General features: G+C 40.7%; 1 long non-coding RNA gene across 1 annotated transcript; it reads left to right on the forward strand.

Annotated features, from left to right (window-relative positions):
- Positions 1-14682: 14682 nt before the first annotated feature.
- LOC130543537 (uncharacterized) lies at positions 14683-84966 on the forward strand. Its single transcript, XR_008958947.1, has 3 exons — positions 14683-15496; positions 67786-68033; positions 83455-84966. It is a non-coding gene; the product is annotated as an uncharacterized LOC130543537 (long non-coding RNA).
- Positions 84967-128803: the final 43837 nt, after the last annotated feature.

A 128803-nucleotide genomic window follows, 5' to 3' on the forward strand; every position in this document is an offset into this window, starting at 1 on the left:
CAACGATTCATTAGTTGTGTATAACACCCAGTGCTCATCACAACATGCGCCCTCCTTAATACCCATCACCCGGTTACCCCATCCCCCCCCTTCTGTAATCCTCAGTTGGGTTCCAGAGTCCAGAGTCTCTCATGGTTTGTCTCCCTCTCTGATGTCTTTTATGTCACCAACTAAATAGTTTCTATTACTCTCCATTTCACAGATGGGGAAACTGAGGCTCAGAGGGATGAATGCATTCCCCCAAGGTCACACTTGTCTCTGTCTCCAGTCTGATGCTCTCCAGTCCATCCTTGTCACTGCTGCCAGCTTCATCTTTCTAAAACTCAAAGTCTGACCATGTCATCCATTGACACATCTTTCAGTAGTTCTTACAAATTTTCAAACAGAATTCAAACTCTTTAACATACGGAAATAATTTTTTTAAAATTATTTGGCCCTTACTTTGTCTTTCTGTCCTTTCTTTAGTATGAATTTTATGATGCTTCGTCATCTGTTTCAGACGTCTTGTAGCCCCCATCAGCAAGCTGTTTAACTCCTTCTTACCTCTGCCTATATTGTTTCTTCTGCCTGACATTCCCCTCTACCCTTTTATACTTAGCCAATGCCTGTTCACGAATTCTTCTATTAGAACAATATAAAAATTTCCCAAGTGATATTACTGTTACTGTTTTAAAAGTGAGAATCATCATGAATTTGTTTTGTTACAGAATGCATTGCCTGGATATGAATTACTGGCAAATCCATACTAATCAGAAAGAACAGGCTGTGAGAATGTTCTAGTTCCAAGAATTATAAACTTTTCTCTCCCCATTCAAGATAAAGCAGTTGGGGTAATAATTATTAGGCCACTTGTTTGCACCTGGTTTTAGGAATAGGAAGCAAGGAGAGATAAGGCTGTACAGTCTGAGATGTTTAAGGGCCACTGAAGGAAAGGCCCTACTGGTGATAGGCTGGGTGCAAGGTAGTGATTGTGGCACTGGTAGTGATTGGTATATCCTTCTGTCAGGACAATCTTCCTTGAAGAAGGACTCGGGGGGCTAGGGCAGTCCTTTCATATACAGGAAGCTTGACTTCCAGGTACAGTCCCAAATCATAAAGTATTAAGAATCTCTCTTTTTAGATGTACTCCAGTATCCTTTATCTGTTGTCTTAAAGTCAAGAATCAGGTACAACAGAGTGAGTCATAGCAGTCTTTTAACATCAGGCAGATCAAACGTGATTTAATTTGATTAATTTCTTTTTTATTTAAATTCACACTACTACCTGATACGCAGTCCCCGTGTTTAGGTTCAATACCAGGTCCTGTGAGTAAATGGTTTCTTGAGCCAGTGAGCAAATAGCTTCTCTTCATTAGAACAAAGGGCATTGGAACAGAGAAAGCTTCAACATACTTAAGAGCCCAGAGGGGAGTCTCCAGAGAGAGAGTGAGGAGCTATGCAGATGCACTTGTCTTATGATGAGTGAGCTCATCAGCTTGAGAGAGCCTGGAAATACTTTATAGCCATGGCTCCACACTGATTAGTTTTGGACTTTTAAAAAACGTGTAGTCCAGTTACATGAACGCAAGTATTAAAGAGTAAGGAAATTAGTCTTATATAACCAATGCTATTTGGAATTTAAAAATTAAGGAATTCATACCTGAGAGACAGAACTAGTAAAAACCATTGAGCAGATCCCCAGGGCGTGCATAAGCAGACAATGTGTGTGATCTGACTGGGCAACGGGGAGCCAGCGAAAAGCCAGGAATACCTGCCCCCTGTGTGGAGCCCTTTCAAGTTGTGGAGAACTTGACTTAAAGATGTTTAGACCATACGTGTTCCAGGAATTCGTTATGGGATTTGTGTTCAGTTACTTGGCGTTGAGGAGAGCAAAGAGGTATTGAAACATATACTCCACATCTGTGGCTAAGCTATGTCTACTATTGCCCTTGTGGCCTTGGGTTTTTCTCACAAGTTTTATTTTCTACCCCTGTTCCCTCCCCTGCCTCACCCTGTGACTGTCTGGGGGTCTCCTACGAGGAACTGTGGCCAGACAGAGGTTGCTGCAATGGGAGGCTCAGTGCATGTGTGGTAGGTGGTTATTACTCAGGCTCTCTGATCCAGGGGAAACACTTACCTCTACCCTTCTTTTTCTGGCTGGCCACAGCACATTGCTAAAGTAGCAGAAAAAATGCACCGACTCCTTAGCCTCATTAGGCTGAAAGGAGTAGGAAGTTCTGCCCACATTTTTCCTGTTTTGGCTCTGGGCTCCTGTGCACTGTGTTCTCCATGTGGAATGTAGATTTTGTCCTAGCTTTGTTTCCATTTTCCCCATCACCATACCTTTATGGCCACTACACACACGTTCAGCAACCTCTCCTATGCTTACAACCCTTCCATCGCTTTTAAAAAGCTCCCCTATCCTATTGAACTATGGGTCCCCAAAGTGATCACACATTTAATATAATGAGACCTCCACCCTTCCAAAGACATTTATTTAGTGCTTGCAGTGTGCAGGGTATAATGCCAAGGGTGGTGGGGGAGATTCTAGTCTCTAGAAAGCTTTAAGTGTAGGAGGGGAGGACCAACAAAAGTAACAACGCAATAGATGATCTCTCTGTTGACCTTTTGCTCTCTGGGTTTAAACATTGCCTATGTGTTTCTTATCTTCCAAATGGGTTTGTTTTGTTTTGTTTTGTTTTGTTTTTTCATCCTGCTATCCTTCTACAGGAGATTCATTTTTTTTCCTTATTTAATTGCCAAACTTTCTGAAGGAGAGCCAATGCACAATCAGAGTTGACAGTACAGATGTTAGAATTAAGCAAATTAGATTTGAATCTTGTATAATCGTAAAGAGGTTTTTGTATTTCAAAGATCCGCACCATACTAGGACTTAAGATCTCTGGATTGCTTTATATAGAGAGGATGGGATCAGCTTTTTTGTATTCAAGGGACTCAAAAGAGAACCTGTCAGGCCTGAGGGGAGAATGGGGCTCTGGGTTCAAATTCTTTGCTCCCAGGCTTGTGGGAAAGGCCATGGGCACTGTGGAGAATGGGGCAGGGCATGGTCAGCATCCTGAGCTGGGGCCCCAGCGGAGTGGATTTGTGTGGCTTCATCAGCTGCTGGTGTGTTTTACTGCCTACTCCTAAATTCCTGGGATGTTCCTTCTACCCTAAACACTCCGTACAAACTACTCTTGCCAGGAGCTGTTTTCCTGTCCTCAGTTGAAGGGTGAGTGGCTCCTTGTAGGTTCTCTTCCTAGTTCAGTGCTCATCTTTCTACTGTCTTACTATAGTATCTTCCTCAGAAATCTCTCAAACAACCATAGAGTGGAGCCAAAATTGTGATGTTAACTGAAAGGCTGACACAAAACGAAACCACCCAAATTGTCCTTAGTCAAAAAGAATGATAAATGAAACCACAAAGGTAGAATTGACATTAGACGATGGTTCTCAACCAGGGGTGCATATCAGAATACCTGGGTTAAAAAAAAAAAAAAAAAAGAATTTCCTGGGTAGCTTTCTGTAAATACACACATCCCCAGGGTGGTGATGTAGGCATGTGTATTTTATTTTCACAAAGCTTCCCAAGGAATTCAGAAGCATGCTTCTGGTTGGAACTGCTGGGATAGGAGAGTGTAAGCCCCCATTTAACCTTCCTATTCCTGATTCTACGTTTCCCCCAGTGAATGAAAAAGTACTTTCAGATGACCAATCAGGATTGTAAACAGACTATCTGAAACAAAGAGTGGTAGAAATAGCTGAAAAGCCTTCATCTGGGCAGGAAAGGATTAGAAATACAAAGAGTTGTTTGTGTCACAAAAATCAGACAGCATGAATTATGTAGGAGGAATCCAAAGGTTTGCGAAAAGTGTAAGCGTATTGTCAAGCAAACATCAATGTCAAATGCATTGCAGTCTTCAATGGGTATACTTTTAAGGGTCAGTGTTTTACAGAAACATTCCAACTTTTAGTGCCAGATGTTGATTTTGAATTTTAGACAGAAGCAGACAGCCCGCATTTTAGGTCACAATGCACTAACTCATCCTAGAATCTGCCTATATAAACATTTCTTGCCAGATGTCATCTATATGTGAATATAATCCGAAGCAGCTGGAAAAGTATGGGATATCTTCAAATACTCGCAGTATGGATTGTATGTGGATGACTGCTTAGACTGCCAAGTAGGATGGGTAAACGGATATTATGGGAAGATTTCTGGCTCAATGTAGCTGCCAGTTAGAGTTGTCCAACCGCAGAAGGAGCTGTTACCTGAGGCTTTTAGTTGCTTGATGCTGAGGGAATCAGAGCTGAGGCTGCACGGAGCCATGCAGAGAAGTGTAAGAAAGGGAATGTTGGATCATTTGGACTCAAACGTGGTTGCCTAGGGTGTGGGTTGTGTGTGAGCGGAAGGAGAGAGCAGATGTGGTTGCCCTTCCTGGGTACCTTCATTCCCAATCATATTTTTACCCATCTTGAGATGCCCCTGGCTTTTTTCTGATCTCTTCCCCTCATCTATGCTTCTGACCACCAATGAATCTTATAACTTTGAGAACTTAACAACTCCTAGATCCCGAAGCTCTCATGCCAACTCCACGACCCCCTCCCACCTTTCTGTTTCTCATCGCCAGCTGCCTAAGGCCATATTTCCCCCCCCTGCTTATCCATCTCAGAAATAAGCTTGCATTTCAAATGACACATGTAGATTGCTACTTGGCTTTTCATTCACCAACATAAGAGCAGAGGTTTGCTTTCTCATAAGCATGTAAATTGAGTGGAATGAAAAGCCTTTGCCAACATCAGGAGAGATTATTTATTGTTTCCTTTCAATCTCCAAGGCTCTCAGTCTGTCAGAGCAGGAGATTAACCCATCAGCAAGGAATTACGTTAGCAAACCTTCTTACTTGTCACGCAAATCCCTGAACTCTGTGAGGTTTGAAACATATTTTGGAGTTTATGGGTATGTTTTCTGGTAGAGGTTGATCTGTATTTACAATGAGATATATTTCTGATGATCAAGGTATAAAGCAAATATCTGGTAAGCACCCAGTATTTCCCTACTCATTGTCAAAGAACTGTTTCCCCACAAGAAATAAAAAAAATCCGATGTGCAGTGAAATTTGCTTTGAAGACTCCAAGTACACCCTCGAGAAGTGTTCCCTCCATCACTGGTCATCACATTTGGTTCTCCAACAAGCCTGAACTCAAGGCTAGTCAACGGAACAAACGATATCACACCATGAATCAGGTACACAGAGATCCAATCTCAGCTTACCTTTTTTCTCTCTTTTTTTAATTGCATGACTTTAATTAACTTCTCAGCTCCCTCATCTTAAACATGAGGATAGTAACAGCTACTCAGCAGCATTGCTGTGAGGATTAAAGGAGATAAAATATGTAAAACACTTAGCATGGTGTTTGGTACTTGAGAAGTAATAGCTGCTTTCCCCTGTCCCTACTTTATTGAATGATCGACTCCACACTTGGCCATTATTTTAGGTGCTGAAGTCTGGAGAATCATATAAACACAATTTCCGATGATTCAGGTAATATCCGCAATATCTGATTTGCGTGTATATTTGAGCCCTTCAAACAGAATTCACTCCACTCTGGTTTGTAGACACTACTGACTGATAATGTTCCAAGGGCCTCTAACATGACTGAAACCAAGAAACTATACAGACACGTGGTGTTTCCCAAGCTAATATGGGTGTCCCGTGGCTTCTTGTATGACAGTGTTTCCAAAGATGTGTGTTCGAAAGTGAGCAGCAGATCCATAAACCACATCCCTGTATACTTCAGTATAAAAGGCCAACCTAAACTTGTTCAAGGAAACAGGTTCAATATGCCGTTCTCCCAGATAGAAGTAGCTTGGTTCTTCCCACCCCCTTTTATTGCTACAAACATTTTTTTTTAAGTTGTGTTTATTTATTTGAGAGAGAGAGAGAGAGAGCACAAGTGGTGAGGGGCAGAGGGAGAAGCAGACTCCCCGCTGAGCAGGGAGTCTGAGGGGAGGCTGGATTCCAGGACTCTGGGATCACGACGGAAGGCAGACCATGAACCGACTGAACCACCCAGGTGCCCCGCTATAAAAACTTTTAATTTACTTTAAACAGTTCTAGAATCTTGGTAACCATCCCCAGCACCCTTCAACCTCTGCTCCCGTTTCCTGCTCCTCAGAGGCAGACTCTTTCACATCTCACTGATGAATTGGGCATTTAGCTCCAAATCCTTACAACAAAAATTATGATTTTTTTAAAATTTAGGGATGCTATATGAACTGCCTATGAAAGATAGGACTTTCTCTTGCTCCTACCACATGCAACTCCCCAACTGCCAGCATGGATTTATAGAATTCGCTTATCTTCATTATTGAATGTTTGCATTATTATAAACACACAGATGATGTTGATAGCTGAGCCATGTAGGATTCCTTTTTTGCAAACTTTTTTTTAATTTAAATTCAATAGCCAACATATAGTACATCATTAGTTTCAGGTGTAGAGTTCAATGATTCATCAGTTGCATATAACACCCAGTGCTTATCACACCATATGCCATCCTTAATGCTCATCACCCAGTTACACCATCCCTCCCACCCACCTCCTTCCCACAACCCTCAGTTTGTTTCCCAGAGTCATGAGTCTTCTCATGGTTTCTCTCCCTCTCTGATTTCTTCCCATTCAGTTTTCCCTCCCCGTTTGATCCTCTGTGCTGCTCTTACATTCCCTATATGAGTGACACCATATGATAATTGTCTTTCTCTGATTGACTTATTTCACTTAGCATAATACGCTGCAGTCCCAACCTTGTCAATGTAAATGGTAGGTATTCGTTTTTTTTCTGATGGCTGAGTAATATTCCATTGTATATATGGACCACATCTTCTTTATCCATTCGTCTGTTGAAGGATATCTCGGCTCCTTCCACAGTTTGGCTATTGTGGACATTGCTGCTATGAACATTGGGGTGCAGGTGCCCCTTCTTTTCACTACATCTGCATCTTTGGGGTAAATACCCAGTAGTGCAATTGCTGGGTCATAGCGTAACTCTATTTTTAACTTCTTGAGGAACCTCCATACTATTTTCCAGAGTGAAACTTTTTTTTTTTCTTGCTGCTTTTTCTGTTCTATTTAGACTCTCAATTCTCCAGACTGCTTTAACTGTCCCCCTCCCCCATTTGTTTGGGCCACTGTTTTTCTAATTGGAGGCCATCCTCCAAATTCACTATTTCAGAGTGAGACACTAGATGGTGGAGGGAGGAGGGAGATAGGGCTTGCTAACTCTGGGCTTCCGTACGGAAGGATCTGGCTGTGGCATTCATGTGAGAACTGGGATGTCTGTATCTTTAAATGTTTTCTCTTCAGATAATCAGATTGCCCAGAGAATTCTCTTCTAGTCTCCTGCTGGAAGTAGGTACACTCTTCCTTACATAACACTCTTGCAGGCCTCTGTTTCTCTGTAGAGGTGCCTCCTCAATTGAGGTAGGTATTCCTAAGACCAAAAGCTGTGTTCACTCTTTCCAGAGAAGAAATATTCAGGCCTCTGTTGGACATAGGAGAGAAGTTAGTTTGTCATAGTAATTTAGGGTGTAAAATATCCTGAACATTTAAGTATGTTTATCATTTTTTTGTATGTAATGGCATTTGAATGACTTTTAAAATTGAAATTATAAAAAATATATAAATTTTAATTATAGAAGTAGTTTTATTTTCTTGTCATAGTCAAAAGTCTGTCTATACCCATCTAGATTAAAGCTCTCTTGAAATATCTTCTATTTATTTTGTGAGTAATTTTTTAAAAAATTGAGGTATAATTGACACACAACATTATATTAGTTTCAGATATACAACATAATGATTCTTCAATATTTATATATATTGCCACAATAAGTCTAGTTAATATCTGTCACCACACTTGGTCACAGAATTTTTTTCTTTGTGATGAGAACTTTTAAGATCTATTTATTTAAGATCTATGCAGCTTTCAAATATGCAGCATAGTGTTATTAACTATAGTCACCATGCTATCCCATACATGGGATACATCCACTACATCCTCATGACTTATTTATTTTATAACTGAAAGTTCGTACCTTTTGACTCCCTGTACCATTTCACCCACTTCTTACCCCACATCTCTGGCAACCACCAGTCTGTTCTGTGCATCTATGAGCTTGGTGTTTTGTTTTGTTTTTAAATTCTACATATAAATGAGATCATACAGTATTTGTTTTTTCCTGCTTGATTTATTTCACTTAGCATAATGCCTTTGAGATCCATCCATATTGTTCTAAATGGCAAGATTTAATTTTTTATATTAAATAATATGAAATTTTATATTAAATAATATAAAATTGGATGTACATATATACATATGGAATAACATTCCATATGTATGCAATATTCCATATGTATATATGTTACATTTTAAAATTTTTCTTTATCCATTCATCTTTATCCATTCATCCAGTAGATACTTAGGTTGTTTCCATATCTTGACAATTGTAAATAATGCTGCAATGAACATGGAGTGCATATCTTTTTTTGAGTTAGTGTTTTCATTTTCTTTGCATAAATCGCCAAATGTGGAATTACTGGATCATACAGTCATTCTATTTTTAATTTTTTGAGGAACCTCCAAATTGTTTTCTGTAGGGGCTGCACCAATTTACCTTCATACCAACAGTATACAGGAGTTCCTTTTCTTCACATCCTTGCCAACACTTGTTATTTCATGTCTTTTTTTATAATAGTCATTCTAATAGGTATTGTGGTTTTGATTTGCATGTCTCTGATGGTTAATGATGTTGAGCATCTTTTCATGTACTTGTTGGCCATGTGTATATCTTCTTTGGAAAAATGTCTATTCAGATCCTCTGCCCAGTTTTTGTTTCTTTGTTTTACTATTGAGTTATATGAGTTCTTTATATATTTGGATAATAACCCCTTATGAAATATAGGATTTCTAAGTATTTTATCTCATTCAGTAGATTGCCTTTTCATTTTGCTGATGGTTTCCTTTACCACTTATTTTGATGTAATCCCATTTGTTTATTTTCCTTTTGTTGCCTTTGCTTTTGGTGTCAAATCCAAAAAATCCTTTCCTAGACTTATATCAAGGAGCTTACTGTTTATGTTTTCTTCTAGGAATTTCATGGTTTCAGATCTTACATTCAAGTTTTTAATCCATTTTAGGTTAATTTATGTGTATGATAGGAGTCCATTCTTTTGCTTGTGACTGTCTGGGTTTTTCCAACACCATTTATTGAAGAGACTGTCCTTTTCCCATTGTACATTCTTGCCTCCTTTATTGTAAATTAATTAACTATTATATATGGGTTTATTTCTGGGCTCTCTATTCTGTTCTTTTGACCCGTATGTCTATTTTTATGCCAAAGTCATACTGTTTTGTTTACTATAGCTTTGTTAATATAGCTTAAAATCTGGGAGCGTGATACCTCCAGCTTTGTTTTTCTTTCTCAAAATTTCTTTGACTATTTAGGGTCTTTTTGGTTCCATACAAATATTAGGATTGTGTGCTCTATTTCTGGGAAGAATGCGTTGAAATTTTGATAGGGATTACATTGAATCTATGGATTGCTTTGGGTAGTATAGATATTTTAATAATAGTAATTCTTCTAATCCATGAGCATGAAATATCCTTCTATTTGTGTCTTTTTCAATTTCTTTCATAAGTGTCTTATAGTTTTCAGTGTATAGGTCTTTCATCTTCTTGGTTTAATTTACTCCTAGGTATTTATTTTTTGATGCAATTATAAATGAGATTATTTTCTTTTTTTTTTTTTAAAGATTTTATTTATTTATTTGACAGAGATAGAGATAGCCAGCGAGAGAGGGAACACAAGCAGGGGGACTGGGAGAGAAAGAAGCAGGCTCATAGCGGAAGAGCCTGATGTGGGGCTCGATCCCGTAACGCTGGGATCACGCCCTGAGCCGAAGGCAGACGCTCAACCGCTGTGCCACCCAGGCGCCCCATGAGATTATTTTCTTAATTTCTCTTTCCAAGAGTTCATTATTAGTGCATTGAAATGTAACAGATTTCTGTATATTGATTTCGTATTCTACAAGATTACTGAATTTACTTATTAGTTCTAACAGTTTTTTCATGGAGTCTTTAGGATTTTTTTTTTTTAATATAATACCATGTCATCTGCAAACAGTGAAAATTTTATTTCTTCCTTTGCAATCTGGATGCCTTTTATTTCTCTTTTCTTTCTTTCTTTCTTTCTTTCTTTCTTTCTTCTTTTCTTTTCTTTTCTTTTTCTTTCCTTTTCTTTTCCTTCCTTCCTTCCTTCCTTCCTTCCTTCCTTCCTTCCTTGTCTAATTGCTCTGTCTAGGACTTCTAATACTATGTTGAATAAAAATGGTGAGAGTGGGCTTCCTCTTCATGTTCTTGACCTTAGAGTATGAGGTTATTTTGCATTGTATGGCCTTTATTATGCTGAGTCACATTCCCTCTATACCTGCTTTGTTGAGAGTTTTTATCATAAATAGATACTAAATTTTGTTGAATTTTTTTGGCCTCTATCAAGATGGTCATATGATTTTTACCCTTCAGTATCACATTATTGATTAGCAGATGTTGAACTATTTTGTATTCTTGGAATAAATCTCATTTTATCATGGTATGTGATCCTTTTAATGTATTATTGAATTTGGTATGGTAATATTGTGTTGAATATTTTTGCATCTATGTTCTTCAGGGATGTTGGCTTATAATTTTCTTTTCTTTTGGTATCCTTGTCTGGTTTTAGTATCAGGCTAATGCTGCCTTGTAACATGAGCTTGGAAGTGTTCCCTCTTCTTCAATTTTTTTTGGAAGAGTTTGTGAATGGTTGGTATTAATTCTTAGTTAAATATGTTTATCTTATTCAATCTATTTTTTCAACATTTTTCTTTATTTTTATCTTCTATAATCCTGTAAAATTAGGAAGAAAACATCTTGGCTTCCTTTTGGAACTAAAAGAACCAAAACACAGTAAGATTGTAGATTATACAATATGCGTTAATAAAAGAGAACAGAAGCCAGTGTTCTCCTGTTTGTTGGCTCTTGCATTATTTTTACCATAATGACATTGAATGAAGCCTGATATACATTAGGTGAACTTTAGGGATGGTTGTTGTTTATTTTGCCTTGATTTCTCTTCTAAATGTCTTTTCAGTGTTATTGTAAGATAAACAATGTATTCATGATAAGACAAACTATATTCAAAGTAAGGCTTTGCACTTTTTATCACCTATTCTTTTTTAAATTGTAATCTTTGAAACATTTACCTATATGTAATTCCACTGAAGCATTATGAAGCAGCTTCATCATGAGGAAGGGGTAGTTTATGTTTTCAAACATAGAACTAGACTGAAACATGTATATATTTTTAAAAAGACTTGTGGTTTTGAATACTTTTAACTCCTAACTACTTTCTTTTTTTTTTTTTTTTTAAAGATTTTATTTATTTATTTGACAGAGACAGCCAGCGAGAGAGGGAACACAAGCAGGGGGAGTGGGAGAGGAAGAAGCAGGCTCCCAGTGGAGAAGCCTGATGTGGGGCTCGATCCCAGAATGCTGGGATCACGCCCTGAGCTGAAGGCAGATGCTTAACGACTGTGCCACCCAGGCGCCCCTCCTAACTACTTTCTTGACTGATAAAATCTTTATTCTGTTTTTAAAGTACATCTTTAGTTACTTGAGTATGTTCTGAAAGCTGCTAAACTTTTGTAAATCATGAGAAGGATTGTGTTTCCCTGTTAAGAATTTCCAAAAATAGTTTGATACCAGGTTTAAAAATTCCAAAAAAAAAAAAAAAAGAGAGAGAGAGAGAGAATTGTATTAATGTATTCAATCTTTTCTCTATTCTCTCTGTATTCTCCTCCAAACTTACATAAACGTAGTAGACAAGCGTGAACCCAATCCTTATGTGCTCACATTCGGCGCACACTGGAGGATAATCACTTATTTTCGTCATAATGGCATTGGTATGTATTTTGTTCCTGGAATGGAACTAGAAAATCCAATCTATTTTTGTTGATGAGTTCCAAGGCCAATAGCTATTTCATTATCATGTCATACAAGTTGTTTGGCTAGTTTTTACTGGGAGAATATGCAAAAATGACTGAAAAAAGCAAATATAATCAAATAAAAATTCAACTCATGCTGCCTATAAGGTCTCACTGCGGTGTACGTGTTTTACAAAAATGTTGATGACGTAGCTGTAAAACTCTGTTTTATTTTTCAGTCGTAACTTAGTGGTAACAAATCTGTGCATTTCATTAGAGAACCAATAACACTGGTGCTTACCTTGTGCAGATCACTTTCTTTTGATACAATGGTGTCTCTAACCTCAAAAACCTTAGAGTAGAAGGAAATCTAATAATACCACCATAATTGTAAAGGGTTTCGGAAGCATCAGGGTAAAGACTTCGCTACTTTCAGAAAAGACTAAATTCCCCAAGAGATGAGGCTTAAACGCAATTTTTTAATGAAGAGAAGGGGTGAAAGTTGGGAGCAAATGGAGAAAACGTTCTCAGAGGGAAGCTTGAACAGAATTCATTTTTGGAAGTGGTTTAGCTAAAGATAAAAATTGTTCAATGAAAGCTTTTAATAATTGTCCCCAGTAACTGTTGTGGGAGTGAGTTAAGGAATGTGTCAGGTGTCTAACACACAAGTTGAAGTCCCTGTAAGGTTTGGTTAATAGGAGTCATGGGATCCAAACCAGTCTTGAAAGAACTCCTACCCCAGTGACTGGCTGGCTGAGCAAGGCTCAGCTGGAGGGACGGCTGACTGTGGATTTGCTGGGGGGGGGGGGGGGGGGGGGGGCGTCTGGGAGAGTGAACAGCAACCATCAAGGAGAGAATAAGTATCTAGACAAAGAACTCTGTTTTCTCTTCTACTCACAGAATGCTTTTGTACTCTTTTTAAAAAAGATTTTGTTTATTCATTTGAGAGAAAGAGAGAGTGCGCTCAAGAGGGGGAAGGGCAGAGGGAAAGAATATCCAAGCAGACTCCTGCTGAGTACAAAACCCAGCACGGGGCTCAGTCTCATGACCCAGAGATCATGACCTGAGCTGAAACCAAGAGTTAGATGCTTAACCGACTGAGCCACCCAGGTGCCCCTACTTTTATACTCTTAACACTTCACTTCCGGACATCAAAGTTTGGGCTTTCCACACCAAGCAATTCTGACACTAACTGCCTGGAATTAGTGCAGACCCCACAGGATAAGGGCTCAGTCCCACGAAATTGCTTTTTACTTCAGATACCAACTGCAGTTAGTGGGTCCCCAGGTTGCCCACAACTTCTGCCTGACTTACTTCAATTTGGATTTTCCCATGACTCCCTCCTTGGGTTCAGTCATTTGCTAGAACAGCTCACAGACCTCAGGGAAATGCTTACTTACATTTATGGGTTTATTATAAAATAAAGAATATGATAAAGGACACAGAGGAACACCTGAAGAGGTACATAGGATGAGGTCTGCAGGGTCCTAAGTACAAGAGCTTTTACCCCTGTGAAGTTGGGATGCATCACCTTCTGGGCATAGAGATGTGTTCACCAAGTGTGTTCTAGAAGCTCCCTGAATCCTGTACTTTTGGGATTTTTATGGAAGCTTTAACATGTAGGCATGGTTGATTATTAACTCCATTTCCAATCTCTTCCCCCTCTGGAGACTGGGGGAGGGGGGTTGAAAATTCCAAGTTTCTAATCATGCATTGGTCTTTCTGGTAACCAGCCCCCGTCTAGGAGCCCATCTAGAATCACCTCATTAGAAGAAAACTCCTATTACCTAGGAAATTCCAAAGGACTTAGGAGCTCTTTGTCAGACATTCCTATCACTCAAAAAATTCCAAGGGTTCTAAGAGCTCTGTCAGGAACCAGGGTCAAACACCAAATACTAACAGGAACCAGGAGCAGGGAACAATATATATTTCTTCCTTATTCCACAGAGGACTTAAGGACATAAATGTAATGCTTTTAAGAAAGCCTTAGTGTGCTATTGTAATATTTTATAACTGTCTTCTAGCAGGTTAGAAAATGAACCAGTTAATATTTTTGACAACACAAACTAAAACTTCAATCAAAAAAGACTAGACTTGACTTTCATTTGTTTTGAAGTTCACCATTTTACATTTTTAAAAAGCGGCACATGGATTATACATGAATGCCACTTCCTGGACTAACAAAACCACATCAATCTGATCATTGCTTTCTGAATAATGCATATGAACAGCATGAAACAAACTATGCAGTGCTCTGTACTTGTTGGCAACAAAAAAAAAAAAAGAAAAATATCTTTATGGGAATCGTTAAAACCATTGTTTAGGAGCAGAAAAACAAACCGATACGTTATTTTCGGAAGCAGAATAATCCATAAATGTGGGGGCGGGGGAAGCAGCCTGGGAAGCATTTGTTCTATACCTTCAAATTTTCAGATTAAGAAAAATATTAACTGTTGAAATGTGACAGAAAATTGTCTATGGTAAATGCAGTTAAATACATAAATTGGAATATAAGCAGCAAGTCAGGGTCAAATGCAAATTTATCAAGACAGGAAATTCACCCACTACAATAAAAACAAAGTTATCTGTGACCCCATCTATTACATTGCTAATATTGAGACAAATCTATTGATTATGATAGCTGTTAACTAGATTAGAATTCGATTAATAAATATTAGGTTGTTAATTTCACACTTATGCATACAATGACTCCCTTTCCAGGTTTTCCTATTTACTTCTCAAATGAGATAGAAAACCTACGAAAAAGATCAGAAACATTTATTCACTTTGAGTCTTTGAGATTTTCACTCCCTTTTATAAAAATAAAAAACTCACTTAAATTTCTATGGCAGCCAATGGGAGAACAAACTGAAATGTGAAATCCTCATATTTCTCCTATCATTCCAACCAGGTGTCTTTATGAAAGGAGCCAGGTTTATATCTACACAGCATATGAAGAAGGCAGCATATTAGAAATATGCACTGGACAATGTTTGTATAGGAAACATGGGGAAAGAGTGAGTTTGAGGGTGTTTTTTATTCTTCCCCAGCTAAGCTCCACGGTGAAGTGAGGAGGCTCACAGGAAGACCAGGCTAGCTCTGTGCCTTCCAGATTCCTGGAGGGTTGAAAGCAGTTCACATTAAACAAATAAATAATACCCCAACCTCTAAGAGGGGTGCTGGGTGTAGAAGAGAAAAATTGGAAAGATGGTTGATGAGTTTGGGGAACAAGAAAACAGACAAAGATGGAGAAAAATGCTGACTTGTTTATTTGACCTTCAACCCCTCAGGGGCAAACATTAACCTCCTACTTTTAATTAGTTTTTGTCTGCTCACACAGGGGCAAAGGGAAGCCTTGTGTGCAGGGCCCTGGTGCAGTACACCACAGAGCCCTCCTGGGACAGGAAGCATGGGACAGATGTCCCCTTCGTGACTGCAGTCACTTGAGAAAACCTCCAAGGCAGAGGAAGACAATTATGGCTGAAGGAGCTTCCCACTGAAGTGAGTGAAACCCAGACAACATCCAGAGCTTTAAGACAAGAGGCTTTTTAAAATATGTTCCACTTCAATAGTGGAAGAGATTTTCCCAAAATGGTAGATGCGTTTGCCATCCGTGTTGTAGGTTTGTGAAATTGAAATAAAAATAGCTGAAATAAAAAAATGTGGTTGATGAAGTTTGTATCCTCAAGTCACAAAATTCTTGAAATTTGAAGACTAAAATTTGTGATGGCAGAGGGGGAAGTTGAGAGGGGGAAGCTGAAATCAGTTTATCAGATGCAACTGGATGAGAGACCAGAAGACCATGCTTTTTGCTTGGCACACCCAGGCCCTACATGATTTAACTCTTGGTTGCCTTGCGGGCCTGTAGCTCCCCACTCCTTGGATTTGGAAACTATAGGCCTGCAAGAGTGTGCACAGTTTTCGGTTGCGTGTGACTCCCTCTCCTTGGAAATTCCTCCCTGTATCTTTTATCTTGCTAGTGGATCCTCAATTTTTATCCCCCAGTTTGAAACTCGTCTCCTCCAGGAAGCCCTAGGCAGTGATGCTAAGATTTTATTCTCTTTGAATCATCTATTTCTTTGTTAATCTCCCCAACTAGACTGTAAGTTTATTCATCCGTTCATCCATCCATTGGCCAAGGATTTATCTTTCTATGCCCACCATCACAGACTCTGGTGGACCAGATGGAAAGGGTCTTTGCTCTCATACTCTTCCAGTCAAGGACAGGACCCAGAATCTTTGATTTTCTCAGCACCTCTGCGTAATCTTGAAGGTTCACTGAGTTGCCAGATGTGTCATGGAGAGATTCAAAAGTTCTGTTTGTGGGGTTTTATCGCTTTGGTAATACAAAAAGCTACATCTAGTCCTTGTCAGACATTGTTCAGGCTATCAATTAGGGATGTGTTTGGCTGCATATAAGAAGACCCAATGTACAAATAAGGGTATAGTGCTTTTCACTTAGCAAGAGGTGTGTAGCTAGGCAGGCTGTTGTCTCCACAACGCCATCGGGGATTCTGGCTCCGCTTGTAGGCACTCCTAACCTTGCCTCGTAGTGGCACTGCTCCAACTTTAGTATCACACTGCATTCCAGGCAGAAGGAAGAAGAGGGCAAAGGGCAAAGGTGCAGGCTAAATGAGCTGACCTCCTTTCAGGAGATTTCCCTAACGTTACACTCAGCAAGTTCCACTTAGGCGTCATTGGCCGTAAAGTACGCCATTAAGACCACAGCAGAGCTATAAGGCAGTCTGAAAAAAGAAAATGTTATAAACTAGTCATACGTTGTTACCATGAACAAAATTGAGGTTTATTTGTGGAAGAAGAGAACACGCACATTGGGTAGACAATCAGCAGTGTCTCCCATTTAGAGAAATCATTCTCGTAAGTCATTTTACTCATTTGTTTGTACATATTACACAGTCAGTTCCTAACTCTGGATTGACTGAATTTCTGAAAATGTTCATTTCTATATTTATCATTTGTAACTCGAGTTGTATTTACTCATAGTGAAATTATAGAATGTGTTTTGAATGCTCATTTATTCCCAGTGTGTTCCAAACGACAGAATATATCAGGATTATATGGTACAGAGGTAAACTTGGAAAGTACCGGAAGATTTTTAACTCTCCCGACAGTTGCAGGAAGGTTTATCCTGTTTGGTGCAAAGCCGAACATCTGATAACAAGTGACCCTCTCAAGAGATAAAGGAAACAATGAATGAAATTGACAGGGTGGACTTAATTCTTACCCAAAAGGAAGAATTAGATACATGGTGTAGCGTAAAGAGCCTAGGTTTAAATTCCGGGCTTTTGTGCTAATTGGCAATTTGGCCTTGGGCTATTTACTCAATCTCCCAAAGCCTCCATTTTGTCACCTATAGAATTGGGATAGTGCGAAGTACTTCATGGGGTTCTTGGAACAATTCTGTAAGACAATATGTTTCTTAAAGCCTAATACAACCTAATAAAGTCTGAGTTTCCTTTTTTTACTATAAAAGACATATTTGTATTTTCAAGTGGAAGCAATTGAACTATTTAGGGAGAAATCATCCTTTTGGTATTAATAAACCTTAAAAAAGGGAATTCTAGGTATAAACGGGCTTTAAAAATACAAATTTGCTTTGTGAGCATAAAAATTATGGCATTTCTGTTTTTTCTTTCTTTTTCTTTCTTTCTTTCTTTCTTTCTTTCTTTCTTTCTTTCTTTCTTTCTTTCTTTCTTTCTTTCCTTTCTTTCCTTTCTTTCTTTCTTTCTTTCATGCTCTACACCCTGCATAGAACCCAACATGGGGCCTGAACTCACTACCCTGCGATCAAGATCTGAGCTGAAACCAAGAGTCAGACACTCAGCCGACTGAGCCACCTAGGTGCCCCCCAAATGATGGCATTTCTTGACATAGACTTCAGAATTTTGCAAGACAAAATAGATATGAATTTACCACCACAGATTTTTAAAGGGAAAACAATTTAAGGAGATTGGTAGACAATAATGAATGACATTTGGGCCGCACCATTACTGTGATGAGAAAGAAACCAGTAGCATGCAGATTGCATCCCAATCAATAGCCGTAGCTTTTAAAAACTGCACACAGAGGGTGGTGGAAAAGGGCCCCTATGTAAAGATGCTGTGTGGCTCTGGAATAGCCAGCCTGTCCAGCCAGATCAGAGCCCCTGGGAAGTTCTTTGCACCTCTCTTGAGGCTGTACTTCAGGAGGCTATTTTGTAAATCAGAACAAGTCAGGAGGTGATTCAGGTAAATCAGGAATTTGGAACACCTGCATACTGAACAGTTAATGAAGGTGATAGCATTTGATCTGGAAAAAAAAAAAAAAGACATCACTAGAGACCCAATGTGAGACTCCAACGACTCAGAAGCTGTCATGAGGTCCAGCCCTTGGAGTAGAGGTAGCAAGATGGTGATCTCATGGAAGTATTGTGTTTGTCCAGTTCAGCATTGGCCCAAGTAAATTTTGTGAATGTTTTGAAGTCGCAGTCTACTCTCTCTTCTGTTGAAGAATTAGAAATTCTGTCTGTCTTTATAGCAGCAGATAGGTGAAGAGGAGAGAGGGCCCCAGGTACAGACTCTGTGATCCTCAATGTCTCTTACAACCTGAGATGTATTCATAGCACTCTTTCACCATCTTTGGCCAGACTTCTTCTAATAGGACAATTATGGGTTGTTCGTTGTTGTTGTTGTTGTTGTTTGCATATTTCTGTCAGATTTTTTCTTATTCTCAAAAAGCATCACTTATTGGCATTCAAGGTTGTGGCCTATGGTTTAGATTTATTGTTTCCTGTGTTGGCTGGAGAACTAGAATGTATGAGATTTTAGCTCAATTAAAGAGCTTCCTGGCAGTGTTGTTTCTTAAGAGGAGTGAACAGTGTTTTCACCATGTGGCCATTGATGGTGAGTTCTCAGTAACTATGAATATTAAAGAAGAGGCTGAATGCTACAGTGTGGAAATAACCTAGATGTTCATCTACGGATGAATAAAGAAAAAAAATATACATACAATAGAATATTATTTGTCCTTTAAAAAATCAGTAAATCTTGCCACGTGGAACAACACAGATAAACCTTGAGTACCTTACGCTAAGTGAAATAGGGCAGTCTTAGGAAGATAAATACTGCACCATTCCACTTCCATGAGGTACCTAAAGTAGTCAGACACATGGAAGCAGAGATGAGAATGGTGGTTGCCAGGGCCTGCTGGGAGGGAGAAATGGGTGTTGCCATGGAACAGGTGCAAAGTTGCAGTTACGCAAGTTGAGTAAGTTCAGGAGATCTGCTTATAACATTGTACCCATAGTTAGCAATACTCTGTGGAACCCATGACAATTGTTAAGAGGGTAGATCTCATGTTAAGTGTCCTTACCACAGTTAACAAAACATAGAAAAGGAAGAAAAGGCTGAATGCTGTCAGTGACGTTGCATGAACAAGTCTTGCATGTCATAGGACAGTTCACCATTGCTGTGCTACAGCTCAAAGGTGGGACCATGACGCCCACACAGTCGTGCCACCACATCTGGCCACAGGAGAAAGAAAAATGACTTTTTAAGAAAAGTGTAACTGAGGTTGAATTCTGTACTGATAATGTTGGGCTGAACTGGTGAGAAGATGGAGGATAGAGGTGGTGTAGAGTAAGGCTCAGCCTGCTGCAAATTCAAGATAAGAGGCAAAGTGGGGCGCCTGGGTGGCGCAGTCATGTAGTTTCGGCTCAGGTCATGATCTCAGGGTTGTGAGATCAAGCCCTGCATGGGGCTCTGCGCTCAGTGCAGAGTCTGCTTGGGTTTCTCTCTCCCTCTCCCTCTGCCCCTCCCACTTGTGCTCTCCCTCTCTCCTCTCTCTAAAAATAATCTTTAAAAAAAGATAAGAGGCAAAAGAAAGAAAAAGGAAGGAAGGAAGGAAGGAAGGAAGGAAGGAAGGAAGGAAGGAAGGAAGGAAGGAAGGGAGAAGAAAGAAAGAAAGAAAGAAAGATGACATGTTGCTGGGAAAATAAGAGAACTTTGCTTTGTGGGTCTCTAAGAAGGTATGGGTATTGTCAGAGCAGTAAATGCTTCTATTCAGACAGTGCTGACGGGCAACCACACATGATAACCAGGGATGCTGGTAGAGAGTCTGTGAAGCTCTGTTATGTAAGACAGTGATTGCATTGCGATTATTGCTAATTTGTTTCGTACTCCTATCAGTCCTTTAATCTCTTTAAGCTTACTGCCAAAATGTTCAGAACGCATAAGTGTACTGCAAACACAAAACAATTGAAGCCTGGACTAGAAGACTGAACCAAATGGCCTTGGCTTTGGTCCAGCTCTGAGACAGTGATACACTGTCATGTAGATGCTAAATAGGAAAGCTCTACTGTGAACTCATCTCCTATTTTAAAGATGATAAGAATGTAGATAAACAAAGGCCCAATTTTTGATGGATCCAAAGATATGAGACTTGATTGATACATTGTTTTTTTTTTCACATTCAATGCCACATAGTTTTGGGCAGAGCAGAAATAGGACAGCAGTTTACATATATCTATGTCACCACACACTATTTATGGATTTGATTAAGGAAATAAAAGACTTTCTGCCAGTTTATTTACCATGTATTGTACTATTGATCCCCAAACAGGTGTTATTTTGTGAGGTGGGTCTCTAATACCCAATAACCCATAGGTTATGCCTTTATACTTGAGCCAGTGATTATGAGCTACAACTTAAGGAGAAACTTGCAAATAAATGTAAACTAATGTGCAAAATTCAAATTTGAAAGTCAATGGTAAAAACAATTTAATCTCAACAGAACAGCACTCAAATTGCCTTTCTTCTCCTCAAGATGTTTAATTTCAAGGGGCTTTTTTGGTAGCGGTAGAGCATTTTGAACCACTTTGTTGTGGATTTATGACACTATTTCTTCCCTGGGGTAAGTCGTTCTTCCCTTAGGAGATTTTTTTTTTTTTTTTTTTTTTTTTTTGGCAGGGCGAGAGACAGCCAGCGAGAGAGGGAACACAGGCAGGGGGAGTGGGAGAGGAAGAAGCAGGCTCATAGCAGAGGAGCCTGATGTGGGGCTCGATCCCTGAACGCCAGGATCACGCCCTGAGCCGAAGGCAGACGCTTAACGACTGAGCCACCCAGGCGCCCCCCCCACCCCGCCTTAGGAGATTCCTGCTCATTTATGCATTAAGGAAAGGGTATACAGTTTTTGGTGACAGATTAGACAACTATTTTCTTTTTCTTTTTTTTTTTTAATTTTTATTTATTTATTTGAGAGAGAGCAAGCAAGAGAGAACACAAGTGGTTGGGGGGAGAAGGGCATAGGGAGAGGGAGAAGCAGACTCCCCACTAAGCAGGGAGCCCAATGTGGGGCTCAGTCCTGGGACATTGGGATCATAACCTGAGCCAAAGGCAGATGCTCAACTGACTGAGCCACCCAGGTGCCCCAAATTCTCTCCAGATTTTTATCTCAAGATTTTTATTTTTCATTTTCAAAGATTTAATTATCATGTGTCTTGGTATGAATTTCTTTCTTCTTTCTTTCTTTCTTTCTTTCTTTCTTTCTTTCTTTCTTTCTTTCTTTCAGAGAGAGAGCGCACGTGCACATGTGAGTGGGAATGGGGAGGGGCAGAGGGAGAGAGAGAATCCCAAGCAGGCTTCATGCCCAGCATGGAGCCAGATGTGGGGCTGGATCTCAAGACCCTGAGATCATGACCTGAGCTGAAATCAAGAGTTGGAGGCTTAACTGACTAAGCCACCCAGGCTCCCCCTTGGTATGAATTTCTTTGTGTTTATCCTGTTTGGGTTTCACTCAGGTTCTTGAATGTATAGGTTTGTTTCTTTTACCAAATTTAAAGTTTTCAGCCATTGTTTTTTCAAATATTCTTTCTACCCTCCTTCTCTTTCTCCAGGACTCTGATGATATGACTATCAGATCTTTTGTTATTATCCCATAGGTCCATAAATCTCTGGTTTTTCATTTTCCTTTTTTTTTTTTAAGTCTATTTTCTCTCTTTTTCAGATTGGGTTAATTTTCTTGTTCTGCCTTCAAGTTCACTGATTCTAACCTCTGTCCTCCTCACTCTACTATTGAGCCCATCAAGCAAGTGTTTTCTTTTAAATTTCTGTTACTATATTTTTCAGTTCTATAATTTCCATTTGATTCTCTTTTATAACTTCTATTTCTTTGCTAAGATTTTTTTCTCATTTATCTCAAGAGAATTTGTAATTGACTGCTGAAACATTTTTATGATGATTGTATTAAAATCCTTACCGGAGAATCCCAGCATTTGATCTATGTAGGTGTTGTATTTGTTGATTGCTTTTTCTCATTCAAGTTGTGATTTTCTTGGTTCTTGATATGACAGGCAATTTTCTATTGTCCCTTAGGCATATTATTTGTTTTGTTAGGACATTCTGGGTCCCTTAGGTTCAGCAAGCAGGTTTTAGCCTACTTTTTCCAATGGCAGTTTAATTTTTAGCACCTTTGTGTTGTTATTTTTATTTGTTTGGTGTACCAGATGCCCCTGGGGCTCTCACTGGTCTTGGCTGGTGTTGTCTAAGGGGGTGGAAGGGATTTCCCCAGCCTGAGCCACCAGGGGTCTCTCAGTGGGAGAAGGGCATGGTAGGATCCCTTCCTGCTCTCGTGTCCCTGAAGAGTGGGGACAGGGAGGGTGTCAGACCTGATGAGACAAAAAGACTTCCTGGACCAAGCTGGCAGCTGTTGCTTCTGCTGGGCCACTCATCTGCCTGCCCTGGTGTCTCTGGCCCAGGAGAGTCTCAGGCCCTCAGAGATGAAAAGGTTTCCCATACCGGGCTGCTTGCTATGACCGGGTCCCGTGATCTGGTCTCACACACCTGCCCAGATCAACATAACATTTGAAAATTACCTTTAATTGTGATATGTCGGAAAAGTCAGTGTAATTATGGTTGGGAATATTTCCAGGGTGTGTTTGTGAAGCTGATTTGTGAAGCTCTGTTTCCTAGAACTCAGTGCCCACAAGCTTTTCATGGGCATAATCTAATATTGCTTCTTAAGACATCAGTTGTCGTTTTATCTGATGGAATGGTGGTATCCAAAGAGTGTTGTGCCAAGCTGGAGAAGGGCCCAGAGGTGGATCATAGGGTTTTACCTTGGTCATTGGTTTTATAGCAGAATTGGATGTGGCAGACAATAGGTACACTTATCAGATTTGATACACATTTGTAATTATAATTAGTTTCTCCTACTTCGTGGGATGGGGACCAACTTCCTCACTTTCCTGCTCTCTCCAAATGAAAAAAAAAATAAACTTTGGTACATCCAGACAATAGAATATTATTCAGTGCCAAAAATAAATGGGCTATCAAGCCACAAAAGGACAAGGAGGAAACAAATGCATAGTCCAAAGTAAAAGGAGCCAATCTGAAAAGGCTACTTACTGCATGATTACAACCATATGACATTCTAGAAAAAGACCTGTAAAAAAAATCAGTGGTTGGCTGGGGTTGGGGACAGAGGGAGAGATGAGTAAGTGGAGCACAGAGAATTTTTAGGGCAATGAAACTGTCGTGTATGATACTGTAATGGTGGACACATGTCATTATACACTTGTCCAGACCCTTAGAATGCACGACACAGAGAGTGAATCCTGACGTAGATCATGCATGTGGGTGATAATAACGTGTCAGTGTTGCTTCGTTGATTGTAACAAATGTTAACACTCTGGTGAGGGATGTTGATGTTAGAAGAGGCTGTATGTGGGGAGGGCGTATGTGGAACTCTTGTACTTTCCACTTAATTTTGCTATGAATCCAAAACTGCCCTAAAAAATAAAGGCTGTCGGGGCACCTGGGTGGCTCAGTTGGTTAAGTGTCTGCCTTCGGCTCAGGTCAAGATCCCAGGTCCTGGGATCAAGTCCTGTATTGGTCTCCTTGCTCAGTGGGGAGTCTGCTTCTCCCTCTGCCTGCTGCTCCCCCTGCTTTGCTTGCTCTCTCTCTCTCTGATAAATAAATAAATAAATAGATGATAGATAGATAGATAGATAAAATCTTTGAAAAAAAAAAGCTATTATGTTTTTAAAAACCTGATTGATGTGATTTCTTCTCTTCCTGCTTTTTGTCTTAGTAGGTGAGGTGCCTATCCTTTTGCCCTATTTCTCACCAATTCTCAAGCCACAGCTTATGACAAAGGCCGATGTGTCATTCAAATCCACAGAGTGCCATTCACATAGACTAAAATGTGAATAGTGCCACCCCCCCCCACCGCCAGGAGTCGGGCATCCTATAATCAGTCCATCCTAAACCCCCAAAGCTCTATGCTCTCTCCCTCCTCGTGATGCTTGATATCTCCCAGTGAGCCTTGAACAGCATATTTTCCTTTTCTTAGCCTAAACAGTTCCTCCCATTTTTCACTCAAAGCAAGGTCAAGTGGCACCTTGCTTCCCAACCCCTTTCCCCACTTCCCTAACCCTCATCATGACCAGCTTTCCCTTCTCGAAGTCCTTGTAACATGCTGTGCTTCTCTTGTGTTGAACTCTTCCCATTTGAGATGGTAGTTGTTAACTCAGCCTCCCTCCCCCATTTAGATCATGAGCTCTTCGAAGGGGAGTCTGTGTATTTTACTTTTTTATCTCCAGGCCTCTGCCTTTCCTACCACAGAACAGGGGCTCGGACGTGTTTGTTAAATAAATAACTAAATAACTGAGTTAATAAAGTGGCTATTACGAAAATCTGGTATAACCGGGCGTTCACGGGGTGTGCAGGATTTTTAGGGTTTAAGACTTGATACAGAGTTCATTCCTAGCCCCTACCTCTAAAATACCTCTACCCATTGGTCTATCCAGACAATATTTATTTCCCTTCATTCAGTGCAATTAATATTTATCAGGCTATGGGGCTCTATAGTTGATTCTCTGGGAAGGGGTACAAAACAATCATAAAAATAAAACACTAGTAATTTCAAAGAGCTCACGCATAGTTATTTGACTTGCTTCCTTTGTGCTTTCAAGTGTAACCCTAAATTTTCCAAACTCCTTCATCTAAGGAAGGAGGCATTCTTTCTGGCTTGAGGCATCAAACAACGCTGAGAATTCTTGCCGTTCTTCCACATGGTTTAAGAAGAGGCATTGTATCTAACGTACACCTACATAGGCTGGATAAATAGTCCTAGGGCTGACTGAGTGTGTACTACCTGCACCAGAGATGTTTCTGGAAGGAGAGGGACTTACACAAAAAATATTGCAAATAAAATGTTCGGTGGGTTTTTCTCTCATTATAAGTTACTCAAAAAACAAGCAATTATTAGGGCTTGTCCTAGAGCTCTGGCTTCTCACCTGAAAAAAAATTGATATGTCTGTCTGCTTTAATCACTCCTATGCCGGAGTTGAAACTTACCAGGACCTCCTGCTGCCAAAAATTAATTTGCACACGCATCGGGGCATGCACTGAGTGCATGGCCTGGTTTCAGGAGCAATGTGCCTGCGGTTATTTTGTAAGCTAATGTGAACTTGTATATCAGCTCTGGGTCTGTCATTGACTGGAACACTGGGCTGTGACTCAGAAAAGCCCTGTTTCTATTTTCTATTTTTGCCATTTCCCCTGACTTAATGTGTGACCTCAATCTATTACCCCTCTCTGCCTCAGTGTCTTCACCTATGCTGTGCTTTTCTTTTTACGGAGAATAATTAAGGTGGTGAAATCTTGTTTGAAAATAAGTGTTTTGCCACAGCAAAATACTGATTTTTTTTAATTGGTTCTGCAAACTGATTCTTTGTGAACCGCATTAAAAGTGAGATGTCACAAAGGACACAATGACAGAAAATCTGCCAAGTGGTATGTTAAAATAATCCTGCTGGTCACTGCGATCATTGTTCCTGACGTTATTATTCCTCATAATGCTAAGTTCACGGTGCCTTCCTGCAGAAATGCCATGGTTTGAATGTCTGTGCTATTAGATATGTCATTTACAGAGCAATGTGATGGGGAGGGTGATATTATCTTATTATAGGTATATGTGTATATATGTATATTCCCTCTCTCTCTCTCTCTCTCTCTCTCTCACACACACACACACACACACCATCTCCTGGAGAGAAAGTGGAGAGAAAGGAAAGAATGCTCTTTGCCAGGGCGCTCAGAGACAATGGCACAAGGGCAAGGAGAGACTCTGCAGGAGAAAGAGGCATGAGGTTTGGCTATTCCCCCAGAAGTCACAAGTGAGTCACATTAGAGGAGCTTCTTCTCCAAACTTAGCTAAACAACAACATGGAGAACGAGTCACTCGGCAATTAGCTTGTTTTCTAGGGGACATGGACTAATCATGTAGATTTGTCCCTTCATGCTGTTGGCTTAAAAGTTGTCACTGACCCTTCATTATGCATCAGGTCCTATTTTAGGCACTGAAGAAACACCATAAATAAGCTTTTCTTGAGGATGTAACATGAATCCATGCTTAAAAAGTAATACCCACTCCATAGAATTCCAAGTTTGGGCCTTGCTTCAGGAAATGGATTTGTCTTTACTCACCTTCTCTTTACTAGTTTCCAGCTGTCACCAGTGCTCTTTGGCTGCAGCCCAGGCCACACCAGCCTGTCTTGCATGTCCTTCGATGGACACCACATTCCTATCTCTGACCCAAGGTATGCTAGGTGATGACGGGCATCTAGTAGAAAACAGAGAATGTCGAAACCTGAAAGGACTTAAACATCGGCTTGATTCAACTAGGTTTTTTTGAGCCCTGACCTTTTTCAGCAGAGGGACAAACTGGTGAGCTGACTTAATAAGGTCACATAGCTGGTATTATAAAGAGAAGCCATGGATCTTGAGTCCTAATTCAAAGTTGGTTGCTCTTTACTGTGTCTGTGCATTAAGGAAGCTCCTTTCACTTCCAGGGCTGTGCTTTTTGTGTATTCTAGAGAGGTTGAAATGCGATGTCAGAACTATAACTTGGTGGTTAAGACTATGGGTCTGGAATCAGGCTGACTGAGTTCAGGTTCTGATGACATATCCTTATGTAAAAACTTGGGGAAGTTATTGATTGATATAGCATCTCTGTTTACTCATCTCTGTGTACCTGGGTAGAACAATAATAATCATCTCCTAGGGGTTTTTGTGGGGATAAAAAGGAAGTAATCCATATAATATAGTTAGTATAGTCTGTGACACTATTTAAGCACGTAATAAATGAAAGCAAGGTGTACAGCAAAAAACAAAAAACAAACAAAAAAAACAAACGTAAATTTTTCTCGTGGACTATTTTTGTATCAGACAGTTAAATTATAGAGACATACCTTATGTTCATACAAGTTCTTAAAACTTGAGCTTTAGATGTTACCTTCAAATTAAGATTCAAAGAACTGAAAGAAATGACTAAGAAATGTGTGAAAATTCCTTGAATGCTTCTTTGCTTAAAATAGAGAGTTAAGGGGTACCTGGCTGGCTCAGTTGCTAGAGTGGGCCACTCTTGATCTCAGGCTTTTACGTTCAAGCCTCACTTTGGATGTAGTTAAAAATAAAATTAAAAAAAATAATAATAAAATAAAATAGTTGATTTTTGGAGTCAAAGCTGGAGCAAATCTTAAATGATGTGTAAAGAAACAATAGATCTAAATTTGAATGAAGAAGGAGAAAAAGAGGACAAGACAGTGGGAATTCCATTCATTGTTTTTCCTTTTTAAAATCTCCAGTAGCTAAATTCACCTCCCAAGTTTTATAGTTGGCCCTATAATAATTTGTTTGGCTGTCGTTCTGAGCACAGAAATGTGGCCAGATATATGAATCCAGACATCCTGCAGAGCAAATAAAACACCCGTCCCTGGTTTTGCATTTCCTCACATTAGTCCCCTGGCTGATGGACTGTCTGTAGTGTGAGCCAGCTCACGACTGTGGACTACAATCCCAAAGCTGCTTCTGGAAGGGAACTTTGCCCTCACCTTTCTCTCTTTCTCTTTAAATATTTTATTTATTTACTTGAGAGAGACAACACATGTGTGCTTGAGTGCATGGGGAGGCACAGAGGGAGAGTGAAAAGCAGGCACCCTGCCGAGCAAGGAGCCCAAGTGGGGCTCGATCCCAGGACCCTGAGATCAGGACCTGAGCCGAAGGCAGACACTTAACCAACTGAGCCACCTGGTGCCCCTGCCCCTCAGCTCTCTGACCATGATTTTACTTCCTCTGCCAGGCTCAAGTGACTCAGTCTCTCTTGCCCTCATCCTCTTCTCCACTCTGTGGGCTGACGATGTGCACATATTCAAGTCTAACTGGCAGCGGAAGTAATGAAATCTCAAGCCACAGGTCTTCGTTGTTATCATTTGCATAAACCATTATGAACCCTGTACATGACTTTTCAGTGTAGAATATGAGTGCACATTGGTCAAGGAAATACACATGTTGGTTATGCCAGTGGTTCTCTCTGCTGCATGAATTTTATATATAAGTAAACACATAGATATCTGAATTGCCCCCTCCACATTTTCCTCTCTTATAATTGTTGAATGCTGTAGGAAGTTAAGCTTCCTTTTAAAAAATTCACTCATTATTCATTTGGAGAACCAAACAGGAGCCAATAGGAAAGCACCAGGATTTTATTTAACCATTTTGCTTTGGAAGAAAATAACTTCGGTAGTCTCTGTAATGCATTTTTTGTAGTGCGTGTCTTTCCCCAGGAAATTAAGTAGTAAATAATGTATTTGCCCAGTGAGTCAGTAAAAGATAGATGGTGACCTACTGTGTTTTATGACCGTGGCACTGTGGGCTCTATGTGGACATTTCTCTTGCCTTTGTCCTTTAAGACAGAATCCCATTTGCAATTTTGGCAATTGCCAGAAGGATTCCAGGTGTGTGCTTTTATACACACTCCATCCTCTACCTTTTCTTCTATTGTCCTATTTCCTTTTTTTATCCTGATTTCTACTTGTATATGAATTTCCTGTTTTATGTTTTTTTAAAGACTTCTTAAATACTTTTCAGAAGGAAGTACGAATGAGTGATAAATGAATGAATAAACTTCTCAATGTGAGTGGTACATTTGTCTTATTCTCACATTTAAGTTTTAAAATTAACCAACCCCCCCCCCAGTATTTTGCTTGGTATTACCATAGCTCCTAGGACAATCACTGCTAAATTAATCCACGTATTGTTGATTGCTTGTTTTATACCAGGTTCTGTGTAAAGCGTTAATAAAATGTTATGTGAACAGACATGGTTCCTGACCTCATGGAACCTACAGTCTATATAAATCAGGTTTTCTACTAATTACTTACTACAACATCTGTATCACTATTTTCTCTTCAATATATTTAACTTCAATATATCTTGCAATACCTTCAATATTTTAATATGTGTTTGTTTGCATTTGTGATACATACAGCTATTTACGTTAAACTTGTCTAGTCTGATAAAGAACACAGCATGCCACAATACCTTCTAGTTTTCTGTTGAAGGTGGTTAGGATTGTCAATATAAGAATTATTGATTAGGGGGCACCTGGGTAGCTCCGTCAATTGAGCATCCAACTCTTGATTTCAGCTCAGGTCATGATCTCAGGGTTATGACATCAAGCCCAAGGGCTGGGCTCCACACAGAGCATGGAACCTGCCTGGGTTTCTCTCTCTCCCTCTCCCTCTACCCCTCCCCACTCCCGACTCGCACACTCTCTCTCTCTCTCAAAAAAAAAAAAAAAAAAAGAATTACTGTTTAGGATTCTACCTCATATAATTCTCTGATAGATTTTAGTCTCTGTTACTGTAATGGTTTATAGGAAAAAATTTTATTTTCTTTTGCTCATTATAAAAGGAGTTTCCTCTGAGAGTCATGGACAATCTCTGCTACCTTATAAGTCATAGCTGAATGTTCAGCTGTTAAACTAAATCAAGGAAGTATGTTATTGTGTGTACTCATGTGTGTATATATATGTGTGTATACGTGCCCAGGATTAGACATGAGAAATATGCAGCAAGTAATTAAATCCTGATTCTCTTAAGCACGTACCTTTTCTTATCTTCTTATTCCTTTCCTCCTCATTAAAGCATTGAGTTATCTACTTGCTTATGGACTAAGTGGGTTGATCAGGCATGACACCTGCCCTCCAGTGTTATTGTCAAAAGCTTTTATTAAGCACATAATTGCACAAGGCATTGGGTAGTTGCGGCACCAAGAGAGCTGCATACTCAGAGTTTCCAGATTTTTTTTTCCTGTCAGAGATGATTCTTATGCAGCTTAATCTCCATATGCATGGAATTAAAATAGTGTTTTTGTATTTCCTGGAAGATTGATACAATGTATATCAACTCATGTTTTCTTGCATATTAATAGTCCTGTTGTGGACGTAACTATTTTTTTTCTGGTTCTTTTACTTTTATAGTATCTTTTCTTCTCTATTCTCTGTCCCTGATTTTGTCTCTCGCATGTAAAAAAGACTTCAGGGGCGCTTGGGTGGCTCAGTTGGTTAAATATCCGACTCTTGATTTCGGGTCAGGTCAGGATCTCAGGGTCATGAGATTGAGCAGCGAGCAGGGCTCTGCACTGTTGAGCAGGGAGCCTGCTTAGGATTCTCTCTCTTCCTCTCCCCCTGCCCCTCCCCTCACTTGCATTCACTCTTTCTCTTTCATAAATAAACAAACAAATAAATAAATAAATAAATAACTTATATATTTTAACAAACATTGTCGGGGAAATTCATAGGATATTAGGTTCAGGTTGATTTTTACCTGACTGACCATTTGCTCAAGTTCATTTGAGAAAAAAAAAAAATCCTTCAATAATTATAACTTGAACACTTATAATGTGCACCACAGCACTGCACAATTTCAGGGGGCACCTTTGTCGTCTCGGTGACTCATGCTTCACAACCAGATGTGTACACGAGTCCCCAGATCTCCATCTCTGGCTCTGATATTCCTCCTACATTACCAGTCTGTCTGCGGAATGTCCCACCTTCTCAGTATCAACACATCTAAAAATGACGTTTTCTTTCGCTCCTCTCAACACGATCGACTCCTTGCACTGATTTTTAATTTTTGTTCTTTCAGTCACTAAAATAAAATCCAATATCTTGAAGTTCTCCTTCTTGCTTAATATCTAAGTAGTTGCAAAAATGTTTCGCCTCTCATCAAAATGTCATGGGCATCTCTCCAGTCCTTTCCGTTGCTGGTTCTAGCGCCTCTACTTTAGGGTCCTTATTAATTCATGTGTGGCTTACTGCCAGTCCTCTTGCTTAACAGAGCCTTTCTCTGTTTCGCTGATCAAAACGCCACTTAAAACTCCCACTAAAACTAGCTGGCTGCCACAACTCCAAGAGATTTTTCTTCTAAGCACTCCTGTGGAATTTATCTATTATTTTCTGACATAGATCAATGAAGTTGACAGCTCCTTGAGGGGCAGGACTTCTCCTGTTGCGTTGCGTACCATCTGCACACCCAGCACTGTGACTATCACCTTGTCCAGGATCAGGAAATAAACACATCCTCAGACCTCTTTCTGAACTCCCAGTGCTTCTCTGCAACTACCTTTTACACATCTCTAGCTGAGAACATCAAACCCAATAATCATTGTGTCCTCATCGAATCTCTTTCCCCTTTATTTCCTATTTCTGTGAATTTTTTCACCCTCCACCCAGTTGCTCAAGCCAGAAACCTTGGCTCATCCTTAAATCTTCCTCTGCCTCAGCTACAACATCTACGCGGTCACTAGATTCTGGGGAATGGTCCCAGCATGCTGTTACCTCCTTAAGTTTCCCTGACCCGTCCTTGGCGCCATTGCCTTCGCATGAACTCTGATTCTCACTGGGATTTCTACGGTGTTCCCAGCTGCTCCCCTGTCCTTTCATTGTTCTTCCTCAAACCCATTCTCCACAATGCCATTTAGTGATCTGTATACATTGGGAAACTGATCCTACCACTTTGTTGCTTAAAACTGATCCTGGTTTACCAGTAGCCTTCATGGTGAAGTTCAAACTCCATAGCAGGAAAAGACCAGTTTTCTGACCCTTGCTGTCTTTCCACTTCTTTCCTCCCTTTACACCCAAAACCTGAGTAATGGTGATTAACTCTCCAAAGATCTTTGCCCCGGGTAATTTGTCAAAGCCATTCATGATAGTTCTGAATTATCTTTTCTAACGATTATTTAGGAAAGGCTAAATGACCCAGTTTTGGCCAATGGGGTGTGAAAGGAAGTTTGCTGATGATATTCTAGGAAATATTTCCTGGTCTAAGGTATAGACCCAAAGGAAAGACAGCTTCTTTCTGCTCCTGGGCATTGCTGTGGCAGCAAATAATGTCTAGAGCTGTGCAGCCATCTTGCTACAAGTATGAGGAAGAAACTATAAAAGGGAGGAGGGCAGAGCCATGAGATCTGTAGGAAAGCATTGTGGGAGCCTCTGCTGCCCTGCTCCTGGGGTATGCCCTATTGATGAGCATCCTTCTAGGTGGAATGGTGCATTGCCTTATTGCTTGGGCTGATCCAAGTTTAAGTTTCCTGTTATCTGCAGATAACAGGAATTGCTCCAAACACACTGTGCTTTCTCTTCCCTTCTGATCTGTGTACGTGCTCCCAACTAAAATGCCTTTTTTTCTAGACTTCAGGGCTTAAAAAGAGTCAGGCCTTTCCCAATAGCCCAAGGTATACATTGTAGACTCTTTGTTTGCCCAAATCTTAGAACTTATCACTACAATTAAAATTACTCATCCATATCCTCCAGTAGTCTTGTTCTTGACATGTCAGTCACAGTCCTTTTATGCCCATGGTGTCTTTTAATTCATTCACTTATACATTTATTTGATAAATATTTATTGAGCACATACTATGTGCCAAGTGTTGTTGTAGATACTGGGATATGAGAGTAAATCAAATCAATAAATTACTTGCCATCATGGAGTTTAAATTCTAGTAGAGAAGGCAGTCAATAAACCAAATAGATATACAATATGTATAAGGAGTTCAAGGAGATAGGGATGGGGTGAAGAATCATAATTTAAATAAAAGTTCTGAGAAAAGTGCTGAGGGAAATTAGGGAGATAGCACCTGGATGCCTGAGGGAGGAATATGTCAGGGAAAGAGAGGGAAGGGTCCTGAGAGGGGAGAGGGCTTGGCTTTCTGAGGAGCAACAAGTAGCTGGCATGGCTGGAGCAGGTTGGGGGAAGGGCAGAGTGAGGAAGTATCCTAGGGATGGCTGTGGGGTCTCGTAGACATGGATGTTTAGGTTCCATTCAGAATGGACTATTTTCAGCAGAGGAAAGACACGGCTTGAGTGGGGTTCTAAATGTGTTGCAGCACCTTCTATGTGAGGAGTGGGCTGGAGGCGAGGAGGGTGGAAGCAAGAGACCATCACTGTGGTCCAGGAGTGAGGTGGTGGTGGGTGGACCAGGCCATGGGCTTGGCGATTTCTAAGGGACATTGCCATGATCACTTGAGAAAAAGCAGCCCTAGACTCCCGATCAGACAGCTCACTTCCCACTGCCATGTTGCCCCAGCCCCAGCTACTGGACTAGGTGTTGATGACCCATCCCATGGATCCTACCCATAAACTCTTCACTGACCTATGAAGCAGCCTCAAATGAAAAACACAGTCAAGATATGAATGAATCAAAGGAGACATGAATGAAGTAGGTGGAAGTATCAATGGCAGAGCATGGAGTAGGATCTGTGCCCTGAAGCTGCTGTGGCAGAGACAAGTTGGCTTGGTCTCTAGAGCAGCTGTGGGTGCTGAGTGGACTTTGAGTTCCACTCTATGGGACCCACAGTGGGACTCTTGTTATCAGGAGTCCTGGTATTTCCTGTTATCCTCTCTAATTGTAGACTTACTATCAACCTTTATTAATAGAAAAATACTTGAGTGAACCCATGCTCCTTGCATCTGAGCACCAGGATTTTTGGGTTGCACATAACAACCTCTTAGGGTATGTGAGATGGTTGGCATTTAATTGTGGCCTTAGAATGAGTTTACCCAGGCTCAGATCTCACCATGGTTGCCAAGAGCCCATGATTTGCAGTGACAGATGAAGTTTTGCCTGTGATTTTTTTTTCTAAGATTTTATTTATTGGGTGCCTGAGTGGCTCAGTTGGTTAAGCATCTGCCTTTGGTTCAGGTAATGATCCCAGCGTCCTGGGATGGACCCACATCGGGCTCCCTGCTCAGTGGGGAGTCTGCTTCTCCCTCTGCCCTTCACCCTGCTTGTGCTCTCTCTCACTCTCTCGCTCTCTCTCAAATAAATAAATAAAATCTTTTTTTTTTTAAAGATTAGTAAGGAGCCTGATGTGGGGCTTGACCCCAGGATGCTAGAATCATGATCTGAGCCAAGGCAGATGCTTAACAGACTGAGCCACCCAGGTGCCCCTTGCCTGTGATTTTAAACATGCCCCAAACATGTCCCTCTTGAAGGCAGTACTCTATGTGTCTGGGTTGCTGCTGTGTTCGAGAAATGTCAAGGGGCTCAGAAATGTAAAGACAAAGAAGTTGGATGGTTGCCTCTCGCAGTGTTAGATGCCTTCAAAAATAAAATTTCAAGCTCTGTCCTGGGTTGTTCAACTAATGGCAGATAAGGAAACAAAGCACCATTATGTAACTGTCACAAGATGAATTTTCTGTCTGCATCCATATCCAAGGCTAAAAGCCTGCTGAATATTATGTTCAGAAAATGGTTTTCTGCAATGAGGAAATGAAGCATTTAATACATTCTCTTTCTTCGTTATTTGTGAGCTAAAAAATAGTCATTTCGTTGGTTGTAGAAGAAGCTGAAAAGATGCATAGGGTAGGTTCACGCTTAGATCAATTTCTAGGTAGGAAGAAGCTATGAGTAATTTGAATCAAAGAGCCAGAGATGAGAAGGTGCACTATTGGTGAGGAGTGAAGTTATAGTAGAAACAAGACAAATAGAAGTCCCATCACCATGGTGGTAGAGGGGCAGTGAACATTTTTTGCTGAGGGACGAAGCAACATTGTGGTCTGTAACCTGTGCTGGATTCTTCCAGTTCCCAGACAACATTCCCATCATGCCAAAGCCTGCCTGTTCAGCTCCACTGGGTGCCAACGGTGATTCAACATGCTCTGATATTGGAGAGGCGTATACTTCCTGAATTGCTCTCAAAGCTCATGGTGAGATAAATATGAGGCAATTTTAACTGTCAATTACAAAGTGATTTCACATCCATTTTTCAGCTGATACAAGAATCCTCATGGAGCTCTTAGGAGAGGAAATGTCTTAATTCAGCAGATTTAGCTGGGTTTCCTTTGAGGAGGTTATATAGCTAGTGGGTAGTATGACTTACTCAAGTCCCATGTTCTCATCACCATTTCAAGGAATCACACAGCTTTCCCGTGAGTGGTAGAGACCATTTAGGCTCCAGGCTGATTTGTGGATCATTTGTCATTATATCTTAATTTCCATTAATTGAAACTCAGTTCTCTAGATTTCAAGATCTTAGGTGCCTGGTGATTAATAACAGATATTGTTTGTTTTGCTTTAATTGACAAGTTCCATTAACAGGGTCAGAAGGTCATGAGTTTGCCACTGGTGATATACCGTAACTCAGGGGCTCTTTGGTGCTCTAAATTTCTCTGTTAGGGTCTGCTTATATTCAATGGCCCTCAACAAATATAATAGGCACTAATATTCAGAAAATGACCTTCATATGTTAGGAAGACAACAAAGAGCAATTTCTTTTTTTAAAAATTTCAAATCCATACACACAAGAGCAGTAAAAATGACCCAAAAAAGCAAGTTTTCAATAAATTGATTTGTATTTATTCAGTGCTCAGTGCCAAATCACCTTCTAACTTTGTTGTCTGTAAACTACAAGGAGTAACTAAGAAAAGTCCTGTCATATACAACATCTTTTCCCTCCTTGCTGGTATGACCATCGACTCAGTAAAGGGATGTCCTATTTCTGAGATTTATGTTAGCTTGTTGTAGAATCATAGATTTTTCAGTTCTGGCAGAAACCTGAATGATTACCTGGTCCTACCACCTATCTCCAGTCTATCTATAGAATATCCTAGCAATTTTGCTGTTTGCAAAGAGTAAATTCTTGTTTCCTGACATTGTATTTTTGGAATTTCTAGAAAGTGTGGCCAAATAAACCAACATTCAAAACAAAACAAAATAACAAACAAACAACACCCCACAATGATAGCAATTGGAAGGCGGTGTGTTTGAGATCTCCTTGTCCTGGAAAAGGCTTTTGTGGTTGATCAACATGATATTGCCACGTGGACTTCATTATATCCTGGCCTCGTGACCTCAATAGACATCAAGTCTCTGCTTGTTAGTACCACAAAGTAACACACAAAAAACAATTGGTGTTTACAGAGCAAGGATCAAAGATACATTCTTTTTTCAGCTGGCAAAATCCTCAGTGAATCTGGATAGAGAGATGTGAAGCGACACTAGCAATTTAACAAGACTGAATGATAGATTCCATAACATATTGGCATGTTGTGCAAGGGCCATCCAGAAAAGTCTTCCTGTCAGGATATTCTAATAACCTGCTTTGAGTCATCCTTAATCAATTGCACCATCTCTTCACACATAGGATTTTAATGAGACACAGAGATGTTCTCCTAATCCTTCACGTTAGTTGAAGTTATTGCAGAAAGAACAGTGTCAAGGAATCCACGCGTTGCATGTAAGTGCCATGGAGCTGTGACTGTTTCAATAAAGGACGCAGGAAGAAAGGAAGTTAAGTAGAGCTCACATCTGCCTGACTCTCAAAATCTATATTAAAAACCACAGCACTGTGCTTTCTCTCAGACAATGTGAAGTACGTATTTGAAATGCTGTGTCATCAGATTTCTGGAATAACGTGGAAATATTTCCATCAAGTGTATTTCTGTGTAAGTAGTCAAAATGTGTTGACAACATGTGAACTTAAAAAAATTCAGGTGGGACAGATGAGAAATCCAAGATAATGGGGTAATGCTAGCAATGCTCATTTCCATGCCCAGGGTTTAACCAGTTAAAACTCTTTTCACATATACTTTCCACTTGGCCCTCACAAAAACCCAGCCGAGGCTCAGAGATATTGAATAATTTATTCATGTTCACAGAAGTAATCAATGGCGTGAGACCCCATGCAGTGATTTGCAAATAGCTATTATATTGGTCAACCTCTACCACCTGTATTTAGATAAGAAGGGAGGCCATTATAAGATCAAACCATATTTGATGCTGTTTTTCCAACTTATTAATATTTTTTAGTAACTCAAGACATCAGGCTCAAGTTTAAGAAAAGTCCCCAGTGGGCAAATACTTCTGACTTAAAGATAGGATGCTCTGATTTCAAAATAATAGGCTGAGCACACACCGAACTCTGACAGGCCGCAATAAACTCTAGAAATGAAAGCTTGTATACGTACATATTTGTGTGTATATGTGTATGTATAATATCTATCTTAATATATACTTCTCTGTTTTACTTAAATATATATGTAAACAAATACATAGTCACAGTCACCCTAATAAAAGAAGAAAAATTTTCAAAAGCTGCAACAAATCCCTCAATTACTTAAAACAAATGGATTCTGATTTTAGAGATATAAACAGTAGTCCCAAACCTGTGCAGAAGTCCAAGGGAGAGGAACAGCACAGAGAGTGAGAGGAATACCAGATATGCTTCAGGCTAGTAAGTGGTGGAAACCAGAAGTTGGAGGAAGCCAAGGGCAGTCAAGATGGTGCTTGTTTGGGTTATGGTATTAAAACAATGTGGCTGATGAACTCTCAGAAACTGTCTCTCTGTCTCACACACATGCACATATACTTTATTTTAGGGCTAGGAAGCTATGACAGGAGTATCTGTTTCCTTGGGACAGAAAGCCAAGCCCTAAATGACGTGGAGAACGAGAATTTCTTAAGCCCAGACCAGATGCCAAGATGTCCCACCAGGGGTGTCTTGCTCTTCCTCCTCACTTGTGTAAAGCCTTGTGGAGCCCGGTCTCCACAGGAGTTTCTGCTTTTCCCTCTAAATGCGCATCACATACAGAGACAGTTGACCATCTGCATGAATCATAGTAGAGAGATAAGCTCAAAGGTCAGAATGAGAGACTGAGAAAAGCCACCCAATAAAGGAGAGGCAAAACACGGAAGTTAGCCTGAAAAAGCAGATCTAGTAAAGCATTAAGAACAGGATGCATAAAATGAATCTAACACTATCACTGGAAAGGTTACGGAAAGTATTACACCCAGGAAACAAACTGCAAGCACTTTAAGAACTAATCAGAAATTCAAAATCCAATACTCATACATGATTCACACACACACAAACACACACACACACACAATTAATAGTTAACTAAGTATATATGAGGAACCTATTTCCTCATAAGGAAAACCTTTCCTTAGCCTGATGAAAGTTATTTACTGTAAATATCTAGCAAAGATTATAATTAATGGTGAAACATTATAAGCATCACAAGTAAAACCAGGAGTGTGATGAGGATGCTGGCTGTTGTGGCTAACATTCCAGTTGTGTCAAAAACAAGATGTGTAATCATTAAAAAGTAAAGAAAACTGTGGTTGTTTACAGATAATATAATTGTTTACCTGGAAAACACATGGTAATGAATGGTAAGTTGTTGGAAGGACATGAATTAGTCTGCAAGTGAGTCTGATGATATGAGCTGTCAAAAACCAATGGCTTCCATATACCTGAGTAATTTCCAGTTAGAAAAAGCCCAACTGCAATAGCAATAAAGACAAGGAGGTGATGGAGTAAATTTAAAGAAAAAAGTAGAATACATTTATAGAGAAAGTTATGAAATGCTATTGACAGACAGTAAATAAGACCTTATTAAATGGTGAGACACCATGGTCATTGACCGGAAAACACATTATCATGAAGATGTTTCTCTTTCCCCAATTAATACGTAAAGCAAATGCGGTCCCAATCAATATCCCCATCAGACTCTTCATGGAAGTTGACAAGCTGAATCTATAATTTGCATGGAATACTAAATATGCAAAAATGAAACCATTCTGAAAGGAACTCAAATGAGCTGTACTTGCCCTGTCAGATATCAAAGTTTATTACAAAGCTAAGAGAAATAATGTGATTTTGATGCGGGAATAGACAAATGGATTAATGAGCCAAAACAGAGAGCCCAGGGACAGATTCAGATGCATGTGGATACTTGGCATATAAGAATGGGAGGAGAGAAAGGATGGACGACTCAGCAGGTAGTTTCACAACAACTTCCTTCATACGTGGAAAGATCAGTGTGATCCCTACCAAAAGCGAATCTAACTGTGTTATAGATCCAAAGGGAAAGCAAAATTAAAACCACTCAAAGAATATGCAAAATATCTTTATAATTGGCAAGTAAGAAAGTATTCATTATCCACAAAAAACAGAAACAGTTAAGAAACATTTTGCAAATGTGCCTACCTCAGATTATAAAATCTTCTAATCCACAAACACTTCATTGGAAAGTTAAAAGATAAGTGACTGACGAGGAGAGTGGATTTGCAACCTAAATAACAAAGGATTCTTATCTAGAACATATAGGAAAAGGAGAAGTACCAGAACCTATTCCTCATTAACAAGTCTGGCAAAAATTTAGACATTAGATAATATCAAAAATTGATGAGGTCTTAGCAATGATTTATTGGATCTGACACCAAAAGCAAAGGCAAGGAAAGCAAAACAAAACAAGGGGGACTACATCAAACCGAAGGGCTTGCACACAGCAAAAGAAACTGTCCACAAAATGAAAGAGCAAGCTGGCGAGGATCTGGGGAAGCAGGAGCGCTTATAAACTGTAGGCACAAACGTAAATTGCTGTGATCACTTTAGAGAGCAGTTTGCCAATAGCCAGTAAAATTAAAAATATTTATACCCAGGAGTTCTACCTCTGGCATAGTCCCTTGACAAAATTTTACACTTGTGCCAAGTTTGTTCATAACATTATTTTTCATAGTGAATCATTGGAAGCAATCTAAAAATGAAAACGTACCCATCCAGAATAGATAAATAAAATGTGGTATATTCACAAATTGGAGGGCCCCAATAAAGCAGTTTAAAAGAATGTACTGGATGGAAGCGTAATGACATGGTCTGATCTCAAAACAATGCTGAATAAAACAGACAAAAACACTACTACTATGGTACATGTGGTATCATACCATTTAATGACTGATATCAAAGTTTTTTAGAAACTTAAGAACTCGGGGCACCTGGGTGGCGCAGTCGTTAAGCATCTGCCTTCGGCTCAGGGCGTGATCCCGGCGTTCTGGGATCGAGCCCCACGTCAGGCTCCTCTGCTATGAGCCTGCTTCTTCCTCTCCCACTCCCCCTGCTTGTGTTCCCTCTCTCGCTGGCTGTCTCTCTCTGTCAAATAAATAAATAAAATCTTTAAAAAAAAAAAAAAAAAGAAACTTAAGAACTTACATACTTTTATATACATGTATGTTTAAATTTAAAAAATCTCATGATACTGAGGTAAGAAGGAAAACAGAATTAATTTGGGGTAGTAGAGAATGATCAAAGTAATTACTTTATCTGTAATATTCTATTTTTTAAAGGGAGAATGTATTCTATTGTGCAGTTGGAACTCATTTTTCAAACTTGCTATAAAAAGGTACGTAATAGCCGCACACATATACTTACACATTCTCATTCCCTTAGTGCAGTTGTTTTCATGATTTATAGTCCATTCTTGTAATAAAATTAATAGGTCCTATTTTTTGGTCACCTACCACATGCTAGGAACCGCACCAGGAGCTTCATACACATGTCATTAATCCTACTGTTAATCCTGGGAGTTAAGTATTATTATAGTGTCTTGGGTAGAAAGAACAGATTCTCTGAGAGGTCAAACAGCCGATCTGCTACATGGTAGGAACCAAGCTTGTAGGACCAGGATTTAAACCTACTTCTGTAAGACACTAAAGGCCAGGCAGTTCCCACTGCCAACAATTACTATATTATGTCATCAACTGACAACAGCTGACCACTTTCTTTAGCTAATGCAAAGACCAGGAGCGTAGCATCATCTCAGTGGGAAGCCTCCCTCACAGTCACGTTCCTCTGTACCCTTATTCCACAGGCCAGTGTGGGAACCCATGGCCCCATTTGCTCCTTGCATCCCTTATTAGTTTATACTCCTGAATTTTCAGGAGTCAGAATAAACTTAGCTGGTCTAAGGGCTTGTAAGGAAAACAACGCAGTCTGCAGCCCTAAGAACATGCCCAGATCAGGATACACCAGCCTGGAGACAGCAGGGGTGATGAATGAGGCTTTTGTGCAGGTCTGAGCAAGGTGTAAACTGTGTGCTATATAACACTGAGATTGACGAAGTGTGCCTGGCTTGGATGCGGGGGGTCTCTGGAATGTATTTTGCTAAGCTCTGTGCAGAAATATACTAGACTGATGTATATAAAGTTGGGCCTAAACAGAGGTAGTGACTTTCTAAGAAGTCACTCACATGAACAGCATCATCTGCAACTTTGAAATCTATAATTAGGTATTGGGAATGGATCCAGAGGCTGTATCTGTCTAGGATAGTGCTGTTCTCCCTACCCAGCAGGGTGCCAGAGGGTCCTAGTCCCAGTGAATTGGAACTGAATGTACCTCTGGTGTTGGGCAGCGCACGGTCTGGGCAGCCATCCATAGTGGTCCCGCCGCTGTGTGTCCTAACTGTGCTGACTTCTTCAGTGTCCTCTGATAAGTAAGCCCTGTTTGGCCCTAGCAGTGCCTACATGTGGTCTTTTCATTATCTGTGTCATCTACTGACATGGCCCATACAATTCTGGACACTGGCCTTTGTTTTGATGGATGCTCTGGTTATTCATTATAAAGGCACATTTGTGAAGTCACCTCCTCATGTTTCCAAAGTAACCACATAGATAATCACTCAAACATGTGTGCAGTCTTCCAGCATCTTACCATTAAAGGCCTTCTGCAGGGAGAAATTGGATTTATAGCCAATAATTTATTTGCTAATACAACAAGTAATTATTTTATATATTCTCTACTTTTATTCAATCCAAATGCTTTTATCTCACACTTCTAGCACAGTCATGCAAAACAAGTGCTGTGACTTACATGGTTAGCTCAAATTCTAAACGTACCAAAGAACTATGGTGAGGGAAAGGGTTGGGGAGAGATGCCCTTGATTCCTGGATAATAGCAAACCCTTCTTTGTTTGGGTAGACTTCCATTTTGTAGACAGTATTTTTCTTGTGCTGTTGGCAGGTTATATCTTAAATCCACTGGACAGATTGTTGCTAAACATGGTTCCCATGCTGTAAATTGAAGCCTAAGTGATAGGAAACAGGAGATTTATCAGGCGAATGTGTAGTCACCAAAATGAACCAGCCCAGACTTGAAAGTCAGGAAGTACCTGACATGCCGAAAATTGTCCTCAGGACAATGATTTCAGCTCCACAGATTTTCCTTTCTATTGTGAGTTATAGACATTCAGAAAGTCTGCTGTAGAAAAAATTATCAAAATAAAGGAGGCCCCAAGGAGAACAAAGTGATTGCTTATTTACGAGGTAGCTTCACCATGAATGCCCTATGGCTACCCTCACAAGGGAGAGGGACGGCGGGGCGCCTGTCTAGAAGTCACCGACAAGACAGCAAAAATGGTGGCCCCATATAGCTTGCATGTCCCTTGAATGCAGTGTGGAGAAAGCCTGAGCCACTTGCCGAGGCCTTTTTATGAATTTATCCTCTGATTGCTGCATCATTAGGAGATCACAACAATAAGGGTCTGCACCTGGAATCCTATGGAGACAATGGTTTCGCAGAGCTTTTAAGAATTTCCCACCTACGGAAACTGTAAAAGAAAGGTCTTTCACTCCCAGCGCTTGTGGGTGAGACACCACTGGCTGAATGTGGGAACTACGGATCAGTGGCTGTTAGAAGCGTTAAGAAATGTCAAATTTATGAAGACCTTTCTCCCGCTGAAACAGGAGGGGTTTGACTGCTTGCCCCCGAAATGAGTGCAGAGAATGAGTCTTGTTCTTAGTGCTTTGTGTCATTTCCTTACGAGGACCTCGTGCGGCTGACCTGATCTCAGGATGTCTGGTCTGAAAGTCGTCATGCAAAAGGAACATTAATAGACTTCAGAGAAATTATTGACAGGTATGCTGATGTAGGTTATCTCTGTCTCTCTTTTAGGTCCCAGGTCCTTAGATAACACCCAGGCAAAGATAATCATTGCTACTCTGACCCCCATTGAATATGGAAACTACAGGAATGCAGACTCACAAACATGAATATTGAAGCACGGAGTTATTTTTATAATATCAATACGCTGGGACACACAGCAGTTAATAATTAAAAATGGGTAGCACTTTTATAAATCTCTCACTTCATTTAATCCTAATATCCTATGAAATACAAATAAATAAGTCCCATTTTACAAATGAGAAAAAAAGAGTTGTAGCTTCACCCCAAATCACATGGCTTATAAATGATGCATTTGAGAGTCACGCCTGGCATTTTTGACTGCAAAGCCTGTTTTATTTAACTCTATCTTGTTTAACTATATCTTATTGCTCAACATTTATGCGATTTTTCTTTTCTTTCTTTTTTTTTTTTTAGATTTTATTTACCTATTTGATGGAGATAGGGAGAACACAAGCAGGGGGAGCAGCAGGCAGAGGGAGAGGGAGAAGCAGGCTTCCTGCTGAGCGGAGAGCCCAATGCGGGGCTCAGTCCCAGACCCTGGGATCATGACCTGAGCCAAAGGCAGACGCTTAACCAACTGAGCCATCCAGGCGCCCCTAAGTGATTTTTCAAACTACTTTTCAAATTATCTTTTTTTGAACAGATAAATTAATGTTTTACTATCACATTAATAAAAATAAATAAGATCTTTTTCCTATTTTGTTTTTTAAACTTTGTCTAAAATTGGAAAGCAAGGTGCACTAAAACTTGGATTTTCTAAATTGAGGTAAAATCAAATGAGCAATTTTGTTTTAAACTGCTTTTCTATAATTTTACCAAATGTAGAATATACTAAATTTCCAAAAGTAATTTTTGCTATTTCATTGAGATTGCTCCTCTCCAAATATAAAAGAGTGAAGTAAAAGGATAAGGTGATATACAGATCATGGGGCGGGTGGGTGGCTCAGTCGTTGAAACATCCAACTTTTGATTTTGGCTCAGGTCATGATCTCAGGGTCCTGGAATGGAGTCCTGCTTTGGGCTCCACACTCAGTGAGGAGTCTGCTTGAGGATTCTCCCTCTCCCTCTCCCTATGCCCCTCCCCCTGCTTCATGTTCTCTCTCTCCCTCTCTCTCTGAAATAAATAAATAAATGTTTAAAAAAAATCAATAGCTAGCCAGTTGTCAAGCATCTACTGTATGCAACAAGCCATATGTGAAGGTTACATATTCTATTGCCAATCCTTGTAAGAATCCTGTAAGGCACATTTTATTGACCTCATTTTACAGATGGTAAAACTGAAGTTCCAAGAGTTAGCAAAGGAGAACAGGGGTCCAGATTGCTCTTTTTACACTGTAATTAGCATAAATTGGATGGAGAAATAACATGGTACTCATCCACAAATACTAACCACAAAATTATGTTTGTAACTCTTGTTGAATCATTTTGCTATGCTGACAGATATGGCAACAGTGAGCCCTGGAATGCTAGAAATGAACAAGAAGTGAGCCCTTCTCATGCTGTCCCCTTGCTAGCTGAGAGACAGCTGCTTTTTTTGCTAACAGAAGAGAGGGACACATTTTTGGAGAACTGAGGCCCAATTCTGGCAGGATGGTATAGTCCTGTTTATCAGATAGACCCTGATGCAAATAACTTCCACTTGAACAACTATATGAAGTTAGGAGCCCCAGCAGCCAGCCAGGAAAAGTGCCTCTCTCCCATCCTATGAGATAGAAAGAAAGACAAACCACATCCAATATGCACATATTTGACATCTTCAAAGAAAAAACAGTGGACTACAATAAATATACAAAGATATAATTCAATGGAATTTTCCTGAAATGAAAGATTTAAAACCTGTATGCTGAAATGGTATGCTGTGTTCCAGAGAAAGTTGGCCCAGCTCAGTCAACACAAAGATATGTCTTAGTAAAGTAATTCAACTTAAAGTAAGAATAACAGGGGCACTTGGGTGACTCAGTCAGTTAAGCAGCTAACTGTTGATTTCGGCTCAGATCATGATCTCAGGGTCATGAGATTGAGCCCCACGTTGGGAGTCTGCTTGTTCCTCTCCCTTCCCCTCTGCCCCTTACCCCACTTGCATGCAAACTCTCTCAAATAAATAAATAAATAAATAAATAAATAAATAAAATCTTAAAAAAAAAAATTAACAACAAAAAGCCTTTGGTCAGCCAAGTAAAGAACACCATGTTTTCTTCTTCTTCTTCTTTTTATTTATTTATTTATTTATTTTAGTGGGGGGGCGGGCAGAGGGAGAGATTCTTCAAGCAGACTCCCTGCCAACCACAGAGCCCATGAGAGGCTCGATCTCATGACCCATAAGATCACACTCGACCTGAACTGAAATTAAGAGTCAGTCACTTAACTGACTGAGCCACCCAGGCGCCCCAAGATCATCTTTTCTTAAGAGGACAAAGAAAATCAGCTGGTTTCTCCATAGATGCATTTAGTGTCAGGGGACAATAGAGCTATTTCTACAAAGTGTGCATCAAGGATTTTATCTTTGACCAAATGCCCTTCAAGTATAAAGGCTACAGAAAAACAGTTTTTTAATGCAAGGACTCAGAGATATTGTTCCCATGAACCCTTTGTAAGAGAATTTACTTGGAAGAAATGTCAACTAACCAAGAAATGCCTGAGAAAACCATAGTGAAATGTTCGGCAGTGAGCACTGACAATATTCAGTTATCATACTCAGTCTAAAGCAAACATGAGAATCAGAATGTCAGAACAGCGTGTAAATATTATTTACCGTGTAGAAATAAGATGGAAGGAAAGAGCAACAGAGGAAGGCAGGTGAACGAAGTTCTGTCCCACCTACAGTGGAGATTCAAAGGTTATCTTTTTTTAAAACTTGATTTGGAAATAACTTCAAATTTATAGAAAATTGCAAAAATAAAAATAGTGCAAAGTACACCCTTACCTAGATTTACCAGTTGTAAACACCTACTCCACTTGCTTTATCATTAGTTTTCTCTCTGTGTGTCTCTTTCATATGTCTGTCTATCTGTCTATCTATCTATCTATCTATCTATCTATCTATCTATCTGATGCACACACACACGTAGTGGCCCTTTATCCCTAAATAAGTAAATGTATATTTCCTAAAAATAGGGATATTCTCTTGCATAGTTACAATTATCAACTACATGGACCTATGTTGATACAATATTTATTACCCAATCTACCATCTATATTCAGGCTTTGTCAGTGAACCTAAAACATTACAGCGTACTTCCCCCTCTAATATGAGAAGTAGGTAAGGGTCAGGTAGTACATTTGACTGTCAGGCTCTTTAGCCTCCTTTAATCTGGAACATTTCCATAGCCTTTGTCTTATATGACATTGGCATTTATCAAGAATGCAGTCTCCCTCCACCACCCTTTTTTCCTTCTTCTATTTCTTTTTATAGCAGAGCATTCCTTTCTGTGTTTGTCTAATGTTTCCTCACCCTTGGATCTAGGTTATGCATTTCCAGCCGGAATGCTACAAAGACCATGTTGTGTTTTCAGGACGTCAGGTCTAGAGGTGTGTGAGGCTTACCTGGCCCTCAGTCGTGATGTTAATTTTGATCATCTGGTCAAGATGTTCATTTCCTCCACCATTTAATCGCTGTTTTGTTTTGTTTATTCTCCCTTGCCACTAATAAGCAATCTGTAGAGGAGACACTTCAGGGTTATGCAAATAGTCTCATCCTCACCCAAAGTGTATCTTTTAAAGTTGTCAAATCGAATAATAGAAGTGTGAGCATATTTAACAGTACAAAATTAAACATTAAGAAAGATTATATAATTAGCTAAAATAGATTGGAGGAGGGAAGGGACGAAGAGAAGGGAGAAAGAAAATATTGCTTACAGTAATAGAAATTATATAAAGCTAAAGATAGCATATAAAATTATAATAATAAATGAAATCACTAGGAACAAAATATGTCTTTCAATATATCAGAACTGTTTTTAACATTAAGTCTAAGCTAAGCAAATAGAGTACATAATGAAATACTTTGATAAAACTGTATAAATAAACAAAAAAATGACAGAACTGAGACAATACATAGCTGTCATATCTCTATGTAAAAAAAAAAAAAGCCTCACTCACTCATGAAAACAAACAGATTCTCAGAGGGAGCCACAAAGCAATATCTAATTTTCTATTCTATGCAAGGAGTACTTAAAATAAATGGAAGGTATTTAAAACAAATTGATTCAGAAAATTGAGTAATTTTAGATGGACAAATACATGTGAGGAGAACACAAAACCAAAAAGATACCAAATCAAGTAACTGAAGTGTGAAGTATAAACAGCACAACGATAAATGCTGGGCAAGATAATATCAATAACTAAAATGGGGAGAGAAGGTGAGGGATGCAAGAAGAGAGGAAGAAGACATCTCTGGTCACAATCCTCGTATGGGACAGACTGGAGTTGAGCTCAAAGAGCATTCAGTGAGTCCGTGCTCAAATGTGAAATCCACAGGGAAGATGGAGTTAACAGAGCAGTGACATCCACAAGGCAGAATTTATAGAGATACGAGACATAATAGAAATACAGTAGTGTCAGGGGACTTTAAGTCACCTCCCTTTGCCTATGGCAGATCAAGGAAACAAAAAATATAGGGAAGAACTAATAACACGATGAACAATTATTTATTAATATTTAATCAAATAACACAATTAATAGAAAGATATAATTGATATATTAAAAAGAACTGTACCCTTTTTTTTAAGTGTCCATGATAGGGACCCAGAAATTAAAATATATTAGACAATCTTTTAAAAATTGGAAAATTCCAAAACAGAAATATCATTTTTCTAGCAAGAGGCAATAAAATCAAATGAATGGCAAAAGCTTTAAAAAGGACCTTTCAATTTGGAAAACAAAAATTGCAGAGTACCTAGAAAAACAATTACAATGAAACCACTATAGGTATATCGGACCTGAAGAATATATTTAAATAAGTGATCAGAGGAAAATGTATTGGCTTGTGTATTTATATTAATACAAGTGAAAGAACAGAAAGAAAGAAATTGGGCACCTGACAAAAAGAGTTGACCAAAGAAAAGCAAAGTAAGATAGCAAACCCGGAAGGAAAGTATCTTTTAAAGTAAAAGCAAAAATATAGGAGTTAGAAAACAGAAAAACAGCAGGTCCAGTACACTAATTCAAAGCTGCTCTTTTCGGGGGAGGGAGGGAAAGAAAACAGTAAATTATATAAACCATTGGCTAAACCAACCAAGAGAAAAAGGAGAGGGTGCAAAACACACAGATAAGAAATGTTACAGCAACCCCCCCCCCCCCCCCCCCGGTTGGAACCATCCAAGCCTGGCGTATATGTGGAAGCAGCGATTTCACAACTTCCTCTCTTTCATTTATATGAATCGTGTGTTTAAGTTTTTTTGTTTCTTATGGCGTTAGTTTTGGCACATAATATATTTCTAGAAAATTACCCATTGCATCAGGTTTTCCAGATTCATTTGTATCAGTTTGAGGAAACCCGTCTTCCAGGATACTTTCAATTGCTAAGGATATAGTATATTCCCTGAAAGAAGAAAAGCATACCACAGAGGTTCGTGATTTATCCAACAGGATGTTGAATGGCACACTCGTCTGACTGTCTTTGAATTTCATTTCGAGCCCGAAGGGTGAAAGCAGTAATTAGCCAGGCACAGCAGGACATAATCCATTAAACAGCAGCAAACCCAGGCCGGCTACATCAGCCCAGCCATCGATTTAAACAGAAATCTCGAGAGATTTGAAGAGTCGTAGATGGGAGAGTTGTCAGCCTAGAGCTTGCCCCCTGGGATTATGAAAGGGCTGCCTCCAGCGTCCACTCCCAAGCCACAGGACTCTAAACCAACTGCTCAGAGTTGGGCCTGGGGCACAGAACCAACATTTCACCTTGTGCTGATCTATCCTCCGTGCTTCTTGGATCAGACGCAAGGAATCGGAGTGGTGACAGGGCAGTGGGAATCGCCCCCACTGGTGGCAGGCGAGCAGGAACCATGTGGACGCTGCAGAAAGCAGCTAGTCTTGGGCCATCCTGCTGGTAGCCTCTCAAGGTCCCAGGTCACCAGGTGAAGAGAGCTGCCCTAAGAGCCCCAGGTGTGAGCCGCCCGGGCAGGAAGAGGCAAGAGCAGCTCTCTCAGGTCAGAGAACGGTGCAGGACTCTGCAGGACTGGAATCACACTAGGCTCCCAGAGGGACTCCTGGCAGAAGTTGGGGAGCAGACCACGTGCTGTCTTCATTCCTGCTCCTCAGGTAGAGGCCTGGCTGGGTCTGGGCCCGGAGGAGCTGAGGGTTAAGTTGGACTGAAGTTTTGAATCAGCTGAACCAGACTGGGCCTTTTATAGCTGAAAATGCCAGAAAAGCTATGGCTCTGGCAAGAGGTGTCTTTAAGCGAGAAATGGAGCCATCCCATAGCTCCTTTGGGTACAGTGAGTGGGAAGGAAAATGAAACCATTTTTTGCTGAACTCGGCTAAATTCAGGCTGTTCCATGGCATGTCTGAGATAAAAATCTAGAGGCAGGTTATCGTGAACATGGGCACCCCAGACCTTTTGCTTTTAGGAACAGTTGGATTCAATTTGGTGACTTATAACTTAGCATGAACTATTCTGGAATTTAACATCTGCAGGAAAATGAAATATTAATGAGATTAATCTAAAACATGCCTCTATAGGACATTCTTTTGCCTTGAAGTATATGGAATTCACAATTAGCCAATCTTACTTTGAACTAATCGACAAATGTCCCACATCACTATTTTGTAATGTATTGTATGTAATGTACGAGCCTATGTTACATCCAAATATCTAAGACCATATTTCCTGCTTATGAATTTTTTTCTCTCAAATATAGGATGCATCTTTGTCCTAGAAAGGAATGTAAAGTAAAAAAAGAAAAAAAAATCCTGGTTGCTTGTTACTATAGCAATAGTTACCCATGTAATGTGAATTGCACAGTTGTGTTCCCTGGTGGGGGCCATTTCTTTGGTCAGATGGGAGATATACAGAATCATATACTCATAATCAATAACCAGAGCTCCCAGCCTGCCTCTGGGTGGCCTCTGCCATTACCATAAGTGTAATCACTGCTTCTTTTTGGAAGAGAAGCTTCTGGCAGCAGAGCTCCCAAGCACTGAGCAGTAACCTCCTCCTCTTTCTTTCCTAATCCACCTCAGAAGAGCAGACAGAAGCGGTGTGTTACTTGCTGGAGCTAAAAATAACACATTTGTAAGTTTGTTACCATGACTCAATCCTACAAGGCAAAGGTAAAATAAAATTATACTTCCTGATGGTGAAATTACATAGGCGGAGGCAGACAGGTGTGGCGAGCCATCTTTCCTGAAGCGACGGTGCATGGTTCCTCTGATTGAGCTCAATGTAGATCACGGCCTTTGGTAAAAATATCACCCCGGCCCCTCGCTAGCTGGGAAACTGTACCAGACTCACAGCCTCCCTCCCCTGATGAAGTAGGAAAAGCAAAGAAGAGCGAGGAGATACCAGTATAAAAACCTCTTCTTTTTTTTTTTTTTAATTTTTTTTACTATATTATGTTAGTCACCATACAGTACATCCCCGGTTTCCGATGCAAGGCTCAATGATTCATTAGTTGCGTATAACACCCAGTGCACCATGCAATACATGCCCTCCTTACTACCCATCACGGGTCTATCCCATTCCCCCACCCCCCTCCCCTCTGAGGCCCTCAGTTTGTCTCTCAGAGTCCATAGTCTCTCATGTTTCATTCCCGCTTCTGATTACCCCCCCTTTCTTTATCTCTTTCTTCCCCTACCAATCATCCTAGTTCTTATGTTCCATAGATGAGAGAAATCGTATAATTGTCTTTCTCTGCTTGACTTATTTCACTTAGCATTATCTCCTCTAGTGCCGTCCATGTTGCAGCAAAGGTTGAGAATTCGTTCTGATAGCTGAGTAATATTCCATTGTATATATGGACCACAACTTCTTAATCCAGTCATCTGTTGAAGGGCATCTCGGCTCCTTCCACGATTTAGCTATTGTGGACAATGCTGCTATGAACATTGAAGTGCATATGGCCCTTCTCTTCACTACGTCTGTATCTTTGGGGTAAACACCCAGTAGTGCAATGGCTGGATCATAGGGTAGCTCAATTTTTAACTTTTTAAGGGACCTCCACACTGTTTTCCAGAGTGGCTGTACCAACTTGCATTCCCACCAACAATGTAGAGGATCCCCTTTCTCCACATCCTCTCCAACAATTGTTGTTTCTTGCCTTGTCTATTTTTGCCATTCTAACTGGCGTAAGGTGGTATCTCAGTGTGGTTTTGATTTGAATTTCCTTGATGGCTAATGATTTTGAACATTTTTTCATGTGTCTGTTAGCCATTTGTATGTCTTCATTGGAAAAGTGTCTGTTCATATCTTCTGCCCATTTTTTTATTTGTTTATTTGTTTCTCGTGTATTGAGTTTTAGAAGTTCTTTGTAGATCTTGAATACCAGTCTTTTATGTGTAGTGTCATTTGCAAATATCTTCTCCCATTCCGTGGGCTGCCTCTTAGTTTTTTGACTGTTTCCTTGGCTGTGCAGAAGCCTTTTATCTTGATGAAGTCTCATAAGTTCATTTTACCTTTTATTTCTCTTGCCTTTGGAGATGTGTCATGAAAAAGGTTGCTTTGGCCGATGTCGTAGAGGTTGCTGCCTATGTTCTCCTCTAGAATTTTGATGGATTCCTGTCTCACATCGAGGTCTTTCATCCATTTGGAGTTTATTTTTGTGTATGGTGTGAGAGAGTGGTCAAGTTACAACCTTCCAAATAACAAAACTCCAGGCCCGGATGGTTTTCCTGGAGAATTCTACCAAACATTCAAAGAAGAAATAATACCTATTCTCCTAAAGCTATTTCAAAAAATAGAAACAGAAGGAAAGCTACCAAACTCATTCTATGAGGCCAGTATTACCTTGATCCCCAAACCAGGCAAAGACCCCATCAAAAAGGAGAATTACAGACCGATTTCCCTAATGAATATGGACGCCAAAATCCTCAACAAGATCCTGGCTAATAGAATCCAACAGTACAGTAAAAGGATTATCCATCATGACCAAGTGGGATTCATACCTGGGATGCAAGCGTGGTTCAACATTCGCAAATCGATCAGCGTGATACATCATATCAACAAGAAAAGACTCAGGAACCATATGATCTTCTCAATCGATGCTGAAAAAGCATTTGACAAAATACAGCATCCTTTCCTGATTAAAACCCTTCAGAGTGTAGGAATAGAGGGTACATTTCTCAATCTCATAAAAGCCATCTATGAAAAGCCTACAGCAAATATTATTCTCAATGGGGAAAAGCTGGAAGCCTTTCCCTTAAGATCAGGAACATGACAAGGATGCCCACTCTCACCACTATTATTCAACATAGTACTAGAAGTCCTTGCAACAGCAATCAGACAACAAAAAGGGATAAAAGGTATCCAAATCGGCAAAGAAGAAGTCAAAATGTCTCTCTTTGCAGATGACATGATACTCTATATGGAAAACCCAAAAGAATCCACTCCCAAACTATTAGAAGTTAAAGAGCACTTCAGGAATGTGGTGGGATACAAAATCAATGCTCAGAAATCAGTTGCATTTCTATACACGAATAATGAGACTGAAGAAAGAGAAATTAGGGAATCCATCCAATTTACAATAGCACCAAAAACCATACGTTACCTTGGAATTAACTAGAGACGTAAGGGACCTATATTCTAGAAACTATAAATCACTCTTGAAAGACATTGAGGAAGACATAAAAAGATGGAAAAATATTCCATGCTCATGGATCGGAAGAATTAACATAGTTAAAATGTCCATGCTACCCAGAGCAATCTACACTTTCAATGCTATCCCGATCAAAATACCAATGACATTTTTCAAAGAACTGGAACAAATAGTCCTTAAATTTGTATGGAACCAGAAAAGGCCCCGAATTGCCAAGGAACTGTTGAAAAGGAAAAACAAAGCTGGGGGCATCACAATGCCGGATTTCGAGCTGTACTACAAAGCTGTGATCACAAAGACAGCATGGTACTGGCACAAAAACAGACACATAGACCAATGGAACAGAATAGAGAGCCTAGAAATGGACCCTCGGCTCTTTGGGCAACTAATCTTTGATAAAGCAGGAAGAAACATCTGGTGGAAAAAAGACAGTCTCTTCAATAAATGGTGCTGGGAAAATTGGACAGCTACATGCAAAAGAATAAAAACCTCTTCTACATCCGAGAATAAGACGAACAGAAGGAATTCAATGAAGGGAATGGGTAGAACAGGTGATGGAGGCTGAGAAGCCACCCGGGGCAGAGTCAGAGACTCACACACTCCAACTCAGGCTGAGAAGGCAGAAGGAGGAGGTGGTGTTACCACAAGGGTGACCAGCTGTTGGGTTTGCCCAGAACTTTGTTTTAGCACTGAAAGCCGTGTGTCCAAGAAAACCTTCAGCCCCGGACAAACCTACACAGTTGGTCACTCTCATTACCATAGCCCAGGACAGTGGTCTGTAGGAGCCGGAATCACAGTGGCCTGTCTAGTGGGAGCCAGAGGCCCAGAGGGGGTTCAGCAGCTGCCAGGGATGCTGTCTCAGGTAAGGACAAAGAGGGGGTGAGAGATCCCCTGGCTTCTTCCTTATTTCCACCCTCAAGTCTCCCATTGGTGACTCCTATTGGCCAAACCCAGCTGGTGGTGAGCTGAGCTGGGAGCCTAGAAAGGCAGTCTTCCTTTCCTCAGATGGGAGCCACACAGGGAAAGCCTGAAGGAGGGTTCTGAGGGCCGACAGGCCCAGGTTTGGTCCCATGACAAGGGGCAAGTCACTACATCTCTCTGAGATTTGGCTTCCCTGTGTGGGCAGTGAGGACACAGTAGGTAGCTATGAGAAGGAAAGAAGAGAGGGGCCTGGGTGGCTCAGTCAGTTAAACGTCGGACTCTTGATTTCCACTCAGGTCATGATCTGAAGTCCTGGGATCGAGCCCCAAGTCAGGATTCCTGCTCAGTGTGGAGTCTGCTTCTCCTTCTCCCTCTGCTGCTCCCCCTGCTTGTGCTCTCTGTCAAATAAATAAATAAAATCTTACAAAAAAAAAAAAAAAAAAAAAAACCTCTTGGTTTTCAGCTACTGGGGAGTAGATTGTTTTCTGATTGAGTGGGACTTCTCGTGAAGTCCTGTGTGGGCCCAGAGAATGGAATCAACGCGGAGGATCCTGAAGTAGAGAAAATCAGGTCCGGGTGACATCATTTGGACTCTGGAATCAAACTGTACCTAAACCTGGTTCTATTCCTGGACTTTCCAGTTATTTGAGCCATTACATTCCTTCTTGTGTGTGTAAGTCTGTTACTGTTGGGTTTTCTGCCGCTTATATTATGACAAGTCCTAGATGATACCCTTTCAACTAATTTATTTACTGCCTCATGTGACCTTGGGTAAGTTACTCAAGCTCTGAGCCCATTTCCTCTGGAGGATTAAATGAGGCAGTATATGTAGGACCTCAGGTCCTGGGTATTCAGCAAATACGAATGGCCTATAGAGTATTGCCTGGTGTTCAAAAAGCTCGGGTTTTTGAGCTGAGCACCCGGGCTCTAATCCTCATCCTCTCAGTTATTAGCTGTGTGCTCTTGGGCGGGTTGCTTGTCCTCTCTGTGCCTTAGTTATCTCATAAACATGGGATAGCATTAGTATTTACCTTATAGGTTTGTTCTGTGGATTCAGTTCGTTCATTCTTTTTTTTTTTTTTTTAAGATTTTATTTATTTATTTGACAGAGAGAGACAGCCAGCGAGAGAGGGAACACAAGCAGGGGGAGTGGGAGAGGAAGAAGCAGGCGCATAGCGGAGGAGCCTGATGTGGGGCTCGATCCCGTAACGCCAGGATCACGCCCTGAGCCGAAGGCAGACGCTTTAACCGCTGTGCCACCCAGGTGCCCCTCAGTTCATTCATTCTTGCTCAGGGCTTGAAATGGTGCCCAGCCCATAGTCAGAACTCAACAACATGTCAGCTCTGGCTGCGTAGGACAGCATGGGGTCTTTGAACATGTCAGCTCTGGCTGCGTAGGATAGCGTGGGGTCTTTGATGCAATAGGTATTTGATTAAGTAATTGTTGTGTTAAATGATGAGAAGGTTTGGGTATAGTCAATATGGCACTGTATTCAAAGTCAGAAGAACTTGTCTTCTGCCCCAGCTCTGCTACTCACCTGCTCCTTGACCTTTTATAAGTCACTTAAATTACCTGGATCGCAGAGACCCGAGCCACTTTTTTCTCCACTCTTTTAATGTAAATTGTCTTCTTTGGAAAACTCAGCTTTTTGTCTCTTGATCTGGATCCCAAGTTCTTGATAGACATGTTATGAAACGGGATCACTTTAGAATTACTGATAAAGCAGCAGTGCCCAAACTGGCAGATCTTTAAAATCACAGGTAGAACTTTTATAATAGCAGATGCCAGGGCCCACTGCTGTAGATGCTTGTTGAGTCGGTAGCGGATGGGGCCTGGGAGACTGTATTTTAAAACAATTTCTCGGGTGGTACTGATAATCATCTAGGACTGGAAACAATTATACAAAGGAGCTTGGTAATCCAATGGTGAGTCTGAAATCAGTAATAGCTTCTTAACTAAAAATATTAATTCAAAGATGAGAGCTCTAGATAAACATTTTTATGCATACATAGTAATAGAATATTAGCTCTGGAATGAGGCAGAGATTATGGAGTTTAATCAATTTATTCACAAATCATGTATTTTCCAAACTTCTTGATGGTTCTGGATTTTGCTCAAGGCCATACCTTTTGTAAAACAGCTAGAATTAGGAACGGGGTCCCAACTTCCCTTTTACCTTCCCTCTACTACCATTGCCACGGGACATTCACAGGAGACACGCTGTTTGCCTCAAGAAGGAAAAGGCAAGATACGAAGCCCAATTTCAGAACATTGTTCTCAGTTCTCTGGTCTCAGCAAAGATAACAGAGAGGAGTATTGCCTTTGTCTCCCTCTTGTAGTCTTTTCTAAACTCGCATATGAATCGCTGGTCTGGGAAGGGAAGGAGGCTACAATGTCCTGAAGGCCTATTCTCTCATCTCATTTGTAACCTTGGAGGGCTCCAGAGAGCCCTGAGACCCTGAGCCTATCAGGAAGATCCTGCTAGAACAACTTTCCTGTGGCACAGAGAGGGCTTCGCTGAATGTTTACTCTGTCTGCTTCGGAAGGGTCCATCTGCCATGCGCTATTTAATACTCGACCCATTTCACTCTTTCCTGGGGGCAGGAAATGGGTGAATAATCACTGTTCTCATCTGTCGAGCAAAACGGATCCCTCAGTTGTCACCTTATTAATTCAAATGCCAAATTTGTTTTCGTAACAAAAAATTGCCCTTATTTAAAAATAACTTGAGAAGGTCTTCCTGGAGTGTCCACACACAGTATTCTATTCCTGGATTCGTACTATATTCTTACTCATCAGTGATAACACTCTTAATGCGCCTATACTGAAGAATCGTCATCAAGCAAACCTGTTATTGCTAAAAGCCTCCTGATATTTCCTTACGAGCTGTCTGAAAAACCATTCCATTTAGACGTAATGTATTTATTTCATCTATGTCTTTGCATTTGGTTTTAGTTGTAATTACGAAAGCTGCCATCTAATTCCACATATTGTTTTTGTTTCTGTAATGAGGAAGCCTATATAACTAGGGGAACGGGGACAATGTTCTTTATAGTGGTTAATAACCTCTGCGGGAAATATTAATCAGCCTAACGCATACATGAATCCGAATAAAATCTTCTAGTAATTTTCAAGGACAATTTGGTTTTCTGAAAGGAATCTGAGAAGATGATATGCCCACAGGGCATTCTTGTCTTGCACAAATAAAGTATTAAATGTAATGCTTTTAATACAACTTTTTATGCAAACCTTTTCTTGAAACAGTAGAGTTGTAGAAAGAAAATGAGAGGCAGAAGAGCAAAGTTAATGTCCACTTACAACGGGCTGAGCTTTCTAAAGCTGATTAACCTCTTTGGAACTCCATTTCTTCAGGTTTTTTTTTTTTTTAATAACGGGAAAAATAATCCTATTTTAATGCCAATGTAAGGATTACATGGCATGATTTATGTGAAAGTCCTCTGTAAAACTCTATAAGTGTTGGATTATAATCACTCTGTGAAGTTTCACAAGCCATTTTGGTTTGGGGGAAGATAAGGGGTTTCTCATCTTTCTGCAACAATCATTATTATCCCGATAATGACCTGATCCATTGCCGTTTTTGCAATCCCAAAGTCAGTTCATAATATAGTCTTGATTTTATCTTCAGTTTGCTCATCTAATAGGGTGAATTTTATTTTCCTTATTTTATAAAAGAAGAGACAACATGAAGCATTAAATAACAGTTTTATCTTCTCGAATTCAAGTCCAAGCTGAGACTTACGCCTCCCAGTCCCATGCTCTTTTGTGGAGATCCCCTGTCTGGGGAGCTACGGGCCTTTGCCAACATCCCCCCCCCCCCCCAAGTGATTTCCTCAGTGCAGAGTTAAGAAAAAGGAAAAGTGGGAATATGACTAGTTGCTTTCCGGGTATGCAGAAATGTCTTAGGACATAGGGTAGCCAGAGGCAGAAAGACGAGTTGGCAGTCCTTGGCACTGCTGTCCCCTGTCCCTGGTGAGTCTGGGACATCACTGGAGCAGCCAGACCCAAGAGAGCCTGAATTCTGTACTGCATGGAGTTATTGTGCATATTCTTCGGAAATACTGACAGAAGGCAAATAAAAAGGAATTTGTGGCAGAACACGATGTCGCTTCATCTGACAAGACCTTCCCTGTGTCACAAGCTCACCAGGAAGAGCACACAACTCTTAGTCACTTTGAGCAGCCCCTGGAAGCTGAGAGTTCACAAGGGGCTTGTACCCCTGCTGAGGCATAGGACCAAAGAAGATTCATGGGCTTTGGTTCTGGCTTTGGATTCTTCAGTGCTGCTGCGAAGTTACCAAAGACAGAGAGTTAAGGGTAATGTCGCTGGAGGAGGAAGTGGGCTTCTGGGTCAGCACTGAGTAGAGAAAGAGGGCAGAAGCCCCAGTATTTCTAAGAGTGGGTTTTCCTCAGAGAAGCACAACCAGTCAGGTATATATGAGGAGATTTATTATGGGGATTGGCTCACATGGTTATGGAGGCTGTGAAGTCTAACAATTTACCTTCTGCACACTGGAGAATCAGGGAAGCCAGTCCTGGTCTGAAGGGCCAAGAACCAGGAGCTCTGAGGGCCAAGGGCAGGAAGAGAAGGATATCCCAGATCAAAGAGAGAAAAAGAATGCACCCTCTGCCTTTTTGTCCTACTTGACCCCTCAACAAATTGGAGGGTGGATCTTTACTCAATCTGCTGATTCAAATCTTTTCCTGAAACATCCGCATAGACACACCCAGAACTCATGTCTTACCAGCTATCTGGGCATACAGAGGGGTCTGTGGTCATCAGATCATAGAAGGCTTGTGTCTCAGATTAAGGAAATTCATCTGTTTCTCATTTTACCAGAGCGTAAGAATCAGTAAAATTTCTTCGCAGTTCCTTTGAAAACATTACTGGCCATGTTTTGTTACTCAGTGGATTAGGAGAAGGAGAGTATCCTCCCCGTTAAAGCCATCCTGTCCATTGGCACCCTTATGACCCTGTTCTCCAATAGGACAGGCTGGTTGTCTTGGGTTTTCCCAAGATGATGATGAGTCATGGTGTTTGCTACAGATGAATTTCATATGTCACGAATACCTAGGGTAGCCTCATTCTACAGAGATTTTTTTTTCCCCTAAACCTTCGAATGGATCAGTCTGTTTATCTGATTTTGGTTTGCAAAGGGACACTGGCTTAACAAATTGCCTCATTAGTGGCTCCATAGTGGGAGCGCTTACGAACATTGCTCTTTCATCCAGGTGCTGAGACAGCAAAGTTGTCACTGCATGATAGAAGTCAGATATTAACAGTGGCATCCTTTGTTTTTATGAGATATGAAACTGAACCAAAACGTTTCTCATGGTGTCGCTAGGTAACGTATGATATCTGAAATCTTTCCATCTACCGGCAGATTCCCTCTTTCCACCTATTTGCATTCATGGATTTAAGTTAGTCAAGGTGAAAAGCTTCTGGGTGCAGAGTCTAGACCCAAGAATTTCTGTGTCTATTTTACTATATGTTGAATGTAGGTCTTTGACAAATCAACTTTACTGATTTCTGCCTTGGTTTTATTATTGGTAAAATGAAGAATTCTAAAAGAACTGAAAGTGAAGATACCCTTTATTTATTCACTCAGCAAACATTTGTTCAGTGTTTTCTATGGCATGTTTATTACCAGGCACACCACTAATCCCTGGGAATACAAAGATGAGAAAACGACAGTTTTTTGCTCTCAAAATACTTAGTATGTAGTAGGAGAATAAAAAAAATAAGTCCACACTGCCGTACAGTACATTTAATGACATGATGGGATAAAGTTCAGGGCACGATGAGAATGTGAACTTAAGGCATCAAAATACTGATGTTACCCACTGTCTCCCCGTATGAAGACACTCACTGGTAAGTGGGAATTCAGACTGCTAGCTGGATTCTCTATCAGAACACTCCTCCACAGCCCAACACCAATGTCACAAAGCAAAAATAAGTATGGTGGCTATATTAAAAGGGAGAGGAGAAAGGCTCCCTGGGTTCAAATCCTATGCTTACGCGGGGCACCTGGATGGCTTGGTCAGTTAGGCCACTGACTCTTGGTTTTGGCTCTGGTCATGATTTCAGAGTTGTGAGATCAAGCCCCGTATCCGGCTCCACACTCAGTAGGGAGTCTGCTTGAGATTCTCTCTCCCTCTCCCTGTGCCCTCTCTCTCTCTCTTTCTCTATCACAATAAATAAATAAATCTTTTTAAAAAATCCTACACTTAGGCAAGTTCTTCTGCACCTTGTTTTCATACCTGTAAAATGGAGAAAAAAAACGACTTATAAGTTTGCTGGAGTATAAAACAAGTCAATGAAGGCTAGATGGTTTTATAGGTAACTTACATACTTGATTTACTTTCATTTATAAGATTCCAATGCTTCCTTAAAGTCTCTCAAAGGAGGACAAAAATGGCTTTTTGCTTTAATTTCAGTTGTTGTTAGTACATGTGGCTGGTTAAATTTTAGAATTCTAACTCATTTCTCTCTACTCACCAGTAGGAACCCCGAGAAGATACAGGGCTGGCTGTTTAAGTGGTGATCTTAACAATATCGCCGTTGGTCTTGGGTGTATACCTTCCCACTGAAGAAGACAATTAGGTCCTTAACCAAATACTATGGCCAGGAGCTTCTGTACATGGTAAAATTCATCCTGGAAGCTCTAAAGACAGGATCACATTTGCTGTTAATCCTTATCACCTGAGGCAGATGGAAGTGTTTTCCTTCCCTGGATTGTGTATGTAGATGGCCTTCTCATTATTCTTTAATAGCTTTCTATTCTGTTGGATTTTTATATGACACATGGTTCATCAGCTGTGTAACGTACAATGGCTGTTATCCAAGGGAAAGGAAATCTCAAGGACCAACTGCATAAACATAGGAATGTATAGTTATCTAATCCAACTTAATATGGCCTTCAAAACCGTTAGGTTTTTAGAGCTGTACCTCTCTTTCATATCAAGTCTAAGTAGTTCCCAGCCATGGGAGACATTCTCTTTCCTTTTTTTTTTTTTTTTTTAAGGGTTTTATGTATTTACCTGAGAGGGAGACAGAGAGCGCATGAGAGAGTGAGCATGAACAGGGGCAGTTCGGGGGTTTGGGGGGTGGGGAGGGAGAAACAGGCTCCCCACACATGGGGCTTGATCCAGGACTCTGGGATCATGACCTGAGCCAAAGGCAGACGCCCAACCAACTGAGCCACCCAGGCACCCCATGAGACTTTCTCTTTCTTATTAAGCTGCAGATGAGACACCTAAATCCCAGTGGAAAAGTGGCTCTCTGTAGGTGCTTTGAACATAACCTTCTGGGTCTGCCCAGAGGCCCATCCAGCCCTTTTTTAGCTACCTACACACAGATGTCCCCTATGATTCATTGCTTCCTTTTTCTATAAACAGCATTCTCTTTTTTATCATCCTTGCTGTCCTCGTATCTCAAAATAGCAACGTTTACTAACCAAGGATACCCACTTTAAAGATGAGGAAACTGGATCCTAGATAGAGTGTGACTAGTGCACCGCTTCTCATTGCTCGTGACTCAGTGTTCAGTGCTTTCTCCACCACCCACACTGACTGTAATGATCTGCTGAGCTTGCATGAGCTCTGACATTTTTCCAAAATTTTTGCCTGTGTTAATCATTTGCTCTAAAGAGAGAAAGTCAAAATTCACAGTAAAATCGGAGGTAAAGTGTGACTAGCTCTACCAGGTATCAAGGCATTAATTATATTAACTACAGAAATCATGAAAACCTGGTATTAGTTCAGGGATAAGCAAATAAACAAATCGAGTTGGTTATGTCAAGGGACAGAATCATATAAATATGGCATTACAAAGCAGTGAGGAAAGGATTCAAGAAATAGCCCTGTAAAAATTAGGTTCTATTTGAACAGAACGTAAACTTGGATTCCTATCTCAAACAGTTCACACAAAGGAATTCCAAGTGGATTTAAAGAGTTTTTTAAGATTTTATTTATTTATTTGACAGAGAGAGAGACAGAGCACAAGCAGAGGGAGCAGCAGGCAGAGGGAGAAGGAGAAGCAGGCTCCCCGCTGAGCAGGGAGCCCGATGTGGGACTTGATTCCAGGACCCTGGGATCATGACCTGAGCCGAAGGCAGAAGCTTAACCAACTGAGCCACCCAGACACCCCTGAATTTAAAGGTCTTAATGTGAAAAGTGAAAAATTTAAATTGACAAGTGTTGGAGAAATCTCTGTAAACTTAGGCTGGAGAAGGAGTTTTTAAAAAATACCCAAACATAAAGACTAATACAAATATTTAAATTTAAAACTTCTTTACAACAAAGACATCATAGACACTGTTCAGAGATAAACCAGAAGATATTTCCACATGTTGACCCCATAACGGTTTAAAATCAAACTACATATTTTTTTGAAACTCCTAAAAATCAATTTGAAATAACACAACCAAAGAGAAAAATGAACAAAATATATGAATGACCAACTCATAAAAAAAGAAAACACAAATGGCCAATGAGCACTTGAAAAGATAACCACCATCTGTCTCTATTAAGTAAGGAAATGCAAATTTAAACCACAATAAGATCTAATCTCCCATGCTTCAAAGCACTAAAATTATGTAAGCCTGACAACCCCGAGATTCGCCAGGGATGTAGAGCACCACAAATGAGAGTGTGAACTGGCATACAGACTTTGGATGGCATTTTTTTTTAAAGATTTTATTTATTTATTCGACAGAGATAGAGACAGCCAGCGAGAGAGGGAACACAAGCAGGGGGAGTGGGAGAGGAAGAAGCAGGCTCATAGCGGAGGAGCCTGATGTGGGGCTCGATCCCAGAACGCCGGGATCACGCCCTGAGCCGAAGGCAGACACTTAACCGCTGTGCCACCCAGGCGCCCCTTGGACGGCATTTTGACAGCATCTAGTTAAGCAGAAGATACGCACGCCATCAGCTCAACAGTTACGTTACTAAGACGATATGATGGAGAAATGCTTGCACATACGCACAGAACACCCATGTTTACAGCAGCATGGTTTCTATGGCAAAAATTGAAAAACGTCCTATAAAAGACTCCTAACAGAAGATCAGGTCACTATATTGTGATGTCTTCACAGACAGAATATTGTGCAGCAATGAAAATGAGTTAGTAAACTAGAGGTGGTTAACATAATAACAACCACAAATAAACCCCCCAACTGTCATGTTGAGTGAAAAAAGGATACTTTGCAAAACACAGAAGACACTATAACATTTATGTGGTTTAGAACATATAAGAAAGTAAAATATAATACCTTTGAGATAGGCATATATAATCAGAAAGAAGTGGTAAAATCATAAAAAATATACTGAAATATGAAAATCCAAATTAAATTTGATTTGGTGGGAAATGAGCATCACATAGACGGTTTCAACAATGTTGGTAGCACTTTTTTCTTTACCTGAATTATGGATATGTTGAAATATTTCATAATCACTTTTTAATTTTATTTTTATCTTATTATTATTTTTTTAATCAGCAAGAGAGAGCACAAGCAGGGGGAGTGGCAGGCAGAGGGAGAAGCAGGCTCTCTGCTGAGCAAGAGGTCCGATGTGGGACTCGATTTCAGGACCCTGGGATCATGACATGAGCCGAAGGCAGCTGCTTAACCGGCTGAGCCACCCAGGGGTCCCCATAATGACTTCTTTAATCAGAGGGAAGACATATGAGTACAAATAACTTTTACTGGGCACATCATAAGTGCTAGGTAATGTGCTGTTTTGACATGTATTATTTCATTCAATTCTCACAGCACTTTCTCTCACAAGCTCATGAATCACAAGGAAAACACTGTATTTACATTCTGAAATACATTCCACATTGCCAGTTTGGGAATAAAATATCACAGTATTGGGCAGTAAACTCATGGGTTAGGGTTAGTCCAGTGCAACCCTTGACACTGACTACTCTGTGGCCTTAAATAAGTTACTTAACGTCTCTGGGCCTCTGTTTCCTCACGAATAGAGAGTTGACCTAGATGCATACTTAAACCCATCCTGTAACTATTTTGTGAGTTATGTAATGGATATTAATAATTGTATTATTTCCAGAAATATTTTATTAAAACAAATCAGAGAGGAAATGATTTATAGAAAGCTTCCAGGTGAGGGTGGTAACTTGCAAGTATCAAATGACTGGCATGAGTACTAGCATGAGAGTATAATCTGATAAAATATGCCTATCGTAAAATATGTTTTAAAAGAGACTCTTAAATATAGAGTAGAAGAACCATTCCTACATGAACTGACTCAGATTCTAACGAAGCAGATTTTGTGGTGTCAGACTCTTTTTACTGCACTCTATTGTACAGTAAAACTGAATTAATTAGCACTATTATTTAAGGATTTGTCATTATGGTTATCCTATTTTAAAGAGAAATGGAATTTAAAAGAACTTAATTCACACGACCCCATCACCACAGAGCAAGAAATCTCTCTCTAATGTCCTTAAAACACAGCCAACTCGCTCCCCTCGAGTTATGACTTACTGCATTTTCCCATTTTTTCCTCTTATTAATATGCAGTCTTGTGACAAAGTTGTGGGGTATATGCAACCGTAGCTCTTAGAAATATCCATGAGGGATACTTCCACAGAATCTTCCTGTCTACACACAAAACACCAGTATCCTGGCTACCAAGAGAAAAGGACAGGCAAATTCTTGCAAATTAGCTCCCTTTCTTCTAGACTTCTGCTACTCCATGGGTATGGTTGTTAATATACATCATTACCCCAAATAGGCCAGTTGCAACCCAGTTTAGTATAGTTTCCTTACGTTTCACATCAGTGTGATAGTCCAGAAAATACGCCCGTATCCCTGTGGAGCTCTGAGAAAGGAAACAAAGCAATATAGGAAACTAACATTGACTGAGAGCTGATTGCCTTTGGACATTAGAAGACACTTTTACATTCTGTTGTAGCTCGGAAGTAGTCTCAGAGCACCTTAAAAATCGAAAGTTAATATCTAAAATAAAATAACAAAGCCTTTTAAAATAAAGACGCATTTGCAACAAAATCAGGTGCATAAAAACCAAACAAAAACCAAAAAAGTGGCACTATTAGTATCAGTTGAAGTATAACTTACAACCATAAGCCTTAAATTGGCCGGGTCTATTATGGCATGATGAAACATACGTTGCACAAAAAAGCTACAACAATGAGGCAACTTGATACACCAGGCAATAAAGCTGGGAAACACAAGGTCTAAACTCTCAGAAATTCAAGATCTCAACAAAATCAAAACAATAGTACATATTTTAATAATCTCTTGCTAAATTTGACACATCATGTAGCCAAAAGTATGTACAGTTTGGGAGAATTTGAATAAATCTACTCAAACATAATCAGGGTAAAGGTATTTATAGAATTTTATATCCTACGAACAAAGATACACATTATTCTCTTATGCCCATAAAGTCAATTACATACGAACCCAGAGAGAAAACTTCAGTGATTTCTTAAGGCAGAGATTTTACAGAAACATTCTCCGATAAAATATAGTAACACTATAAATCGATAAGCAAAATATAACACAGAAATTAAAAATATGACAGAAATTTGAAAACTAACTTCTGGGGAGAGAAAGAAATTTAAAAAATAACAATGTATTTAAGATCAACTAAAAGGATAAAACTTTTAAAAGTCGGTGTCAGGAAGTGAAAATTCAAATGCCTTCAGGGGCCAAGAGAGATAAGGTGTGAAACATTTTGTTACAAGACAATAGAAAATAATAGGGACTGAAGGGGAAGGAGAAGAGATGCCAGACTCAAGGAATTCAAACCTTAAAAGAAAAATAAAATACGAATTAACAGAAAGGAAAGTAAGAGGAGAGATGGAGGGAGGACGAGGAGGAGAGGAGGGGAGAGAGAGGGAGGGAGAGAGAGAGAAATTTAGAGAAGAAAAGAGAGGGGAAAAAAGGGAAGGAAAAGACTAGAATAGAGAAGTAAATGTGAACCAAACAAAACATATTTGTGGTTAATTAATTTTAACACCTATTAAATGTAAATGAGAATAAAAATAAGCCAAAAGTCATGTGTTTTTGAAGTGTTGGGATTCAGAGCCAAGGACCAAGAAAGAATTCTTGAGACATCTTTGGTGCAAAAAGGTGGTTTTATTAAAGCAGGGGGACAGGACCGGTGGGCAGAAAGAGCTGCACTGGGGTCATGAGGAGTGGTTGATTATATACTTTCAAGCTGGGAGGGGGTCAGGAATAGCCTAAGTCTCTAAGGAATTTTGGAAGCACGGTTTCCATGACCTTGAGGGAGCTATTGTTAGGAAAAGGTCATTTATTAATATCTAATAAAACCTTAGTCATGAGATGTATATCAGTGGGTCATATTCTTGGGGATGCTTGCCAACATTTATCTTGGGGGTTGTAGAGAAAAAGGATGTTTCCAAAGGAATTTTTATATGTTAAAGTAGATTGACAGGATCCTGGGGCCCGGTGTGGGGAGGGGATGGGGGGGTTGGTATAATGTTAAGCTAAGATTTTCTTTTGCCCTTAGCAAAGCATTAACATGGAGGCAGCTGAGTTCCTAGAGGAATGTCATTTTGCCTTTTCAAGGACTTGTCAGTGGGCTGTAAGCAGTAAAGAAATTAATTTTTCTTTTTGCCTTTGTTTCCAACATCAAAAAGAAAGTAAAGTGAAAAGCTCAATAAATATTGTTGCAATAATTTGGAAGGAAATAAATCTAGAGCTCCACCTTATACCACATATAAAGGAATTTCCCTGTGAATTAAAAACTACATGTGGAATGAATTTATACAAGCAGGGAAAAAATTACAGGAGAATACTTACCAGCCCAGATTGAATACCACTTTCCTAAATTAAAGAAGAAATTCATGGACGAAAAGAAACATATTGATAGATTTTTCTATGTAAACATTCACAATTTCTATGTAGTAAAAGATTATTTAAAAATCTAATTCGGATGGATAGCCTGAGAGAAAGCATATAAAAAGAGAATAACTTTTAAAAAGAGAAAAGCTCTAAGGTTTAAGTCCCTTCTAGAAATCAATGAAAAATAGCAAAATATAAAACTGAGTACAGAATAGAAGCAAGACAATTCACAGAAAAGGAATTGCAAATTGACAATCAGTATATTAAAAGGTGCTTGCCAGATTAGAAGTCAGGGAAACATAAATTTCAAAAAATGCCTTATCATTTATAATCCATCAGATTGGCAACAATTAAGAAGATTGATGGTACTGAGTACTGGCAAGGGTATGGGGAAAATGGGTATTCTCTTTTGCACTTAGATTGTTAATTTGTTTAGAGCATTTTTGGAAAGTAATTTTTTTTTTTTTTTTGCTATGACAAGCAATGAATTAATAAACATTTTTGTACACATATTATTATATATTCCTCTTTTGATTTCTATCAGAAATAGTTCCATAAATGGCTTAGATGTTAAACACATTCCAATTTTTTAAAAGATTTTATTTATTTAGTTACTTGACAGAGAGAGAGAGAGCAAGCACAAGCTGGGGGAGTGTCAGAGGGAGAAGCAGACTCCCCACTGAGCGGGGAGCCCCATGCTTGATCCCAGGACCCTGAGATCATGACCTGAGCTGAAGGCAGATGCTTAACTGACTGAGCCACGTGGGTGCCCCAAACATATTACAATTTTAATAAATTATGCAGAATTACTTTTTTCCATTTAGATGCCAATGGGAAAGCTGGGCAGAGTTCATAGCCCTTCTACCATGCCATATATGGTGTGGGACTTTATGTTACACCCAGACTTGAAATTGCAATGATACGTGTTTGGAACTCAAGTAACTAGATAGCTCTCCTGCATTTTCAACTTTGATTTCCTTCTTGGGCTTGAGTTATGTGGGACCCTGTGAGCTTTCTTGCGTAAAGGAGTTTTGAGACAGGGCATGAAGGAAATGTGGTCTCTAAGGCTTGAGTCAAGATCCAACGAAGAGGGTCTGCAAATGGTGTAGAGTGGCTTAGCGGAAACAAGAAAGAAAAGGGCATTTCTTTTTTTTTTTTCTTTTTAGATTATTTATTTGAGTGAGAGAGAGAGCACGCGCCCACAAGTGGAGGAGGAGGGGCAGAGGAAGAAGAAACAGGCTCCCCACTGAGCAGAGAGCCCGATGCAGGGCTCAATCCCAGGACCCTGAGTTCATGACCCGAGCTGAAGGCAGATGCCCAACTGACTGAGCCATCCAGATGCCTGAAAAGGGCATTTCTTAAAGCCCACTTCAAACAGAGGACCTTACCTGGCATGGGGAAGGCCCGGAGCCAGGTGAGTGCCTGGGGGACAGGCATGGGGCACTGGGCGGGGCAGCTCAGCACAGGTGTGGCACGGTGAGGCCAGCTGGAATCTGAAGGTCTACCAGTAGGGTTACAAGCCTCCCCAAAATGCCCTCCTAGGAAGCATAGCCCTGGTGCTGCAGAGATGGGCCACACAGACAGCAGGATACACCATACACATCCCCTGGCATTGCTCTGCATGCCAGCAGTCTGGAACTTACACATTGAGTTGGAGGAGAAGTGACTCATAGTGAAGTGCCAGCATGAAATACGGAAGCCTCCAAGTCAAAAATGAAGTTGATTGACGGAAAATGGAGGAAGCCATATTTCTTAAGTACTCATTCTTGAGAGTTATAACTGCCACAATTATTGTGCCCCGTGTCTCGGTGGCAGGGCATGCTTAAGAGAATTTCCTTCCTTTTTTGATATTGAGAAAAGTACTCCCTCTTCTCTCGACAGACAAAAGCTTTGGGACTGGATGTGGAATTTAGCCAGCGAATGTCTTTTGTCTTTCTTGTTCCTGGAGAAGAATGAAGAGTTCTCAATCTGCTTCTAAGAAAACCTTCGTTTCATGGAAAAATTCAAAGGAAAAAATGTTTGGCTCTGAGGTTGACAGTGATTTTGCAGTGTGAAACGGCAGATGATAAATGAGATCTCTATTCTAGTTTTTAAAGCGTTTTTAAATCGGTTTCAAAGGTAGAGGAAACCTAACTATGTTTTCACTCCAAGGAAAATTCATCTTCTCTGCATCGCAGTCATGTGATCAAAGACCATGTCTAGGGGCGCCTGGGTAGCGCAGTCCTTAAGTGTCTGCCTTTGGCTCAGGGCGTGATCCTGGCGTCCCGGATCGAGTCCCACATCGGGCCCCTCCGCTGGGAGCCTGCTTCTTCCTCTCCCACTCCCCTGCTGTGTTCCCTCTCTCGCTGGCTGTCTCTCTGTCACATAAATAAAAAGAACAACAAAACAAAACAAAACAAAAAAACGAAGACCATATCTAATGTAGTAGGAACCAACCTCATTCCTTCCGAGGCTCCCAACGCTAAGAACCAGCAAAGCTAAGGCATGTCTCCTTGCCCTGCCCTTTGTTGTTAATCTTTTTGAACCTAAGGGAAGAGTCTGACATGTAATTCTTCTGAATTTCATATAGTTGATTTAAATGTGTGAGTTCAATACACTTTTACTGAGCACTGTTCCAGGTACTAGCAAAAAGCAAATATTTTGAGAGTCTGTTCATTTTGTTTTATGAAAATTTTGTGGTAAAGTCTATATTAGGAACCTGTAAAAATGGGGATTACAATAATAACTACTTGGGAGTGTTCTGAGGATTAAATGAAATACATCTAAAACAACACAGTCCCTGGAACATAGTAAATGCTAAATAAACATTAGTTACTACTTTTGTTATTTGTGTTTTACTTTTTTTGATCATAGAAGATATTCTTATAGAAAAATACAAAAATTTCTAAAGAAAATCAAACCCTATAGTCAAAGGAAATCTGATTTTCTTCTTTTGTATTTACAAATACATTGCTTGGAATTATAATATTGTATATAGAGCTTTATCCTATTCTCTTAAGTATATAACAAGCATATTCTCATATTTATTAAAAACTATATGAAAAATCTTTAATATCTGTGTGATATAATCATATTCGTGTACCATAATCTGTTTAGCTCTTCTCCTATTGATAGATTTTGGGGTTGTTTTCACTTTTTCATCATTATTATTATTTTTAAGTGTAAACATCTTTGTGTTTTGCCTGGATCTCTGCTTATTTCCTTAGAAAAAATTCCCGTAAGTGGAATTACTGGGCCAAAGGTATCAACATTTTTAAGTCTGATACATTGCTTTTTAAAAAGATTCAGCTGCTGTCAATTTTCACAGCCAAGTTTCATAAGAGATTTATGCTCTCATTGGTACTTTGCCTGACCCTACCTTTCCAGTAATGGAGAACCGATTATATTTTCCTTTCCTCTTTTTGGGTGTTACTTAATGGTTACTCATTTTGGCATTTCTTTGATTTGTAGTGAATTTGAATCTTTTTCTTAGTCATTTCTATTTTTTATATAAATTACTTATTTGAGTCCTTGGCTGATTTTCTACTTGGGATTTTAGTGGTATCTTAGAATTCTTTGTATATGAAGGATAGCAGCTCATGTCTTATTGCAACACAAATCTTTTTCCCTCCCATACACACTTTTTTTTTTTTTTTTTTTTGCCTTTTAGGTTTATGACAGTTTTTGACATCAAGGTTTTTAACTTCCAAGTAGATAAATCTATTGACCTCTCTTCATGAATGTTTTAAATGTTCTATGCATTACAAAAGCAGATAAATAGTCACTTAAATTTTCTTCAGTCTGTTGTTTTCCTTTTTAAATTCAACTCTTTTAAATCATCTGGAAGTACTGAGTGGTATGATATGAATAAAGATCTGATTTGTTATTTCTTCCAAATAGCCATTTTCTCTAATATCGTCTATTGACTAAGGCAACTGCTCCTAATGGATTTACAATGTCTGCCTTTATTTTAAAGTTTTTCTAAATATTAGGACATGTTTCTGTTTTATTTTATTCCATTGTTGAGATGTTTTTAGATCTTGATTCTGTCACCGAGTCTCTAAGCTGGCTTTCCCAGTGCTGCTTCGGAACCTTATTAGCTAAACATGCCTTCTGTCCTCCAAGGAAAAGGTCTAATAAGGCAAAACTACATGGCATAACATCAGAAACCTCCCTTCAGCTTGACAAGAACCATTTATCAATACTTTGGACAGAGGCCTTTAATCAGCTGAGAATTCCTTTGCTTTATGTGCTTCTCTGATTATAACAGCTTTATTAAATATCCATTACTGCATAAGTAGTCATTGAGCCGGGTACCGTGCCAAAATGAAAGCACTCTGTAAATAATGAGTTTCTCTCAAATACCGATCTAAAAATTCTTACACAGCTGGTAAGTATTTGTGATAATTTATGCATAGTGTTATGACTTCCCTTTTTAAAAACATATCTTCTGATTACAAATGAATATTGATAGTTAATATTTATTAGTTTATGTGTGAAATATAGGGAAATGTGAAAAAATAAACTATAATCTCAGTAGTGGGGGGGAACAACTAGTAATATTTTGGTATATTTTCATTTCAGTCTTTTGTAGATAAGTTATATACATTTTTAAAGAATGTTCATTTTTCTGATTATGACAGTAAGACATGTTCTTTGTAGAAAATACTATAAAGCATAAAGAAAAAAAATCATTCCAAAACTCATGACACAATTTTATTCCTGCTTTTATTTATGAATTAGACATTCTAGGATACACATTCAAATACTTTTCTACATTAAGAAAAAATGCGGCTTGTTTGGCTCAGATGGTTAAGTGTCTGCCTTCAGCTCAGGTCATGATCCCAGGGTCCTGGGATCGAGTCCCACGTTGGGCTCCCTGCTCAGCGGGGAGTTTATTTCTCCCTCTCCCTTTACCTGCTGCTCCCCCTGCTCGTGCTCTTTTGCTCTCTCTCAAATAAATAAATAAAATCTTAAAAAAAAAAGAAGAAGAAAATACTGTAAATATCACACTGGTATACATTATACTTAATAGTTTCTCTATTGTTAACCATTTAGGGTCTTCAGATTTTCTATTTTAAACAATGTACAATGAATATGTTTGAACATAGAGGGTTTTCATTAGTTTCATTCAATTCATATTATTTCCTTGGGATAATTTCTTAGAAATGGATTGCCAGTATTATCCCAAATAAAACATGTTTATTGTAAATTTCTTTCCAAAAAGGTCCTATCCTTTCCTTTCTGTAAGTTCACAAAATATCATTATTATGTATTATTTGGAATGTACATTTCTTGGTAAATAGAGACATTTACCCATCTCTAGGCTCCTCTTCTGTGTTCTCAAAAGATTTTACATTTAAGCAATTTTCATTTAAGCTCTTTTATTTCATTAGGGTCTAAAGACTTCAATTGACCAATGCTTCTAAAAAATATGAATCACCTGGGGGTCCTGTTAAAATGCAGATCCTAATTCAAGAGATCTAGGGTAGAGCCAAGAGTCTGTGTTTCTGAAACCCTTCCAGGGGATGGGCGTGTATGGTTGGTCTCTAGGTCCCAGCAAAGTATCCAGATGCCTTGTTACTCTCCTATCAAATCTTGGGCTTCACTTCCTTCCTGCGGTTATCTTACCTTTGAAGTTTGAAAATTCTTCTTCTTTTTTTTTTATAATAATTTTTTATTATATTATGTTAGTGACCATACAGTACATCCCTAGTTTTTGATGTAAAGTTCCATGATTCATTACTTGCGTATAACACCCAGTGCACCATGCAATACATGCCCTCCTTAATACCCATCACCAGCCTATCCCATTCCCCCACCCCCCTCCCCTCTGAAGCCCTCAGTTTGTTTCCCAGAGTCCATAGTCTTTCATGGTTCATTCCCCCTTCTGTTTACCCCCCCTTTCTTCTTCCCTTTCTTCTCCTACTGATCTTCTACTTCTTATGTTCCATAAATGAGTGAAGCCATATGATAATTGTCTTTCTCTGCTTGACTTATTTCACTTAGCATTATCTCCTCCAGTCCTGTCCATGTTGCAGCAAATGTTGAGAAATTGTTCTTTTTGATGGCTGAGTAATATTCCATTGTATATATGGACCACAACTTCTTAATCCAGTCATCTGTTGAAGGGCATCTCAGCTCCTTCCACGATTTAGCTATTGTGGACAATGCTGCTATGAACATTGGGGTGCATATGGCCCTTCTTTTCACTATGTCTGTATCTTTGGGGTAAATACCCAGTAGTGCAATTGCTGGATCATAGGGTAGCTCAATTTTTAACTTTTTAAGGGACCTCCACACTGTTTTCCAAAGTGGCTGTACCAACTTGTATTCCCACCAACAGTGTAAGAGGGATCCCCTTTCTCCACATCCTCTCCAACATTTGTTGTTTCCTGCCTTGTCAATTTTTGCCATTCTAACTGGTGTAAGGTGGTATCTCAATGTGGTTTTGATTTGAATTTCCCTGATGGCTAATGATTTTGAACATTTTTTCATGTGTCTGTTAGCCATTTGTATGTCTTCATTGGAAAAGTGTCTGTTCATATCTTCTGCCCATTTTTGATTTGATTATTTGTTTCTCGTGTATTGAGTTTGAGAAGTTCTTTGTGGATCTTGGATACCAGTCTTTTATGTGTAGTGTCATTTGCAAATATCTTCTCCCATTCCATGGGCTGCCTCTTAGTTTTTTTGACTGTTTCCTTGGCTGTGCAGAAGCTTTTTATCTTGATGAAATCCCACAAGTTCATTTTTTCTTTTGTTTCTCTTGCCTTCGGAGATGTGTCATGAAAAAGTTCCTCTGGCCAACGTCAAAGATGTTGCTGCCTATGTTCTCCTCTACGATTTTGATGGATTCCTGTCTCACATCGAGGTCTTTCATCCATTTGGAGTTTATCTTTGTGTATGGTGTGAGAGAGTGGTCAAGTTTCATTCTTTTGCATGCAGCTGTCCAATTTTCCCAGCACCATTTATTGAAGAGACTGTCTTTTTTCCACTGGATGTTTTTTCCTGCTTTGTCAAAGATTAGTTGCCCAAAGAGCCAAGGGTCCATTTCTGGGTTCTCTATTCTGTTCCATTGGTCTATGTGTCTGTTTTTGTGCCAGTACCATGCTGTCTTTGTGATCACAGCTTTGTAGTACAGCTCGAAATCCGGCAACGTGATGCCCCCAGCTTTGTTTTTCCTTTTCAACAATTCTTTGGTGATTCGGGGCCTTTTCTGGTTCCATACAAATTTAAGGACTGTTTGTTCCAGTCCTTTGAAAAATGTCATTGGTATTTTGATTGGGATGGCATTGAAAGTGTAGATTGCTGTGGGTAGCATAGACATTTTAACTATGTTAATTCTTCCGATCCATGAGCATGGAATATTTTTCCATCCTTTTGTGTCTTCTTCAATGTCTTTCAAGAGTGATTTATAGTTTCTAGAATATAGTTCCTTTACGTCTCTGGTTAAGTTAGTTCCGAGATAACGTATGATTTTTGGTGCTATTGTAAATGGAATGGATTCTCTAATTTCTCTTTCTTCAGTCTCATTGTTCGTGTGTAGAAATGCAACTGATTTCTGAGCATTGATTTTGTATCCCGCCACATTACTGAATTGCTCTATAACTTCTAATAGTTTGGGAGTGGATTCTTTTGGGTTTCCATATAGAGTATCATGTCATCTGCAAAGAGAGACATTATGACTTCTTCCTTGCCGATTTGGATACCTTTTATCCCTTTTTGTTGTCTGATTGCTGTTGCAAGGACTTCTAGTACTATGTTGAATAATAATGGCGAGAGTGGGCATCCTTGCCGTGTTCCTGATCTTAAGGGAAAGGCTTCCAGCTTTTCCCCATTGAGAATGATATTTGCTATGATTTTTCATAGATAATTATTCTTCTTGATGGAGAAGACTTCAGCAAAAGAGTGGGGGCAGGGAGGGAGAGAGGGAGAGATTGTGTGGAGCATGCTGTTTTCTCCATTAAAATTATGCCACGTGATCCACGATGTGACCCTCTCCTGTCCATGGTCTGAGCATACCTTCATATCCTTATTATTACAGTGGCTTGCAGCGCATTTTAAGACTGAATCTCACTAACTTAATTAACTTTTGTCCCCTTTTGTTCTCATCCTTGTCTTTTTTTTTTTTTTTTTTTTTTTTTTTGCCATTTCTGAGTGTGTTCACTACTGTGAGTAATCACGTTGGTTTTTTAAAAGCCCTCACATACTATTCCTCATTGTGATAATTGTACCATCAGAATTTAGCTTTACAGAACCCCCCCCCCCAACAAGTGTCTTGAACTATCTCATCTTTTCACTTTATCCATATCCTCTCACCTTCCAGTCTGCTCTGAGCTTTTGGAAATCCAATTTTATAAGCTCTAGCAAAACATGATTTTATACCCAGACTTTCCCTTCTTTGGCTCCTGCAACCCACAAGATGGTATAGTCACCTACTCTCAAATATCTGTCTTTTGCTCAGTTCTTCCCTATTGAGTTTGGTCAAAATTGGGAAGAAACCTTGTGAATGTGTGTGTAAAGGAGATTGCTTTGCAACATGGAACACCCTTGATGTCTTACACTGTATCCCTCTGCAGAGTGAGTCATTCCCCTTGTTCCTTCCTGATTCTTGGAATTCCCAGCAAAGCAAGTAAAAATTATTAGTCTGCTTGTAACGGAAGAGACTTTCATAAGCCAAATAGTTGAAATCCCTTTCTGTGCAACATCTTACCTCCACAACAGATCTGTGGTTTGTGTTAGGAAGGCATGCATCTTTGCTATATCACTTCTATTTCTAACCTCATGCTTATGTCTCTATACCTATAAAAAAAGATGTGAATTATTTTTTCACATACAGTGCTAAATATCCATTCTAACAAGTCCGTTTATTTTAGAGAGTCATAAAATTCTCTTGCCATATTTATGGAATGGACACTATCCAATAGGTCCATATTCAATAGACTTACTTTTAACTCCATGTTATATTTCTAGTTCACTTTGTTATCCACACATAGTTGGTGCTTACAGACTGTGCTCAGAGACTGTCGCCACAAACTTCAGAAAATTACTTCAAAGCACTGAGTCAGAAGCTGCAGAGACGATCTAAGGATATCGATGTGCAAATTACATTAAGCCACATATCAGGATTTTTGAAAAGAAGCCTAAAATAATGACACCCAAGAACAGCATTTGGATTTATGCGAAAGCCCTAGCAGTCAACCTGCTTTGGGAAACTAAGCCCATCTCTTTTAAAGGGTCAAGAAAAACATTGTGTACTTGAATTATTCATTCCAGATCTGAAACATTTATGTAACGATGGTAGGTTTGTAAAGAATTCCAGAGTTCTATTGAATCGCTTGTGTAGCAATTTACTACCGCCATCGAGATTTTATATGTGTCAAGAGGCTCTTGAAATGTCAACGTTAGAGGAAACTGGTCACGAAATTCATATTGCTTCCTTCAAATACAGCATCAGTAAAGTGCTGGTCATTAAGGAGACTGAGGCATCAATCTAAACTTGCTTTTCTGGCTCTCCACAGATGGCTTACAGCCTGAGGAGCACGGAATTTGCTATCTTTGCTGATTGTTGAAAATTGTCCTCTTAATCTCCGGGTAAATGGTAGCTTTTATGTTGTTGCTTGAGGATAATTGAGGGTGGAGTGAGAAAACAGACCAAAACAGCTGGCGAATATCTCAGATTATTAATTCATAATATTTGTAGAATAGGAAAAAAGTTGAGTTACAGTGGCTTGGATCTGCATAGACAGAGTCTAAGGTCCTAGCCATAACAGTGAACTGAAGAGTCAGAAGGTGAAAAATACCAATGTCCCCCAAGATGTAAAGTTTATGCAGTGGTTTTTAATAGTGGGGTGGGGTGGACTTTTGCAAAGTCTGGAGCCATTTTTGATTATCCTAACTAAGTTGGGGGGCAGGATTGCTACTGGCATCGAGCAAGCAGAGGCCAGGGGTGCTGCTAAACATTCTGCAATGCACAAGACAGAACTATCTGGCCCCAAAAGTCAATAGTGCTGATGCTGAGAGACCATCATTAACAAGGTCTTTTTTCAAATGAGGTGTCTGTCTTAATTCTTGTGTTTTTATTGATTTGGTCATAGGGATAAATCAATAGGGGAAATGTGAATTACTATTATTGTTGTTATTATTAAATTTATTTGACTTGTTTATGAATGTATAAGATGTGGAACCCATATCCTAGAAAAGTGTGCTCAGTTTCTGACCCTGCCAGTTTTTTAAAAGATGGTGCTCACGTCGTGCTGTTGTGGCAAACTAATCAGGTAAAAATAAATTTATATAGAATAATAGAACAAATAATAAAACATTAAGAGTGCCTCAATATCACACAGGACAAAACAGAATTTGGCCATGATGTAGTTAATGTGATTAATATGGATAATAAGCAAGATGCTTCAGGGCCCCAGTGGAACATTTGTCCTGAACTATCTGGGTTGACTGTCCCCTCTTATTATGAGAACGGAAAAAGAGCCACATCTCTCTATGCAACGCAGGCATGAACTAGATGGTGCAGTGTATCGGGGTGGAGGCAGGAGAGATAACTAACTGGGTATATTATTGTTCTTAGCCAAGAATTTAACTGAAAATAAGAGAAACAGAACTGAGCGGGGAAACAGGACAGAATACTCCATTTAGAATTGTGTGCTAATAGTTGATACTTTATAAAACTGGCAGTTCATTTCCCCAAATTCTTCTCCTGCAGAATTTCAGCACAATGCCTTTGAAAAGATGGAAGAAGGTTGAAATACATAGAGTTCAGAGGCACATTAACCTTTCCCTGCTGTGCTCTGACTACCTTTGATGCCTTGTTTATGTGATAAAGGATGGCTTCTTTTCACTGCTGCCTTCATTTCCTTTTTCTTTCAGGGTTTATCAACATGAGTTGGTAGTAATTTATTAGCTGTCTCTGGGTAGGAGAAATGAAATATTTTATAAACTTGGCAGATAGCTCTGAGTAGTTTTGAGAAATATTAATTTCATACCTGACAACATATTTTTACCATGTTAAAATATGAGTGCCCTGGGGCACGTGGCTGGCTCAGTAGGTAGACCATGTGACTCTTCATCTTGGGGTTGTAATTTTGAGCCCCAGGTTGGGTGGAGAGATTACTTTAAGAAAAAAAAAAAAAAAGTAAAATCTTCAAAAAAAAAATGTGAGTGCCCCTAGAAAATATCCTTAAGTGTTAGAAAACTCAGTAACATAGGAAGTTTTAATAGATACGTGAATTAAAACATTTGACATACTATCTTTAGCCGGTTGTGATATGATATTGTCCCTTTTTTGTAGCTATTTTTCTTTGATTCATTAAGATCCGTTTACCAACTCACATTAAATAAAAATGCAGGTAAAAAGCAAATTCTGTGGTTGTGAGTTAGGGCAAGAGAGTAGAGTTTATACATACTGAGCTTATGTCCAAACTTATAGCAATGGCAGATAAAAACAAAAAATCAAAAATGTATGTTTAGACTCAAAAATAAGATGGAGATCTTCGTGAAGCAGGAACTGCCCAGAAATGAGCACATAAATGGGGCTGAAACCATTGGCATTCTGGGATCTGGTTTGAAAAGCCAGCAGTGGCGGCCAGGAGTTTCATTCCTGCCAGGTAAAGGGAGCCAGACTTCTCCACAAGATGAGGGATTGGAGGGAGGCTTGCTGTGTGAAGCCATGGGCTCGGGTACAGCTCTCTGACCCACGAAATGAGAATAAATAAATGTTGCTAAACTGCCTCCTGGCTCTTCAGCTTTATGGGAAGCTGAGGACCTAGGGAACTGGTGCAAGCAAACCATCACTTCATGACCATAAGCTAACCCACTCCACTGCTGGTTCGGTGGCTGCATTTACAATGTCCCCAATACTGTCATAGCGTAGCCGTCCCAAACAGCATTAGGAGTCCTTGTTTTGGTTTGGAAGCCCAAATGCTGGGTGGAAGCAATAAAAAACTTGTAAGTAGGGTTGAGTGAGCTCAGATTTGGGTGTGTTGGTGGAGGGGCAGCTGTTAGGAGAGATGAAGAGAAAATGTGAGAGGAGTGGAAAAGTGGGGAGAGGGTAAGGAGAGGGAGGGAGAGAGCGGAAATCACAAATCTGTCACTTCAAATAAGCATTTAAAACAACATTCCAAATATGTGAAGAAATAAAATGATAAGGAGCACTAACAGTAAAAGAAATAATCAGAACGTGAATTTAATACATGTAATATTAAATGTGTTTAGAATGTTTGTTTTTTTTTAAGAGCTAAAGAATATATAACTTCTGTTCTTGAATAAAATCTTTTGTGTGGGGATGATTGTAGATTCACATTCAATAGTGAGAAACAATGCAGAAAAATCCCACGTACTCTTCACCCAGCGTCCCTCAGTGGTGACATGTTGTAAAAACAATAGTACAATATTACAGCTATGGTATTGCCATTGATATAGCTAGACACAGAAGATTTTCTCACCTCAAGGACTCCTCTGGTTGCCCTTTCATAGCAACAGCCAGTTCCCTCTTGAGATCCTTGCTCCTGTTCTTAACCCCTAGCAACCACTCATGTGCTTTGCATTTCTATATTCTATAACTTTGTCATTTCAATAATGTCATGTAGATGAAACTGTCCAGTATGTAACCTTCTGAAGGGACTGGCTTTGATCACTCAGCATCATTCTCTGGAGATCCATCCTGGATGCAGCTTTTATGAACGGACTGTTCCTGTTTATTGCTAAAGAGCATTCCATTGTATGGTTTGCCACACTTTAACCATGTACCTGGGGAAAGATGTCCGGTGGTTTTTAGTTTGTGGGTATTTCAGATAAAGCTGCTATAAACATTCATGTATATGTTTTTGTGTGAACAAGAGGTTTCGTTTCTCTAGAGTTAACACCCAGGTATAAAATTCCTAGATCACATGGTGATTTCTTGTTTAGTTTTTTTTTTTTTAATTTATTTATGCGACAGAGATAGAGACGGCCAGCAAGAGAGGGAACACAAGCAGGGGGAGTGGGAGAGGAAGAAGCAGGCTCATAGCGGAGGAGCCTGATGTGGGGCTCGATCCCACAACGCCGGGATCACACCCTGAGCCAAAGGCAGACACTTAACCACTGTGCCACCCAGGCGCCCCTCTTGTTTTGTTTTTAAGAAACTGCCAAGCAGTTTTCCAGAGTCGCTGTACCGTTTTATATTCTCACCAATGATGTAAAAGTGATCCAGTTTCTCCACATCTTTACCCTCATTTAGTGTTGTCACTATTTTTTTTTTGCCATTTTGATAAGTATTTAGGGTTGTCTCATTGTGATTTTAATTTACATTGCTCTAATAGCTTTTCATGTTCTTATTACTATCTGTGTATCCTGTGTGCTGAAATGTCTGTCCACACCCCTTGCCCATTTTCTAATGAGATTGTCTATTCTTTTCCTACTGAGCTTTGAGGGTCCCCTATATGTTCTAGATGCAGTCCTTTGTCAGACATGTGATTTGCAAAATTTTCTTCCAGTCTTTAATTTGACTTTTCATCCTCTTCACATGGCTTTCCATAGATGAAAAAATTTTAATTTTGTTGGAGTCCTGTTTGTCAATTTTCCTTTTTATGGATCATGCTTTTGGTGTTATGGGGAAGAGGTGTGTGGCCAGGTGAGTGGTGGTAAAAATCTTTACCCTCCACTAGATTCCTCCAACACCACCCCAGTGGAGAGGGGGAGGGACACCTCCTTACTGCCAGGTGGGCATTGAAGTCCAGGCTTCCCACATGGTCTCCGCTGACACTGCAAGGGGCAGATGTCACTACCACCCAGTGACAATGAGCCCTATTTCCCTGACACCCTGCCAGCACGGTTCTTACAGCCTGCCGAGGGTGGAGGTCAAAGCCTCTCCACTCAGCCTTTGCAGGCGTGAATGAGAGGGAGCCACAGTTTTTTCTTCACAGTTGTTTGCCTGGAGAAGAACAGGTAGTGTCTAAAAGTGTTCTGTCTTGTGAGGCAGCCCATTTTCTGGTTCTTTGACTTGGGAGTGCAGGCTTGTCTTGGGACTTTCTTTGCCCATGCCTGATTGTATCTGGATTGTTGACGTCTTCTGCTTCAAGTCTGATATATTTGAGGCAAAAAGAAAACAGAGGAGCTTGCTACATTCTCGTTCCTTGCATTTCAAGGTCTCTAGCCAATCTGCCTTATTCTCTCCATCTTTTAGAGTTGTGTTACATTGCCTTTTTTATATAACATGCAAGGATTTTAGTAGTGCTTAGCAGCAGGAGTAGGGAAATTGTGTCAACTCCATCTTCCTGGAAACAGAAGTCTGTAACTTCTATTTTAATAGAAGAAAGTTTGAATCACAATCATCAGGAATAAAAGAAGTCCTGGTGAAAAAGACTTGATTCACTAGATGTGAAAAAGAACAGATTATGACTATTGGAGATAAAAAGATAGTCATAATCACTTTTAGTTTCTGTTGAGAATACAGAGAGCGGAAAGAGACATTGCTCTTACCATGATACACCACAGTGACACCACCACTAGCAAGCTGAACAAGCTGTAAGTTTATGACTTTACTTGGAACTGTCAGAGAGCTGAGGTCACAGGCCAAATAAGCAGCCCCAAATTTAAGGAAAGATAGGACCTGTGGGAGAAATGGATGCTTCACTTGCAGCAGAAGTATCTGGACAATGGGTAGAAGGAATTCAGCTAAAAGTGGTTGTTGCCTTTTGTCAGGTACTTCTGTATCTATTGAGACGATCCCGTGGTATTACAGCTTTAGTCTGTCAACATGGTAAGTTATGCCAATTTTTCAAGTTGAAACCAGCTCTGTATTCCGAGGATATGAGTGGTCGTGAAGTATTATCCTTTCTCTATATCACTGGATTTGATTTGCTGACATTTTGTTGAGGATTTTGTGTATATATGCATGAGAGTTACTGGTCTGTAGTTTTCTTCTTTACAATATCATTGTCTGTTTTTGCTGTCATGACTTTGCAATCACGCTATCATGTCGGCCTCTTAAAACAAGTTGAGAAGTATTCCATTCTATTTTATGGAGAAAATCGTATAGAATTGATACTATTGATGTCTTAAACATTTGATACGATTTACTAATGAACTATTAAAAAACCAAGATCTAGTGACATGTTGTATTCAAGGAATGTAAATAAAGCAAATGTGTAAAAAATCTGAAAACTGAAGATTAAGAAATGAGATACCAGCAAAAGGAAATTGGAGTAGTTATGGAGCAGTTGGTGTCTGACGTAACGTATTATGAAGGGCAATGTACAGTCATATGTTGCAAAGAATGAAAAAGAATAAGAATAATAGAATAAGGAGATACCATTACCGTAAATAAATATATATGTAATAATAGAACCAGACACTCAGAAAAGTAATAAGTGGCAGAATGGCAGGGAAGAGTAGAGTAATCACCAATTTTAGTTGGAAACTTTTCACATGCTCTCCCCCATCAAAGAGATACAAAGATCTGAATATATGAATAATTCAATTACTAACAAGCAAAAAAAAAAAAAAGCTATATAATAGGACATTATATAATAGGACACCAGAAACACACTTAAGTATTATATCCAACAAATAAATAATACACTTTTTTTGAGCACGCATAGGAAATTTGGAAAATTTCCCCCATGTACTAGGCAACAAAGAACAATACATTCCAAAATAATACAGATTATGTTTTCTGACAATAAGTAAAATAAAATTCGAAAATAAGTGGATCTTTTGGAAAACCCTCATTGGTGGTCCTTATAAGGTATACTATTACTCTACAGCTCTCCTGGAAAAGGAATCCATAAAGGCTATGGCAAATATATTTAGAATTGAATGATGATGAAAACATGTTTACTATCAACTGTGAGGCACAGATAAAGCAACATAAAAGAAATTATTTCTTTAACCATATTTGTGCCAAAAGATATCATCTAGTTAACCAACAGTTACAATACAGTCTATAAGTACTCAGAGAAGAATATAAACTAGGTATTACTAAAGCATAGAAAAGAAACATCCGGTCCAGCCAGATATTGCGAAAGTAGAGTACCAAGGAATTGTCCTAGAGAAAAGGATGCTTGAGTCGAAACTTGAAATGTGTGGGATTGTCCCTGCAACAAGGGTCTAGGAAATGAGAAGATGAGTCAATGGTGGCAAGAAAGAAATAAATAAATTCAATAAATATTCAGTTAATGAATATTTAGCTAAATGTATATATCACTTACGTTAAGATTTCTACATGAGTCAGGTACTGGTTAGTATATACAGTTATTGTATAAAAAAATGACAGTGTGTATCATACAGCTGGGAGGAAAAATGCCCTTTCTACCACCAGTAGAATACACCCAATTATCTTACACATGAAACCTCCCCAAGGAGGCTATTTCCAAACTTTCTCAGGGAGCACATTGCAAGTCTTAAGTCTTTGTTATTCAGGATACTTTTCCTTTTTTTTTTTTTTTTAAAGATTTTTTATTTATTTATTCGACAGCCAGCGAGAGAGGGAACACAAGCAGGGGGAGTGGGAGAGGAAGAAGCAGGATCATAGCAGAGGAGCCTGATGTGGGGCTCGATCCCAGAACATTGGGATCACGCCCTGAGCCGAAGGCAGACGCCCAACCGCTGTGCCACCCAGGCGCCCCCAGGATACTTTTCCTAATACCAAATTTTATAAACAAAGGAAAACAGAAAGGGCTTAAGCACAACAACAACAACAAATACCTTAGACCTTTCTGATGTGTTGAGAGTTCATTTTAACCCATACTGGAAAAACTTTGGAGGACTTTGGACCGCTTGGGCAAAGGTCATATATATGTGAAAAATAACTGTAAGTGGGTCCTATGGAGATTAATTCTAACTGAAGTCTTTTTTTTTTTTTAAAGATTTTATTTGTTTATTTGACAGAGAGAGAGAGACAGCCAGCGAGAAAGGGAACACAAGCAGGAGGAGTGGGAGAGAAAGAAGCAGGCTTATAGTGGAGGAGCCTGATGTGGGGCTCGATCCCAGAACGCCGGGATCACGCCCTGAGCCAAAGGCAGACGCTTAACCGCTGTGCCACCCAGGTGCCCCCTAACTGAAGTCTTAATCACATTTATTGTATTTGTTGGTTTTCTCTTTGAGATGAGTCTCTAATAAATGCAAATTTGCAACAATATTGGTGTTTATAAATAAAGTGGGGAAGCACCAAGGCTTTCATATTTCAGTGGCTGATGTTGATCTTGCTTTGAACTAGTGTGAAAACTCAGACTATGGGCCATTCGTCATGTCCTCCCCATCCCTTTCCTGTTTCAGTAGATAGTACCTCTTCCCATTTACTTGTTGAATCTAGAATCATGGAAGTGATTCCTGACTTTTCTCATCTTCCCCTCCTTCCTCTCTGCCCTCACCCTCTGCTGCTCAACCCCACAAACATCAACATACATATTTACACATAAAGCTAATACACGAGCCTGTCCAGATGTTCCTATGACTAAAATAAACCTCAGCTCTAACTACTTCTTTACCTGCACCGTCCCCTCTCACATAGGCTGTTATGATAACTATCTTCCAGTTTTACTGTTTGAATTTTCTCTCCTTCCAATCCAGTCTCCACACTCTAGGTTGTGACTTTGAAAAATATAGATTATCTTATCTTACTCCTTACTCTGAACTCTTTCTGGGGTTCTCTATTGTATTGATAGTAAAATCCACTCATCTTACCTTGATCACAAGGCCCTAAATAATCTGGTGCCTGCTTACTTTTGCAATTGCTTTCCACTAGTTCACTATAATCAATTCACATGGCTAAATTCGGTTACTGGGAATGCCAAGTGTTTCTGGCCTTACTGTGTGCAGTTCTCTTTGCCTGGAAAGTTCTTGTCCCATGTCTGCCTGGCTGGCATCTTCTAATTATTTCTGTCTCAGCTTCCATGTCACCCCCTGAGTCCTTACTGACAGCTCTCCCAGAGAATCTGCCTCCTGGCCCCCATTACTCTCCATTACAAGGCCTTTTATTTCCCTCATAACCTATCACATTTTGTAATTATTCATTTCTTTGTTGATATGTTAATTGCCTTGGTACTGTAAGATCCATGAAGGCCGAGCTGTATTGTTTAATTCACCACTGCATACCATAGTCATGGACGCAACACAACGGCGCTGGGTGAATAAATGAGTCAATCAGTTGATGAATGAGCCTGTGTTCTTTACTTGGCACATACTGATAATGAAAACTATGGGACAAAATGTCTATGAAGTTAATCTGTCATGCACACCTGTGTGGGAGAAAAAGCCTGATTAGCAGCAAATGTGTTGAATAAAGGAAAGTTGCTCAACAATTTTAGTGCTTTTCCCTGGGAGGCCTGGATTTTATTTTTAGTATCAGAATCTTAAGTAAAAAAGCAAAAGCATGAAGAATAGAGCCAAAGAGAAATAAAATGCTATGTTCTTCTTTCAATTATATAAACCAAATACTTCAATTTGGAACAACAGCTGAAATGGGATTGGCAGACACATTCCAGAGAGCCTAGCTATCAAATGAATTGTCTAGAAAGTTTTAAATTCTCCCTGTGCATGGTGACAGTGCCTACATCCTTTTAATTTTTTTGTCATATTCGCTGCCTTCAGGCTGGAAAAATAAGTACCTCAAGATGCCTATCAATTAGGAAGGGGACAAGAGTTATAACACCATGGAAACTAAAGAAGGTATCATGTATTTAAAGCTTAGGAAATGGAAGCACTATGTAGCCAAATAAAAACAGTGGGCGGAACTGCAAGTTTTCAGAAGAGAAGTTGCCATGACTAGAAGTAAAACGCCCATGTGGAATAATTGCCCCTGCTTGGGCCATTGAACTGCTTAACGGAACAAAAGTGATGGCCCTAGGAAAAACTGCAACAATGTTAAAGCTTAGCGACCTATTTAGGTTTCTGAAGAATATACAGAGAGAGAAGACAAAAAAGATACTCTCAACACCAATGGCTTCCGGTTCATCGTACTTGAACAAAAACTAGTCTAGTTTTGAAGAATTTATGTCCTGTAATTTAAAATGATTGATCTCAGCCTGAGTTTTTATGCATTTTTACTGTCTTTGCTGATTTTTTAGCACTAAAACATGTCTAAGAGTTTTCTGAGTTGAGTGTTCTCATTAACAATCTCGAATGCAGGAAAGATATAAAAATTAACATTTTAAAAATTCTACTTCTAACCAAGGTTCAGTAACAAAGACAGGACTTAACCTCCTGCCATGAAAACTTAAATTGCCAAATATATATGCAACAACTGTTTTCAGACCTTAATTATGTTGGTATCACTGTACTGTGATCCCTGAGAGAAGGAAAGAAGTTGCGCCTTTCTGTGATTTTCTCCCTAGAACCAACAGTAGGACTATAAAAGTAGAGAATATGGCCCAGCAGCCCCAATGACTTAAGGAGGAGAAATTAGGGTTCAAGAAGGTTGCGGGGTGTTCTGATGGTGGAAAACAGAGCCCTGAAAAGGAGGAAATAACATAAATAAAGAGCTCAGAACTCTAAATGGAGGTCTTCTTGAGTTTTTGTTGAGCTATGGCTGTAGATGCATAGGATTGAAACTCCACAAGATTAGACAAAGAATGATAAGGAACTTGTATGGTGAATCATTTCCAGAGCTCACACAGGGTGGGGAAATGCTCAAGCTCTGATCAGCCAGATTGGAGACTCCAAAATGATCATATTAGTAACAGAAATCAACTGTATTTTGAGTAAATGATACTATAGACCAAACCCAGGCCTTAAAGAGATCAAACTGATCCTTAAGGAATTTACCTGCAAAAACAAAGCTTAGCACTTTGTAAAGAAAAGAACACAATCCAGACCCTCAGTAACAGAATGTTTACAATTTTGAATGTCCAAAAAAAATTACTAGACATGTCAAGAAGTCAGAAAATGTGACCTTTGCCAGAAGAAAAATAAGTCAAAAATCAATGTCGTAGATGATGGACTTAGCAGTGAAGAATATTAAAGCAAGTTGTAACTATGCTCGAGGATTTAAGGAAACATAAACATAATGAGGAGAGACCGGCAAGACGTAAAAAAGAACCAAGTGACATGATAGAAAAGTACTTAATGCTACTGAACTATACACTTAAAAATGGTCAAAATGGTAAATTTTATGTTGTGTCTATCTTCGTACAACAACAACAAAAAAGAATGAAAATGGCTTTCAATAAATGAAATTGTATCTGAAATGAAAATTTCATTGGACAGAATTAACAGAGGAATATATATTACAAATAACAACAATGATAGCATATCTTGAAGACATAGCAATAGAATCTATCCAAAATAAATCACAGGGAGGAAAAAAGACAAAAAAATTAACCGAGTCTCAGTGACACATGGGATAATATCAAGGGGTCTGAAATACGTGTAATTGGAGTCCCAGAAGGAAGAGAGAGACAGAGAAGACAGAAGAGAAAATATATTTTAAAAATAATGGCTAAAATGTTTTCAAATTTGACAAAAATTATAAACCCACAGTAAAAAACAAAACAAACAAACAAAAAACCGCTAATGCTCCAAGTTTAAGACAATTTACCTCCCAATGATAAAGAGAAAATCTTAAAAGTAGTCAGAAAGAAAAAAGACATGTTATATACACGGGAACAAGAAAGAAGGATTTCAGACGTAATCAGGCACCATGCAAGTTAGAAGCTGATGGACTAATATCTTTAACATGCTGAAAGAAGTAAAGACTGTCAGCTTAAATTTTGGTAGCCAGTGCAAAGATCCTGCAAAAATACAGCCCTAATTTAAAACTTTTTAGATAAACAGAAGCTGATAAAATTCATTGATAACAGAACTTCTCTACAAGAAATATTAAAGGAAGTTCTTCAGGGGCGCCTGGGTGGCACAGCGGTTAAGCGTCTGCCTTTGGCTCAGGGCGTGATCCCGGCGTTATGGGATCGAGCCCCACATCAGGCTCCTCCGCTATGAGCCTGCTTCTTGCTCTCCCACTCCCCCTGCTTGTGTTCCCTCTCTCACTGGCTGTCTCTATCTCTGTCGAATAAATAAATAAAATCTTTAAAAAAAAATAAAAATAAAGGAAGTTCTTCAGGTGAAGAAGAAGATGGTCCAAATGGAAACCTAGATCTAGACAAAGAAATGAAGAGTGCCATAAATACGGAATATGTGGGTAAATATACAAGACAGCTTTTTTTTTCATTTAAAAATTACTATGAAAGATAATTAAACATTGATAATGACAATTCACTGTGGATTTTATAACATACTTAGAAGTAAAATGTGTGGCAACAATAGCACAAAGGAGACAGGACCACTACATGTGAAATAATATTTGAAAGCAGCCTGTGATCTGTTAAAGATGTATATTTTAAAACTTCAAAAGCTGAGAGCGTTAAGCAAAGAACAGTAGCTAATATCTAATATAAGAGATGAAGAGTCATAAAAATACTCAAGTCAAAAGAAGATAGGAAAAGAAAAAACACCAGAGAACAGATGGGGAAAATAGAAAACAAACAGCAAATTGGTGGATTTGAACCCAAACATATAAATCACTATCTTAAATGTGATTTGTCTAAACACTCTAATAAAGGGCAGAAATGATCAAACTGGGGGAAAAAAAGAGCCAACTATACGCATATGTATACAACATATTTGCTTTTCTAAAGCAACATTAAGAAAATATAAGGGCAATCCACAGACTGGGAGAAACTATTTCTAATACCTATCTCTGACAAAAGACAGGGCCAAAAACGTCGAACAGACATTTTTTTTAAAAAGGCTTACAAATTATCATAAACACACAAAAACATGCCCAACATCACTGGTCATCAGAGAAATACAAAGTAAAACAACAGTGTTTCCCTACACACTCAGCAAAATGTTTGAAGTTAAATGTTGTTAAGAATGTAGGGCAAGTGGAATTCTTGTACATTTCTGATGGAATCGTGAAAGGATATAAACACTTTGAAAAACAGCTTACCAGTTTCTTACGAAATTACACATATACTTAGCATATGACCCAGTGATTGCACTTATAGGTGCTTACTCAAAGGAAATAAAATCTATGCCTACAGAAATCTTGTACACGAATATAAAACCCCCCAATTCTAAACAACCCAATGTCTAACAACAGTGTAAACAGAAAAACAAATTGTGCTATACCCAGACAATGGCATACTACCCAGCAATAAAAAGAAATGACTACTGACATATGAAACACGCGAATGAGTTCCCAGACATGATGCTGAGTGAAGAAAGCCAGGCCCCAAATGGTACACATTGTATAATTGCATTTGAAAAAAAATCTGGGGAAAAAAAATCTAACTGATAGTAACAGAAATCAAAGAAGTGGTTATCTGGGGCTGAAAAGGTAAGAAGGTAGAGGAGTTTTATTGCAAAATATGCATACAAGAAATTTGCTGGTGTGTATGTGTGTGAAAATATTCTATATTGCATTTGTAGTGGTGGTTTTACAACTATATACTTTGCAAATCTCGTGGAACGGTGGGATATTTTATTAATATAAATTATATCTCAACCAACTTGGTTTTTAAAAGTTCAGTCTTGAGAGTTGCTAGAATGTCTTGTGAGTTGGGAGGCTAAGTGGTTCATTGAGGTATGGATCAAGAAATACACGGGCTGTCCAATCATATATAATTAAAAAGAATTTATTATTTATGTGCATATTGGCTTGACATTTTTTCTAATTGAATATTTGTCCATGTTAATATTATACATCTTGAACGTAAGCAGCTAGGGTTTAGAGAGAATATATATACTTAGTTAGGTTTAATATTAGTATGATAAATAAGGACCTAAAATTGTTCAATTATGATCAATGATCTATGCTTCTTTCTGGGGTAAATAAATTATAAATTAGAGAATTTTATCTGTATTCAGGCTTAACTTAAGCACTCTAATTTCTTAAATCATTTATAATTTTGCCACTTGACAAATTTCAGCAATATAATTTGGAGTTTTCAAAGCTAATCTCCATAATTGTCTCTTTATATACAAACTGTCTGTTTTCTCTCCTACTCAGAAAAATCTGAAAAAGCAAAGTTGTAAAAAGAAGACTTTATTCCACTAGATACATAAAAAGTAGAGTGAAATGGATTTGCTTACATAGTCACGTGATAGAACTCCTACAGCACCAGTAGTCTGGGGCCTTGGGTGGAAAAAGGGTAAAAACTGGGAAATGGGTGGGGCTGGGGTTGGGAGAAGTAGTAGGTGACACCCAAGGGCCAGCCTTCAATACGATGGTGATTTGATGTGTAGCTTGATAGGTACTGTGATGGTTAATTTGTTTGTGTTAACTTTACTGGGCCATAAGATGCCCAGATATCTAAACCTTATTTTTGAAAGTGTCTGTGAGGGAGTTTCTGAAGAGATTAGCATTTGAATTGATGGACTGAGTAAAGCAGGTGGCCCTCCCCTGTGTGGGTGGGCACCATACAATCCTACAGAACAAAAAGGCTGAGGGAGTTGAATTTGCTCTCCACTTGACTAGTTCAGCCGGGACCTCAATCTTCTCCTGCCCCTGGTGCTCTTGGTTCTCAGACTTTCAGATTCAGGGTGGAATCTGTATCATTGGTTCTCTAGCTCTTCAGCCTTTGAAATGGCTTTCCTGGGTCTTCCAGGTTGCAGACAGCAGGTTGTGGGATTTTGCAACCTCGTGATTGTGTGAGCCAATTCGCTTGTAACAAATCCCATTCTATATATCTATATATCTCTATTGATTCTGTTTGTCTGGAGATCCCTGACTAATGCAAGCATGCAGGACTCTAAGGTCCACAATAGGCTTAAGGCAAAGAGATTATTTCTAGATCTACCTGCTGGTAGGAATACGACTGCTAGACAGAAGCTAGACAGGGCTGCCTGTAGGTCAAGGGGGGCTCTTCAGTACCTGGATGAGATCAAGCAGGGGCTGATACCTGAAGCCATGCAAGCTCCACTCTAACATCTAAGACAGCTCAGTTTGGAAAATATAGAGTAGCAATGTCATCTCGAAATGTGCAGCCTTTTCTGGAGGCATATTCATGGTAGGCAGACTCATTTTTGGGTCAGCAAGTACCAGTCTGGCTGGTCTTTCCACTTTGCAGAGAAAAAGGAAAGAAAAATAACACTTAACTGCATGTATTATGAGCCATCTATAGGCACTTTGCCTATATCTCCTTTTATCCCCACTTCCCGTCTACATTTTCATGATAGGAAATCATGAAACTAAAGCTCAGCAAAATTATCACCTGCTTAAGTGCACACATTAGGTCATCAGAGTTAAAAATTCAACTCCAATCTGTCTCCCTCCAAAAACTGTTCTTTCTACAACTTTGCAAGGCTAAGAAGTCGTTTTGTCAGAATGTCAAAAATTGATAAAATTTTCATAGACAGATTCATACTAATCAAATTTACAGGAGACTCATTAATTTAAAAACTTGTAATTTGTGGGGCACCTGGGTGGCTCATTCAGTTAAGCATCCATCTTCGACTCAAGTCATGATCTCAGGGTCCTGGGATTGAGCCCCTTGTGGAACCCCTTGTTGAGCCCCATATCAATCCCCGTAGCAGCTCCATGCTCAGTGGAGAGTCTGCTTTCCCTCTACCCCTAACCACCCCCACTCACGCTTGCTCCCTCTCTCTCTCAAAAAAAAATAAATAAAATCTGAAGATAAAGTTGTAATTTGTAAATATGCCTTGAGCAATAAAACTGACAAGGAAGACGAGGATCCTTAAATAAAAAGTTTAGTGCATTCTCTCACTACATTGAAGAGTTACCTGGAAGCAAAATTATATCCAAAATATTGCTTGGTTAGTATAAATCAGAAACAAAGGACTGTCATGATCTCTAGTATAAGGTGCTTCTATTGAAAAAGATGGAAGCTGTCCCTCCTCACTTGGTGGTATCCCTTGCTCAAAGCGCCCTCTTCAATGGGCAGAGCTGAGTACCTATTACCACCGTCATATTATTACAGATACACATCACACGAAAACACTTCTGTTTCAGAATCATTTACATTCATTCATTTAATATATATGGTGTCTGTATTGGCCAGACTGTTCTAGGCTCTAGGAATACAATAGCAAATAAAAAATAAAGCCCCTGCCTTTGATGGAGGGAGGGTTAAAAAATATTGTCGGAACCAAGGAAATCAAAACTTTGACTAGCTACAGCTTTAGGTATGCAAATACAAGTGTTTTTACAAATTGATTTTCTATCAAGCCACTCTCCACAAATAACTATACTTCAAAAATCCGGGGATCGCTTGCTCTCTACCTGTCACCTGCCTAAGATAAATGAATGGCTGGAAAACTAAGAATGCTTCCTGTAAAAGCCAGTAGTTCTCGGATAATTTTTATCTTGGAACATCTGTAAGTGTTCCTGCAGCTCCTCTTAATGCACAGGTGAATTCTTCGAAGATTTACTGAATCTCTGAAGCAGGGCCGTAAGCAAGAAATCTCAGTAGCGTTTATTATACTCCTACAACAAACGCTATCCATTCTGAGTGCTATCTGTTCCTGGGAGACTGCCGGCGTGGTTCTCAACTACCTTTTATGCTTAGACCTTTCTGAGACACTGACTTCACAGCGGTTAATGTCAATGAAAACGCTTCCGTAAATTCATACCAGGTGATCTGGGGATTTCATGTGGTGCTATTATCCTTCTCGTCACTAAGAGGGCTCCATGACCTTGATTCAGTCTTATTTACTTTTTATTCTAGGCTTGTGTTGCATAAAATAGCAGGAGAAATAAGTGGGCTGATGGCTGAAAATTGAAACTCTTAAGATTATATAAGAATTTTGATCACAATGCCACTTGTAAAAGAATTTATCTGAAGGAAGAAAGCAGCCTTTGCTCTCCCGGCTCTGCCAAAATTAAAAAAAAAAAAAAAACTTAATATAATAGAAAATTCTTGCTTCTACTAATGATCAGGTAGATTTCACATAGTAGGTTTGAATCAGTTTCTGCTTTCAAGCAGTTTTCATTCAAGACTGAAATTTATACACACACTAATCGGTGCTTCAGTCTTGTCTTGGAGGGATGGGCCAAATTCCATCTTTTTTTATTAACTACCTGCATGGAAACTCCATTCCTAGAGAAGCAGTAGAGCACAGCGGTTGAGCGAGCAGCAGCTACAGTCAGACTGCGGGCTGGAAATCCCAGCATGGAGTTTACCACTGAGTCATCGTGAGCAGGTTACTGAACGCCCTATGCCTTAATTGCCTTATTTCTGTAAAACAAGGTATCTTAGTCCATCCAGGCTGTCCAATGGAATGCCGTAGATTGAGTGGCTTAAATAACATTTTTATTTCTCACAGTCCTGGAGGCTGGAAAGATCAAGGTGCCAACAGATTCCATGTTTGGCGAGGACCTGCTTCCCGGTTCCTAGACTGCTGTCTTCTCGCTGTGTCCTCACTTGGTGGAAGGAATGAGGGAGTCTCCTGGCCTCTCTATTACAAGGCCACTGATCCCACTCATGACCTAATCATCTCCCCTAGGCCCCACCTCCAAATACCATCACACTGGGGAGGAGTTTTTAACATAGGAATTTGGCGGCATTGGTGGTGGCGGGAGGAACACATTAGTCCATGGCGTAAGGATCATCATGGTACATGTATCGTGACATTGTTACAAGGGTTAAAGGAAGTATTACACGTAAAATCCCTAGGACGATGCCTGGAAAAGAAGGTGTGCTCAATACATGTCAGCTGGCTACAAAGTGGTGGCTGAGTCAGTGACACACTCATGGGCTCTTGCTCCTCTTCCGCCTAACTTCTCTTTCCCCTCACTCTTGCTTCCCTGGGATTGTACGTCCTAAGAAAACCTTACAAGATATACCATTTCCTGAGGTTTGCTTTCTGGAGGTTGGGCAGGATGACCTCAAAGATTCCTTAATGCTCTAAAAACTGTGTGTTGTGGTTTTAACCTTGGTATCTGTGTGACCTTGGGCTAGCCATTTAACCTCAAACGTTGAGTCTGTTTTTGTTTTTTTTTTTCAGTAAGTGAGGATAAAATGTACTTGATTCTATGAAAACAACTTTCTTCACAAAATAATTGAAAGGATTGACTGGGATATTTACATGAAAATAGTGTGAGACTGTACAACTATGCAAATCTATGTCTGTTGTGGGGCAGTCTTTATTCCTTCCACCTGACATTTCATAACTAGGGACTTCTGCCCCCCTCCCCACAAAGGGTGAGTACTGGGGAGACCGCATCTGTCTTCTTATGCCTCCATTCCATAGGAAGCAGAATGGCCCAGGTTTTTGGTGGGCAGGCCACATGGCTTAGGCATGGCAGCCCTTTTGCTCTCAGGCATCTCCGTGAGATCAGACATTCCAGCCCCCTCCTAACTTCCCGCTATTCTGTTCCCATAAGCACATCGATTCCCCCTCCATGCAATAGGCCCATTATTGGGTACTCTCTTCCTGTCCTGCCAGTGACTGGCTACATGAGGCCACCCAGCCAAGCTTGCAGCAGGTTAGAATAAACAGGGTACCTGGTGTCTGTCCCCTAGGTTCAGCTGTCTTCATGGCCAGTTCCTAAGATTCAGAGGGAAGAAGGTCCCATTAGTCTAAACCTGACTACTACAGTTTACAGAAGCCTAGGGGTGAGCAGTAAGGAATGACACTGACAGTGTATGAGCCTATTCTCTCTTCGATGGGACTCTGGAAAGGAAGAAGGATGTTTCCTCACACACCTACTAGACCCCTTAACCTCAAGCAGTATCTTTAACAAGGGGATCAAATATTTATCACTTTTATTGCTTTGCTGATGCTAAATCTTCAAAAAGGAAAAGGTAATTTGCAAAGATAAGTTCACAATCATTTTCCCTTTGAGAATAAAATGAGAGAAAAAAAAATCTGTTTAGAGAGCTAGATGCAAAAACCTTTAACAGGAAACAGACCCTATCTGCATTGAAGTATATTTAGATGGAAAGCCAGCTGGCCACAGTCCAATTGTATCTCCATGTTCTGTTCAGAACTTAGCATACCCTGTCTGTTCAACAAAATATACCATGAGCAGTAGACATTGCTTATTTAATATAGGTTTGGACTACTAGCAACAACAGTTCTAAAAATAATCAGCCAGTATACTTCACTGATCTGTAGGACAGGAAAAGTGTTTAAAACACTGTGAGAGAAAAGATTGAAGCCAGCATACCACTGCTATCTCAAGCTAATCAGAAAGACTGCTGTCTTGTTAGTGGGACTGGTCTCAGGTCACAATGTCAGCTATAATGGTTACATCTTCTACTAGATTTGTACTTATTCCAACTTAAGCTACGATGAAACTCTGTTTCCCAGAATCCCCTTCTCTGAATAGTCCCACGCTGGTGTGGGCCACAGGAGATGTTTTGCATGACGTCTAGTAGGCCCAGGAGAAGCAGCGGCCGTATTATTCTCTTACCTTCAGTGATGTCGTGAACCAAACTCTCATATTATCGCTTATCTGCTGGCTCCCCCTTTGTTGGTGTGAGGTAGGCAGCACGAGCCACGCAGCTCTTCCAGCTCTGCCAGTTCCTCCTTCACCCTCCCTGACCTCTGAGCCAGGTGCATGTTTAACTCCTCTCGGACACCCAGCAAAGTTGGAAGCTTAGAGCCAGTGAGAGACCCACAGTTTCTAGTCCATCATAAGGAGTCTGGGTTTGCATCTCACTTCTTTTCTTTACATTCATTTTCCCTTCCCAGTGGGCTCAAACTCTAGCACCAGACATGAGGACAACAACCTGACCTAGACTGTTTAACAAGTTCCCACAAATAGGTAAGAGCAAAATTTTTAAATAAATCCTAATGGTTTTGTTTCTCTGATTGAATCTTGACTAATACATGTGTTGGTACTAGAAGAGTTTCCCCAGAAAAGAACCTGAATGGTAGGTTCTCCACCTACCCTCAAGGTTCCACACTCTCTGGAACTGATTCTCGGATATGCTTAGATTTAGAGTCATTAATGGCCCTGTTCCCAGTGATAACAGCCAATGAAGCAGAGCAGTGAGTTTGGGCTCGTGGAATTTGCTGGTATGATTACATTCTTTATCAGCCTGAAGTAGCTGTCCTGAAAGAATGGTGGAATGGCTTTTTGAAGACTCAGTTATGGATGGCACCACCAGGGCTGAGGCAGTATCCTCATTAGTTCTATAGCCATTCCCCCCATAGCTAGAATTCACAAGTCTAGGAATCAAAGGGCCAGAAATGGGATAGCTCTGCTCACTAGAGATCAGCTGGTAGAATTTTTGCTTCCTGTACTCATGATGTAGGACTCTGGTCATCTTAGACATCCTGGTTTCCAAATAAGGAATGCTTGCCCCAGAAGACCCAGCAGTGGTTCCACAAAACTGAAAGTTGAGATTGCTACCTACTTCTTTAGGCAACTTATGCCAGCAAATCACCAGGCAACAAATGGGGTTATGGTATTGACTGGGATGCTTAATCCTGATTATTAAGGGGAAATTGGGCTGCTTCTACACCAGGGGGTTGGGGTGTAAGAGCTCCCATGGGGCACCTACGAGTGCTCTCATGCTCTGTGACTAATTCAGTGGAAAACTAATCACCTCAATCTAGGCAGGACTGCTAAAGACTCAGGCCCTTCAGGAATGGTTTGGGTTATCCCTGTAGGCAGGGAACCACAGCTATCTGAAGTGCTTGCTGAGGGCAAAGGGAATTGGGTAGAGGAAAATGGTTGTTTTAATTCATTTTGATATAAATACATATATATTTGTCTTCCCCTGTCCTATTCTTCTAGTCTCTAACATAACAGTAGTAGGAACTAACTTTATATGTCAGTATTTAAGTTACAGGAGACCCAGGGGAGAGTGTCACTCACCTAGAACAGGAATGAACATCACTTAAAGATGGATAAATAGATTCGGTAGCTTTTTTTCCTGAGGAAGGTTACCACGTTTTCAGTTATATGAGGGGATTGTCGCATTTTGCAAAGAGCAGCATGATCTTGTCTGTATCTGCGCAGTAAGTACTGTTAAAAGAGGTGGGTCTAGATGGCAAGTTAACAGTGGGTAGAATGTAGGGGATTTCCATTGTGTCAACTTAGCTAAATTGAGGCGATGTCTCCCAGAATTCCTTTCCTCGCATGAGTCATAAAAGAAACGTTGCACAAGATTAGAAGGCAGAAGAGGCAGCCATGTTCCTTCAGTTCTCAGAAAGTAGGTGCAGAGACACCAGGCACTGTTGTTGCTTATACTAGCTTCTCTACTGGCTCACCTGGTTGGCTTGAGGCGACAGCGGCCACATACCTGCCCCAGCTCTCACGACATCCTCCTCCACCGGCTCGGACTCCTGGGCCAGGTAGGCGTTTAGCTTTGTCGTAAAAGAACACTTTCTCATCAATTCGGAGACTCGAGGGTGGTGAGCACGCAGTACAGGTTTCAGTTTATCATGAACTCCAGTTTGTGCTTCCGGGTTCCGGTTTGCTTTCTCTCTTCCCCTCACTTCATATTCTTTTTCCCTTCCCAACTGTCTGCCCTCCTGACTTCAAATTCAGCACAGATGCAAGAAAAGCAGTTTTACCTTGACTATTTAGCCAGTTCTGAGAATTGTGCAAAGTCAAATATATCTACATAATCACCAGGTGTGTGTGTGTATGTGTGTGTTCATATATGAATATATATGCAGAAATATATAAATAAACACAGATATGGCATACACACATAAATAAAACCACCAACCAGCATCTAGCATAATCCTCAACGATAGGCACTCAAAACTTGTATGTTGAATTCAGGTGGTAAATTGAATAGGATTGAAAAGATGGTCTGTATGAACATATGTAACATTTTAACACAATACAAGTTTCATAGCTCTGTAGGTCAGAAGTCTGGTGGCTTTGACCGATACCTCTGCCCAGCTCCCATGAGGATGAAATTAAGGTATAGCCAGCCTCAGCTATTAATCTGGAGGCTCTGGAAGAGAACTTGCTTCCAGGCTCATTCAGGTTGTTGGCAGAATTCAATTTTGCCTGAGGTCCCTGTTTCTTTGCTAGCTGTAGGCTGGGGGTTGTTCTCAGCCTACCGTCCCTGGCTCGTGGCCCCCACATCTTCAAAGCCAGCATCTGTATGTTGAGTCCTTCTCAGGTTTCAATCTTCTGCTTCATCTTCCCTGCCTCCAACTAAAGAAAGCTCTACTTTAAAGGGCTCATGTGATGATACTGGGCCCATGTGGACAATCCAGGACACTCGCCCTAGCTTAAGGTCAGCTGCTTAGTAACCTTAATTATATCTGCAGAGCCCCTTCACAGCATTACCTCGATTTGTGCTTGACTGAATAACTAGGTGACGGGAATCTTGGAGGGGATTTATTTGTAATTCAAATGCTGGGTCACATTTGAGCCGAATCCTTGAGCTTAAAGCACAACATGGAGACTAGAGAGGAAGACCAGGATGAGTCACAGATTCCCATGCTATGCTGCAGCATAGCGCCCTTAATTGGCAAATAGTTGAAGGAGTTCAGATTTGTGGTTTAGTTGGATTTCAGGCTGTCAAAGAGAAGGCTGGAGAGAATTGTTAGAGGTCAAGGATGAAGATGGCGTGAGCTATGACAGTGAGAGTAGAAATTAACAAAAAGTACTGCATTCCAGAAGTATCTGGAAAGTAGAATTGCTAGGAGTTGGATGCTGAGGGTAAGGAATATGGAAAGGGAGTGCTCTCACATTGTTTCTGAGCTTCTGGCTGGAGGAAGGTAACCAAGAGCATGGTGGTGGTACTGAGACATGAAATACAGGGACGCAAGCAGGTCTTGGAGGCCAGAAGAAGGGAACGAGAGCTTCCACTTTGGATCTTCTGTACTTGAGGTTTATGGGACAAATACAAATCTCTGTGTGTGTGTGTGTGTGTGTGTGTGTGTGTGTGAAGACTTTTTAAAAAAGATTTTATTTATTTATTTGAGGGACAGAGAGAGAGCGGGCATGCACAGGCGGGGGGGTGGGCAGCAGACAGAGGGAGAGGGAGAAGCAGACTCCAAGCTAAGCAGGGAGCCTGATGTGGGGCTCAATCCCAGGACCCTCAGATCATGACCTGAGTCGAAGGCAGAGACTTAACCGACTGAGCCACCCACATGCCTGACTTTTTCTTTTTTAACATGGCCATGGGGTAACCAAAGAGCAAGGGAGCAGAGTCGCTGTAGCACTTAAAGCGATAGCTGCTTGGAAATAAACACACAAACAAAAAGCCAATCCCCCCTCAAATTAGTTTGTACAAATCCCATACAGATTATTGGCTGAGCCTTTGTGACTGTTAACGCGTAATCAGTCAGTGGGTTTCAGAGACTTGGGGATGCAAATTTCCTCTGATGATAATATCAAACTCTGTTGAGGTGTGTTCAGCTTTCTGACGTTCTTGGAGAATGTTTAGCTGCTCGCCACTTACATATGTAGGTTATGGAAGTCAAACAGGAGAAGAGGTTACTCAGTAAATACAGAAATGAGGCCATTCCCCTCTCCATGTGCCATATCCACCCCAGCTTCCGGACCTGCATTTTTTTCTTTTCTGCCTTCAAGGGTGTTACAGAAACACAGAAACTTGGCAAGGAAATTTAGAGACAAACGACGCAGCTTGAGTCCCTGGTAGGAGAACTAGAAAATTAAAAAGTGGCTGTAAAACCTTGCTGCTATTACCATCAGAGGCTTCCTCCCAGGTAAGTAGTTAATGGCATTGGTCAAATTCAACCTTTTCCAAACCAGCGGCTATCCACGTTGATAATTGAGTCTATAAAGCGTGACGTGCTTAATGTATTTTTAGGAATGAGAATAGAAAGTGAAAGTAACGTGATTAAAAACATAATTGTAATATGAATTAATCGCGTTGCAGGTACCGGACTTTCCTGCTGTTCTGGGCATGGTCAGAACTTCAATTTTCCTACATTTGCATCCCACAAAATGTGATTTTGTGCACTTCCATCACTCAAAATCAATTGTGCTACCTCAGCAAAGGAGCAATCTTATAAGAACTGTCTCCTCTTAAGTACATTTTTTTCAGGAAGTTAAATACAGTACAACTTTTTGTTATATATGGCACACATGACTACACACATGAACCGTTTCAAAGGCTTTTGTGTCCACAGTATCCACTTAACCTTCGACTTCACACATGGCTCAGTCTCTTAGTCCTTGGAGAAATGAACTAATCATTTCTTTGTACTTTTTCTAATCTGAATCCTTTTTTGTGTGTGTGACTCTTGGAAAAATTTCAATGACTTCCATTCAATGTAAGCAACAAGGCAGAGCTTTGCCTTGGACCCAATGTGGGGAGTGATCTGCTGAATTAAACATAAAATCACAAGGTGTTTTCACAGCTTGTGAGAACAGTTCCTGTCATTTGCCCAGTAATTGAAGGGCCGGCGACGTGCAGGGATGAGGGTCCTCAGCCATATGTGGGCTCATTCTTTACCAGTTCCTCATTACCACTGCCACCGCCCGGGCTTCAGCCCTCATTATCTCTCACCTGGGCTGTTGTAATAACCTTCTACCAGCTTCCTCCACATCGGTACCCTCCTGAACCTCTGCTTTCAAAACATCCTCTCAAGATTCACTTTGAGCGCTGAGCTGATTATGTCACAGGGCTGCTCGGGAGCTTTACCAAGCCCTCCCCTGCTGGTCAGGTCAAACCCAAGCTCCTTGGTGGCTCCCAGAGGGCCCTTTAGAGCCTTGTCCTGCCTTCTTCTTCCAGTTTTCTCTCACCTCTCCATTACCTTTCCTGTAAATATCAACTAGACTCTATCTTCTTCTTTCTCTTCACTGAGCCCCCCCATCCCCTTGTTGCCTCCATAACTGTGCTATTTCTTCCACATCAGCTACCCTCCCTTCTTGACAGAGGCCAACGTTGATGCCATTTTTGTCAAAAAAGTGTCACCAGTCACACAAAGTGTCTCTCAACTATGACCTCTTTCTTTAAGACTTCCTTCTAACCACCGACTATCCCCTACTTGAACTACATGAGACCTGTTCGTGCATTTTTCATGGCGTTCATCGTGTACTGCTTTCTATTAGGGTTATTTGTTCCTTCAAAGTAATGTCTCGATTTCTTTAATCTGGGCTCCCTTTTGGAAAAAAAAATCTAATACCCTCATTTTAATATTTTTGGGATTTCAGAAGAAATGAATTATCATGACTAATCAAGAAATCAAAATAATTATAGTGTTTACTATGCTTTTTAAAACTATAATGGCCCCAATAGAATCTCTTCATCAGTTGAGAATTATAACTGAGTGGATTATACCGAAAATGTCTATGAAAGCTGAGCGCAGTACCGTACCCTACTAAGCGCACGATAAATGTTAGCTGTTTTTATGATTATAATGAGCTCCTTGAGAGCAGGATTGTCAGCTGTTGGTTGCAGTATTCACAACTGGCTGATCCCTTAAATGATATGGCTTTTGCTTCATGGCAAATTTAAGATCATGTTTTCTCAATAATGGTAATCAGTAGGAACAATCCACATTTGTTATGACGTGGCTAAGGAGCGGAAAGGATAAGTGAAACAGTGGCAAAAAGGGTCACTGTAAGTGAGCACAGTGTGGATAGCAAAGTACTGGTAGGTTGACTCTGGGCTCTTCTGACATCACTGTGAGTTCAGAACGAGGCTGTTTTCACACGGAAAGAGAGATACAAGATATTCGGATTGATAGTTCAGCAAATCAGGCAAAGATCCATTCCAGAACTTTAAATTGTTCAATCATAATTACCAATGTGTCAGCTCGGGGCTTGGATAGGGAATATGCCATATGATTCAAATAACTTGTTGAATCCACACAAGAGAAAACATCTCAATGTTTCTGGACTCAGTGATCTTAAGTGGGGATGATACAACCAAAGGACAAGTGAATGATATCAAGCACTCGTTTTAACTTAGTAAAAAATCATCAATGGTTTGATATTTATGAGCTTAGAATCACCCAAAACAGGACTTTTCTGAAGTTTTCAGTTATAATTATTAGAAAAGAAGGCTTAGAAATTGAGCCAACATCAAAATATAAAGTTGAAGATTAAACTCAATCACCTCTGTTAAAAAAAATAACAACAACAACAAAAAACTACAAGCCTTTTCTTGTCAGCTGACTTAGAAGGATATAATCCAGAAAAGCATGGTCACATCTCAGTACATCATTAAACGCTGATGGAAACACCATCACACATTCCAGAAAACACTTCATGGTCCCTTAAAGTTAACTTTATTATTTGTGATTTAAAACACAAACTGCATCTATAAGAAATTAAGCAAACCGTCCACACATGCCCTTTACATCACTGCAGATACTGGCAGGGCTCAGGAGCCGGATAAAGGATTAGGAGTTCAAAGGAACACATTAACTTGGTTTTGAATATTATCAAAAACTTGCATCCTCTATACCATTTGTTACTCCCTTATCTTGAAGTTACAAAAGAGTATAACAAATCATTCTCATTAACTTAGTGGAGACTTTCCAGCAAACACTAAAGTACACTGGCAGCAAGTTTGCAGGGTGGTCTGTTTCTACTCTGCCTCACACCTGCAGGGTGGTCTGTTTCTACTCTGCCCTCACACCCCCGGTGGAGACTGATGCCTTTGTGACAACCTCCTGAGTTCGTAACCAGAGCCTTCCTCCTATTCTCTGCGGATAGAGCAGACATTCAGAAGGTCTCTGGGTGAACTTCAAATAGGAAGACCTAATCTGGGTTGCGGGATCAAGAAGGCTTCCGGGGAGAGGGGACCTGTGAGCTGGGATCTCAGTGATGAGTAGGGACTGGGGAAGGGGAGGCAGTGAAGAATGTTCCGTCGAATGTTCCGTCTGAGGAGCAGGAATAGGGAGCAGGAGAGCCTCAGAGGAAGCTGGTTGGGAAGCTGGGGAGTGACAAAGACCCTCTTCTTGACCAAAGTTTAGCCAGGCTCCTCTGAGCCTTCTTCTTGAGTAAGTATGACCTTGTCCCCTGCCCCCACACCCTGTCCCATAATTTTGGCCAGCCTATCCAGTTTTTAAAAAAAATCCTGCTAAGTCAGTTTAAAAAGAATCTCTCACTTTTGATAGCCTGCCTTCAACAAGATTCTATTAAGTCAGTTTAGCAAGAACCACCCCACCTTGATATCTCCTTTTAGAAATTTTCCATCACTGACCTCTTCATGCTGCTCATTGCCTATAAATTCCCACTGTCCTTGTTGTATCAGGAGTTGAGCCAGATCTTTCTCTCCTATTACAAGAGTCCTGAACAAAGCCTTCCTTACCATTTTAACAAGTCCTAGATCATTGTTTTCTTTAACAGGCGTAGAGAGCAAGGTGTCGGGGGAGACGAAAATGAGGGCGTGTTGCAATAAATTTCCAGGCCCCAGATGGAGCGGCTCCTGCCGAGGATGCCACGTCAGCAAGCTCAGGCTTAGATAACTTTTGTGTCCCTGCCTGTCCTTTTGCATCTATCCGCTTGACGAGAAACACAGCGTAACGGGCCAGCCGATGCCCAAATGCCAAGCCAATTCTGGGCTCTATACTTATTTCCATGTTTCTTATTCATTTTCTATTTTTCTCTTTTTCTTGTTCCTCACTCTTTATCCTATAAATGCTTCTTGCCTTCCACCACATTTTGCAGTTCTTTGGACCATTGGGAACGGACACCACCCACTCCATGAAGTGTTAATATCCTCTAAGTTGTCTTCTTTAATCATTTTTAGCAAGTAGAAGGAGCAGAGGGTAAAGGAGTTGGGAGAGGCAGACAGGACAGATCAGGCAGGGGCCCCTAGACCACATTAAAGATTTTGGTCTCTATTAAATGAGAACATAAAGGCATTGGAAAGTTTAAAGATACACAGTGACATGATCAGATTTGCATGTTTGAAACGTCATTTTGGCCTTTAACAAAGAACAAAAATACCAGTTTAAAAATTCCTTACAATACGTAAAGGGACATGAGACAAAAGTGAACTCATTTGTACCTATACAAAATGGTACTACCAGAGGCCATGTCTCAGCAGGGATTTGAAATCTTGGCCAGCCCACAGCTGAGTCCACGTTCCCTTACCTCATGTTCCCCTACCACAGTCCACCTGCAGCTAAAAGATGTTAGCCCTGATCGGCCATGACCAGCGTGCGGAGGGTGCTTGCTGTGGGGGTGTTTGCGGTCACTCCAGCAGCCTCACCTGAGATTGGTACGGGGCTCTGGGGGACGTGCTTGCTGGCAGCACAATTTATTTTTTTAAAGATTTATTTATTTATTTGAGAGAGAGAAAGAGAGAGAGTGCGCACAAGTGGGAGAAGGGGCAGACAGAGAGAATCTCAAGCACACTCCCCACTGAGCGTGGAGCCCGACTCCAGGCTCGATCCCAGGACCCTGAGTTCTTGGAAACCAAGAGTCACACACTCAACTGACTGTGCCGCCCAGGCAGCCCTGGCAGCATAGTTTACATCCCCAGGTTGTATTTTAAGATATGATGACATTAAGATATTTTGAGAAAGCTCTTCTCAAACTGCAAGTTGGGTACCTGGCGTCACAGGGGTAGGAGGACGAGGTAGAACAACCCAGTGAAACCATTGCGGGCCGTTAACACTTCAGGCAAAATAGACTCATCGAGGTTGGCAGAGTAAGCGCAGTGGTTGGAAAAAATCGAACAGAAGAGGTAACTTTCGGGTCAAAGAAAGGTCAAATGCGTTCCATATGGTGAAACCACAAATGGGTAGGAGATGAGACAAGAGTGTGCAGGTATCCAAAGTAAGAGCTGGGCAGCCTTGACAATGGACTGTAGTAGGAAAGGAAACGAGAGTCCCAAAGAACAAGGTGAAAGGTATGATATGCAATCTGTCACCTGCATCTAGAGGACGGCATGGCCCATGTGACTATGAATCAGGGACTACAAGTGTCTTAGAGAAACCTCTGCATTATCTTACTCCATTCTAGAACGTGACTTCATCTTTGTTTGCTGGGACAAACAGACTCTCTGGGAAGCATGGCTTCCCTTCTGCCTTTCAAAAGAGCATTCTCAAGTCAGTTTTCTTGATGTTTGGAATTTGCCTCAAACACAAGTAGGCCACCTTATTACTAAATTAGACTCACCAACAACTTTGCTGATTAAAAAAAAATGTAGCTCCCTACATTTCACTCTATAAGATTTCCCCATCCTCTGCTGAATTGTGAGATGTTCCTTTCCATTCATGGTCCGCTCATTAGCAGAGAAGGTGAAGTTTCTAGCCTGAAAATTAGGCAAGCCTCTGGAGGGGAGCACTTTGCTTCACGATCTGGCTGCCAGCTCTTTTAAGGTCTGATCTTTTTAGGGTCTGGTTCTGGTACGTTATCCTGCTCCATAAGTGTTTGAAAATAGGACTGCAATTTGACAGGTGGGAACATGAATCGTGTCTGCCGATGCTTTCCCAATGAGCAATGGAGGCATTTTGAGAAATCGAGCTGGATGCACTTATGTACTCTCTCTGTGTGACTAACTGTGATAATGATGATAAACAAAAGAACTTGGCTGTCCTGTAGGTACAAGCCAATATTCTATTATAACAGCTAAAAAGCACAGTCGCTTCGAACCTGTTATATAAAAATGGGATGCAATCAAGGCCTCCTGGTGTGGTCATCACACAGGCACAGGTATTTTTAAAAGCTGGGAAAGTATGCAAGAGGAACCACATCACATGAATTTTTTCCCTCCCACCACTTCTTCTGTGGGTGGCAATCAGCAGTGGATATTATGTGGCAATTGACCTTTATAGAAATGAATGAGCATTAGTCTGGAGCATCGACTGGTAAGAATTCTGCTTTCATTAAGCAGTAGGACTTGTGGCTTGCTATTTGGGTCAGGAACGCTTGACGCGGTTAGAGTTTTAATTAGAAACATGCTAGCCTTAATTACCTGTTTGTCACTCCAGTTTGATGTCAGTGGAAATGGTCTTACTTTTGATTCACAGTCTCTAGTTCCACCTCCAATCTACCCCCCATGGCCAGTTAAATTGGTTGGACTAAAACCTAGAACATTTAGTTTTGGAAAATCACCTTCATAGTGGAAAGAGACCATCACAGGCTAAGAACATAAGCAATTATGTCATGGACCTCAGAAAACCATCCTTTTTTCTGGGAAGTGGCTACTCAGGGGCAGCCGAGGTGTCCTTTTATGGCCCCACAGCAGGTAGATGGTTAAAAGCAACTTGTGCAAAATAAAGCCAGTTCTGTTCCTGCCCCCTAGTCCCCAAATGCAGCAAGCTCCTTCCCCGAGAGCCTCCCTGCAGCCCAAGCTATCAATACACCCGCTTCCCCACGCCTGCGTGGGCCAACCCCACCCCCTGCACCAGGGTATCTGCGTGGGTAATGGGATGCCCCAGACAGCCTGTGACGGAGTAAACTCCTAGGGGAATGACACCCTCCTTTGTCATCTGTGCCCCTTCAACACACACACACACACACACACACACACACACACACCCGGCCCCAGGGCTTAACACATCACCCAGCACACTGAAGATGCCCAATGAATAGTTACAGATTGACTGACCGGTATGCTGGGCCAGGGAAGGTCTTCCTAACCCCCACAAACTAATTTGTCATATAAGGGAAATTCTGTAACAAGAGATGAAATGCTTTGTGGTAAGACAATACTTTGAAGAAGCCCTTTACCATCCAAATGACTTGAATGAAATAGTACCAAGTCATTAGCGTTCATTATTAATGTTCACGAGTGTTACCATGTGCCCATGCTAACCAAGCCACAAATACTGAGATCTCAATGCTGTCCCTAGAGGACATTCGCTCTTACCCCTATTTCGTACATGGAGAAATTTATTGCTTTGCCCAGGCGTGTTTGCATCTGACCACATGGATGCTAAGTAGCCAAATCCTATAGTCCAACTGCAGGGCCGGGCCCCCTAAACCTTACTTTGTACCGACGAGTTCATTTATGAACTAAGGTGCAGAAGAAGTAGCCCATGTTCTAGCCCATGTTCGTGAGGAACTAGGACGGAGAATATGTGTCAGGAGTGGGGGAGGCCCAGGACAAGGAGAGTGAGAGAGAGAACAGGGCGGCCTAGGGCACCTGTGGAGAGAAAGTCGGGTACAGGGAAAAGAAGGTCTTTTGAAACAAGCCCATCTGGTTCTTTGAAACGTTCTGATTATTCACAGTAGGCAAGACAGGGAAACAACCCAAATGTCCACTGATGGATGAATGGATACCGAAAATGTGGTACATACATACACAACGGAATATTGTTCAGCCATAAGAAAGAAGGAAACCCTGCCTTTTGCAACAACATTGAGGGTGTTATGCTAAGTGAAACAAGTCAGGCAGGAAAAGACAAACCCTGTATGTTCTCACTTAGAAGCTGAATCTAAAGAAAAGCTGAATTCATAGAAATAGCGAATAGAATGGTGGTTGCCAGGGGCCGGGGGTGAGGGGTGGGGAAATGCAGAGATGTCAAAGGGGTCAAAGGGTCAAAGGGAGCATATTTCCAGCTAAAAGATAAATGAAATCTGGGTATCTACTGCACAATATGGTGATTATAACCAATGCAGCATCATATACTCGGAGGTTAAGAGAATAGGTTATCGCCGCACACACACACACACACACACGCATGCACACTCGCACACACACACGCATGCACACACACGCGCGCACACACACGCATGCACACTCGCACACACGCATGCACGCACACACGCGCGCACACACGCATGCACACACACGCACACACACGCATGCACACTCGCACACACACACGCATGCACACACACACGCATGCACGCTCGCACACACGCATGCACACACACGCATGCACACACGCATGCACACACACGCACACACACACGCATGCACACTCGCACATCGTAATTATGTGAGCGGATAGAGGTATTACCTAGCCTTATTGTACTAATCATATTGCACTGTAGACTTGTATCTAATCATCACAACGTATGCCTTAAACTTACCTATGTTACATGTAAATAATATCTCCGTAAAGCTGGAAAACAGAACAAAACTCCAAAACCTTTACATTAAATATTTCCTAATCTGGGACGCCTGGGTGGCTCAGTCGGTTAAGCAGCTGCTTTCGACTTGGGTCGTGATCCTGGCGTCCTGGGGTCGAGTCCTGTGTCCGGCTCCCTGCTCAGCGGGGAGCCTGCTTCTCCCTCTGCCTGCTGCTCCGCTAGATTGTTCTCTCTCTCTGACAAATAAATAAAATCTTCAAAATAAATAAATAATAAATAAATAAATAAATAGATAGATAAATAAATAAATAAATAAATAAAATATTTCCCAATCTAAGGAAAAAAATAAAAATAAAACTATCTGAGGTTGGCTCTGGGCATAGCTTGGTATTGCCAGCTTGGCATTGTCCAGATAGACTCCTCAGAGTCTGTGTATTTGTTTCCTACTATTACTGTAAGAAGTTCCCAAAAATTCAGTGGCTTAAAACAACCCAGATTTATCATCTTACGGTTCTGAAGGTCAGAGGTCCTACAATCAAGGCGCTGTCAGGTTTCTGTTTCTTCTGGAGGCTCTAGAGAACAGAATACATTTGCTTGACTTTTCTGGCTTCTTAAGGATGCCTGCTGTCCTCGGCTCATGGCCCCATTCTTCCTCTTCAAAGCCAGCAGTATAACATCTTCCAGTCTCTTTCCTTACCTCTGTCATCGTGTGGCCTTTTTCTGACTTTGACCCTCTTGTCTCCTTCTTATAAAGACCCTAGTGATTACATTGGGCTCATGCCGATAACCTATCTAGGAACTAATGCATCCCAAGATCCTTCATCCAAGATACCTAATTACATCTGCAAAGTTTCCTCTACCAAGTAGGGTAACATATTCATAGGCTCCGAGGATTAGGGTGTAGACATCTTTGGGGCATCATTATTCAGGATGCCATAGTCAGTAAAGATCCGAGCGCAATAAATCCAGTCTCCTGTCTGATTGGCAAAAGTCACAAAGACTGGAAATCATCTGTGCTGTTGAGCACATGCAGAGATAAGAATTCTTCCAGACAACTAATGAGTAGTGATGGATAGAGAGGAGTTGATATTATCAAAAATTTCAAAATTTGTACTTTCTTTTAAGCAACAATTTTATTTTTTTTAATTTTATTTATTTGAGACAGAGTGCACTAGAGAGCTTGAGGAAGGGGAGGGGCAGAGGGAGAGGGAGAAGCAGGTTCCCCTCTGAGCAGGGAGCCCAATGCGGGGCTCGGTCCTGGAACTCCAGGATCATACCTGAGCTGAAGGCAGACGCTTCACCAATTGAGCCACCCAGGCACCCCTTAACCAACAATTTTAAAAGCACATGTTCCAGGGCGCCTGGGTGGCTCAGTCATTAAGCGTCTGCCTTCAGCTCAGGGCGTGATCCTGGTGTTCTGGGATCGAGCCCCACATCAGGCTCCTCCGCTGGGAGCCTGCTTCTTCCTCTTCCACTCCCCCTGCTTGTGTTCCCTCTCTCGCTGTCCGTCTCTCTGTCAAATAAATAAATAAAATCTTTAAAAAAAAAAAAAAGCACACGTTCCTTCAGTTGTTCTGCTCTTTTTACATGCTGTGTGCATGGAAGGGAAGGAAGAAGAAGGACTTACTTGCCCACCTCTCCCGGGAGGAGCCACATCCTTGTCTTGCCCCCAGCTGTCTGCAGCTTTGTGGCTTTACCTTGTCCTCGCTACAAAGCAGTGATACGCATCCCGCAGTTCTTCTGTTTGCCACAGTTCTTGCTCTCACTCTGGATACATACAGTCTGTGGCCTGAACAATGGCATTGAGGCATAGTGGTCTAAACTTACTTGCCCCCTTTTCCCACTTTAAGGCATGCAAGTTTTAAAAAGCCCTGTTTTAACACTGTTCACAGAGTTCAGGTGTATTCGTTAGACTGTGTTTGGCTACAAGCGATAGGACACCCAAAGCTTAAACCAATCAGGACTGTGTCCTCCCCAACAAGGAGTCTGGGGCTCGGTAAGCTGGCCAATAGCTCAGAGATGCCATCAGGTCCCAGATTCCTACTGGTTACTCCCCCTTCCTTAGCATGTGGCTTTGGCCTCATGGTGGCAGGAGAGCTCCTGCCCCTCTCAGCGTTGAGTCTGTGTCCCGGGGGAAGGGAAGTGAGCCAACAACAGACGAGGAATCAGCCTGCCTGCCTTTTCTATAATGTGTTCCCAGTGCTCTTCTCAGTGACTTCTGCCTCAATTTCACTGGCCAGACTGGGTCATATTGTCAGTCCAGTATAAGAAAGCCCGGCGAGGGGAGTGTTGTAGCTTTCTGGATTCTCGTGGTGGAGCAAAAGAAGGAAGGAGGGTGAACAGATGTGGGCATGAACCGCAGCAACTGCATCAGCGTGCTCCCGAAGTGCCTTAGGGGGAACTTGGGTTCTAGGGCTGAAAAAATCTTTATTATCCGAGATGGAGCTGAGTTTGTCTTATGCCAAAGGCTACTCCGATGGTGAATACTGCCTGCATCAAGAATGCCCTCCCAAAGTTATTATTTTTTATATAATGATCACCACAGTATCTAGAAATCAGTCAGAATTACAATTCTGTGAATTAGGCAAAGTAGAGTATATCTATACCAGTAAATGTCCCTCATTAAATTTTATTCATACCATTATTGTATCTCTTGCATTATAAAAAAAAGATGGGATTTACTAACTGAAAAACGCTTCAGGTCTTATCCAGATTTACTCTCAGTTCACAGACGAGGTAGCAAACGAGAGCCGTGATTTTCTCAGGGTTACCCAGCTAGGCAGCCTCACAAAGGGGCACCTTCTCCTACCACCAGCTGTCGGAGGCTCGGCCCCCATGAAGCAGCGCTGTGGGAGGCAGGTAGAGCGCCGGTCCGACCCGGGGGCCCTGCCCCGGTTGCTGCAGGATCTCAGCAGGATCTCCCTTTCATCCCCAGAAAATAGTTCCATGCCGTGATTGCTCTTTCGATCAACACATATTCTATTTATACTTTCATAATGCAAATTGGATGTTAAGGGGGCATAGTTCTAAGCTGGAAGTGAGGAAATTCCAGTGTTTTTCTGTCTGGGTTAATGACAGCTAAAATACACTCCCCGGACGACATATCTCCTTGCTAAAAATATATTTAGGAACATCTTGAGATGAATGTTTATTTTTAAATACTAAAGATGCTAATATCTTCAGTGAACCACAAAATTAATACATGTAATTTTGCTAAGTAATGCTGCCATTAGTAAATTTACAGTCAGGATCAGCTTTGAGGTTGTCATATACTCGTAATTTTTTCATCCTAATAACCTTTTCTATTGATTTTTTTTTAAGGAAAATGAAGTTCAGCATCTCTATGATATACCGTCTAGTTTCCCATCATATATTAAACAAAATAATCCTAACAGTTCTCTATTTTGTAAAATAATGCTCCAAGTAGTGGCAAAGTACTAATTACTGCTTTGACACATCCTTTAAAAAAAAGATTTTATTTATTTTTAAGATTTTATTTATTTATTTATTTGAGAGTGCGCGTGAGCGTGCAAGCAGGGGGTGGGGGGAAGGACAAGCAGACTCCCCGCTGAGCATGGAGCCCCACACGGGGTTCGATCTCACGACCCTGAGATCATGCCCTGAGTCTAAATCAAGAGTCGGAAGCTCAGCTGACTGAACCATCTAGGTGCCCTCCCCCCACTTTTTTTTATAGGCAATTTTTTATAAGCAAACTGATTTAATGTCAGTAACTTAAAATAGGGCTCTAGTTGCTGTTAAATAAAAAAGTAGAAACTATGCAAGTATATAAGCTGGGACCCATTCTCGTGTCTGCCAGTGCAGCTGTGTGACTTCAAAGAGGACCCTGATTTAGTGTCTCTGGGTTTTAGTTTCCTCATCTGTGAATGAAGCCAGTGGGCTAGATTACCTCTGTGGTGATCACAGTCGGGCTTTGAAGAGAATGTCTGATTTGCATTGCCTTTGGTTCTGAACGCTATTCTCACTGTGTCAGTTCAGGAGCCTTTAAGAATGATGGGGCGAGGGGTGCCTGGGTGGCACAGCGGTTAAGTGTCTGCCTTCGGCTCAGGGCGTGATACCGGTGTTATGGCGTTATGGGATCGAGCCCCACATCAGGCTCCTCCGCTATGAGCCTGCTTCTTCCTCTCCCACTCCCCCTGCTTGTGTTCCCTCTCTCGCTGGCTGTCTCTATCTCTGTCAAATAAATAAATAAAATCTTTAAAAAAAAAAAGAATGATGGGGCGATAGATTTATTACCAAAAATAGCCCCAGTACAATTTGGGGGCGCGGGGCAGGGAGGAATGCCCTAGGGAATGGTTCGTCTCACGGGGGAGGCCGAGGATCCCGGGGGTGCTTGACCAGACCATTTGAGAAGGCAAACCCATGCAGGCACGGCAGTGGTCACAAAGGGGGAGCCGGTGCAGAAGTCTACGGGAGAAATCTCTGGGTCCCCAGCTGTGTGTCTGGCTCTAGACTTGGGACTGCAGGTTCGACACCTGCTAGCAACTCTAACCACAGAACCTGCAGAAAGGGAGTGGCGGCTTCCTTCTGCCTTCCAAGTCTTGCCCGAGCTTCTCTTCTGGCCACTTCCAACCCGGAACCACTCAGGGATGGGATTCCAGGAAGCCCAGTTGGAGCCTAAGTAAGTTGATACTAGAACAATTTCATACAAATGCAGCCCAACAAAATGGTGGGGTCTGTGTTCTGATTCTCTTCCACTATTTTATTCAATCTTTCTATACTCTATGCATCTTTGTAAATAGTCTCAGATCCCTGGTGCGGAAAGGTAGGGAATGAACCCTTTGAAAGAAATATGGCTGTGAAAACACTGAGGATTTAGGGACCACATGGACAATCTGAAAGTGAAGCTCTGGTCTAGAATTAACCTGACCGCCTGCTCACACCAGCCCCTCCCTCCGCACAGATGCCCAGGCTGTGGGAGCGGGAGTAGGAGGTTCTGCAGAAATGGGACACGGAGCCAGAAGGGAAGGGGAGGCAGTGGGAGGAAGTGGCAGGTGGAGACACAGGATGGAGAAAGTGGGAGAGAGGAGTTCGGGAGAAGGGAATTGGAGGTAATAGGAGGAATGGGAGTTTGGAAGAAGCAGGAAGAACAATGAAAGCTGGGGAAACAACACTATTGTACCTGTGGTTGATCGTAAGAATTACTTTGGGAACTTTTGGGGACGCCTGTGTGGCGCAGTCGGTCAAGTGTCCAACCCTTGGTTTGGGCTCAGCTCTGACCTCGGGGTTGTGAGATCCAGCCCCGAGTGGGGCTCTGTGCTCAGGGTGGAGTCTGCTTGAGTTTCTCTCTCCCTGTGCCTCTGCCCCTCCTGCCCCCCCCAATTTGAATAAATAAATCTGTAAAAAAATTACTGGAAACTCTTGTTTTTCATTACAATGAAATATTTTATATAAGCCAAGGAATGCAGGTAACATTTCTTTAAAGAGTATTCCTTTTTGGGTAGTAAGGAGGGCACGTATTGCATGGTGCACTGGGTGTTATATGCAAGTAATGAATCATGGCACTTTATATCAAAAACTAGGGATGTACTGTATGGTGACTAACATAATATAATAAAAAATATTATTATAAAAAAAAAGAAAAAAAGAGTATTCCTTTTAATACATCATATACCTACGGCCCAGCTTAAGACAAAGAATAGTGCCTGGGTTCCAGTCCCACACTGCCTCCCTTGCCCTGGGAACGTAACTTCTACCCGGAACTCAGAGCACAGAAACATGAAGTTCCTTTTAAGGTTGCAAAGGAGAATAAATAGTGTGAGTAAATGGAGTGTAGATGGGGTTCATGGGGTAACTTCTCAGGTAAAGACCTTGCTGAGTCTCTGCATGTTCTGACCATAACCCGGCTTCTTGGCTCTGCAGAGGGCGCCTGGCTTCTCCGACTGCAGTACGTTACTTCAATGTCTTTTCCTTTTTTTTTTTTCCGCCAGGCAACTGAATCCTATGGTGATGATATCTGAACTCGCAGAGTAACCTCATCTGGGAATCGATGCTTTCTACAAATTACAACTGGTTCTTGTGTATAGAATACAGCATCTAATAGCCCCATTGAAAGCTGTTACTTTGTAAATGATAAATTAGCAGAATCTTCCTATACAGCCGAATATTGTTCTGCTACCTTTTCTGGGACTTCTAGATTGGTCTCTTTGGGGCCTTTTAGCTTTGAAGGTCCTAAACAGCCAATAAATAGAAGTAGCTCATAAGGAAGGGCTTTGTAGGTGGGCGAGGAGGACGTACACAGCAGAGAGAGGGGGGGAGGCAGCTGGGGCGGTGGCTCCTTGAGGAAGAGACTGTCTCGTCCAATTTTGAATCCTTCCCTGTGTCTTACACTTTGCCTGGCACGGAACCGTTTGTTGAATTGTTGAGTTGAAATGAGACATACATAATTGGTCAGCAGAGCCTCCACAGCTTTCTAGTTTAACCATGCTTTTCTATCATCTACTTTGATTCCAACCCCACTGTTTCCGAACTGCAAGTGGAACGAGATCCACTGAGAAATCTCTCCAGCACCCGCATGCCTGCCAAACGCAGCGGTGACTCAGGACTGGCCACGTGGCAGCCAATCGGCCTTCAAGCCGCCAGCAAATTGCCTCCACAAGGTCAGAGATGAGCCAGCATTTTCCACCCTAGAGCTTTGTATCCGCGTTGTCAAGATGCTCTCTAGTAAATTCCTGGCGGTGAGTGGCTATGGGTCGGGGTACGTGGGGAGCCGGCGCGACGCCCTGGCTTCGCTCGCTGGGAAACTGGAAGCTCAAGGCAGAATGTCCTGAGTTCCGGACCCGCCTCTGAAGAGGTCAGTGTGGCTGACCCTCAACACCACGGTTTTCTGACCCTCAACACCACGGTCATTTTGAATCAGGAGATTCTTTGTCTCGGGGGTGGGGTGGGGGAGGGGAGTCCTGTACGTTGTAGCATGTCTAGCAGCATCTTTGACCTCTGCCCAGTAGATGCCGGGAGCACCCCCCTCCAGGTTGTGACAATCAGAGATAGCACCAGACATTGTCCCTGGGGGTGAATTCACCTCCAATGGAGAACTCCTGCTGTAGGGAATGTGTCTGCAGCAGTTTCTCTCAGCACATTATTCTAACCCTGTAGCAGAAACACCTGGTGTTCTCATTAAACTAGAGTCCCAGAGGCCATTCCAGAATTACTGGGATGGTAACATTTGAATGTTTGATGAGCGCCCTAAGAAATCCTTATACACATGAAGTTTGCAATCACGTTCTTCCCTCATACTTGAAAGTAGGATTAAAAAAAATAATCCAATAATATGCGGTCTGTAAATAAGTCTTTTAATGAATTTCCTTTAAATGTAAGATGTTAAGAAAGCATGTCCTGGGATGCCTGGGTGGCTCAGTCCAGTGAAGCGTCCACCTTCGGCTCAGGTCATGATCCTGGAGTCCTGAGATTGAGCCCGCGTCGTGCTCCCTGCTCAGCAGGGAGTCTGCCTCTCCCTCTCCCCTTGCTCCTCCCCCCTGCTCATGCTCTCTCTATCAAATAAATAATAAAATCTTAAAAAAAAAAGCAACACGTCATTGTTCTGAAGGGTAGGACTTGTCGATATCATAACCAACCCTTGCATAGTTCATTCACATAAATTTTCCCGAATAAAGTACAGCCATCTTCCTGGCACTGACATTCCTTAGGGCACTAATTCATGTCCCTTCTGCTCTGCCTGGGCAGCACAGCCTGCGAACCGCACCACGGGACGTCCGTGTGAGCTCTGCAGAGAAAGCCCTGCTGCCATGCAAACATGCTTACCTGAGAGAGGAAACGCTCTAAAACTTGGTACCACTTACTTTTAACGTTAGTCCTCGAGTCCTGTACGGAGGAATGGGAAACTGGCATTTACAGTTACGGGAGAAATAAGATGTTTTCTGAATGTTGAGTATAAAGTAAATTTTTGTTTGTTTGTTTTTGGCTGGACAACTTCTTAAGATGCTGCTTGTGGAAGCAATCTCAGTCTCAACAGTCTTTGCTTTGGGGGGGGCTGGGTACTGGGTGCCTGGTTCATTTGGGGGAGGGGCTTATGTCATCAGAGTCCTGGATGCGGTAGTTACAGGGAACCTGGTGTGCAGACATTCTGCGGGGTGAGGGAAGCTGCCCGATAAGATGTGGAAGAACTGAAGGAAGAATAAAAAGACTAAAAATTAACAGAGTCTGCTTTAAAATTTTGCTTAAGGCTGACTGCCAATGCCAACAGCTACCATGTGCGATGCACTCACTACCCGTCTGATGGGCACGATCTCCTTTAATCTTATCAACAGCCCTGGGAGACAGGGACTCCTCCTCCTCTTTTTTGCAGGTGAGAACACTCAAGTTTAGCGGTAGATCCATGGCCTGGGGGCAGGCCTCTCTCCTCAACCCATGCTCCTACCACCATATGATGGGCCTCGGAGGTTCCTGAGAGTTCAACTTGGGAGACACCCTCTAGGGACAGAGGTTCACAGGCTTCTGTGATCTAGCAGTTAACCTGCTCTATGAAAATGGATATGGGGCGCCTGGGTGGCTCAGTCGGTTAATCGACCAACTCTTCATTTCAGCTCAGGTCACGGTCTCAGGGTCCTGGGATCCGATTGAGCCCCAAGGCACTCCGTGCTCAGCAGGAGGTCTGCTCAAGAATTCTCCCTCTACCCCTCCTTCTGCTCCCACTCTCTTGCTTGCCCTCTCTCTAAAATAAATAAATAAATAAATAAATCTTCAAAAAAGAGAAAACGGCTTTGAGTTGGTTCACAATGTGGGCTTTTATTGTAGCAGTGTCGTGTCTGCCCACGGGCTGTGGGTTGAAGGAACAGAGCTGTCCCACGGATGAAGGAGGGCCTGGGAGGAATGCAATGCGGTCAACGGGGACACCCCCAGGGAAGGTCAGCAGGGCCTGGCACCCCAGGGACTGCAGGACAGGAGGCGGGTCTCCCAGCGGGGGCAAATGTAGATTGGGTGCTTTAAGCATGCCAGAGCCCTTCGATTTCCTTTCCTGCACTCTGCCCTTGTGCCAAGTACTCCCCTCCTTTCCTAAGACCTTCTCTTCCATCTGAATTCATTCACTTAGGAATAAAAGGGAGGCAAAGAGGATGATTCCAAGAGATTTTTCCAGCTCTGTGGCCCCACAGGGAAGACAAGGCACTAGAGCTCCGCAGAGTCCCCAGAGGAGGCCGCTAGGCCCCATGGGGGAGAGAGGAGGTCAGGGCTGAAAGGAAGGTGGCTCTCAGAGCTGAGTGTCGAAAGAGAAGCAGCAGCAAACTTGCTTTATTCAAAGCAGGAGACAGAAGGGCATGGTATTCTGACCAGCCCATAGAATTTTAATGTCCAAACAAGTGTATTCACATTAACAATTGTACTGGTCTACTCCATGCTTCCACGACCCTGCTGTCTTTGATATCTTTTACTTCGTTTTTCGCTCTCCCTTCTCACCTGGTCTGAAAAACAAGGTGCCTCTGGAGGCAGGAACTCAGGCAATGACAATGTGACTTTTACAGCTGCCAGCACGCTGTATGACCTGGTATCGTATTGGCGTCCCCCCCTCCCCCGGAAGTTCAAGTTCCCTAAGTCACGCAGAAAATGTCAATTGGAACGCAAAATTTGTCCTCAAAGCACATCATGCCCCTGCAGTAGGACATGCCCCCAAGAGAGCCCGTACTCGGCCCGAGGCCCGGCCACAGACAGAGCTAGTGGAGAACAGAGCCACCTTTCCTTTCTTTCTGCTCACGGTCATCCTGTAAGCCACCTGCAAATCGAAGATGCTGGGTTGAGGGCTTTTATGTACTTCAGCCTCTTGCTGCTTCAGGTTGGTTCACTTACAATCATTCTGGGGGAGAACCCGGCTCTCCCCGAGCCACTTAACACCTCCTTTCCCGTGCAGGGGGCAAGTCAGTGGAGAGGGTGAGGCTTTCCTTCCAAGACTGTTGGGTCCTCTACATTGTAAGCACGCCACACCAACCACCAAGACGTGTTTTCGTGGCCATGTTTGGGACTGAGAACTCGATACCTGTTACACAATGAGAAAAGTCCTCAAAGCTGAGGACAAATGAAGCAGAACTTGGAAATAAAGTAAGCACGGGAAGTGACTCGCTTTTCACCAAGAAGAGACAGACAGACAGAACTGACAGTGCTGTAAGGAAACCCAGATTTCCATATTCACCCAATAGAGAGCAGCCACCACCAGGAACCCAGACTCTATCGCCGCTTTCCTAAAATAATTTGGTTCTAAAGAATCCCATCGACTTATTTTACAGTCTTCACCTGGGGGTGTGTCCTCTCTCTGAATAGTCCCACCTCAACGATAACGTGCTCCCAAGAGAACTGGCCTCATTACACTGAAGTCTAATACAAACGATTCCTTTTATCACGATGGCAGTGGACTTGGCCATCAGTCTGAGGTTCAGTGGGAGTTTTCCTCATTACAAGCATGAACACATGACAGAGAAGCAGACCAACTTACTGCATCCCAGCGCTGCCAGTGTTTTAACGCCCTCACCACCCCCCTTAATATTGGAAACATTGAAAGAAATAATAGAACCACTTAATTGCTGACTTTCAAATTTTGGGGGAAGCAGCAGAGACTCAGGCTGGATTTCATTCTGGGTGGTCATATTGTTATGTCTGAAGATACCGTCCCTGAATTACGGAATATAGTAGCAAAAGTTCAGAAGTTTGGATAGGTGCCTTCTGAGACTGTTCTTTGTTCAAACTGGCCCTTCGACTAGAAATAAGGTTTCTCCTTCCCTCTCCTTGCCGTGTGTCCTCTGAGCACATGGTGGGTGAAGCCCCCCTTCCGGGTGCCGGCTTCCCTAAACTTTGCCTCTGCGTCCAGCAGGCACCAGGTGCGAACACTTCCACATTTCCACGGGCAGCTGTCACTGGAGAACAGGGTAGGAGCTCAGTGCCCACAGCTGTGTGGCCCTTCTTCTTCTTTAAAGATTTCTCTATTCACTTGAGAGAGAGAGAGAGAGAGAGAGAGAACTTGATTGGCAGTGGGAGGAGAAAACAGAATCCTCAAGCAGACTCCCCGCTGGGCACGGAGCCCAACCAGGGCTTAATCCCAGGACCCTGAGATCATGACCTGAGCCGAAATCCAGAGTCGGCCGCTTAACCACCCAAGCTGGGTGGCCCTACCTGCGTGGCCCTTCTAAGTGGCCAGTGTGCAATTGGTGACTTTGCTCTGTCCTCACACTCCCCCCTCCCACCCCTGCTCACAGCTTTCCCTGCTCTCGCCCCAGAGATGTTAAGAGCATGTTTTTAAGGGGTCAATGTGCTATTCTGGGGTACCATTCTAACCCTTGGTGATGGAAAAAGATGGGGCCAATTTTGCACACAGGCAGGATGGAAGATGCCTACATGGCATGCTTTTTTTTGTAAGTCTAGGCGAGCTAGCATATTAAAATTTATTAATCTAATAGGTTAATTGGATATTTTAGAAGACACGCAGGATGGAAAGAACTCGAAGAAACGTGACAGGGTTACAAACACTATTAATTCAAAGGACCAAGAATCTGTAATTTTGCCTCAGGCCGTATTTCAGAAAAGGCTTTCTTCCACATTTGAACCTACTCAGGTGTAAGCCTGCTCGCCTCCATTGTTCAGGAAACTTTCTAGGAACATCTTATATCTGGTACAATCATCTTCTGATGAAGACGGGAAAGATCTGAGACTTCTCCTCATTTGCAATTCACCCTTGAATATGGTTAATTTTAATGAAATGCAGAAACTGTCATTCATTGTCAGTTGGTCTTGATTGATATCTCTGTTTTGGAGAATACATAAGTCATACTTAATATTTATCTTCTTTTTCCTTGAAGGAATTATAGCTAGACCTCCTCAGTCTCTTTCCATATAAATATGGTAATAATACATTATGTATGTTTAAAATTATTATGAAAATGTGGATGTAAATACCAGGAGCTTCTTTAGTCAGCAAAAACCCTTTGGACCTTAAAGCCGGGTAACCTGGAACCAAAGGACAGGATGGGCTCAGAACACACTTGTAATTCAATTGCCTGAATACAGATCAGTATTAATACCTGGAAGTGATGAACTGGTTTTCTAGCATGAGCAGTGAGAAATTTATGACTGAGACTTAACATTTCAGGATTACTCTGCCCTCCAACCATTAGAGACCAGCCAGTGCTGCAGTGCAAGAATAAATATTACTGTTGCCAAGGAAACAGAATCACCTTGGAGATGATTAATACCAGAAGGGCTAACAGTAGAGGTTGCAATCTCATCATTTCTGGCCAAATTAATCGTGATCAAACAAAGAGCAGCAAACACTTCTATAAAGGCATATGAGCCAAAACCCTTTTTTTCTAGACCATTTAAAAATTTATTATCAAATTTTGGGGGCATCTGGGTGGCTCAGTCATTTGAGCGTCCAATTCTGATTTCAGCTCAGGTTGTGATCTCAAGGTTGTGAGATCGAGCCCCGTTTCAGGCTCCAAGATGACTGGAGAGTACGCTTGAAGATTCTCTCCCTTGACCCCTCCCCCTACTCACACTCCCAATCTAACATAAATAAATTAATCTTAAAAAAAAAAAGAATTATGATCAAGTTTTGTTCTCTGTCAGGAAGTTGCCTAGTAAACTGTTACATTTTCATTTACTGAGCAACTTTTTCCTAGCTCAGCTATAGGGAGTGTTGAATGCTTCTCACCGTGTGGGAAGGAGGGTTTCATGATGAAAGTCCACCTTGTAAAGGAAAGCTCTCTATGGCATTTTGTCTATTTATCCCCCGCCCTTTGCTGTGAATCCTCATCTTTTGAGAATCTGGTGACTCTATTATAATCTTTGAGGTTTTGATTGTGGCTTTTACAAAAGTTGCTTTACTTATGAGGGCTCTGCCAAACCATCAATGCGTGATGATGTGATCGAGAAGTCTACTATTGAACAGAAAGAAATTGTTATTGTTTAAACATAAGAGTTCTTAATGGACTGTAGAGACAATAAAAAACCTGTTCCCTGGCATGGTTGCTTAGTGATTAGGCTGTTCTGGTTTCAAAAGACAATAAAATCATTATCAACAAAGAGACTGTTCCAGTCACATATTTCTCTCAGAAACTTTAGCATCCGAGGGAGAAACAAGAGTAGAAATAGTTACGTTTTTTTCAGGTGAAGAGGGTTACATTATAAAAATATTGAAAATTGATCAGGTCAAAAATGATCGTCTTGATGCCTGTAATTAGTTTCTAATCACTTTCTCCTGGACAAAGTGATGTTATTATCGATGTATTAGTAATGATGAGTAACATGGCTTCTGTAGCAGAAAATCCCAGAAATCTCAGAGGTTTAATTCAATAAAGATTATTTCTAAATCCCAACACAATGCATGTTTAACAGCAAAAGGGGACACGGATCTCATGTGCCTCTTAAGAGGATCCAATGAGAAGTACACAATACCATCTGTAAAATGCTCTTGCCAAAAAACCTTACTGATCAAACGATCCATACACAGGACATATGGGGCAGAGAAACTCTCAAATAACACCAGGGGCGTGCGATCAGCTAAATCCAGAATACGGAGAATGATGACGACAAATGGTCTAGTTTCTTCAATAAAGAAATCACAAGGATTGGGGGCAGGGAGGGAGAGGAATCTAAAGATTAAAAGAGACTTAAGAGATTTTAACCAATTGTAATGTGTGGACCTTACTTGGATCCTAATATGAAGAGACCAACAGAAAAAAAACTGTGGAATGATTAGGGAAGTTTTAATACCAAGTGAATATTTGATAATATTAAGGAATTAATGTTAAATTTTTTTTTTGCTGTGATAATGGTATTGTAATTAAATTAAGATGAACGAAGACTCCTTTAGGGATAAATGCTGAAACATTTCCAGATGAAATGGCATGTCTGGGATCTGCTCCAAAATAATTCAGTGGGAAGTGATGGTAGAGGTGAGACCTTCACCTTTTTGCTTTTTTAATCTCTCAGCAACAAGAGATTTTGCCCATTAGTATAAGGATATTAGAAAGGAGCTTCCATTGTTAAAATTAGTGGCTTTCTAAAAGCAAAATGGATGTGAGAGATGGGCTTCCACTGGTGACAGCTGCAGTGTTTAAGACAAGAAGATTTGCTCCAGTATTTTGGGGTTATCCCTGTACGCATATAAACAGATTTCACTTAAAAGTCCTGGGATCCCTTTTATTTCCTGCTTCATCTTTCATCCTCAAGGATGGTGCCTGAGGTTTTATTCTGAAATGGTTCTATATCCAGATATTGGCTTAGAGGGTTCCAGTTGCATCTGTTCATTCTTGAATAACTGAATCCTGACTCTAGATCAGTGATTCTGAAAGGATGTTGCTGGGACCTCCAGGGCCCTCAAGACTCGAAGCAGGTCTGCAAGGTCAAATTATTTTCCTAATAATAAGGTTACATTTGCTTTTCTCATTCTGATTCTCTTAAGAATGTGCAGTGGAGTTTCCCAGAGCCTACATGATATGTGAAAACATCATTGCTCTGAAAGCTAATGGGATGTGTGTTTTCATTTTTTAAAGTTCTCAGTTTTATTTTCCAATACAATACAATAAACACCTATATATATATAAAACACAGAGACCAAATCTCTTTGGAGTCTTCAATAAATTTTAAGAGCATAAACGATTCCTGAGCCCCAAAAGTTTGGGAACCCTGACTTTAGATTGCTATCATGTCAGTCTTGAGCAAAACTGTCATGCAAGGTGTTGTTGATGGGGTTCAGGACACACGACCCCAAAATCTGGCACCTTAGCATAGTGAATATCTTAAGCTGAAGGAGTCTGAGAAAACAGCAGAAGTAGGAAGAGCACTCCGATCGCCCCTCCACACTTGCTTTTCTTCCCTGAAAGAAAGGAAGAAGACATTCTTATCACCAGAGAAGGAGATTTAGGGCCAAGAAAGCTGTATAAACAAATCTTGTTACTTTTTCACCATTTACTACCCATCTCCCAAACCCCTTTGTCTTACCGATTTTTCACAAATTTATTGTTTCTTTGCCTAAAAGCTATTAAAGGTTTTTTTGCTTTGGCCACTTCTTTAGGTCTTTATTCTCTTATAAGCCTCCCATGTACATGTAAATTTTAACAAATTTTGTATTCTTTTCTCCTGTTAATCTGTCTTTGTCAGTTTCATTTTCAGACCCAACCAGGACTGTAAGAGGGTAAAGGAAAATTTTTCCTCCTCTGCAATATAGTAGAAGCATATACATTTTTGGAGAATTAGGACCTTATCAAGCTTGCAGAACAAATGTTTTACTCCTCCTTGCTAATAAATGTTTATATTGTCACAGAACATGGTAAGAGACTTGCCTTCATTATAACCCAGTAGCAAGTTAAGAGACTAGTTACACCTGTCTGTAACCACTGATGAGTATTCTAATCAACCAAAAAGAACATAATGGTGATTTGTGTCCCCATTGGCTTAGGTCAATTTGACCAGGAATTAAACCATAAAGCATATGTTCAGGAGACTTAGAGCAGATGGTTGGGAAGTGGGAGGAAGAATAAGGCTAAGGGGTGAGCAGATAGAATGGAAGCCACATTCAGGTAGAGAAGAGAGTAGGAGGAGTTGGGGGAGCAGCCCGTAGGGAGGGAATGGAGAGGTTCTAGGTGGAGATGTTCTAGGTCCTAGAAAAAGCATGTGATATGGGTCTTAGTCTCCTCCAATCCCAGCAGTTCCTGTAATAGTTCCCTGGCAGCTAAGCCAGCTCTGGTTTTCCCTTCTGAAAGGAGTTTCCAAAAGCCTGCAGAGGTAGAATTTCTCCTTGCCCTACCTGCTTGCAAAGACTGGGGTGATTTATTGGAGAACAGAGATGTTTGCTCCACAGTTAGAGAAAAAAGGCTAAACATCAAAGTGTAATCAATCAATTAACAAGCATGAATGATCATTTTAGATCTTTACCTCTTGGGAGCTCAGGGGATGGAGGAAGTTGCTCCCAAAGAGCCATACATAGAGACAGAAATAGGTAGAGACAGTAGTGAAGGCTGAATTGCCAATAGACGTATATTGAAAATTTCCTAGGGTCTCCCCTGGCCTGGGTCCAGTACACCTCTTTGCCTGAGTGCCTTTTCAAATGTAGCTAAGAATATAGGCCAATCTGTTTCTCAAGGTTTGAGAAGACTTTGTTTGAGCCTAGGGGATTTTTTTTCTTCTTTTTAAAATAATTTTAGTTCTCTGAAGATTGGTCACTGAGAAAGCAAGAAGCTTAGAATATGCACAAATTCATTCAATGACAGGTGAAATGACTTAATAATTTTTGAGTGTCTAGATCATCTGAGAAACAGTGTTTTCAAAACTGTTTGCCCTTAGGGGCGCCTGGGTGGCACAGCGGTTAAGCGTCTGCCTTCGGCTCAGGGCGTGATCCTGGCGTTATGGGATCGAGCCCCACATCAGGCTCCTCTGCTATGAGCCTGCTTCTTCCTCTCCTACTCCCCCTGCTTGTGTTCCCTCTCTCGCTGGCTGTCTCTATCTCTGTCGAATAAATAAATAAAATCTTTAAAAAAAAAAAAAAACTGTTTGCCCTTAGTCTTCCTGATTCAGCCTCTTCATTCTCAGGCCACAGGCTCCACCTTCTCCTCCCTGCCACTGTCAGCGGGGCGTCTGTGCAGGCTAGGGCAGGCCAGAGAGGCAGGAAGGTGACCTGGGCCAGCGTGGATGGTTAGTGGCCAGAGCAAGGTGCAAGCTAGCAGTGATAGCACAGTGGCTGTGTCCACGCTGGGAAGGAGGATTTCGCTGTTTGAACTCTGCAAGCTCCTTGAAGGACAAACAATGTCTAATCTGGTTTTGTTTTCACAGCACTTCACACAATGCCTGGTACACAATGGGCTTTCACAAAGTGATTGTCATAGTGGCCATCTAAGAGTGGGATCTTAGGGGACATTTCATTTTCTAAATGATGCAGTTCCATTTTGTTGGGATGTGGATTTTTTAAAATAGTGACCCCACATTATTTCCATAACCAGTAATATCATGCAAACAATTCTAAATGTATGAATAATAGTTGAAGAAAGTCCTGAAAGCAAAGGAGAAGTAATAGCTTGGGTGTCAAAGCAAAAGGAAAAACCTAAACGTGGTTGAGAGACCAAAGAGACTGGGGACAGTGAAAGGCAGAAAGAGCAAGAGAGGAAGATGTGAAAGACATAGTCTGGTATGAGCCAGCATCCATTGTCCAAAAGAGGCAAGACGCACGTGTAGGTTCAAACCATGTCTTGGAGAACTGGGGGAGGAAGAGATTATGAGAAAAGGGTGAACCATCAACCTCTCTCTGGGTATTTCTCTTATGCTTAGGGAATCTTAACACTACCCTAGGACCTAGCTCCTTGGCCTGGCTTTTTAAGTTCCTGCTAATTTCCAACTTATCTTCTGTTCCTCTCTGGTTCAGACTCAATAAATCTAGGCAGGCCATGGGTCCTGCAGGCTTTACTTCTCCCTGATTCCAGGTCTTAACCTGAGCTGCAATTTTTCGCTAAAAGACTGTCCTTGAAATATTTCCTTGATTCATACAAATCCTTCAAAGTCTAGTTCAAGTTGTTTCACCTCAGGGAGCATTACTTTCTTTTTGATGTTGTTCAGTATGTCAAGGACGGTACAGGTCTCACTGAGGGTTCCCAACGCTGCAAACAGAAGTCTCATGGGTGGGCATGAGATACTTAAGAGTCTTTTAAAGAATCTAGTTCTTTGCCTTAAATAATGGCAGGATCTTTTTCTTTACTTAACTTGGAAGAGTGAATGTTTGCATCTTAAATTTCTATTTTCCCACTCTCCTGGTATCTGCTGTTAGCACATAGGTATAAAATTTCATTAAGAGCAAGTTTCTATTTCAGGTTTACATCTAGGAAATGAAGGTAATTTGCATGCTCAGGTAATGTTGGGATTCCTGGGAGACATGAGCATGGGGCAGATGTGCTGTATCAGTCAAGACCTCGGTAATGAACTGTACCCTGCAACTCTAAAGAAACACCAGCTGAAAATGATCGTTTTGACTTAGAAATTCATGCAATCGAAATATTATGTACACCTGGGTAATTGTTTCATTGATGAAATGAATTTCAAATAGGGCTTGGACCTTAAAGAGTAAAAGCAAAGAAATGGGACAAAAAGATAATACAAAGTTAATGTTTCAAATAGGCCACTGACCAACTCTATAAGTACTGAATTCCCTTTGCAGTTTAGAAATAGCTTTTCTATTTTCTATGCTTTTAAAAAGATATACACGGCTTTTGAAATTACTTTCTTATTCTTTCTAGAATCAGGTGACCAAAAGTACCACTGGATTAATTTCTCCTTTACCTTCCTGCAGTTGGTTTATAGACCAGTCCATGCCTTCCACTTTTATAACCAGCCACATATGTTCTCCCTTTCTTGTCTTAGAGATTTTTGCAAACTGACCCATAAAAATAGGACAGTGAAATACAGTCTAAATTTTTCACCATGAACTGAAAAGCAAATTCTACCAATATCCATTAGGAGCCCAATATGTATCAACATTGTGCAAGACTCTGAGGCGTCTTGATGAATAGAGTCTGAAGTCTAGAAGAATAGAAATATTGAGAAGAGAGTCTACGATGAATATATTAAAATCAGTTCCTAAATTTCCTGGACTTTCCAGTATACAATTTATTCAATGACATACCCAAATTGACAATAATCTCCATTCTGACCAAAAGTCAATTCTTGGTTGACTGTGGCAACAGGAGCAAGACAACAGAAATAACACACATAAGGTATACTTAGAAATACCCAACATCACACTTCTCAGATATTCTCCCTTTCCTTCCATTGCGAGCTCATGGCAGTGTTACCATTATGCGGCAGATGGTCAATACTCAATTTTATCTCCCTTTTAGCCAGAGAACATAGCCATAAAATTATGTCAAAAAAGTAAATAATGAGTGGCGCCTGGGTGGCTCAGTCGTTAAGCGTCTGCCTTCGGCTCAGGGCGTGATCCCGGAGTCCTGGGATCGAGCCCCACATCAGGCTCTTCCGCTGGGAGCCTGCTTCTTCCTCTCCCACTCCCCCTGCCTGTGTTCCCTCTCTCGCTGGCTGTCTCTCTCTGTCGAATAAATAAATAAAATCTTTTAAAAAAAGAAAAAAATAATGAAATATATAAATAAGAAGAAGAAAAAAGAATTGAAAGAGAAGAGCTTGAAGGAGCCACAAGTGAAACACTACATTTTTAAATATTTGATAGCAGGCTATACTTTTAGGACTAGACTTTATTGGTAGAAGTTTATAAACATACAATAATTTTGCATCAGAATTTCTTAACGTATATCACTGCCAGAACTCTAGTGTAAGAAAAGAATGGCTTCTATTAAATTTACGTTGTAAATTGCTAAATATCTTGCAAGTTGATCTAAAACACAAGGCAGCATTCACACACCAGAGTGTATTTCACTTAGATTACCTCGTAAGGGAGTCTTTTCCCCTGTGAGTTGGTAATGAGCATACTGTACTGTAAGGGATAATTAATTATGACCTATATTAAATATGATCCAGTTCTAAATGCCCTTCATATTTTTGCTCATCTGTATTTTGACCCTCTGAAGGCCCTGAAACAGTAATAGACTATAATAACAAACATAAAATGCAAGAGCCTTTGATAGAGGCTTCCTTAACTCTTCAATTAACTGGCTGGAAAGTTCATTTGACTTCTCAGGTTATTAACATTGTAAATGGTAACACATTTGGAATTGGAAGTACTTTAGAGAAAAAGTATACCTAATGAACACAGAAAATAATTGAGGGTAGGAAAAAAAAAAAGTGATTTCACTTTTTAAAATAGTAATCTCTGAAAGCTTTGAGCTATTGATGACTCATTAGTTGACAACCTCAAATTAGTGATTAATTCACTAACCCTTAGGGTGACTGACAGAAATAAGCTGGGAAATAAACTCTGATAATGTCTATTAAAATGTATTTTTAAATCAACTAAGAATATTTTCTCACTGCTTCCATGATTAAAAATTATAAGGTTGGTTTTATTCCAAAATAAAGTGTAAATGGAATGCCATTAGCTATGCATGGGTTTTCAATAAGCATTAAAAACATATGGTATTCTCTCCTCTCTATCCCTCAAATCCCACACTTCTTCCTTCCCTCCTCCTTGTCTTCCTGCCTTCCTTCTTGTACGTGTGGTTTATTGAATATGGATGCAAATGACTCATTTTAGTTCCATAAATCTTGTTCAAAGATAATACAATGGCTCAGGCGGGCATATCGGCATAATTTTCATGGCAGAGCTTCATAGTTAATAAAGTAAGATGCAGGAAATCAATGTGTAAGATAAATACTAAAAATTTCCCTTCCAAACTCTGTGCCTTATCTAATGTCTGCCCCAAGTATACCACCCCCTGTGCACCCCACACATGCTTCTAAGATGTGATGAAAGTTTCAACACTGTATTTCCTGCCTGAAAGGTTAGATACTTTTCTCTTTGCCAGTCCTAATCAACTCAAAATCTATTCATCAGAGTTTGAACATATGTTTTTTAAAAAAACCTTAAAAAAAAACTGGCTTGATTTTAATTGATGTAGATCACGGGAATCAACAATCTCGTATTCAAGTCCTGGTTTTGCCACTAACTTGTGCGTCCCACTGGGTGTCAGCTCTAATGTCTTATTGCTTCTAAATTCCAGGCCTTTATGTTGCCATTAGCAAGTATTCAATCTTGGTACCACAAATACCTTGGCATTATGATCGAGATTATAAATAATTGCACTGCCAACAAAATCTCTAAATTTAATTTACAGAGTACACATGCTCCTGGAGACACAATCCATACTATTTGGTGATGAGAAAGAACTAGAAAATCATTAGAAATACCAAAGTATTAGATGGTGAATTAATAGGGAGGAATGAAAATAAATTTCTCCGTACTTTCTGTAATAAAATAACTACTGAACCAACCAGTAGTAAAGGGAAGCAATAAGAAGAGAATCCTCGAAGTTTAAGATTAGAATGAAGACCAACTTGATGGGTGAGAATGACAGGATCCTGTGTGTAGTGATTCCTGTATCCTCTTTTTTACTTTCTCTTTTCTTACAGTCAACAAAAGAAGAAATATACATGTAAATCCGTTTACCAGAGATGTGTTTCCAGAACAGGAATTGACCTGCTGACATTTAAAGGTTGGGGGACCTAATTCTGTCACTTTCATGAACCCTGTTTTTGGGCAGGCCTGATTTTTAAATTCTATCCCAAGAGGGCATCAGTGAGTAAAAGGCGTGTCAATGAAGTTGGCCTTTTCCCACTTATGCCGTCATCCTGAAAGAAACAGCATATAGAAAGCAACCAACTGAATTACTTCAGTTTGAATTCGGATCACAAAGGACTTAGATCATTAAGTGGGGATCAGAGCCAGTATTACGGTTGTTATTATT

The sequence above is a fragment of the Ursus arctos genome, unplaced genomic scaffold, assembly GCF_023065955.2.
Source record: "Ursus arctos isolate Adak ecotype North America unplaced genomic scaffold, UrsArc2.0 scaffold_13, whole genome shotgun sequence".
NCBI classification, from domain to species: domain Eukaryota; kingdom Metazoa; phylum Chordata; class Mammalia; order Carnivora; family Ursidae; genus Ursus; species Ursus arctos.